The sequence below is a fragment of the Diplotaxodon limnothrissa genome, linkage group LG3 (assembly GCF_057381915.1).
Source record: "Diplotaxodon limnothrissa isolate DT_005_m linkage group LG3, D_limnothrissa_male_GT1.1, whole genome shotgun sequence".
Lineage (NCBI taxonomy): Eukaryota > Metazoa > Chordata > Actinopteri > Cichliformes > Cichlidae > Diplotaxodon > Diplotaxodon limnothrissa.
The window spans coordinates 61775413-61917627 of NC_140598.1; the positions used below are offsets into that span (position 1 = coordinate 61775413).

At 41.5% G+C, this 142215-nt stretch overlaps 12 protein-coding genes and 2 pseudogenes across 16 annotated transcripts in view; 7 read left to right on the forward strand and 7 right to left on the reverse strand.

Moving 5' to 3' along the window:
- Window positions 1-2310: 2310 nt before the first annotated feature.
- LOC146636788 (zinc finger MYM-type protein 1-like) lies at window positions 2311-4045 on the forward strand (annotated as a pseudogene).
- A 5500-nt stretch (window positions 4046-9545) lies between these two features.
- Window positions 9546-23685, reverse strand: wrap53 (WD repeat containing, antisense to TP53). Of its 2 annotated transcripts, none has more exons than XM_085351054.1 (11): window positions 23493-23685; window positions 22597-23042; window positions 22336-22492; window positions 20306-20401; window positions 18436-18544; window positions 17686-17774; window positions 15825-16048; window positions 13100-13311; window positions 11782-11885; window positions 11499-11642; window positions 9546-10711 (listed from the first exon to the last, which is right to left on the reverse strand). In XM_085351054.1, exons 2-11 carry the CDS (start codon window positions 22862-22864, stop codon window positions 10486-10488), a joined length of 1629 nt encoding a protein of 542 aa, XP_085207180.1. In that variant the 5' UTR covers window positions 22865-23042; window positions 23493-23685; the 3' UTR covers window positions 9546-10485. The 2 variants fall into 2 exon arrangements, with proteins under 2 accessions (XP_085207180.1, XP_085207179.1); XM_085351053.1 differs by having other exon boundaries at window positions 22336-22498.
- A 6627-nt stretch (window positions 23686-30312) lies between these two features.
- Window positions 30313-49729, reverse strand: gigyf1a (GRB10 interacting GYF protein 1a). Of its 2 annotated transcripts, none has more exons than XM_085349688.1 (25): window positions 49502-49729; window positions 44148-44771; window positions 43979-44042; window positions 41049-41178; window positions 40168-40263; window positions 39866-39983; window positions 39293-39401; window positions 38765-38964; window positions 38021-38250; window positions 37805-37925; window positions 37484-37669; window positions 36756-36913; window positions 36080-36245; window positions 35719-35942; window positions 35327-35430; window positions 35109-35203; window positions 34925-34998; window positions 34684-34821; window positions 34254-34463; window positions 33910-34130; window positions 33619-33776; window positions 33311-33474; window positions 31711-31755; window positions 31319-31463; window positions 30313-30472 (listed from the first exon to the last, which is right to left on the reverse strand). In XM_085349688.1, the coding sequence occupies exons 3-25, from the start codon at window positions 44011-44013 to the stop codon at window positions 30405-30407; spliced, it is 3195 nt and encodes a 1064-aa protein (XP_085205814.1). In that variant the 5' UTR covers window positions 44014-44042; window positions 44148-44771; window positions 49502-49729; the 3' UTR covers window positions 30313-30404. The 2 variants fall into 2 exon arrangements, with proteins under 2 accessions (XP_085205814.1, XP_085205813.1); XM_085349687.1 differs by having other exon boundaries at window positions 35109-35209.
- Window positions 49730-50195: 466 nt separating this feature from the next.
- LOC146636791 (endonuclease domain-containing 1 protein-like) lies at window positions 50196-55156 on the forward strand. The gene is made up of 3 exons (XM_085351055.1): window positions 50196-50286; window positions 52966-53279; window positions 54536-55156. The coding sequence occupies exons 1-3, from the start codon at window positions 50196-50198 to the stop codon at window positions 55154-55156; spliced, it is 1026 nt and encodes a 341-aa protein (XP_085207181.1).
- A 2701-nt stretch (window positions 55157-57857) lies between these two features.
- LOC146636792 (endonuclease domain-containing 1 protein-like) lies at window positions 57858-58862 on the forward strand. Its single transcript, XM_085350371.1, has 2 exons — window positions 57858-58148; window positions 58269-58862. Exons 1-2 carry the CDS (start codon window positions 57858-57860, stop codon window positions 58860-58862), a joined length of 885 nt encoding a protein of 294 aa, XP_085206497.1.
- Window positions 58863-60376: 1514 nt separating this feature from the next.
- On the forward strand, window positions 60377-62343 carry LOC146636793 (endonuclease domain-containing 1 protein). The gene is made up of 2 exons (XM_085351056.1): window positions 60377-60700; window positions 61762-62343. Exons 1-2 carry the CDS (start codon window positions 60377-60379, stop codon window positions 62341-62343), a joined length of 906 nt encoding a protein of 301 aa, XP_085207182.1.
- A 573-nt stretch (window positions 62344-62916) lies between these two features.
- Window positions 62917-63743, reverse strand: ufsp1 (UFM1-specific peptidase 1). The gene has a single exon (XM_085351058.1). It carries the CDS (start codon window positions 63673-63675, stop codon window positions 62917-62919), a length of 759 nt encoding a protein of 252 aa, XP_085207184.1. The 5' UTR covers window positions 63676-63743.
- A 620-nt stretch (window positions 63744-64363) lies between these two features.
- LOC146636795 (zona pellucida sperm-binding protein 3-like) lies at window positions 64364-65166 on the forward strand (annotated as a pseudogene).
- Window positions 65167-80704: 15538 nt separating this feature from the next.
- epoa (erythropoietin a) lies at window positions 80705-90076 on the forward strand. Of its 2 annotated transcripts, XM_085349690.1 has the most exons (5): window positions 80705-80926; window positions 85267-85397; window positions 85516-85602; window positions 85787-85951; window positions 88635-90076. In XM_085349690.1, exons 1-5 carry the CDS (start codon window positions 80905-80907, stop codon window positions 88785-88787), a joined length of 558 nt encoding a protein of 185 aa, XP_085205816.1. In that variant the 5' UTR covers window positions 80705-80904; the 3' UTR covers window positions 88788-90076. The 2 variants fall into 2 exon arrangements, with proteins under 2 accessions (XP_085205816.1, XP_085205815.1); XM_085349689.1 differs by having other exon boundaries at window positions 85787-88702.
- Window positions 90077-90257: 181 nt separating this feature from the next.
- Window positions 90258-93717, reverse strand: pop7 (POP7 homolog, ribonuclease P/MRP subunit). Its single transcript, XM_085349691.1, has 2 exons — window positions 93646-93717; window positions 90258-91303 (listed from the first exon to the last, which is right to left on the reverse strand). Exon 2 carries the CDS (start codon window positions 91244-91246, stop codon window positions 90791-90793), a length of 456 nt encoding a protein of 151 aa, XP_085205817.1. The 5' UTR covers window positions 91247-91303; window positions 93646-93717; the 3' UTR covers window positions 90258-90790.
- Window positions 93718-94255: 538 nt separating this feature from the next.
- On the forward strand, window positions 94256-109087 carry LOC146636798 (up-regulator of cell proliferation-like). Of its 2 annotated transcripts, none has more exons than XM_085351060.1 (4): window positions 94256-94370; window positions 99455-99513; window positions 102009-102172; window positions 104290-109087. In XM_085351060.1, exons 3-4 carry the CDS (start codon window positions 102127-102129, stop codon window positions 108960-108962), a joined length of 4719 nt encoding a protein of 1572 aa, XP_085207186.1. In that variant the 5' UTR covers window positions 94256-94370; window positions 99455-99513; window positions 102009-102126; the 3' UTR covers window positions 108963-109087. The 2 variants fall into 2 exon arrangements, with proteins under 2 accessions (XP_085207186.1, XP_085207185.1); XM_085351059.1 differs by having other exon boundaries at window positions 102088-102172.
- Window positions 109088-119345: 10258 nt separating this feature from the next.
- LOC146636799 (up-regulator of cell proliferation-like) lies at window positions 119346-127321 on the reverse strand. Its single transcript, XM_085349695.1, has 3 exons — window positions 127221-127321; window positions 124918-125072; window positions 119346-122802 (listed from the first exon to the last, which is right to left on the reverse strand). Exons 2-3 carry the CDS (start codon window positions 125066-125068, stop codon window positions 119954-119956), a joined length of 3000 nt encoding a protein of 999 aa, XP_085205821.1. The 5' UTR covers window positions 125069-125072; window positions 127221-127321; the 3' UTR covers window positions 119346-119953.
- On the reverse strand, window positions 126046-133313 carry LOC146636800 (uncharacterized). Its single transcript, XM_085350372.1, has 3 exons — window positions 133005-133313; window positions 132214-132911; window positions 126046-126055 (listed from the first exon to the last, which is right to left on the reverse strand). Exons 1-3 carry the CDS (start codon window positions 133311-133313, stop codon window positions 126046-126048), a joined length of 1017 nt encoding a protein of 338 aa, XP_085206498.1.
- Window positions 133314-139821: 6508 nt separating this feature from the next.
- Window positions 139822-142215, reverse strand: part of LOC146636801 (uncharacterized) — a 90101-nt gene continuing 87707 nt past the window's right edge. Inside the window, exon 7 of the mRNA XM_085350373.1 lies at window positions 139822-139976. Within this exon, the coding sequence (XP_085206499.1) occupies window positions 139822-139976 (155 nt within the window). The remainder of the gene's footprint in view (window positions 139977-142215) is intronic.

A 142215-nucleotide genomic window follows, 5' to 3' on the forward strand; every position in this document is an offset into this window, starting at 1 on the left:
TATATTTAGAATTTAGTCAGTGTTCTGAGTTGCTTCCAGAATATCAGCCCTAATAGAGCACATAAGCCTCCAAAGATTGATTTAATAATGGGACTGCCTCACTGAAAACCACTGCATTTAATATTAAATCAATATGCAATTTGTGGTTTTAGCCCAAGGGCAGAATGTTCTGACCATGAAAATAAAAATGTATTGGCTAATTATTAAACCGACCTGAAAAATAAACAAGGTAGTCAAGAAAAAAAAGATGATAATCCTTAAAAAAACAAAAAAAAAATCCATCTGTATTAAATTAATCTCAATTCAATTAGCAAATAACAACATAGTTCATATCAGGGCACTTTACTGAGGTGACGACCTCACATAATCACAGAGAGAAACTCCATGACTGCCTTCGAGGAAGCACTTGGCAACAATGCGGGATGGAAAAATGAAGGAAATTAATCCAATTTGTAGCTAGCCTTGAATATTGTAGAATCACTCCACAGCAGTGGCGTCGTTAGGCCTATTTTAGGGGTGCTGAAGCCTCCCTAAAATATTCTTAAGCCCCCCTAAATAATTTGGTGGGGTTTTTTTTTTTTTTTTTTTTTTTTTTTTTTTAACTTATTCGATTTTTTTTTTACAGAACTTGCAGACAAATTCAATATAAAGATGCAGGAATATGAGTTTAAAGAAATAATAATATAAACCTGTCGCTATTCACACAAATATGATCATAACTCGGTTGGTCCCTTTCGCTTTACATTGTTAAGGTAGCGTCAGTGCTTCGTTATCCAATCCCTTCCAGTTGTTCACAGGGGACATCCACATGACTGAAAATCCAGTCCTCGTTTTCACTGCTACTTTACACTCCGCTCGTATACACCTGCGGACACACTAGCGTACATGTGGCAAACGGCAAGAAATCGTGGATATACGCAAGTTTTTCAAGAAAGTAAGTCTTCATCACTGGCTGGTAGTAACAATTAGTTAGCTCCAGCTAACAGCAGAGAGTCCCATGTAAATAATGAACCAGGTGCTCCCCATTTTGTAAATAAAAACCTGGCTAGCGCACTAAGTTAAATTGTTAGCATAATGTTAATTTCTGTCACTCGTTTTAGCTCTGAAAAATCCAGCTGAGCTCATTCAGGTATGGTTATCATCAGTGGAAATAATAATAATCACTCCATCCCCATTAACCTGTAGGAGTCAGGGCAGAGGAGCACAGAGAGGCAGAGGGGAGAAACGTCTGCTGGAGAGGTGAGTCAAAGGATGGAGTCATTTGTGATGGAGACAGTCTGATTAGAATTTTATGGGACTCAATATGGATATGAAATATGAAACATTTCAGTCACGGTACAACATATAAGACCTGTTTAACTTGAGCTTTTATTTAGGAGAGTCAAGGTTAGAAAGTGGAGAGAGCAAAGAGAGAGATATGTATATAAGTCAAATTAGCCTGACTCACATATTTTTGAGGGTTCTATTTTAATATTACTTCAATTCAAGTAATTTAGTAATATTTTTCAGGGCTTTAAATTGCAACCATTTTAGTCACATGCGTGCTCAAAATATAATGTTTGTAACTTCAAAATATTTGGGAGCAACAAATTACTGTGGAGCGGGAGCAGAAGTCATGATATTAGCAATTTACATTACAATTCAGTATGTTTTAATGTATCTTGAAGGGTGAGGCAGAAGGAGTGGCTGAGGGAGAAAAAGGTCAACAGGCAAGTTCAAGTCAGAGAGAGCAAGGAGAGACAGAGGAGCTGCAGCAAATGGATCGAGAGGCAGAGGAAGATCAAGTTATTACAGAGAGAGGAGAGCAAACAGGCCAAGAGAGGGAAAATGATGAAGCAGCTGCAGCAACTCATTCTACTCCAGGGTTTGATTTAGGTGACAAAGACACAGGGCCCAGACAGGTGAAGCTGAAGAGCTATCCACATGATACTTTTGGTACACAGAAGCGAGCATTTAACCACAGCTGGTTTGAAAAGCACAACTGGTTAGAATATTCAGTCAACCAGAATGCAGCTTTCTGCTTCCCATGTAGAGTGTTTGGCAAAAACATCAAACATGATAGTTTGGTCAGTAACGGTTGCAAGAACTGGAAGAAAGCTTTAGTCATCTTTGGCAAGCATGAGATGGCACAAACACATAAGGACAGTGTTGTTACATGGAAAAGCTACCAGGGAACTAGCAAACAGGGAAACGTTGCACAGATGATAGCAACTGCAAATGTGAGTGAGATAGTCGAAAGAAGAGAGTATCTCAGACGAATTGTTGCAGTCACCTCTATGTTAGGGAGACAGGGACTCCCTTTTCGTGGCCATGATGAAGGTGAAGACAGCCCAAACAGAGGGAATTTTCTTGCGTGCATGGAGCTTTTGAAGGAGTTTGATCCTTTTCTTCAAAAACATAATCCCCCATCAAATGCACAGTATATCTCACCAACATCCCAGAATGACATGATTGACTGTTGTGCCCAGGAAGTTACTAGTGTCATTGTATCTGAAATGACAAAGTCTAAAGTCTATTCCATCATGGTGGATGAGGCAAGGGATAAAAAGGCAGAGCAGTTAGCTGTTTGTGTCAGGTACGTGTCAGAGGGGGCAGTGAAGGAGCGTTTCCTTGCACTCGCAGAGATAAAATCATTTGATGCCCAGTCCATTGCAAATGAGATTCAGCAGCAGATCCAAAACTATGGTCTTGCAGAGCTTAAGTGTGTAGCACAAACATATGATGGTGCAGCCGTTATGAGTGGCTCCACTGGAGGTGTACAAGCACATTTTAGAAGGCTCCATCCTGAGGCTATCTATGTGCATTGTTATGCTCATCAACTCAACCTGGTTTTGTGCAATACTTGCAAGGCTGTCCCAGAGGCTGTGGAGCTTTTCAGCTTGTTGGAGTGTGTGTATTCTTTCTTCAGCACCTCCCTAGTCAATCATCATAAGTTCATGGAGACTCAGGCAAAGCTTGGATTGACAAAAACTGAGCTTGTGCAACTTTCAAACACTCGCTGGGCATGTCAGTTGCGATCAATCAGTGCAGTTCTTGAGACATTGCCTGCCATTTTGGAGTGCCTATCTGCAATTGGATCCCCCATAGCTGTTGGTCTCAGAGCAAAGCTCTACAAGTTCTCAGCAGTCTATGCACTACTGATGTTTCAGTCGATTCTGTCTGTAACCGAAGGACTCCACAAATTCCTGCAGAAAGAGACTTTAGACCTGGCAGAAGCTTTTATCTGCAAACAAGCTGTGTGTGACACACTTAAGGGCAAACACTCAGATGCATTTGCTACAGAGCTGTATGAGAAAACCAAGGCCCTGTGTAACACCCACAGTATCCCTGAACCAGGTGCCAAGACAAGGCACAAACAGAGGAAAATGGAGGATTTTGTCCTGGAGGCAACTGTGGGTTCACGCACTGAATTGAACAACTCAGACACATTGAAAAGAGAGTTACTTTTCCCTTGTGTGGATCGGATGGTTGGCGAGCTTGATCAAAGATTTTGCAGTGTAGATGCAGGGCTGCTAAAAGGCGTCCAGGCATGCAGTCCTAAATCTGAGAACTTCTTGAGTGAACCACACTTGAATGAACTTGCAAAGCACTACAGACTTGACCTGAAAAAAGAGGAGGTTCTGGTGGCCAGAAACTTTCTTACCCGGAAAACAGAGGCTGGATGTCCACCCAAAAATATGTTGTCTGTGTACAACCTCCTTGATTCAGACATGTTTCCCTCTCTGAAGGCAACCATCCAAGTTGCCCTAACAGTGCCTGTCAGCAGCTGCTCGTGCGAACGGTCCTTTAGTGCACTGCGTCGGCTGCACTGCGTCGGCTGCACTCCTGGCTGCGTCAAACAATGGGTCAGAAAAGACTTCACAGTCTTGCAGTCATGTCTATTGAAAAAGACACGCTTCAGCATCTGAGTCACAACAGAGTGATTGACCGATTTGCCACTCTTAAAAACAGACGTCATTCTTTGATGCTTCCACCCACCAAGTAACTGGTGATTGCAGCCAGAAAAATGTACTTTTTTATTTTCAGTTTTTTTCTTGTTATTGATGCAGCAAACACATTTCCTCTGTTTTCTTGTTGTACTGTATTATAAAGCAGACTGAAATAAAACAATAGATCTATTGGTGGCCTAGGATGTTTAATCTGTCCAAAAAAGTAGGAAAACAATTTCTCAGTCTTTGTTTTCTGTTTGTGAAATTTTGTGCTCATTCACTACGTTCGTTCATGTCGTGTGCATCTCTTGGGGCCTAAGCCCCCCCTGTCCTTAAAACCTAGTGACACCCCTGCTCCACAGCACAATAGCACTGACTCAGGGGAGGTTCAAGGCCGATGACTGATGGCAAACAGCTGAGCTGTTAGATGATGCACTGTGGTTACCAAGTAATAGTTCATTTCTTATTTTGTGCAGAGCAGCTAGCATAGAGCCGCCTGCTGCTAGCAACAAGTTAGATAAGGGTGATAAGAGTGAGCCCAGCATTAAACCTGGAGGCTGAAAAACCTGAATAATGGCCCTGTGCTGGTGTCACCTTGCATAGATGTTGTGCTATGCAGAAGGGGATTGCGGGAATTCCACCTACATAGAGGCTGCAGAGACAAACTTGCATAATGTTGACTAAAACACCAACAGAGCATTGAGTGCAGTGAGGCTGTGCAGGTATGTGACGTGTCGAAAAGCTGACTGTAACAGAAGAGAGCTACAGCAGAGTTCATGAGAAGCACAGAGAGTGACAGAAGCAGAGTTTTAATTGTTTTCAAATCTCAGTTTTTATTCACAGCAAAGACCTTATTTGCATTATCATGACTTCAGAACCTCATACAGTATTTGCTTCACCTTGTTTTTCACACTGCCCCCTGGTGGCAGTACACAGCTTCAACATGAACATGTACAGTTTTTTGCATTTTTGCTCATGTACAGACTTTCACATTTGAGTCATGCTGCATTTCCTCCTTTGAGTTGCTCTACCAGCCCTTTACTGCAACCACCTTCTGCCCTTGCTTATATCTGATTATGCCAAAGGACTTTTCTACTCTATTTGAGCATCCAAAGCGCTTCGTACAAGAACTTTTCTACGCTTAAGTGCTTTCTGTGTAACATTTATACATATTCACAGTGTGATGGATACACCAGAGAGCAACTTGGGGTTCAGCAACTTGTCCAAGGATACTTTGGCTAGAACAGCCAGGGATGAAACCACCAACTATCTGCTCAAAAGTTGTTCTGTTCATCTGGACGTAGCATTTTCAGTGGGAGAGTTGATTGAACAGAATCAACTTTTGGGCATTTACTTACCTGGATGGAGCATGCATCAAGACACCAACTATCTGATTGGTGGATGACCCGCCTCCTGGTCCGTCTCCTAATCAGGTGACGGAATCGCCCACTGAAGAATATCCCATTTATTTCTTATTTTCTTGGCCTGATATTGCACTTAAAACAACAGTTTGAATTATTTTCAGGCATTATGCTGGCTTCATTCATCGTGAAATAGCAAGGAAACCTCATGATGCCATGAGACTGGTCATCAGTCAGTAGTCCAGTTAATTCTGAGCCTCTGTAAATGGTGGCCTATGTGTAAGAGTGTCTGTAAAACCCCATGAATTAAAGCCGAAAAGCTACACTTCAGTCACATCTGGATTGTTTGATTTAAACAACATATCTGTGGCGATGTACCGAGGCAAATGTTCTCTTAGTCTAACAATATATAGACCTACAGCTGCTTATGTTAAGATGGGTTACTTGCTCCCTTTTGCATTTAGAAGCCTAATTTTAGCCACTGTTGATATTTAAAATTCAGACACGGCTGGAGATGATTCAATAAAGTTCTGTTTACTGCACATAATGAAAAACTCTCATCTGCTCACAAAAGGTCTCATAGCTCAGGACGGATATAAAGCTCTGGGAAGTGTCCAGATTGACTACAGGCTGATTCGATTTAGCCTTCAGTCGCCGGTGTTATAACTACTTTCTGTCCTGATAGCAAAGAGCAAACACTCAGCTCACAGTCAGTGCAGCAACTTCAATACGGCTCTCATTTCGGAGATTCAAGTCTTTTGTCAATACTTTGCATCTCCTCCTTTATTTCAAATGACAGCCTCAGCCTCACACACACAGGATAGCAGTGTTTTCTGGAGACGTGCCTCGCCTCTCTTTACAGACACTTTTTTTTCAGCTGTTCTTTACTGCAGGGGTTGCGTTGCTCGAACTTTCTCTTTAAATATAAACCCGAAGGCGTTGTGTTGGATCCAAGTCAGGCGACAAACTTGCTCAGGTCATAGTTCTCACTTTTTTCTTCTTTAGAAACTGGTGTGTGATTTTGGCAGCGTGCTTTGGATCGTTTTCACGCAGCAATATCCCTCCTCTGCCAGGCTTCTGGAGACTGCGAGCCATCTTGTTTGCCAGTATTTTGGTTTATCCACAGGCATTCACGGTGCCGTCTATAAATGTCAACCGTCTGCACTCCTACAAGGCCGTATCATCATCACACCCCCACCTCTGTGCAGTCACCGCGGTGGTCCCAGCCAGGCTGTTCCATCTACCCGAATGTAAACATCTGATCCATTTGTCATGTTCTTTAGCAAAGTTTTAGCCTGCAGTTTGGTGCCAAAGATCAATCAGGTCATTTTTTTCCCTTTTTTCAAAGCTTGACATTATGCGATGTCCTTCGCAAATGTCTGAGCTGTCACACAAATTCAGATTTCCATTGATAACCCCGGTGCCAAGTCTGTAGCCCTCGCCCATCTGTTTTCAGAGCTAGACTGTTCAAGTAGTGCAGCACTGTCTGTGGCATTTCAAGAGGACAGCCACAGTGGCTCTGATTAGTGGTGCTGTGGCTCGTTCTGTAGCTCCTGATTTCTACTGCAAATGTTTCTGCTGATTTCCAGCAGGGCACTGACCTCTCTTAATGCTTTTCCATCCTTCTTAAGTCTCACAATTAGATTTTTTAAAATTCCTCTGGCAGTTCTTTTCAAAGTAGAGGAATAATGCAGACATGCACCGCTTATAGAAAGATCTAGTAAAGTACTCATGGGCAGGTATTGTGAGGTATTATCTTAATTAACGGCAATTTGAATGGCCAAAAGAAAAAACCCTGCATACTTCAAATCACTAATAAAATCTGATAACGTTTGCCCAAACAGGAGGATTTAAAGGTTTTAAAGGACTTTGTTTTCCCCTGAAGATGATGTTTTCCACCATGTTTGCTGCGAGCGAATCCTGCCGTGACTCAGGATCCTCTCTCTCACAGAAATTAGCAAAAGTTCTGGTCACAGGACGGTTTTGCTGTCCACTTTGGTATATGTATGGTCTGTGTTTTTCATTGCATTACATTAACACTGCACACTAACTCCAGGTATATGCTGTGCACCAAAGGTGTAGATTTCAAGGTGGGTGCAGGAGTATCTAAACTCGTGCAATCATTCTCCGCGCCCTCAATAAAATGATGAAAGAGGCAGAGGACATATTTAGGAAGAACTGCTTTAATGATTTTACTCTGAAAGGAATGTCTCGACAGCAGAGGGTCTTTTTAATGCATAAAATATTCATATAAATTACAAAATGTCAGCTGCATAATGTGACTCTCCCATTTCAGCACATCCCAACGGAGTTCTATTGAACTGAGATCTGTGGAGGCGGTCTGAGTGCAGTGAACTCCCTGTGATGTTCCAGAAACCAGATTGAGATGATCTGAGCTTTGTGAAATGATGCATTATCCTATTGGAAGCAGGTATTAGAAGACGGGTACACCGTGGCCATGATCAACAACAATACTCTAAACTTTAAATGATGCCCACTGGGTGCTAAAGGGCCCAAAACGTGCCAGGTAAATATCCCCCATATGATTACACCACCAGCAGCAGCCTGGCGTTTTACTGCAAAACAGGATAAGAGGCATGCTTTCATGGTGTTTACACTAACTCTGAGTGTTGCAGGAGACATTAAGACTCCTGATGTCAGTTTGGAAGATGTGTGAATTGCATCCTGTTTCCTGTTCCAGCTGAGGGGAGTGGCACCCAGTGTGGTCCTCTGCTGCTGTACCCCATCGGCTTCACGGCTTGACATTTGCACTCAGAGATGCTCTTATTCATACCTTGGTTATAACAAATAGTTCTTTGAGTTATTGGTGCATTCCAATAAGCTTGGTTTGGTCCATATCCTCTGGAATTTCCAGAGACTGTGCACCCAGAGGACTGCTGCTTATTGGACAGTCTTAAAATACTTGACCTCTGACCCGGAGGTTCAGGCCACGGAGATTTGAACTCATGGTGACGACAATATCATGAGCCTTTTATGGCTAGTTGCTGTGTCCAATCTTTGTTTTTACTCACCCTCTGAAAGATATTAAGGCTTTTAAGGTATGTTTCCTAAAGAAAAACCTAAAATCACATATTGGTGACGTGTGAATGTTGCAGAGAGCTGAACAGAAATCAGAATTCTTGCAAGCGTATATAGGCAGGTTATGTCCCCATATATAACAACACTAGTTTGAAATCCGACAGAATGATAACAATGACTCTCGTGTCTTGATCTGGCAAATAGGAGAATAAATCACGCCTGTGTGTTCACGTGCGATCATGTTACATGAGAAAAGTCGAGAATATTTATATGAAAGCACAACTACATTGTTCTGTGTATATGTCAAACAGTTACCTGCTGGCAGATTTTCATGTTATAGATGTTTCCTCTAAACTCTGATGCAAAAATGACACAAATTGGTGAACAAAAATTCATCCGAGTGCAGGAAATTGTGTCCAGCCCTCAAAATTTCCAAGAGGGAGGACCCACAGACCCCAAGCTTAATGTGTCCCCACCCCACCACGCTCCCTCCGTGTCAGTCATCACCCCACTCACTCTTCACTCTGGTGGGGCTGAGATACGGACGGGTCCAGAGCAGACAAACAGGCAGCAATCGCTACACCACTCGATTATTTATTTCTCTTATTTAAAACCTTTTTTTTTTTATGTGCCCCCAATTTTCCGTCTTGTCGTCTTTCTGCCTACTTTCCTCTCCCAAGGCGGAGACAGTCGCTAAGCAACCCGCACAACACAACACTGCAGCTCTCCAACTTGGCTCAGCGCTCGCCGTGCCCCTGTGGTTTCAGACAATCAAATACACGGGTGCGTGCGAGTGTGCGTGCACGTGCTCGCACAGAAAGCGTGTGTGAAAGGTGAAAGCTATGAATAGTTTCCATCTCATAAGCAAAAGCCAACAGTCCCTTTAGCTTTTAAGAGCTGCCTCTTGACTCGAGTGCGGCATCATCTTGCATTCATTGAGGATTTATTGCAGGGCATCCAACTCTGAACCGCCTTCCACTGAAAACGTAAAAATGAGTGAGGCTGCGAATCTGTGGAAACGTGCTTTTAATTCATTTGAATAAAACCAGCAGACAGCTCCCTGTTGTGCACGGAGGCGTCCATCTCCAGACTTATCTTCAAGGACAACGCGATTCATAACAGAGTACAAATTTGTGTAGAAATAATAGCTACAAAATTATAGCTCCCATTGCTTGGCAACATATCTGAATGAATGAATAAATCAAGCAACCGACACAGGCTTTAAAAAGTGATCGATTTAATCAGTGTAAAGATCCAAGGCTTTGGTTGGAGCACGCTGAGCTTCTCACCAACCTGCAAAGACACTACAGGAAAGCGCACCCCGGTAACAACGCGAGCATTCGACAAACGGCTGCAAGTATTAATGCAATTAATCAAACACAATGTCTTCTGAGCTGCTAGCACCACTCGCACGGTACAAAAGCACCACAACCAGTAGGAGGAAAACAAAAAGGAAAGAGCACATTTCAAGCAGCAGCTGCTAATTACAAGACTTTCACAGATTGTTTTTGAAGTTACATTCAAAAAAAAGGAGAATCGTCATCACGGCTTTACAAAAATATACATTTGTGGGCATGCACGGAGCAACGCTACCTGTCGCGTCTGGCACTTTAAAAAAGAAGCTAAAACCAGGAGATCCCCGTCACTTTACAAAAGCGAAAACTTGAGAACAAATGGCACTTACTGTAACTATAGCAGTGAAAGATCTCCGGGGAAGCATCGCAGCTACACGCACACGTAAACAAACGCTCCCGCCGACACGGCCGAGAGCCGAGGCGCGATCAGCAGACACGCACGCACGGACACAGTGAGAGGATTTCACTTCCACCACATGTATTCTTATTCAGGAAGTAGAGTCTCTACTAAAATGAAATAAAGGTAAATGTTTAAGAAGAGGCTGGTTATATTTGATTGTAATGTCCTAACGTCTCCTTAGAAAACACACCTCTTATCTCAGCATTAAGGCTTTAAAGAACCTCTTAACTTTTGGCTTTGACATTAACCTTTTTTTTTCCACGTTCTGGTGAAGTTGGCAGTAAACTACAAACAAACAGCCCGCTGACGGTCGATTTGTACAAACCAAAATCAGCTTTACACACAAACATCACATGGCATGTGTAACTCGATTTGTATCAGCTGAGTGCAGTGACAGATATTCAGGCCTCTGCTGCTGTAGTGCTCTGGTCTTGGCTCCCTTCAGCGGCAGGGCTAAGCGGTCCCGCCCACCACAGGGTCAGGACATTGTCCTGCCGGGTGTCTTGCTGTGACATCACAGCACCGCTCCCCTCAGTGTCAGAGGCCGAGTCACCCTCGCTGTCGCCGGGCCACGGGAACTGCCGCTGGCCGCTGGATGTTGCCAGCAGCGGCATGAAGGGATGGATACTGTAGAAGAAGAAGAGGAGAAGGACGGAGCAGCAGAGGGGGGCAGAGAGAAGATCCAGGAAGGGACAAATGAAAATAATGGCGTGATAAGCTGTGGAAAAAAAACTGTTTCTGCTAGTGTGACATGACTGGACTTTCAGCTATTGCACATGCAGCATCACGCTTGAAAAAAGAAAATGCACGATTCATTTCACAGAAAACAACTGAATTACCTCAGGCTTTGCAACATTTTATACATAACTGCTGCACATTTACACCATCTGTGTTTAATTAAAAGTCAACGTTTCATTTTTAGTACATCATTGGCTTTATTCTCTGCAATCACGTATTCACAATCAAAGCTGTTTTTTGTGCCAGAGTATCCAGAATTATTGAGAAGCTGTGGTTTGGTTTTCACTCTCTGCTCTCACAAAGCAGTGACATGCCTGACTAAAGCCAAAGCTGCTCTGTCACTGAATGTTTTGGATCATTTGTTTTGCCTCCTATGATTTTGTGAAAAATGACTGCATGACCCAAACAGCCTGACACAGCAAAACAGCAGCATAACTGAACAACAGCGTAACATAAGTGAATTAGAAAAAGCTGAAACTTTGTTAATTGCTTTTTATTCAGTTTTGTTTCTACCGAACAACAATGCAGCTGATCAAGATTAGCTTCACCTTTGTAAAATAACACTTTTCCTCTCATGTTAATTATTGAGAAAGATCCACCTTCAGTCTAATATTATAAATGTTTTCATTACTGGAATCTAATCTGTCAGTGAGCTGGATTAGATTAGTAATCATACCTGACTCCGTTGGTGCAGTCCCAGTACGCCTGGAACCTAAGCTGAGGCTGCAGTAGTTCTTCATTACCATCAGGAGGCGCTGTGTGGGTGTCCCATACTGACACCACTCCCTCCGTGTCTCCACTCAGCAGGTACCTGCCAGATCTAAACGCACACAAACAGAAACACGAGTGGGAATCGGCTAATACGACGATCCTTGCTGCTATTTAACACAGAAAAACCAGACGAATCACATCACACTCATATACAACAGGATCACTGATGCAGTTTCCCTGTTACTTACTGATCGAGGTCAAAGTAGATGCGCTGATTAGTGGCCACGTTCCTTTTAAGAGAAAACACAACTCTTCCCGGCTCTCTTAGGTCCCAGCACAGGATTTCTGGATCCTGCACACACACACACAAAAGAATTTCCATGAAATCATTCGTTCCCAAGCCTGGATGCTAACTTTATCCATCACAAACAACTGCCACACAACAAAAGGCAGTCAGAATTTATCTTCACAGCCTGTATATAAAATTTGGACATAGCCACACTAAGGTCATTTTGGGGTTTGAAGCTTTAATATTAACGTTTTTGCCAGCGTTAATGCTTTAGAGCCAGAAGTCAGCACGAGAGACACTTCCAAGTTAGCTTAAACTAGCTAGCATGGTTAGCAAGCTGCATCAATAGATTTTGTGTGCTACACGCAGTCACTTTCATGCATAACTGTAACAAGCAGATAATTCTTGATTTCACTACTAGAACATGAGCCATAAGCATCTTGAACAGTCTGCACCTCGCGGCGGGACATGCTCGTCAGATAACTTTGGTTAAAAATGTTCCCAAAGGCACAAACTTGGCTAAATAGTGCAGTTCAGTAGCTGAAATTAGCAGAAGTGAGAACCAGGAATAAAGCAGTCTCTTCCTCAACTTCAGCACTGACTAATGTCCAAGTTTGAAAAACCCAAAGATCATCAATGATGGAGAAGCTCAGGTTGATCATGATCAAATCACAAGTCACTGGGAAAGCAGCAAATATGCCATTTACCAACATCTACCATTTACCAACATCTGTAGTTTTTCAGCCTCAGGTTTTGCCACTTGATAAAGCTTCAAAAAGCCAAACTTTTTGTCCAATTTCTGTTCTGAGGGTTGAAAACTCAAACACACATCTCTTCAGAGGACACAGAGTACTTACAATAATCATAGATAAAACAATAAAACAAGAACTATCAGACTTTTGATTGATAGCTATTACTTTCAATGGGAGCTCTATTAAATTTAGGACCTACCATTAATCTTCCTTACACACTGCCTTGATATCATTTCTTCAGATTAGAGCGAACCTGTAGCTGAATTAGCTGGCATACAGTTTGCAGCAGGAGAATAATGTTAGATGCTAGCTTAAATATTTCATTTTAAGTTGCTGACACATGCTGAGAGGACTGAGTATCATGTAAAGCTTTATATCATACTTGTGTATTTATATTGTGCAAAGCAACATCAGTTACCTGCTTAACACCCAAACACAACTGATAGTTTGTGTGTGTTCAGCAGCGATTGTTACCTTCGGGTATCTCTCTGCTTGAAGCTGTGTGCGAGTCTGTTCGTGCGTTACCTTGCGGCCGCCGGTGTACAGGTAGTTGCCGTCGGGGGAGAAGAGCAGATGGGTGAGACCTCCGTGGTGACGGGTCGGCAGCAGAGCCAGCAGGGTGCCGTCCTGGCAGGAGTAGAGGCCAGCGCAGCGGGAGTAAGAGCCACAGGCGTAAACAGATTGGCAAGGGCTGAAGCCAAAGCAGGAGATGATGCCACTCTGGCCTTGCTTTTTCACTGCGGTGAGGACAAGAGAGAGCATTTGGCAGCGCTTTCAGCACTTTATAGTTCACAGGACACAATTTGCAGTCTCGTCGACTCAAAGTTGACTTTTTGGCAGTTCAGACATTCCGGAGTCTGTCCATAAAAGCAACAGATTTCTCAGTGATTACACCAGTGAACCAACGGATTACAATCTCAAGGTGATGATGGTGTGTGTTAGTTAAAGCCTTTGCTGGATCTGCCTCTGCCAATTTAGAAAAAGTCGTTCAAGTACATTTAAAAAAAAAAAAGAGCTTCCAGTGAAATGATGCCATATGAATGTGAGACGGAGGAAAGAAATGCATCACAGTAAACATTGTGTTCTCCTTGGTTTTTGTCAGTTTGTTCGAGGAGGCTTCAGCCTGTGAGATGTGACAGCCAGCTGTCAAACAGCAACTCACTGAAAACAAGAAACAACCGACTTCACATTATCCTCCCTCTCACATCTGTTTACTGTCTAAGGGTTTCAATTTCTCACAATATTTCTTGTGAATCCCAAAACGTTGATTCTGTTCATCTGGACGAAGCGTTTGGTCACTCATGCGAGCGGCTTCTTCAGTCTCAGCTGACTGCACGTTTCCCCAACCTTATAAACCGACCAAGTGTGTGAACTGTGTCTTAATTCCACATATTTCACATACGAGGGTCAGTACTACAGGCAGAAACATGGGTTCCCCAGTTTCACCCATTGTGGCCAATTTGTATATGGAAGAAGTGGAAAAGAGGGTTTTGTTATCCTACCCTGGGACACCACCAAGCCATTGGTTCAGGTATGTGGATGACACCTGAGGGAAAAATCAAATCTCAGGACGGACCACAATTCATGGATCACATTAATTCTGTGGACCGACACACCAAATTCACCAGGGAGGATATAAAAAGTGTTAGCCGTCTTAGACTGTGAGATTTCCATCAGTAATGGGGGACATCTAAAAGCTGACGTGTACCGTAAACCTACACATACGGATCAGTATCTAAGGTTTGACTCTCATCATCCACTGGAGCACAAACTGGGTGTCATCAGGAGGCTACAACACAGAGCGAACACCATCCCCACAGACACAGCGGCCAGGGAGGCAGAAGAACAGCACATCAAGAAGGCCCTGAGTAAATGTGGTTATCCCAGCTGGACCTTTGTCAAAGCTGGGAAGGCACCTAAAGAAAGCTCCAGCCGATCCAGGACAGAAGGACAACCGCTGCCTAAACAAAAACCTGTAGTGATCCCATGTGTGTCAGGAGTATTGGAGCAGTTGAGACGCATTTTCTCTAAACACTTTCAAACCCCAAAACACGCTGCACCCAAAATTTGTCACCCCAAGGATCAGGTCCCCCGACACAAACAGAGTAATGTAGTGTACGCTGTTAAGTGCCAGGAGGATTTCTACATCTGGGAAACAAAACAACCCTAGGCTAAGTAGTTAGGTGTTCTGTGTTGTCCTAACTCGTCAGGCCAGAACTCCACAGTCTATTTCCACCTACAGGCCAGCGGACACTTTGAATGATGAGGATGTAACATCCTGGACAGGGAGGAACGCTGGTTTGAGCGCAGAGTCAAGGAGACCATTTACATGAAAAGGGAAAGACCATCTCTGAATCGAGGAGGGGCCTAAGGGTACATCTGTCACCATCTTACAATGCTGTGATTGCAGCCATTGCATCAATGACCAGTGGTCATGGATCATTGGTGATGACAATATGCAAATTAATGATTTAGACTGACAGTCCATGGTTTGCCACTGGTGCTAGTTTCAGTTATTATGCAAATACTAGGAGAAACCTGCAGTCAGCTGAGACCGAAGCAGTCATTTGGATGAGTGAACAAACCTCTTCCACTGAAAACGCTTCATCGAGATGAACAGAACCTTTTAGGATTTACTTACCTGGACGATCGAGCATGCATCACGACATTTCTTGTGAACACTATTTATTTATAGCTGCATTTTTGAGTGTCGTTGAAGTTTGCTCACAATCAGCAAAACATCCAACACAGAATGCGTTAAAATGACGCTGCTGGTAACAGTATCATCAGAAAGTCAGTGTCTCACTGCAAACTGACACTTCTTCAGTCACTCTGACAGCAGGACTTCACCGCTGTGAAGGAACAATGTGTTTATAGCACAAGGGTGTAACCTTAAAGCAGTGTTTCTCAAATGTGGTAACAGTATCCCTGAGGGAACTCCAATTTAATATCCTTGTTTTCAGTACAGTCGTTAACTGCTGTAAAACCTCACACAGGAAGAAAGCAATAAACACAATCACACCGGCTGTGAGCAGGAGGCCAGCTTCTAATATTTTAATGAAAAAAAGACAAACTCAATTTGTGGTTGAAATGTAGCAGCTGAAAGCGCGAAGAAAGAGGTGATACACATATTTGTGTTTGGCCTGATGAAATGAAACGAAAAGATGTTAAATGGGTTTTACGTCACCCGATTGAGGAAAGCTCATCGACAAGCTTCAAGGTGAAAGCCGATGAGACGTTGACGACTGACCTATTGTGGGTCGCTCCTCACAGTCTCTGCCCGGGCGCTCGGTGTGGAAGACCCTGACCATTTTGTCAAACCCGCAGTAGAGCTGCGCGCCATCTGGAGAGAAGCACAGCGAGTGAGCTGCCGTCAGCTCGTCCAGGTGATTGTAGGGTCGGAAGCTGGCTCGCACCTCCCCGTAAAATGCATCCCACACATGGACGGGGTTGTCACGGCTACTGCTGGCTAGACTGAAGAAGAGGAGGTCGAAATAAATAAATATGAATGAATGATTTAGAAATGAATGAGATGAACAAACTGAGCTAACGGAGGGAACAACTAACATGTACTGCAAAACAAACATACAGCTACATGCTTCGCCTCATTATGAAGACAAGGCCGCAGCACATTCTTATTGATCCGCATCAGGGCCAAAGACTGAGCCATGCCTTTTTAACTCTAATTATTGAGCACTGAACAAACGCTGAAACATCACTGCCGCTCAATTAGACAAAGGAAATGAGCCCCCGCCGCTGCTGCCGTGTTCTGTTATGGCCCCTGTGAGCCGCGGCTTTATTCCAGAGCAGGGAAATGCCCAATTATAATGCTAGACTGCTGCTAGCTTGGAGCCATGCCTAGAACTCAGCGCAACTTAACCGAGCCATAACAGGGGCCCTTATTCCCTCTCTACAGGAGGGGCATCAACAACACACGGCTTTTGGCAGGCAGATAGTTCAAGGAGCGCAGAGGGAGAAACAAAACAGCGATGTGAAAAGAGGGAGAGAAAGGGTAAGCAGGAGACATGGCTCTCCTGCTTTGCTAGATGTTTTCTTTTAATCGTCACAACCGCAATCTTTTATCTGACTGCTACAGTCAGTCGGTGTACTCTGTCCAACCACCTGACTGCGCCCTGCAGGAGCTCCTGTTTGATAGATGGCAGCGATCTGAAGACAATCACGAGTGTTTGCTGTCAGTTTCCATCAGCATTTGGATTATAGACACGACTCGAGCGCTTCCCTGCCCGCGAGACTTTTGTTGATGATTTTGGTTTGTCCAGCTCCAGACCCTCACCCACTAACATGGTGAAAGCTGTACGATGTGAGGATGTCGGTGCCAGTTCTGGGCCTTGATGCACTCAACTGCTCGAGGGTCTGACTGAAGGATGATGGGAGTTGGGGGAGTTGGGGCTGAAGGGTAACACACCACGAAAACTGCTGGCAACCTGACCTCGGCTCATTAGCTCAGCCTTACTTCTCTCACCGCAGACGATAAGCAGCCTTCACAGCGACGGCTGGATGCTGCTGATGCTAACTTTCCTTCACAGCACACACACACCAACACTCAGTGATGTCATAATTGCCACATACTTGCTAGAGTGCACCCTTCTAAACACAAAAAAAGGAGAAGGAGATGAGAAGCAAAGCCTCGAGTCAGGGATTCACGAGGCCCTTTAGGTGTTGTCTGGACTCAGGAGTGCTGTTAGCGGGCTGAATCGCACTGTGGGCCTCAAACAGGCGAGCGGATTGCGACGAGGCGGACGAGACGCAGGCCAACTCTTCACTCGTAATGAGAGACATCAGAAAGCTTTTACAGCTTCCCTCCTTGCAGGCAGCCAGCTTCCACAACCGCTGCACATACCTCTGGGATCAAAGAATGAGACACAAGACTACAACAAAATCTTCTGCATTCAGACAGTCTATTAGACACACTGCAGCACAAAGAAAAGCCGACAAATTCACCGGGAACCCGATCCAACCACCCGAGATTAGAAACTGACACAAAACACAACCCGGTGCTTTTTTCAGTGTATACACATTTCACCGTCTCCAAGGTGGACTTGAAGCGAGAGGCTTAGGGAATAGTTTGAAAAAGACCAGGTTCAGCTCACAAACACGTGTCCGGCTCCAAAGAGTTCATCTTGGGGTACCAGCAGTAGTCATAGATGGTGTCTCCTTCTGCCATCCGCAGCACTGGACTCTAGCAGAGAATAAAAGAAAAGACAGACAGTCAGTAACAGAGGGACTGAGACCTCCTGCATTAAGAAATGTAGGCCAAAGGCACTGGCTGGATCCATCAGCTCTGAGGCTGACACTAAATAAGTGGCTACCCAGAAAAATTCAATTTCAAAAGCCAGTGGAAGCATGCGAGAAACAGAGCAATCAACAGTCAATCTTCTCCTCTCATTACAAAGGCTGCGAGATTTCAACTAGAGAAAATGGATTATATTTCAGTTATTTTTGTTCAGTGATCCCAATCAAACCAGCTTGTAATACAATTAAAAGATCGGCTCACTACTTGACATTTCGCCCCGACCAAAACACAAAGTCCATTTTATTCCCACAGATTAATCTTCACTAACGCGTTTTATCAGGCAGACGTCTCAAAGGATTTTTGTTTATTGCAACAAAAAGCAAAACTGACGTTTAGTAATAACCTTCATAAACATCATAAACAGGGAAGCTCCAGATTAGACTGAGACTGCTGACCTTTACAAATGAAGGAGTCTTTATAGCTACGTTCATCTTTCAACTGAATTTAAATCCATAAAATAATGAATATTTGCTCTAACATTTGTTTGTTGCTTTCTCATTTCCCGTCGCCTGTCCGGCCCCCGATGGCAAGCTATTTGTGTACTCACCATTTCAGGAAGCAAGTCCCAGTTGTAGCTGTAAATCTCTGGAGGGATGTTGTACACTCGGAGGACATTGTCTGCACTGTTTGTCAGGATACAAGAACCATCAGGAGCCCTAGGTAAGAGGAAGAGGAGGGATGACAGATCATTAAAGACTAGAACAACAAGTACTCGGGCTGGGTTTGTGTGCATGTTAAAGTAACACAAAACACACATATAATACTAACATATATGCAGCTGCACTATAGCATGTAAGCAGCTCGTACACAGACAACTGTATTTATAGCATTAATTAAAGAAAACTGACCTTTTCTGGGTCAGAAAGGTAAAGCAGAAGTGTTATAACTAGGGATGGGTACCGGTGTCCGGTGCCATGATGGCACCGGTTCTGACATAAACGGTAGTAACCAGACCGAAAAGCAGCGCACATTTCGGTGCTTTATTTTCCTGAGCTGTGATACACTTCTAGCCAATCATTTTACGTTTCCCAGGATAGTAGGCGGGGCCAGGTACGTACGTTCAGTTAGAGCAGAGCTACAGATTAAAAATGTCCAAGGCGAAGCGGTCAAAAGTCTGGTTGTACTTCACAGCAAAATATGCAAACTCAGCTGCAACAAGTGCTTTAAGCTGATACTGTGATACTGTCAAAGGAGGTAACACCTCGAAACTGATGAAACACCTGGCGACGCATAGCGTTTTTTTTAAAAGCCGAGAAATGCGCCGTATTTGATAGCTTGCTGCGAGACCTCACACTGTGCACGTTGGGTGGGTTGCCAGTTATCGGACCCGGAGCAACATCCCCCAAAAACCCGAAGAATAGAGTCCTGGCCCCTAGCCCTGCCAGTGTAGCAGAAATGATGAGGATGATGATGCAGCAGCAGCCGTTCTTCTCTGCATGAGTAGCTTCATGTTGTCCGTGTGTAATTTACGTTGAGTAGGCTAACCACGTTATTACATTAATGCATGTAAGGTGAACTAGCAAACATCATCATAGCTACATGCAGCTGTCCTCTTGTTTGATGGCAGATACTCCCTTCACCCTGGACAAAAAGGCTAAAATGACCAAAGAAAAAGTGGGAAACAGCTGAACATGAGAGGTTTTTGGACAAAGTTTGTGTTTTTTTTTCATTGTTTAAGCACTGCTTCCAGCCAAGAGTGATGCCATATATGCCCCATAGCTGCAGAAAAGGCTAACATTGTTATCTTTTTACAAAAAAACAAACAAACAGCTGAACATGAGAGGTTTTTGGACAAAGTTTGTGTTCTCCATTCTTTAAGCACCGGTTCGAGCACCGTTTAAGCACTGGCACCGTTTCAAAAGTACCGATTTGGCACCGGTATCGGATAAAACCTAAACGATACCCATCCCTAGTTATAACTGGTACTGGTAGGTTTGAGTCTATTACCCTAATTCTCTCTGGCCTCCAATTAAATATCACATTGATTTTAAAATCCTATAAAATCCTAAATAATATTGCACCTAGCTGTCTTATTTGATCAAAGCTCAGGCTCACAGTGTCAGCCTGCATACTGTTCTGCCCAGACTACATACTAGTACTCTGCCCATTGGAAGCAACCAGTGAGTTCAGGCGTGACATTACTGGGCAGTGTGGTTGTAGCAGCATCTATTGTGCTCATGCAAACAATGATGGAACCTCACATGTTGATCTGATGCCTTTCCGAGAACTCCAAGTCCAGTGGCAAAACTCAAATATAGCGGCACCCCAGTGCTACCTACCTCTCAGCCCCCCTGCAGATGCACACAGTATCCATTTCAAAGCCTTACGTCGCCTTGTTTTTGTGTCTAAGCCCAGTATGTAATAACCATGAATACGCCCCTCGCAATGTTTTCTTCATATATAAAAAAAGAATTTACCATTTGCAGCCTTTCAGGTAGTTCTCCGGCAGGTTGGAGTACTCTGTCCAGGAACCAGTCAGCATTTGAGGGTTCTGGGTAAAATCTAAGCTGAGCCTGGAGACAGAGAGACAAGGACGTCCTTGGTCAGAGAGGCGCTCGCAACAAGCTCACGCACTCCACTAAAAGCTAGAGCTCACATTTATTAGGAGATGAGCACTTAAAGGTTTATAATTGAAGACAATTTTAAAGCTCATTGCTATTTTAGGCACACATCATCCAATGAAGTCCCTAGCCTCAGTCAAACACGCTCTGTGTATAAAACACAGTGGAAACTTCCAAGTAATAAGCTGCTTCATTTACACACAGTGACACTACAGCTGATTGTTAATTAGATTTCTATTAGTTGACTACATTATTTTTCATCCTGGGTCATTTTCTCCAAATTTTAGCATAATGATGTCTGACAGACTCAAAATGATGAATCAGTTAATGCTCTGGTGCTTTTAGCTGCCCCACTTAAACACGAGTGTCAATTAAAAAAGCACTTCTCAACATCTAACAACACATTACTAAACACGACACTCTCACTGTCACTGATAAACTTTAAGCTTCAAACACATGTTGACTGCATTGATTGGACTGTTAATTATTTCATCTGTTCACAGTCTCCACCCACTCAGCCAAGTTCTGCACTGCTTACATAGTTGGTGGCTGGAGCCTATCGTGGACTCACATAGGTCTAGAGGTTACAGCCTAGACAGGTTGTGCATCCACCACAGAGAGACTGTAACTCTTCATGCACAGAATCACTGATTAACCCCACATGCATGCCTCTGGAGTATGGGAGGACCATACCTGACACATGCTATACGGCCTGTCACCTTAAATTCGTGTTTGATGTTTTATGCAAAGGATTTTGGTTACTTGGCAGATAATTTTAAGGTAGTTGCTAGGCAACATGATGTTGTTACAATGTCCAATACAGATAAGAACCTTCAGAGGCCCAAGATGTACGTTTGGTTGCTCAGCGCCGGGTCAAGTAGGAGTTGTTGGGGGACAAACAAACACATAGTCGGAGATTTCATGTATCACAGTATGAAGTAAAGACCCAGTGTTAAACAAACACCGCTCTAAATGCTCCGTTTCAGACAGGTTCTTCTACTCTTGCGACTTGTATGACAGGGAATACCACTGTTATGGTCATTTCAGGGGCGCAGCTCTGGCTGTGAGTACAGAAGCCCCGCCCACCTGTTGTTCACAAGGATAGCTACTGTGAAGCTACCTGCTGGTTTTTGAAGTCCTGCACTAAAGCCACGAGATGAGCGTTTCCACTGTCGCCATCTTGGGTGCAACAGGCCAGATGAGATTGTGCCTAGACCTTGAAACTGCACACTCACTGGTTGATTCTTTTGATTGAAAAGTCATTAGCCAATAGTCTAAGGAGCTTAGAAAGAAAAGCGTCTGGACTTCTTTAAGTTGCTTGAAGACGTTTCACCTCTCATCCAAGAAGCTTCTTCAGTTCTAGGGTCAAATGGTGGAGAGTCCCAGATTTAAGCCCTGTGGGAGTGTCCCCCCGAGAGGGACAAAAGGACCCCCTATTGATCCTCTACCTAATGACATGAGCCAAGGTGTGAAAATGATTAGACTACGATGACCTGGATGACTGAGAACCTTCACAGACTCATTAGCCAATGAGCATGCAACTCTAAACCATAAGACCTTTTCTCTCTCTCAATTCAATGCAGTCCAAAATAACCAACTGCGCCCATTAACTTCTGCACTGGCTTCCTTTTGTTTTTACCTGAAAAAGACAAATTTACCAGCTATGCAAATTGTAACATAAAAAAAGGGTGTAAGAAAAATTAAAAAGTAAACTTCATACTTTTAAAAATATTTTTCAGATGATATCTTCTGTGTTCATCTGCTACAATCTCTTCTAGCAGTTTCTGCCTTTTTATGAATGCGCATCTTGTATCTCAACTCTGCCTAAATATTGCAAACTTACTCTACGTTTAAATCTACAAATAAACCTTTTTTCTTCCACGTACTGTTGTCCGTCACCGGGGCTCTCTGCAGATCCATCACCGTTGTGTTCCTCCTCTGGTTTTGGCCCTTCTTCTCCATTTTGATGGTATTCTTCTTCTTCCCCGATGACTACTACCTCTTTCCCACTATGACCTCCCTCCTCACACTGCAGCAGGTCTCCTGTTCCTGACAGCAGAAGCCAGATTAAACACAGGTCATCTGTAATCTTAATTTATATTAATATATGCATATAATCATGAATTAAAACAGACACAGTCCTGTACCTTCTGCTGTTTGGGCTGGCATTCCCTGCAGCGAGCTAGGCTGTGTTGGTGTTTCTTCATGCCTCTGACCAGGCTCCACAACCTGATCCTGCCCCACGCCCTCCTCACTCATCCTCAGCCTCTTGGCAGATGGCAAAGCCCCTTCCTCTGAGATCTCCCCTGCACCTCCAGGCAGTAAAGGTGGAGGCTGTTGAGGGGGCTCATTATCTGCTTCGGAGTCCTGCCCTGCACCACCTCCACTTTCACCACCTCCCACAGAGTCTGACATCTTTGTTTACCTCCCTCTCTCTCTCTCCCGTGAAGCCCTCCACCCAGCTTTCAAGCGCCCGGTGTCCAGCGGTCGCTGTCAGACGTGGGTGAGGTAGGTGCTACTGGGGTAGTGCTTCCTCCTGCAGTGTGGATGTTTGAGTCTGTTGGGGTACGAGGACATCACAGCACCCACCAGCCTAGGAAACATTGAGTCGAGAAAACATGAAGACGAGAAAAGCGAGACCAACAATGAGCTCGTCAAAACAACGGAAGACCATGATAGCACGTTCACGAAAACCAGGAAAAAAACCGTTAAGTCAGACTGAAGATAAAGTGAACGTGCAGCTGCTGTGAGGGGAGCACGTCACTGCCTCACAGCACACACCTGTGGCTAGTCGTGACTGCCAGCTGCCTCACCAAACTAGCATACGCGTCTATTTGGTCAAGTTAAAGCTTGAGCGATACATATTACATTCTTTCTACATGTCCACGCACGCCCGGTTGCTATTATACATAATGGATGATTCTGGTAAATAAATCAATTAGCGACATTTGCTTTAGCTTCTTATTGAGCGTCCCTTCACATCGGAGCACACACTTTAGCCCAAGTTAGCATTAGCCTACGTTAGCAATCTGATGCTATATACCTGTGTTGTGGCTTGCCTGGCCTTTAGTTGTGTTCGCGGTTTGGCCGAAAAGCAAAACCCGCAGAATCAAGAGTTTCACCAAAAGCCGGAGAAAAAGACCGAACACACAAAACTAATCGCCGTCTTTCTGCTTCGGGACTTTGTTTCCCTTCACCATCTCATTAGGAGAAGTTGTAAACACTGCGGGCGGCCATGTGCTTCAAACTATCGCGAGAGTTCATTGGACGAGACGCGCTCAGTGAGTGCTGATTCTATTATGTGCGGATAAGCGTGATTCATAACAAGATGTCTTCTTGGTTTTTTACTCAAACTTCATAGATAACCAAAGAACACACAGAGTCGGTCACAGCTAAATGCTATTTATTTAGTATTTATTTTGTTCTTCAAACAAAAGCCAAACTATTTACACTTCTTTTCAGTTGTTCTTTTCCAAAACATTTTCATTACATGTATGCTGTTATTTTAACAACATTCAACGACATATTAAGTGAAGGAGATGGGCTGACTGGGGTATAACCATGAGTCCATCATTACAGTCGGTGTTACAGTAACCAGCAAAACTGAACCAGGTAATCTTTCCATCTATAGCTTCTATCCTGAAGCAGGCGGGTCAAGCTGCTCATCAACCAGGGTCTTTAGACACAATACTGTGGTTTCTCTGATCATAAAAGCTTTTGTAGTGCAGTAAAATAGACTGATGATTCATCCATCACAGTATAAGCTTTTTAAAAAATGTGATAACATTTAAAGTAATAATTCAATATCAATTCAACAGTTATGACATACCAATGCCAACTGTGGCTACTTCACTTACCTATAGAAGAAAACTGCACACCACACCCACAGTTGATCAGAAACTTTTAACAAGTCTAAACTGACGGTATTCAATAAACATCAGTTTCCATTTGGATAAAAAACTGCATATGTTTGGTTATAAAGAAGGAAAAAACAAACAAACTATAGAATGACTAAAAACACGAATCTCTTAAATTTAATGAGACATACAGAGTAAAGACGTGGTCCGAGAAGACCTTTCAGATTTCAGACACACCACAGCCTGGTCGCTTCCGTATCGATTCAGTGCCATCACTGATGGTCAGCAGCACTATTAGATACACAGATTTTAGTGTCAAACCCCACAAATACTACAAACCATCATGCATGCCTGTTCTTACAAGCACTCATAAGACAAGTGTGAATCACTATGTCAAAACTGTAAAAAGATCCAACTCCTAAAACATTTTATTCCCCTGGAGTGTAAAGAAAACAAATCAATTTGAGGACGACCTGCCATTCTGGTTCAGTTTTGCCGAGGACTGTATCCAACAACAGATACGACACAGCAACAAGCACGTGCTCTGAGATGAACCTCTGCATATCACCCAGTAAGCCCAGCTCCAGGCAGCACAGACTTCAGCCCTTTGTCAAGCCTGCACCTTCAGCAGTAATCTAAATAGGAAATCTCAACGAATCCACACTTTATTTGGATCAAAACGGAAAAAAAAAGGGCAACAAAAATCCAACCACCAGTAAAATTAGATCAACCAAAAAGCCCTCATTGCTCTATTCTTTAGTTAACTAGTATCTTTAAAGTAGATCACATTTACACTTTTATACAGGACAAGTCTGTCAGCGAACAGACGTCTTGTTAAAACGCTCTTTAGAGTACAGTTAACGAGGTGGTTTCCAACTTAAACTGAGAACGTTTTCATTAAGCCATTTCAGACTGAACTATACAATTTAAGGCATGTTGAACAAAGAAATAAAGCAAAAGCCATTATGGAGAAAACTCAAAAACACTAACTTTTACATTATTTACAAAGCTCAGCGTTTATGCTGCTGGGCGTTGATGCTTGTGTGTCTTTGTGTCGTTTGATATTGTGTATCTCTGGTGTGTGTGTGTGTGTGTGCATGTGTGTGTAGACATTGTTCCAGAGGAGAGCCAATGTAACTTTAGCTGAGTGTGTGCATGTAGTGTGTCTGCCTGCTCCTTTGGACTTGAGAATTTATGTGACATATGATAGTTTTGTGTTTTGTTTTCAAAAGTCCTTTTTTTCCTTGTACAATTCTTTCAGTTCATCCAGTTCCACAGCAGCAGCCTTTTGCGATGGCTGAGATGTAATCCGGCCACGTCCACCAAAACTCATCCCAGCACACTGTCTCTGACATCTGGGCAGGAGAGCGGCTCATCGGTCCCAATGGCTAGAAGACCTTTAAGACCACCATCCGAGAGTTTTCCGGCTGAGGTGGATGATGAACTTCTGGGCAACGCAAGCCTTTGTATCCTCTTCTTAGATGGAGTGTGGGATTAAATCCTTAACCGAACACTTCCAGCAAAAAGGGGATGAAGAGTTGATAAACCTGCAACTTCATCTGTCCAACGTATAATGCCATTGGCCTGCCCACACTGAGGTCAAAAAAAGTTTCTTAGGGTCTAAGTTCAAAAGGACAGGTTTAGGGTTCACTGGTTCATGGGTTGGCTGTAGATAAGATCCTCCTTGCAGAGGGCAGCAAATAAAGCACAGCCAGACTCCTGTGAAAACACATAGAAAGAGTGCAAGACATAATCAGCAAAACTTGGACACAGGCATTAACAGAGGACAGGACTGTATATAAATGATGGAAGTGGCAACTGTTAAAAGTTCTGTTGTGAAGCTTTGAGCTGAATATTTCCACTGTGGTGTTTTTGTGATGAACAAGGGTCAGTGCTTATTGAGACACCAGGGCATAGACTCACAGGCTACCCCACTTTTTCATGCTAACCGGCACCAAAATTTGTTAAATGAACATAAAGTTTCAGCAAGACTTGAAATGCCCACAAGACCACAAAGTCTTTCACCAGGAAGAACTTTAAATAAGGTCACACTAAAGCTTAGTTTTCTTGTAGCCTTCCAAACGCCCTCTGCTGGACGTTAGCGAGAGAATGCGAGTTACGGCAACGCTACACTGGCTTCACTTTTTATTCTGGCCGCTACATCTAGTTTTATTACAGCCTTACAATGATCATCTACCACAATTTTAACTTGCCATAGTTAATTATCAATTAATTTAACAAATCCATGAAGGTGCGGAAAGCAACCTGTAACTTTACGAAAGCTTCATTGACTAATAATTTTTGTCATAGTTTGTCAGCAACCTTTTTCCTGCTGATGGAAACAAGTCAACTAAATGAAAATGTATGGATACTTCCATCAGCAAATAACAAGATGAAGATATTCTGGAGAGACTAGATCCAATCTGAATCAATTCATTAAATTAAGTAATCTCCTCGTGCAGTGAGGTTAGACGCACAAATTTGATCTTCCCCGGAAACAGTAAGTTCTTTTGTTTTGTTTTTGAGGTGGCGGGAAACGACACAACTCCCATCCTTGTTTCTCATGAAAAAGCAACAATTTTGAGGCTTGAGAGGAAGAGAAGACACATGTACACAGTTCACACGTCAAGGAAAATAAGAGGTTTTGCAAAACATGTGGAGCGCCGCTCACCAGTAAAAACACGACAAATTCTAGATTTTGGTCAAATCGATTTTAGATTTACTATATTTAGTCAACTAATAGAATTTAGGCAACTAAATTATGACTAAAATTAAAAGTTTTAGTCAACAGACTAAATTTACTGTGAAAATTAACACTGTAGAAAAGCATTAAACAAAAACAAAAAGGATAAAAACAATTAAAATCCTGGAAGAACATCTTACCAATGCCAAGCACTTGTCCTCCGGTAGTCACTCTGCAGCTCTTGAGGCTGTCATCAGTGTCCATCTCTTTACTGTGCGTGTTGATCAAACACTCTTGGTGGGCTCTTTGTAGCCACTGCAACATCCATTTTGATAAGTAGCTATCAGTCAGTCTTGGAGCCACTGCAGCATGGCCACCACCTCAGTCCATGTGGTTTTACGTTCCTTCCCCGATTACTTCAGGGCTACTGGCAAACTAAACTCTCAGCGAGTCCCATCTCAAACTAGATTTAAAAAACAAAAAAAGATTGGTTTTCTTGAAGAACATTCACTCCATATAATCAATGAATTTTCCTTCATCCATTTTGCATTTTTTTCTTTCTACTCTGAAAGGTAATACAAAAATATGGTTATGTACAGGAGGTGGGAGAAGACGAGCTTCTCGAGTCTCTTATTTCAGTTTGGGAATTTCTTTTTCAGTGACTTTGTCAAAGTCGTAGCAATCCTCCTGTTGTAATTGTGCTCCCATCCCCAAAATTGTACCTCACAGCTTGAATGAACAAAAGTGCATAGGTGAGTCGGTGAGGGCAGGGTGCGAGTGCTTTCAAGGGCCGAGGTGAAGACGAGAGCACCGAGCGGATGTGCTCATACCGTCCTCTCAAGTTCCCCCTCCAGGGTTTGCAGCCCTGCACTCGGTTCTCCACAAAACACAGCCCCATCCTTGATTTTTCTACCTCCGCTCCGCGGCTGATCAAGTCTCAGGACCCACGACACAGATCTAGTTAGAGGATCCTGTCCATGTTGTTGTGATGCCTGCCACTCTTCCTCAAAAACAACGAACCAAAATAAACAAAAACGCCACCACACCACTCAATGTCCTTATGGCAGAAGCGCACTTGCAAACCCCACCCGTCTCATGTGGGAACAAAAAAAGATAAAACAAAAGAATAAAACTGCACCCACAGATATCCATGTGGCTTGTAAACAACCAAAGCTCCAGTATGGAATAGAAAGAGTCCTTTCTTTAGTCACCATTTGTACGACCAGGATTGTAGAGGCAGTGTGTTCAACTGTATCCATCTCGAGTTTGTCTCTCTCCTCCACTGTGTAAATGAAAAAAAAGAAAGAAAAAAAAAAGACCCCGCTCAACTCTTTGAAGCTTTTTTCGGTTTTGTTTCCATTTTTGAAATCTTCTGAGGAACAAAAACAAAATCTTGTATCAGCACGGGTTTCTTGTCATTTTTTTTTTTGGAATACATTCAATATTTTCTTAAGAAAAGAAAAATAATACACACTTCACATGGCAAAAAAAGAAAAAAAAAAAAGAAAATTAAAAACACACAACAAAAATAGCAGCCCCAAGTGCTCATCTTAGTCCAAATACTTTTTAAACTTTGTATATAATGTATATATTTATATATATTTTTCATTTAAAAAAAGAAAACTCGTCATTATCAAATTGCAACAACGAATATGTAACACAATATGCTAACATTTCATGCACCGCTCTGTGCACTTGCACATTAAGATGCTGTATTTTTTTTAATTGTTTTTTTGTGGTTTTCTGTATTTCAGAGTCAGAAACTCGACACCTTTCATTCACAAGTTCGAGAGCTGACAAAAGGCAACGTGATCACACCCCCAGGAAAAACACGCTGGACTAAGCCTTCCGATGGATCACCCCTAGACTCAACTAGAAATATTTACCATACCAACGTACATACTTTACATACACTGTGCTGAGCACTGACACGCACCACACTCGCTCTCAAAAAAGAGTTAATGTCTCGATGGCCATGCACCCTATCCAAGTTCTTAGGCACAAATGTGCATTCATACACATACAAGAAAACAATAACAACAAGAAAAATGAGTACCTGTAGTTTTAACTCATTTCTATGAACAGTAAATGAACATGTACACTAAACACGCACACTGAAAATCTCACTCGCATGCGCACACAGTAATGTCCCTCATGATTCGCCACGTCTGCTTAGTCCCTTTCAGGTCTAGAGACGGCTCCCCATGGGGAGAAGCTCAGGGAAATAAACTAGTGGTGGTCGTCATGTGATGAGAGCAAAGCTAACATTTACAAATATATGCATTTCTGGTTTTCTATCAGGGGATGAAGAGCTGGTGAGAGAAAGGATGTGTTGTGCAATTGCCCTCTCTCTCTCTCATAAACACACACACATGAGCATTCAGTCACACCCATAAAACACACACGTCCTTGTCTGGAAAGGACCACATACATACACACACACACACACACACACACACACTCACTCTAAACATGAATACAAAATGACTATCCAAACAGAAAAGACAAAAATGGCCTCTTATGTTTCATACATCTTGGTAAGCAACAAAAGACAAAAAACTTGTGCAGACTGTATATTACTGACACAACTCAGCCGCCACACATCAGCCACTCCCAGTCGCTCATACACATTCACAAAAATATTCACTTCTAACTAACTAACCCCATTTGTTTTCTTTTTTTTGTCGTTTTTCTTATTTCGTTTTTTTAGGCAAGTGCAAATCTTCAAGTTTTTTTTATAATCCATTTTTCAATAGCTTTACTTTTTTATATAAACGTAAAAAACAGAACCAAAAAAAAAAAAAAAAAAAATGCTAAACAAGAGAAATATCAACAGTGTTTGTCTTTTGAGAAAGGATTTGCTCTCTGATAAGGTTTCAACTAAAGGTCCCCCTGAATTTGAAAACCTAACGTCCCGCCCGCTCGGCCCTGCTCGCTGTTTTCACCGCCGCCTTCCAGTTCTGCTGCACACGCCGATAATGTGCACGTACACACACCGTATGCGCACTGATTCTGAACACGCACACATACACACACACGAACAAAAAGAAAAACTATTCAAATCCCATCTCAATAAAGTGCATTAGTTCAGTATAAGGTGCTTAATCTTTTGAGTGCTAGAGGATACCCATCATCCTTTTAACCTCACCGCGCCTCACCCCCCCCTCCCCTGCTCTAGTGATCAACTGGTGCAGCAGGGAGCCCTTTTTATTTTTTCTATCCAGAGGGAAAGAACGAGTGGGAGGCGCAGAACTGGGCGCCTCCACTCCACACCTCCCCCTCACCACCATGCTTGCCCCCCTTTGTACCCCACAACCCCCAGTTCGGTTCCCCCAGCAGTGCACATTCGTCATCAGGTTTGTCTGATTAAAAGACAGAAGGCCTCAGGTAGCTATTGCTGCTGCGCTGCGTCACATCAGTAATCCTCCACCATCTCCATCTCATTCAGGCTCATACACTCGCCCGTGTTGTGGAATGAGTACCCTGCAGGTAGGAGAGGGCACAGGGAAGAGAGGGGAGAGAGTACACCAAGATTAGAGAAGGATGGCACAAGGGGTTAAAGGCTGGCTTAAACACTGACAGGAGGGAATAAAGAAAACGATATCATAAGAAGAGGTCTTGGCTTCTTTTTGGTTTCTTTGCCGATTCGGATTTTGTCTGAAAAGGTTTTCGGAAAGCGAATAAACAGCTGCAGTGTTAGCATTATAAGGAAGGGCCCACTGCAAATTACACTGTGTCAGAGAAGAGTGAATAAGCTGTGTTTATACTATTTTACATATCAACAAGTTGGACTCTGAACGCTCCCTGAGACGGAGCATTGGTAGCTAGCTGATTTATTATTGCATCTCTACTCTCGGTAGGTCATTTAAGCAGATCAGTGTTATACAGTGGAAACAACCTGGTTTCACTTCACACATAATCCTACTGCACAAATGACTACATTTTCCACTTTGCGTTTCCATGCTAAGCATTTCCTCTAGTGAGTAACTCATGTACTTGATCTGGGCTCTGAACTAAAAGCTGAAGGTGGGTGTGAATAAAAACGAAGGCTCGAAAAGGATCGAAAACTAACTCAAACTAAGCTGTGTAAAAAAAAAAAAAAAAAAAAAACAAAAAAAAAAACACTGGCAATATGAACATATACTGGGAACTATAACAAACACCAACAGTACTAAATACACTCTAGAAACCTAGTGAAACAAAAAAAAACTGGACAGAAGAAAACTAAACAAAATTAAAACCAAAGAAAAACACTTTTTGGTAAAGCTGTCCATGTACGTGGTGAAGAAGTTCAAAGGAAAAACCTTAAAAGCTCTTGAGGTCGCGTACCTAAGATGCTGGGGTCAGAGTGCAGCATCATGGGCTGTTTCTTCTTCATCTTTCCTCCCTGGTTATCATAGAGACCAGCCTTGCCCATGTGGTTGGCCTGAAACATGGACTGCAGAGTGTTGGGATTCATACCTCGCATTGAATCCTAAAAAACACAAAGCAAAAATGATCACGATCGTAACAGTGCCAGGTTGGACGTGACCCTTTGATGTTTCCGTTTTCTTTTCGAGTTTCAATCCAGGAGACTCCTCATAAAGAAATTAAAGTTTTCACTGTCTATAAAAAGTCTTTAATGCTGTAGTGAAGTTATAGTTGTAGTAAAGGAGAGCACTCATTGATGCTGTGTTAATAACAATCCTGCGTGTATGGCTTAGAGGCATGTCTGCATTTACCTGCAGAGGGAAGTTCATGTTCAATCCAGCCACTTCCTTTGATAACTAGGACACAAAGAGAAGAGGAGGAATTAAAGCCACTCTCAGCCTGTTAATAATACTTTTAAAACACATATGTGCAAAGCCTGACCTTCATCCAAAATATTCACTTCCTACAATTTCAATCCAGCTAACCACAGAAGGTTTGTGTGTGAAACCACGTCCATAATGTCTTAAAGAGGACGCGTCATGCTTTTATATATTACGTCGCCTATCAAAATCGTCGACGACTAATTTAATAGTCGATGCGTCGTTTGAAGCTTTGTAAGATCCCAAAAGACGCAGGAATAAGTAGCAGGATTTAAGAGTGTAATAACGGACTGAAACAGAAGATGGCAGCACTGCATGTACAAGGATGCCAGCTGCCGTTAAACCCCGAAGAAGAAGAAGCGGCCCAGCTCAGTTTCGAACAATGGCGGCAGCTAGTTAGTTTTAATGTTACTCTTATTATTCTTTCTGGGTCACAAAATAAACGTTTAACATATTTTCAGGCGAAAATGTAGCTGTGTAAACTTCAAATATCTGCTCAGTTTATCAAGACACCACATATTTTCAAAAGCACTCCGATGTTGTCGGAGACGTCTTTTACCCACCAGCTCGATAGCGAGCCGGGGGCTAGGCTCACTAGAGCCGTGAGAATACCGGACCCCCCGGCAAATCGTTTTCAAACCCACCGCTGTCTTTCACTACTCAGGTTAAACATGATATATAAGTCACTTAGATAACTTAAAAATGTTATTGTTTGGCTTTTTTCAGTATTTTATTTGTTCCTGAGTAAATCGGTTTGGCTGAGATTAAAGTTAGTTTTTACACAGCTGAATAAATGTCAGGCAGACAGCTGATTATCAGAAGTGTGAGATGCTCGAGAATTTACTCCGGTGTCCTGTTATATTTTAGATAGCAAGGAGTTTATTAAACTTCACCGAAACAATCTGCAAATTTCATTTAAATTCAATAAACTATCATCTTGTCTTTCTTTTTAATTAGCACACACACACACACACACACACACACGCACACACGCACACACGCACACACAAGTATGTACAAGTGATCCCTGAGCTTTGACTTCAGACTGCTCTAAACATTCAGTTTCAGGCAGTTTTTCTGTTCTTGGTTGTGAATGATGGCAGTGAGGTTTAAGTGTCTCAAGCTGGCACTGAAAAACAACTCAGTGTTGGTCAAATTAAAAAAAAAAAATGTCACAGCGGCTCCAACCATATATTTTATACAGCCTATGAATCCCCTAGGTTTCCAAGTTAACTCACAGAAATTGAACACTACATCAAACACTTGTACAGACTAGAATGTACCATCGATTCCCACCTGAGAAAACCATCAGTTTCCGACTGAAAATGCAAACTACTGAACACAGTCTGTGTCTATTCACAATAAAAATGAACAATTAGCCACTCGTCATACTATAAATTAAAGGCTTTAATGGGCAGGCTTTCTGTGTTCTATAAAGAGAACATTTCAGCAATGTTTTTCTTTTCTTTAAATTACACTGATGTCGTTTACCGAGCAGGTGACATTTTGGACTGATGCTCTTTCAACCTACCTGTTGCTGCTGTCTCTGTTGGTTGGCTTTCTGTTTGGCACGTCGCTCCAGAAACTGTTTGGCGAACTCTTTGGCTTCCACTGTGTCCCCTAGGTAGGACCGGATGAAATCCAGCACTGCATAGGGAGACTCCACCTCCTTCAGGTATGCCACAATTGTGGCAACTTGATAAACACACAACGTGAATGATTAGTGACACAGAAGTGTTGCTGTAATTTACACAGACATCAGCTATTGATGTCTGTAAGCTGAGGGTAAACTCTAAACACCCTTTAGATTGCTAAATGTGATAAAGTTGAACCGCCTACCATCCACAGAGGAGGAGGAGTTGTTGGCAGAGGTGTTGAGAGCGTGCAGCATCTGTTCACACCAGGTGGTGAAGCCGTCCTGAGGCTTCATGCCCTGCAGCAGCTTCAGCAGCTTCTCCTCCTCCTCGGTGCGCTTACGACGGATCATGTACTGATCACTGTGGAGGACACCCAGGCAAATTATATCATTACTATCATCAACTAAAAGAAATCCACTTTTTCCTGCAAGCAGTGCTTTATAACTGGGCAATCCAACAATCCACATCAGCTGAGTTGCCCAGACATGCTCACCTGAGTGATGGGCTGCTGCGGCTGTTCTTAAGGCCCATGTTGTTGTTGCTGTTCCCACGCAGGCCGGTCTGGTTCTTCACAGCCTCGTCCCACATGCCCATGCTGCCCGAAGACCCTCCACTACTGCTCTTACTCTCCAGACTACCCGGCCCTCCCCACATACCGACGCCATCCACCCACTGCCCTCCCATGGAGGAGCTCCCCATCGACAAACCAGAGTGCTGCAAACGGATAAAAATCAGGCTCCATAAATGACCAACAATATGTACGTTTTTATTTTAAACATGCAAATTCCTGCTACATGCTAACATTATCATTGCTGTAGACCTGAACGGTGAACTCACGCGGTCTCTCTGCTGCTGGGCTCTCTGCTGCTGCTTCAGGAGTCTCTCAGTCTCCTGCTGTATTTCCAGCAAAGCCAGAGCCTGGGGCTTTCCTGCCTTAGAAAGCCCAGAAGAGGAAGCCCCACTCCAACTAGAGCTGCCTGCCCCCGGTCCTTGCTGCTGGGGGGTCTGCTGCAGCAATTTCATGATCAGTTCCTGCTGCTGACGACACTGCGGGAACATATGACAGATCAGGCTATAGCTGTGGTTCTCGTTTCTTAGAGGAAAACAGCATTTAGTGCCGCTCAGCAAAGCAAATAAAATATCAAACATTATGAAAACTAAATCAAAACGCAGCTCGGAATATTTTTGCTTTAATGAACAAAGCCAGTAACATATTTAACAACCCCAAGGCAACACATGGGATAAAATGAATGCAAAATTTCTCCACCTGCTTGCGTCTGAAGATCTCCTCCTCCTCCCTCCTTTTCTGCTCCTCCTGTTGCCTTCTCTTCTCCTCCCTTCGCTTACGCTGCTCCTCTTCCTCACGCTTCGCCCTGAGTTCAGCGTCTCGCCTCTCCTGCTGGAGCTAAAGGAAATGCGTCATCAGTAATTGTGAATGAATATTTGGATCTGACGCTGGTATGGCTCAATGGACTCACAGTCTGATATTACTATTCAACAGCCCTCACCTTCTGAAGCTGTTCGAGAGTTGGACCCTGAGTAGAAGGATTCATTGTTATGTCCCAAAGACTGGCTTCACCACCTACATGAAAATGAAAAAGGATCATATTAGCGGCAGCAGCTACAGTTTGTGTGTTTTAACTGTGCCTGCCTGTGTGTGCACAAACCAAACAGCAGCAGTCCACACTGTACCTGACGGCTGTGAAGCTGAGGTATGCATGTCCCACATGGACCCTGTATCTGGCACTGACATCGATCTGTTCATCGAAGGCATCATACTCTGCTCACTGCACCTGGGACATAAAGCAACACCCGACGTGTACGTTTACTTTGAAACTAAACATGTCCTCCAAAGTTCAAACTAGGACCGGAATGAACTCCAACAAATTTAGGGCGAAGCCTCCACCCACCTGTTCATGAGCTGGAATAGCTGCTGCTGCTGTTGGAGCTGTTGATAAAGAGCTGCTGCTGCAAGCTCCTGTTGCTTTTTCAGGCGCTCCTGGTCCAGGTTTCCCTGATGAAGGGGAAAGATATAATGTCAACACAAAGGAAAAGTCAGACTCAAAATTACAATAGCAAATTACTGCATCTAGAACAGACTTGCTTCTGGTAATATTTCAGCTACATTTACACACATTTATCCAAGTCAGCATGCAATAGAAAATTCATTAAATCAACTGTGTGACATTAAGAGGTGAGAATTTAAAATTACAATTCCTGCCACCATAACCTGTCTAGAAATGTGCCCTCTCATTTGCATCCTCCCCTCCCCATCCTCTCGGGTGGCTGAGCTCTGACTCACAGTCCCGGCGGGCCCCCGGTTGGGCTGCGGGCGCTGCGTTGGTGGTAGCTGTCTCACCAGCAGGGGCGGCGGGGAGGGACCCGGGGCAAAGGGCACGCGGCCCCACATCTTGATGACATCCCCCAGGGGTTGGAAACCTTCATCACAGCCCCGCTTCACCAGCAGGGTCATGGTGAAGTAGCCAGCCTGAAACCACTCACACATCTCCACCGTGGTGAATGGACCTGGTTGGTGGGCAGGACAGAGGAGAGTTTGCAATGCAGAAACTGACCTTAGGTGTCGGACTAGCTTCATCTCACCTCAAGAAATTAACAGTTTTTATTCATGTTTTTAGAAAGTATCATCAGGAGAATAGGAGTACCCTGGATCTCTCCCTGGGGGTCCTTATAGAACCACTTCATGGCAGCCTCGTGAGTTAGCGGCAGAGCAGCTGCCGTGTTCCTGCTCTCCTGCTGCTGCAGAGCCTGGGTGAAGCACTCCTCCTCCAAAGAAGTATCCTGCAGTGATGCCACCATCTTCTCTGCCTCCTACACAAATATAAACAAACATTTATTATCTAGTCGACAAGAGTTGGTGTAGCAGGCTCACCCGTAGGATGAAAAGGTGGCGATGCTAATAGTACAGCTAAGACTCACAACTTTGAATGCACTGATACCAGCTAAAACAAAGCTCAGCAGGTTTTAGACCTAGTCAGACAAGGTTATGTTAGTGATGCTTGTTTAAAGTAACATATGTGAAAATATAAACAATATATAGAAGAGCACAGAACAGACATGCAGACGTCCTTTTCAGTTTCCGGCACATCAATCAGCATCAAATGAACTGCTCTATATTTGCAGCCTCCCCCCTAACCATCGCGTTTTTATTCAAAGCAGTGAGTTTTATCAAAAGACAAAAAAAGAAAAGTGCAGTTCTGGTTTTGAATATTCAGCAGCAAAATAATCACCAGTTTCATCCCTCACCTGAAGGCTGTGAAATGTAGTTTGATTAGACATGATTACATAATTTGTCTGAAATGTTCCTCTTGCTGCTCCTACCTGCTGCAGGTGTTTCATGCCTTCGTCGTCCTCAGCGTCTCCTCCAGATGGCGGGAGTAGAGGAGCAGCAGATGAAGGGGGTGGAGGAGGCAGGCTGGAGGAGGTGGCTGCGCCGCTGGGACTCAGCTGGGCCTTGGAGCCCCCTAATGGAGCTGCATCTGACATACGCACATGAAAAGAAAAAGAAGAAACGAGTAAAACAATGGGCCCTATTTTTAGTGTTTCTAGTTATAGTTTAGCGTTTGGTGTTGTTTGATGTGAGCGGTAGAGCCGCCTACTGGCTCTGTGTCACATCCAGCAGCCACAGCCGGTTCAGTAAACAAAGTATCAAATGACTGAGGCAAACATATTCTATTTCAAACCAAAATATCAACATGGCTGAATTTCCTTGCTCAAACACGCCGACCTGAGACTGAAAGGGCTGAGGTCATGAAACCAAAGGTTCAGGATCTCTCACTTTAGAAGCCTTTTTTTAAATTTAAATCATTGCACAATAAAAAGTTGCCTAAATAACTTTATTTTCTGGATTTATACAAAATCAAACAGTCTAATAATTACTGAAATGCAGAAGCATGTATATTTGATATAGACAGTTAACATGTTCTTTTTTTTCTTATAAGAGTTTAACACATTAATGAAATTGCCTAAAACAAATTTTTAAAAAAAGATAATATTGCCGTTTTGTCCTGTTGGCACACTAACACAGAGGTATGTGGAACATGACCTACCTTCACCAGACGTGCTGCTGGCCTTCACAGACTGGCTGTTGCTCAGCTGGGCATTATCCACCACTTGATTAGCACTGCTGGGTTGGGACTCCAGCGATGGAGGGGGACAGTGAGCTGTTGGAGAAGACGAAGGAGATGCTGGCTTTGTCTCACCATCTCCAACAATAAAGATGGCTTCTTTAATCTCTGTGAGGCCAGGAGTGGAAGAAAGGAAGGGGAAAAAAAGTAATGAATCCTCCATTGACTATGATCAGTGAAGGTAAAAGATAGAAGACAACATGTAAATGTAAGATCAAATAAAGACATCCGGTCTCGCCTCACCCTTGTCTTTGTCTCCTTCAGCGCTGTTCCTCTCCATATCAGCAAGGCTGTCTCCCTCCTCTTCCTCTTCCTCAATCCCCTTAAACTCAAACTCCTCCAGGATTGTCTCCTTGCCACTCTTCTGATACAAGATACAGACCAAAAAAAGTGAAGCAATCCCAACAAATAAATATTAAAACAATATCATAACAGTAACAGAAACATCATTCTGAGTACCTTCATAGGCATGAACGCTCCAGACGAGTCAAAAGTGCCCATCTCCCCATCCTCCTCATCTGTACACCACTCAGGCAGGCCGTCCCTATCGTCCTCTAGACCATCGCTGCCTGCGCGCCGACGCCCGCCACCGTGCCCGTCAGAGTCCCGGAAGTCGAAATCAAACTTCCTCCTCCGACCTTCTCCTGGACCACTGTGGTCCCGCCAGCCCGCTGAGCGAGGACCACCATCTGGTAAACAAATGGAAAGTTATTAGCTTCAAAACTGACCTGAGCTACACTCAGAAATTTATTTTTCTGTTTTAACTCAATCTGGAGTTTCATTTTCAAGATATCTGGTTTGGAAAGATCATGATTCATTGAAGCCGACTGCTGAGTCTGCAGAAACTCAGGAAGCTTTAGTTTAACCTAAACCCAGCTGCTTGGTTTTCCCATCACTGACCACTAGATGCCAGTACAATGTCCTTTAAGCTAAAGTTGACACACACATTGTTAACATAGGCTTAAAAACACAGTAATATAACAGTGGAATGATGAGTAATACAAATCTCAGTGATGCTCCATCTTAGTGATTTTAATGAGGCTATATCAAAGTGTAGCTTCCACACTAATGAGTTAGGACAAAAGGTTTATGTCAAAGGAACATTAAAAATTTGATCCAAGTCTTAGCTTGTGTTGACAGCAGAAAGAGGAATAAACAAAGCAGAGTTTATGACAATAAAAAAAACGTTTGTGTTTATCATACCATCCCTACGGGATCCAGCAAGTCTCCAGTTACTGCCCGGCTCCCCTTCGTCTTCCTCCTGCTCCTCCCGTAGGGTGCGCCAGTTATCACTGTCAGCCCTTGTGTACTCTTTCCTCACCGGACCCACGGGACCTCCAGTTTCTTCAAAGCCAGGACGTCCCACCTCCCGCCGCAGCGGCTTCTCAAATCGACGCTCACCCCTGAGAAAAGGAGGGAAATGAAGGGAAAATTAGACCAGTTAGCAGAAGAAAACATGGGCCAGTTTTTAACCCAAGAGCAGTGTGTGCAACCAACACCTCACACTGGAGACAATACATTTGCACAGCTTATCCAGATCTTGGAAGGAAAACTGAAAGAAATACAAAAAATACCTGAAAGGATTACAGACTAGGCTGCACTGCTTGACAGCTGCTCTGAGTAATGATAAAACAGGCTTCTGTTGTGCAACAGAGCACTTGGAGTCATTATTTGCATGACCTTACCAACAATTTAAGGACAGTGCAGGTGCCGTGCGCAGTTTATCCTTACCGGTCGTCCCAGCTCTGGCTGCGGTGAATCTCTCGGACGCTGCGACCGAAACCCACCTCGGCATCTTCAATACTTCTTTGGTAGAATCCACCTTCACCACGGCCTCGGCCTGTTTATACACATTAGAACAAGGCATGTGTGGTTAAGTAGCTTCATCCTGCAGGCAGGTGCACACATCAACACACCATCGAACATCATTCTTCTTTTGTGGTTTCCTTTGCTGGGCTGAACTGTGCATGTGTTTACATTGGCATGTGTTGACAAGGTAAGCGCGTAAGCCCCGTGCTTTTAGGCTGCGGCTGGACAAAAGGAGGACTATTTTAAACAGGCCAAGAGGAAGTGTGTTGCACCAAGATGGTGGAAGAAAGAAGGAAATAAACACTTTAGTAGTTGCCTTAAATAAACTGTTTTACTTTAGCTGGGCAGCAGCCATTGTAGTTTGAGCCGAGGGCTTTAAGCAGCCCTTCTGTTGTTGTTGTTGGACTCTGCAGCACAACTGATTGTGAACAGGCTCAATCGGGGCTATACTTTATTGCCTGTGTCCCTCATCCAACTTTTTTTCCCTGCCGTTACCTCGACCACCCCGTGTGGCTCCTCGTCCACGGACCACTCCAGCTGGGGCCGCACCACCCACTCCTTTTCCCATGAGCCTCAGCACTGCCACACTGTTCACAGACATGGAGAAGTTCCTCTGCAGAGTGAGTTGAACGAGCCAAAAAAAAAAAAAAAAAAAAAAGGAGAGAGGAATGTGAGGAATGTGAGCTCACAGGCACATCTGTCAACTGAATCTGTATGAGGGTGAGATACCACAAGATAGGGCTCAAACAGTTTAACATTTGCAGATATGCATTTGTGAGAGTGTGGCTGGTGCAGACCTGCTCCTCCTCAGTGAGAGGCACCAGTGCCAGTGGCTGCATGGGCTCTTCTTGCAGAATAGCAGCAAACTCCTTATCCTGCATGTCCTCTGGGACCTAAAAGCAACAACAAGAGGACAAAACCACCTCTTAAAAACTTGAACTCTGACTTCAAACATGTTCATATGTTTAAGGATACAGACTTATACACCACTTTAGAGAAGTCCTATTGTTCTACACTATTTATGCTGCTTTGTATGAGTCGCAATTCAGAGTAAGCCTTATTTTCAGCCCGTCGGGTTATTCTGTCTGAAAGAAGCAGTTTTCCTGTAAGGCCATCCTCTCTTCTCTTCTTCTCTAAGACAATTACTTCTGATTGACTGCCCCTCACAAACAGGGGTGAACTGCAGTTCGGTGTTCTGTGCTTATAGACAGATATTAAAGGCAGGGTTTTTGTCAATGTACTCCAAGCCCGGCATCTCATAAACCGGGCCTCGGACCGGTTTGGTTCCGGGCCGCGAGAGTTGAGGCTCAGGTGTGATTTTCAGGGTTTTTAATCGGTTTTCAGCGTTATTTTGTTATTGTTTTTATCATTAACTCGGTTTTCCTGGGTCTTTTCACGTGTGTTATGAATAACTCTTCTTTGTTTCAGTAGCGGTACTAGTTTTATTTTGTTGTATTTTTCCGCGACACCTTAAAGGCCGGTCCGTGAAAATATTGCCGGGCATAAACCGGTCCGTGGCGCAAAAAAGGTTGGGGACCGCTGCTTTAGCTGATATCCATCTCCTTGTGTCAACAGGTGACTGTAAGCTTACATCATTTTTGCCCCATGTGAATGGGATTCAGTGTTTCACATTGGTATAGACTGTAATAAATAGAGAATGAGTAAACTATTAACCAACCTTGTTGTCTTTGACATAAAGTGCTAACATCTCCTCTCGGCCGTAGCGGTACTCGGCCAGCTTGTACTTTGGCATGGCGGGGGAAGGAGGGGGAGACGTCACACTCCCCCCACTGGACAGTGCACGGAGCCTGTGATTAAAAGACATAGGATAAAGTACTTTACTTTCAACAACAGGAATTAAAGCGACTGTCCAGTACAACAAATAGGTGTTTTGCAACTGCATGCTAAAGCTTTCAAAGCTGTGTATTTGCTCTACTTTTCCCCCCAAGCTAATAACAATCTCTGACATGTAATGTAAAAAACAAGCTTTATAAATAACTTGGTGCAAATTCCCCAGTTGGCTCTGAACGCACGCACACACGAAAATCAGAGCAATTGTGTAACCTTGACACAATTCCTTTTAATCTCAATTGGATGCTATTAGTTATTTTTCTTCATCTTGCAGCAGGAAATTTTTTTTAGTAAATGTTCTGTAACAAATTCCTCCCACACAGCTCCCCCTGAACACACTTGGCTCAATGCTGACGATATATTAGCTTTCCAATCTCAAGATTTCATTTTAAAAAGCTATTACTAGCTGGCCAACTTCCAAGGCCTGCTGTTTAACAATGGCTCCTTTCACATGCCTCTACAGAGTGTGTCAGTGACTCTCAGCTCCACATCAAAACCATATGCAGCTCAGAGATGGAGAGGCGGGTGTGGGGGGTAGAAAGGTAAAGGGAAGCTTCATGAAAGCCCAGTTGGTAGCATGTAGCAAATCAAAGAGGATAAAAATAAGTGGAGCAGCAACTAATATGCATAATAAGAGAAGCGCTCAGGAAGCAAGCCAGTGGGTGGGTTACTAAGAAATATTTGTGCATCATATGTACCCACCTGCATTTACCTGCAGCAAAACATGAGCTTTCCTCCCTAACAAGGATTCAAATATCCTCTACACACTTAAATCTCTACATGAATAATCCTTTGAGAGTCTTACAAAGATTGGAGTAAGAGAAACTACACCAACCTAAAAGCATGGCCGAATATTTTACTTTGAATTTGACCACAATGACTAACATAGTTGCAGGCTGCGCTGCCAACTAAAGCTCGAATGGTCTAAATAATTTCGTAAGGTTAACTGGCCTTTAAAGACGTGTAAACATGCTGGTCAGGCAGCTGTATGTGGCGAGCACATGAACCGGCCGCTCTGTAACTATATTAAAAAGGGTACGAGGATGAAAGTGAGCTACGAGAGCCACTGAGAGCAAAGCAGCTGCAGATGTGTAAAGGCAGAAATATTCTGTGAGACTGGCACTGCACCAAGAATGCACACAGCAGTCACGGGCCGTTAGAGATGGAGAGCTACCAAACTGCAGACTACGCCCCCCCATTAATCGCTGCACAAACATTCACTGAGCTACAGAAACAGCAGAAGGAAAGAGAGATGGACAGGAGAGAGCAGTGACAAAACCGACACTTTGTTACCACTGAAATGACTAACCACGGCGGGGCGCCTGCAAGCAAGACTCATTTTTAAAAGCACTTTCATATCAAGTTTAAACGTCTTCAGCAACGTCTTTTTTTTTTCCATGTGTTAACAGACTGTAACGGAATTTAAAACTGAGACCTTCCTCTGTACTATTTGTTGCCTTTAAGAACCTGTGTAATGATTTCTATGTGAAGACTGACCGAGAATTTATTGTAAGAATCCGAGAATATTATGCTTGATTCGTAGTGTCTACCATTAGTGTCGCTCTCTTCTACTCCCAGTGCCAACAGTGAGCAACACTAGCCAAGAGTAGTACCGAGTCCACAAAAGCTCAAACACACATTCCAGAGAAGGACAACAGAACTGACTTCAGACAACATTTCACTTATGAAAAGTGAGTAGCGAAGCTAGGCTTAGCCAGGTAGCTGATGTGCTTTGGGCATACCATGTAATTTCACCTAATGGTAACCATTAGCTTACCTGCTAACATGGTGACTAAAGCCACAACAAAGTCTGTTTTATCCAACTGAAGTTTGATCAAACAGAAAATAAGGCCTTCAGGGGAGAACTAAAGTTTACACGTGCATGATTCATTCACACTTGTAAACGAACTGCATGCTCTCTCCTGTTACAACATATTGTCTTATGTGGTAACTTGGCCGCCTATATATTCAAACTGCAGAAAGATCCAACCAAGGTATGACATTACAAATGTTTATATTTCAATTTAAGTGTTCATTTCTTGGTCACATTGCCAATCCAAACACAAAGGATAGGTCAACACCCTGAAGCCAACTGAAGAATGAAGGCTGCTTATGCCATCTGCACAGCTAAGGTTACTTAACAGCATCTCTAACAGCCGTTTTCATACCGGTTTACTCTTACGATGATTTTCTCAGGTAATGCTGGTGCCACCTTCACACAACTCATTTTGTCCAACAAAAACTCATAAACCAAAAGACATCAGCTCTACTTTAATGAGAGACCATTAAAAAAAAAATCTAAGTATTTCAGGTCATCGCTTCCATTTTGGGCCTTTGTTTTCATGGTTTTTGGTACGGACACTCTGAACCGTTTTGGTTGAGCTGAATTTGATCGAACAGCAGCTTATAACCTAACCAACTTCACTAACCCCTGATCTTTTCCTAGTGTCATTTTCAGGGGAACGAGTCCAATTGACACAGGACGTTAAGACTTAAGCAAATTGCCATTGCGATTTAACGGCCACATTCAAGAAGGTCATTTGGAGGTTGCTTAAATCTGCACATTTCATTATGTCCAAAGTTTCCTTAAAAATAAAAAAACAGAATGGCACTCAGCATAACTCATCCGCTTTTAATTTTCCCCCACAAATAAAAACAAACACAAAATAAGCACTTGGTTCCTCTGGGAAATATTTCTTTATAAAAAAAATTGAAAATATATAAATAATAAAATATAAAATAAAATACAAATATTACCATTCTGGGCCGAAGTTAAGAGTCTCAGCAGTCATATTCCTCACGTCCACACAGAACTGAGTATCTAAGGAGGAAAAAAGTATCCAGATTTCTTTGTGTTTTTTCTTTTTTGTGACGAATAAAATGCAACTTTGAAAAGGAGGGTTAACAAAAGAAAACGGTTCCTTACCCTGTCCAGATAATCGGAGCAGGCTGGACTGGGCTGGACCAGGCTCGAGCTGGCTGGCTTTAGTTAGGCTTAGGTGACTAGAAGGCTGAGTGGTGCTTAAGCTGTGGTCACAGAGCTCCCCAAACACACAAAGAGAATAGCTGCCAGTTTCAGGTGCTTGAGGAATACCAGGTTATCAGGTCCTAACTAAGGAAGGGCTTTCAATGATAAGTTTGGAGAATGGAAGCTCCTGCTACTCACAGCCAAAAAAGGTTGTTAACATAAAAAAGAAACGAAAAGAACCTTAGAAATTAACAATGGAACAAAATAAAACACTCTTGCTAATAATGTCTTCTTTTTTTTTGTTTGCGATTTCCTTTTTGTTTTTTTACAGCAGTTATATCTCACATTAACATTAAAAATATGAACTGATTGATCAAAAGACGTAACGCAGGAACAAAATAACAGCCGAAAAAACAATGAAATAGGCTGCTGGAACAGCTGCCAAGAGCAGACGCGACTCGCACTCCTCTTCTCCTTTCTCTCACTCCCTCTGTGCCGTTTTCTCTCGCTCCAACTGAAATGTGGACTGACGGAGACCTTCTAGGTAACTCCTTTATTTCCTGACCTCCTCCCTTTGCACCACTGGAAAAAAAAAAAAGAAAACAAAATAGTGTTAAACAGAGACAGAATGAGAGAAATATAAAATTTCAAAGAAAAATGGGAAGAAGTAAACACTTCATAAATTAGCTGCTGCTCTTGAGATGCTTTTTCACCGCTTGGCAGTCCACCTCTGTTGTAAGTGAGTGAAGGAACCATAATTTGATTTTCTCCGCAAAGACTCGACATACCATTTACGCAGCGTGCCTGGGACTCACCAACAGATACCCAATTTGATCAATGTGTTGCAGCACTCTGAGTTGAGGGGAAAGTGCTGTGGTATTCCTTCACTGAATAAATGAAAACTATTTCTAGTATAGCACTCAGTCATACTCCAACATTTCTGCTGCTCACAGGAGATTTTCCATCCTGAAATACACCGAGTCTATTTCAGTCATGTTGTGAACCAGATGCTTCCTAAACCATGCAGCTGGCTGGGAATGATTCCTCAAAATGTCATGGCAACTAAAGCAATATCCAGGCAACTAAACTTCAGCAGCAAATGCTCACATACACATACATACATATATTGCCCCTTTAACATGAACACCACTTAGGTTCGCACACTGATGACTAAACACAAGCCATATTTTCCAGCTTCTTCCCATCTTGGTGACTACTTTCCTTCAATATTCCCTCACCACAGACGCTGAACAAAAAAGGTTAAGTTCACAAGTTTTCACAACATTTTATTAAATGGCCATCATTGCATATAACCGACACTTGCAAGGTTACCTACGCACTTTACAGAGATTGGCTACATGGTGCTAGCAAACTAGAGAAAATAGACATTGCTGTTTCAATCGGTTTCGTTTTAAATTAGCTTTGTCATCTTGCATTTGCACGGATGCTACTTTCTCTGCCCTCTAATGCGCTGTTTTGCTACACGCTTAGTTATGTTGGTAGTAAATACTGCACATGAGGAAAGCATGAAGAGAAGAAAACTTTACTCAGGCTTATTACAGTTTGATTTATTTAAACTGAAACAAAAGATTCCCAACAACTGACAATCTATGTGAAAATAAATAGATAAATAAATTTTAAAAAAGAAGATAAAATGATGTTGGCTACGATGGTTTGAAGCCAATTTTTCCTCTCCCTTTTTTGTTTTTCCTTTTTTTAGATGAACCCTGTTGCAACAGAGCCAAGAAGCTCTTCTGTTGATAATGTTAGCCAATGACACACACTGGTTCAGAGAAGCTGTAGGTTTTATTATTCTTACAGTTGGGGCTGTGCCATCCTTCACGATAATATTGGTATAAAATATTTTCACATCTTATAAAACCGCCACAGTGCAATATCATTGCTATAGTAAGGCATGCATTTACAATCCCTAGTGTGCACTACAACAAGACAAGGCCCAGACATGTCTGAGAGCAAGAGTCACATGTCATTCTCCAACGACTATTTAACTAAAGACTGAGCTACTTAAACAACCTCCAACAAAGCACTATGCTAAAAAAAAATATGCAAGAAAACTGCTCCTGCCAAAGGTGGAAACAAACTTTTCATGACTTGAAGAAAAAGAACAAAAAACACCGCCAACTACAACCAGGCTACAAATGACTCAACCTAGCATGGTTAGCTGCACTTGTTATGAAAAAGAAGAACAAAGTGGATGGAAATTAGGCAATTACTGATGCAGTTACATGAAAAAAGAGACTTAAGCACCTGTTTAAAAAGCTCAGCCTTAGATAGAAAATACCAGGGAAAAAATACTGCTTTTTTTTTAATGTGACAATATTGTGCAGCTTCTTTAACTTTATTTACTGCTAAACTAAAGTGTTACGCACTTATTCACACGATTGCTTAAAACTTCCAGGGAAAACACTACCTGGGCTAACTGTGTCACTAACATTTAACTATAAACGCTGCCGCATGTTGTTTCATTAGACTCACAATTCAAATTAGTACACGTGCCATCAGTGACAGCTCACCAGAAAATAAGGATGGAAAATGCACTTCATTTAGTTACACTTATAAATGCTGCTGCCTAGGAGTGGGCGATATAAACGATATACGACAGAAACGATATAAATTTGGCCAACGATAGAGATTTTGACTATATCGCTCTATCGCGATAGCGCATGTTGATGATGTCATCAAGCTGCGCCTGTTTTGGTTGAAAGCATCGCACCGGCTAAAACCATTATCATCTGCAAATTATGGCGGGCGACAGTCATAGCAAAGAGATGAAGCACTTTTGAAATATGGGGAAAGCCAAAAACTGCGCTTCCTCCACTTCCGTAACATTGATTCATTAATGTTGAATTCTCTCGCAGCTGTTCTAGTCCCATGTTGTTGCAGTATATTAATAACTAACCTCGTATTGTGGATGAATAATCTCAGTTGTTCTCCTGACTGAAGTTTGGCCCGTGTATAGCATCCTGCTATGCGATTGCATTTGTCCCTGACCACCAGAATCTCTCACGTTAACTTTTATCGAGTGGGAAAAAAGTTGGCGTTCATCCTCCAGCTTCACTGTGCTAATGTTATGCTAACATAGCTGTGTCGCTAGCAATCACGTAGCATAACGTTACATACCAGGTAGTCCAACTTCAGTAACCCTGCAAACGCCACTGCTGTTTATTTTTCTGTCTTCATTTATGTTGGAAGTGGTAGCAGAGCTGTACGTTTTAATTAGTTTCAAAGATCTCTGTCAGAACATGGTATGAAATGTTTAGGTGTAAACTAGCGAGCTAAATTCCTGTTAACTTGTAACTCCGTTAAATTTAATAAATTCTGTTTTTTTAATCAGAGCATCTCAAATACAGACAGAAACTTTTTTTAAACTTTTCACCTAAACCTCTCTCCAGGAAATCCTAGCAGCTAGGATGCTGGCCTTTGTTATTTTAAAGCAAATGTCCAAAACCAATTAATTAATCTGCTCACCTGTTTAAAGACCGCTAACCCACTCAACCTACAAATGAATGCAATTTCCTAGCAACTGCACAGTACATCCTCCTATTGTATTACTAAAGTTCAGTTTTTTTAAAAAAGCCCCACTGCTCACATATCCCTGTTTTCTTGGTTTAAAAAAAAGAAAAGGAAAAAAAAGTAGGAAAATCGAGGTCTTAATTGAACTTTTGTACCTATAAGAAATCTGCTACATTGCCAGTAGATATGATTGCCTTATTTACATTAGTTATTACATTCATTATCATTTTAGAAGGCAATACAAATTGATGGAACTACTCAGTGCATAATCACTGCAACTGGTAAAGATTTTAAAGACAGAAAACAGAAAAATGTAAAAAGGAGAATTTAATAATTACCGAGTAAGCAGATTTAAGAGCAGTCCACATTAAACTATTAACACTGCAATACAGACATGTTTAAGACAAATGGAAGATACTGAGCAGGTCCAGTTTACATTCCAATATACAGCAAATATAAAATCTTAATTTAAATTTCTCTTCTGAATTATTGGGGGAAAAGACCATTTTATGCATTTGTAAACCAAAAGCATATAAACTTCTACATGAATTTAAAAGACAGTAGGACCTAATGAACTGTCATGTGTGAACAGGAAAATTGAAACACGCCCTTTAAAACAGGATTCAAACCATTCCAGTCACACAGTTCCCAGTTTGTGTTTGTCAGACATGTTCAGGCTCCTGATCAGAACGCAAAGTACTTTTTTTTTTTTTACATGAGTACTGTACTTTAAACAGGTGTACTTAGCAGGTGTACCAATTGTCAATTTAAAAGCAGCACAATAAAAACACCTGTAATACCAGGCTCCAGTTATAATGGCCAGATCAGTTATGGCTTAAGGGAAATCCAGAAAGAAAATAATTTCACAGAGAAAACCTCACCGAATAAAATGACACTTTATTGCTCTTTAAGCTCCTAGCAGATATGGCAAATTTTTCTTTACTTTTATGCGCCGTCCAACAGACTTTTTTTTTTAACTTCGTTTAATACCCTGTATCAACTTTGCTTAAAAAATTATAATAAATAAATAATTAAATAAATAATGCAAGGTCGGAATATGGGATTTCTTGTGCGTATGAATATTAGCAAAACTCATGCACTCCAAAACGTGGCGGGATAAAGATTCCACTCTGAGTAAAAGGGAGCGGTACCAGTGGCTCAAAGTGATACAAGTGCAAGCAAACTTGCAACTCTGACTAAATTAACTATACCGATGGTGCTAAATGTGGCTAACATTTAAACAGAACAGTCGGAGTTGACGTTAGCTACCGACAGTTGTGGCGAGCTACGCTAGCGCGTACCCTGCTCGCCTCTCAAGCCAATTAGAGCGAACTGATTTGTGGGCAAAGTGCAATAAAGCCCTAGTTACAACCTCACTGGCCTCGATATCATATTTCTATTGCATATGAGCAGTTGCTAGCTAGCTTGCTTCGTAACTTAGCACAAGGTATGCACTGATCGTAAAGGCCTTGGCTTGTAGGTTCAAATGACACCAGATATGTCGGCAAAGGGGGCGGAGTATTGGGATCTGAGTCCCCGGCCTGCTCCGCTAATGTGCGGACGACCACCAGCGCCACTCCGCTGTCGGTACTAATGCGTTGTAAACAAAACAAACAACAGCAGAAACAGAATTTTAGCTCTTAAACAACTCAGTGAAAATGTTTTTTTTTTCCATGACAGATAACACCGACCCGTTCGAGCTGCAGAAGCTATTAGCATGTTAGCTCCCGTTAGCCAGCTAGCTAAAAGACAGGCAGCAAAGAGGAACCATGGCTTACCTTCACTGTTTATAGCTACCAGACTGCTTGTCTGCACGGCGTGTCTACAGCCAATTTATCGAATGCATTGGTCTCTTTAAACACTGTAAACGTATTCATTCGACAGAATAGTACTTTCAGAAAGTCGTGCTCTGTATTTTATTTATTATTTTTTTCCCCTCTCCACCAACGGTCGCTTCTGCGTATCAGTATGTGTCTGCTGGCTCCCAGTCGCTGCTCTTCTTGTTGTTTGTGTTTCGGAAACATGGCCGTCAGTGTGACACCACGTGACTGGACATTGACAAGCGCCTAACCAATGCTGTAGCAGGGCAAACACACCCCTATTTACCAGCCTGGACACTGGAGTGTACTGCACGCCGCGATGCTTTTACAGGCAGAACGTCCGGAAGGGTTATTTAGCCAGTAAGCTGGCGAGCGAAAGCATTTGTTAGCACGCAATTGTATTAAATGCACAACACAGCCAGAGCAATGCAAACTCGCGAGGCAACAGTCACAGAATAGCAATGAAATTAACTTCCATTCAACTTGCATTCACAAACGCTGCTGTCAGTAGCGTTGAGCGTAAAAGCACAGTTAAATATTGTTTCAACAGTGAATTGTATGCCTCGCAGTGCTGGCAGCAAACACTTACTGAGCATGCGCAATGCTTTTCTGGCGGTAGTTGTGGGAGTTAGTCGTTAGAGGGTGCTGTTAAATGCACAGCAGCACAAGTGTGCACACAACCGGATGGTTTAAATGGGGATTAATGAAGATGAAAGTAGCAGTCCTGCCCTCTTCAGTTGCTGGTAAAGTAAATTTCAGAAATGTAGTTTATTAAAAACTAAAAACGAATAATAGTTACAATAGTATGTATGATAATTTTGCACAAAAAAATCTTACAACTTCTAATTGTTGTATGACAGCGGAAAGAAAACAGGTTGAAGATGACTAATTTCATTGCATATAAATATTTTCTCATATTATCTCAGTGTCATCAAAACACTTAGTTGCAAATTTCAATATGGAATGTGGATTACCTTCAGTTTGTTTAAAAAACAAACTGAAACAATATCAGCTTTTCTTGAGGTGGATTCTCTAATATTTTATTCCAATATGCCATATATTGCAAAGTAAATAGTTTTCAACTCAATGTTAATCAAATGAAGCACATATTGGACAATGTTCAGATGGTTAATAACACCATCAGTTTGGGAAAACATGTGGGCACTGGCCCCCTTGACAGAGACAGTGGACCCTCTACCAGTCAGCTGGTAGGGGATGTTGCAGCTGTAGATGGTGGTATATTGTTTGCCTCTCAACCTTTTCTTAAAGTTTCTGAAGGCTTTGATTAAGCAGAGGAATTTAGTTATACTACCACCACATTATTGAACCTCTGCTCAAACTGTCTGCAGAAACGTAATTGTTTTTTGAAGTGCCCAACCTTTAATATCACCAGTCTTGATAGAGTTCATTCTTAACGTCTTTCTGGTCTTCAGGTCATGTCCCAGCTTGTCATGGTTTTACATCGTCCTATGAATTCCACACTGGATTCATGCAGAATGATTGCTCATGTCTGGGTTCAGGCGTACCCAGTTCTCTGCAACCGCACTAACACCTCTGGAGTTTCCCCCTATGAAGGATTTTGTGAAGGCTGCCAGATGTTCATGTCAGTTACATGGGCTCACTTATGCTTCACAAAAATCACATCAAAGCCATGTCCAGCTAGCCTGGTCCCAGGTGCTGTTCTTGCAGCGTTCAGCTTGGCTAGTGAAGCAGGAAAGTGGGCCTCGTGGCACACAGCCAGCAGCACTGTTTGAGATGCTGTGAATGAAAGGTGCAGGAAGAAGCCGGCTGAGTTTATTATTCTCAGTTGGACCATTTCAGCATTTCTGAAAAGGTTATTGTTACATTAGCTGGAAGTAAGAGTAGAACACTGTGGTACAATGTAAAGTGATATTTTTACTAACCAAACATTACATTATTTCATTCTTCAGATTTTTTTTTTACAGACAGGAAGTGATTCAATTGTTAATTAGATATTTTGTTGCGTTATTTACACTTTTACATCACCTCACATGCTGCATATGTATATTTAATATAGACATAGTGTTTAATCTCAGAAGACAGAACACTGTAAAATATAATCCGTTGTTTTTAACAGTCCAGGAATTAATTTTTACTTCAAAACATTAAATTGAGTTTTTATGTTTGTTGGCTACGGAGATTTTTGTCAAGGCGTTTAAAGCCATTACCAACAGACTCTGAAGCAAGACCCAAGAGTGAGTATTTGACTGTTAAGGGGCTTTAATGTCGTAGAGCATTGAGCAAAAACAGAGGAACTGCGGATCCACGGGAATGGAGCCAGCTACTTGGTAGAATTACCCTAGGACAGAGGAAAAGAAAGTCAGTCCGGACAGAATCTGATGCTGAGCTGTTTATGAAAGGTGTCAGAAGGTGGTGAGGATGCTTACTATGGGTAGGGCCACTGATCCGATCTCTGCAGGCTTTCCTAATTGTTGGAGGATGGGCAGGCAAGTCAGCTGCTGAGGTGAGTGTTTAAGCAAGGATTTCCTGAAAACATGGACCAGCTTGACGGTGAGATGTGATTGCATCTTGCAGATGGTTTGTTCTTCCGCCACATGAGAGTCACAGGAATTTGAGAAAAAGAGGACATCAGTGCTTGGAGAATGCAAAGGTCATCAAGGAGATGGATCACCACTCTAGTGAAGACGACAATCTGGTGGTGGAGCTGGTCCTTAAATACTGACAGAAGAACAGGACTTCAGGAGCTCAAATGAATCCAGCCCATCCTCGATTCAGAGAAGTGTTAGGCCACAGGAGACGACCAGTGCAGGAGCATGATAATGGAAATTTCTAATATTAAGGAATCCTAATTTAGAAACGAACTGCGATAACACAAATTATAAAGTAAAGTCAGAGAAGTACATTACTATGACTAGTTGCAAACTCAAGAGGAAGTAACTTGTAAATCATTGTGTCCTGCTTTGAGTTACATTTACAACACCCCAACGTTTTATATTGTACAACATCCATATCATCCATCCAGGTTGTCCAGTATCTTTGGAGTTTACATTTTTACATAGTGCATACTGATAAGACCATGTGCTGCATGAAATATAGAAAATATAAAGTTACAACAACACACGGGTGTAGGAAGCCTAGCCTATAGAGTGAACATGGTGATGTAATTTTTAGAAAGGTAGAAAGGTGCAGACTTGCATGACTAAACCAGATAAGTGAGGTATCCAGCCAACCAGGCCAACCTGAGCCACTGCTGCTTTGCATAGAACGTCTCTGTCCAGCTGTCATTGTACTAGCCTGCTGAAGGAAATGCTGATACAGGATGACACGTTAAGCCGAACCGGAGTATGGAGTCTGAGTCTCTCGGTCTTTTATTGGTGCGCAACAGCCATAGCAAACATGTCAGACCCGATAAAGAAATAACCCAGTTATATTTTCTTCAGGCAACTCCAGCTGTGTGAGGATGCATCTGTTTTTCACGTCTTTATTCCCCATCACCCTGCTGATGGCGTCCCACCTGGTGAGCGCCACTGTGTCCAAGAGCTTCAAAGAGTGCAGCCAATTCTTCTACATGCAGACCCCGCCTGCAGGGATCAGAGGAACAAGCCTCAAGTGGATCTGCCAGAAATATGCAGACAAACTTCGCTACGCCACACTGTATGACAGCAGTCGCCATCTCCCCCTCTACTCGGCCTACATCTTTAAGAAGTCTGACGGGAAGAGGAGGATGGACACCCCCTGGATGTATGAGCCTCAGGTAGAGCCTCAGAGCAGCACAGTAGCTATAACTTGCCACTTTTTGAAGAGATGTTACATGTTTTGGGGCATGATAACATTTTGTTTAAAAAATCTAATCTATACAAGAACAGTGCATATACCGGGTACTAGAATTTTTATATTTTTTTCCCAGAGTTACTTTAGTTTACATGAGTTAATTTTACTTCAAATCAGTCTGGTGCTTGTTACCAAAGACCCAACAGCACAGTATAAGCTGTTAATCACCCAGACATGCCCTCAAACACACCTCTATTTTAAAGACACAGTTTGGCAGTTTGAAAGATGAGAGTTAAAGTCGAAGCTTGTTTGTGTTGGCTAAATATGTATTCTAAGAAAGCTGATTAACAGAGCCTCTTAGGTTACCAAAGTAGGTTTGGTTTATAATGACTCATATCCAATGGGCCAGAAGAAATAAATTGCCTCAAGTGCTAAAGCTTGGTGTATTCTGGCTCTGGTTCAGCCTTGGACTCAAGGCTAAAAGAAATACCTTCTGGCGCTGAATTTGACTAATTGTTGCTCCTTGCTACATATTGATTTCACATAAATCACCATATTTCATCTGTTTTCACTAAGTCTGAATAAGCACATATCTCAATATTGTGAGTGTTTTAAGCTTTGACAGCATTGTACTGTTGAAATAATCGCTCAATCATGATGATTTAATAACTTAAAAGACTAGCTTGGAATGTTGATACATATTCTTATTCATCACTTTAGTGAAAGAAAACATTGATATTAATGTTATAACATCTTTAAAATCAATGTCTATCTTCAACATTTCTTCTGTAGCACATTCACTGTATTCATCCATAGCACACTTAAGGCAAGTTATTTTTTCTAGCTCATTTGATGTGAGTCATTATAAACCATAATTACTTTGGTATCCCTGCCAACCAGCTTTCCAATTATATTTTAGTGTGAGAGATGTGTGTGTGTTCAGTTTCGGCATCCAGAATAGGGTTGGTTGGGTTATGGTAAGGTACATCTGACCTCCTGGATCTGGCTCTTTTTTTTAAGCTGACCTGAATCTGGCAACACAGGATTAAGAATCTGACACCTATATTTTTTTTAACTGTCATGTGAACAAACAATCAGGCTGTGAAATATGATGTGTAATACCTGCCTTAGATTAAGATGCTTCCAGGCTTTACTGCTCTTATTTAAGTGTTTTGCCCTGTGGATTGAGGACTTTAAAATTGCTAAATGTCATGTTTCTTTTACTTCCTCTTCTTACAGCTGCTTTCAAATGATGAGAGTAGTAACATGAAGGCACTTCCCCTGAGTGAAAAGACTCCCCCTCTGATCGAGGACAGCCAGCTTGTTTTAGAGGACTACACGGATGCCGTAGGATATCGACGTGGCCCACTAAACCCTGACTTGCACCAAGCAGAACCAGATGACAAATCCTCCACTTACACCCTGACCAACATAGTTCCACTGATCACAGATTTCCTGGAAACCTCTTGGAACCCATACTTAGACATCGTTCGCCGACGTCTCAACAATTTCTGCCACGGCAAATCTTTTGTAGTGACAGGGGTGACTGTTTCAGGGGCTGCCATTCAGCGTAATAACAGGGACCGTCTCATCATTCCAAAACACTTATGGCTGGCATACTGCTGTCCACAGTTTGATCATAACTCACCATATGAAGTGAGGTTTATGTTCCCTAGCTACGGCGGCTATGCACTGAATGAACAGGCTGGATTTAGTGTAGTCGAGGTACCTCTAAAGACTCTGGAGACATTCTTAAGGAGCCAGACTGACATAGACAGTGACATAGCCATATTCTACAAGGGATGTGTGGCAGAAAATCCCTTAAAGAAGAAGAGAGACCTTACCAATGTTTTAGTATGATGGAATTTTCATAGTTGATCTTCTACATGAAAAACAGTATTTTGTCAAAAGCTAGCTTGCAGTTAGTAGCCAAGCTAGTGTTAGCTAACATGAGCCAGCTCAGAGAAAACCTGAATAAAAGGAAAACATGTTTTCTAAAAAATATTCTTCAGTGTTTTTAACCACTTAAAAAAATCTGACAATTATTTTGTTAAAGTTAATGTTTAGCAATTAATGAATCAAATTAAAAGCCCAAACAACTACCCAGAGGTGTTTTAAGAAAGATGACTTGGTTTTAGAAAAACTTTATAATTGACTTGAAGTCTGTCCTGCTTTCTCTGCTGTTTTTGTCCTACAGATAGACAGGCTTCATTAGATAAAACTAGCCATTAGCTTTCTGGCTAGTGTTAGCTTACCCTACTTTTATGGAGAAACTGGCAGCTCGCTGGCTAATGCTAATTTGCTTGCTTGCTAAGGTTTTCTATTTTGAGTCCATTTGTATGCTATACTTAGCTAAAGCTGGTCAGTGCTATCTTTGGGAGCTGAGGAGAGGCATTGTGACCATAATAGTCATGTCCTTGTCTCACTCACAGGCTCTTAGAGGCAACACAGAAATTAACAAACAGTATATTTTAAAGTCACATTGCAGTCTGTTTCACACACTGGCAATAAAAAAGGGTTTCACACATGAAAAAAAGTTGCAGACTTTTTAACAGGATGCAGAGTAATGCAGGAATGTTGAAATGCATCTATTGCAAAAACAAGACTAAGCCAACTTTACAGTGTTGAGCAATCCTGCTTCACATGTTATTGAATAAATTAAAGTATAATTCAGTTAGAAAGGAATAGAGCCATTGAATTGTTACAATTTATTAATCTTGCCTTTATGGAAACAAATTATGAACCCAATGGCATCTTTATTAAATCCTTCCTGGGGTAATTGCCATAGCTGTTAAAATTTCCTGCACTTAAACTGAATACATTCAAGCCAAAATGACCTGACTTGTAATTTGTCCACATCTTTGTCTTTATCCCACCTATTGTTCTCCTCGACTCTATTTGTATTATGAACTCTAAAGTGCTCAATTTCAGAGTCCAGATGTTCAAACCAAATTTAAAACATTGTGCTTAAATATTCTACCTCATTTTTGATCTAGGTGACGGAGAAGAATTTGACTGTTACTGACCTGTGCTGTATATGGTAATGCTGAAGAAATAAAGCTCAAATGTGCACTTATTTATATAGTAAAATACAATTTTCAGAAATTCCTCCATGGAAAGAAAATTATAGCCATATATAAGAACTGAGCAACCACGAGTATCTTTAACTTATATTCTGTCTTTATCCAAAAATGTTTCATTATTTTGCATTTCACAGGATGACCAGCAGATAGAAAACAGCATGTCACATATTGCTGCTGGAAAAAATGAGTGCTTCTATGTCTGGAAAGTGTTGAAAATATGCATTTGGTCACAATCACGTATTTGATTTTGTTATATCTTCCTGAGAAGAACTTTGAACTTTTTTGTGATTTCCTTCCTCTTTGGAGCTAAAAGGGGCCACCCAAACACATGAGATATCAATGGAAAGCCCAGGATTTCCTCTATTTAGTACATCAGGACAAGCTCAAATGAGTGAAAAGCTATAGACCAAAAACAAATGTCCATTACAGAGGACACAAATAAGCTGGTTTTAATGATATCTCAGGATATGCCTCTTTTGTGGCACAATCATTCTGTATTTTATTTATAATGTATTTTATTCTGTATTTTATTTTAGTAATCTCTTAATTTTGCAAATAAAAGTTCTTTCATGTTACTACCCTGTTGTTGTGCTGCAAGTTATTATTTTTGAGGCAGTTAGAATTAATAACTGTGGGGCTGAGATAGCTGTTAGCAAGTTTATGCAGCTCTGTGGGAATTCTACAGCTACCAACAGTCATAACAGTCTTGATATCATAGCAATTGTAGTCATTTTAGTAGTCTGCATTCTGTACTTGCAGCATTTACATCCTTAGGCGAGAGTGTAACTCATGTTTCTGTAAAAAGAAAAAAACCCAAACCTTACACATGTACCTTAAAGGCATCACATGCAGCGATTAATAGTTACTACTTTGAAAAAAAGGATGGCTGTAAGGATACACTCACTGTATACATGTGACCGTGCCTGTTAAAAATGAGGCTGTGCAGAACAGGCAGATGGTGGGTTTTTAACAACATGAGTGTACACACACAAAAATGTACGTTAATGTAACCCTGATATACTTAACTTGTATTTTTTCTGCATTTGTCAGTGATATCAGTAGTAGTAGAGTAGAGTATACACTTCATTGGTAGCAAATATAAAGTTCATAATGACGCACAACGGTCTTTAAAAACCCAAGGCACTTTAAAATTGCAAGTATAGCTTTGTGTTTTTGATAAATGCTTGACCATCTGGGAGGATGTGTTCAAAGAAATAACATTACTCTAACCAGTGTGAGGCACCATTGGCCATAGTCCCTGTTTCGCCAGCTGTGGGTGGATATGATAAGGTATAAAGATGGCATTACTTTGCATACTGAGGCCAGATTACAGAGAGCAGAGTGGGAAATGTGTATGAGCTGTTTTACTGAGCATAAAGACGCACGCAGTCATTTGTAGCAGAGCTCAAAAATATACCTAACATACTATTTAACAGCTTTAACTTGTTACCAGAGTGGCTTCAGGATCCCTCCTAGCTATGGCAGCTTGGGCACAGACAGCTTTTCTACTTTTCAGCATAATGTTAGCAGTGATAGGCAAAGTGGAAAAAGAGCTTTCTCCAGAGTGCAAAGAATTCCTCTACATGGGAACGCCACCGAGAGGACTGGAACACCACTCCGTCCAGTTCATTTGTCAGTACTACAACAAAAAGCCACGCTACGTGACTCTGTACAACACTGTGGACCATATACCGATCTACTCTGCCTACATATTTAAACGCTCAGAAGGGGAGAAATGTATGGATGTCCCTTGGATGTACGAACCTCAGGTAAAGAAAACTAGAAAGTTCACTGCTTTGAAATGTGCGTAAGAATTTGTTGCGTAGTCATGTAATCGCATTCAGTCATGCTCGTGCCCTCATTTGCTGTGGGTCTGTCTCTCTGCACAGCTGTCCACATCCTCTGAAACAGACGAGATGCAGCCCTTTCCACGGAGTTACGTGCACATGAACTTTGAAGATGCCCAAGCTGTTCTTGACGATTACACAAATGCCATCCTTTACGAGCGCGGCACGCTCAACCCGGACGAGCATCAGAATGAACCTGACGACAAAGCAGCTACCTACACCCTCACCAATGTGGTACCCGTGGTGCCTGAAGTCAACAACCTAATCTGGGACAAACAGGAACACATGATCCGCAAAAGGCTTAACAACTACTGTCGTGGAACGGCGCACATTGTCACCGGGGTCACCACCTCTGGCAAGATGATCCGCCGGGAAAACATGAACCGCATTGCAGTTCCCACCTACCTGTGGTCAGCATATTGCTGTGTTGACTATGACCACAACACACCTTTTATGAACCGTTATAAATTCCCATCTTTTGCTTACTATGGCCTCAACGAGGATGAGAACAATGACATGGTGGAAGTCTCCGTCCAGAAACTGGAGGAGTTTCTCAAGAAGACAGAATTTGTAAGCCAGAACTTTCAGATCTTTGTGGGCGACTGTTCCATACAAGCACCTGAGAAAACTGCATAGGGAAAATATTTAGAGATATTTCAACATTTGACAAATTAAAGAAAGACAAAAAAAAGTAGTCCTACCAGAAGAGTGCCAGTGTACCTTCTCATTGGTCTCTGGAACATCAATCTCTCAACAGACGTTCCTGTATCTTTTTTATTCCCTTTATTATTTGGTGTTTTTATGATTTTTTGTCCTGTGATTATTCAATTGGGTTTTAATCCTGTTATTACAGAGGCCATAATCTATGAACTGCTTTAAATTGATACCCATCAAACCATTCAGTAATCCTCATGCCCTCTGGATTGGGGCACTGTCATCATAGAGGAGACCACACCCATCAGAATAAAATGTTGCAATCATAGAAAAGTTTCTTTTAACTTGCAGTGCCCCTTCAAAGAGGACAGATGAATCCAAACCATAAAAGAGATATACAGGTTACTAATTTTTCCTTTAATTTGTCACTGATCTTTGTGGTGTTTGTAAGTAAAATGAGGTGCCATCATGTGCCAACAAAACATCCAGCTAAATTATAACAGTGTGACAGTGAGCTATCGCTAACAGTATCCATGAAATTTGCAACCAGAATTTCTTTTGTTATCTACACCTGTGCTTTTTCTACTGTGCATGGTAATTTATATGACACGTTACATCAGGTAAAACAAAAGCTTCCAAGCGGGTCATAAAATCTGCTGACACTGGATATCACGTGTACTTTTTGTTGTTCTGCATAACCTTTACTTTGAAGGCAGAGGCATAGCCAGCTATCAAGGAGGGGGGGGAGGGGAGGATTTACATTAGTAGGTTGTTCACGTGTTGGAAAGGTGTGGGGGAGGGGCCATACTGTACTTTAAACACTCTTGCAATGTAACAAAATGTAACTTTCTCATATATTTCACAGGAATAAACCACTGAATGAAACTGTCTCTGAACTTTTGTTTTTGACATATTCTGGGCAATTTGAAACCTGTCATCAGACGTCATATGCATATTAAGTTACAGCACCAGCTCATGATGGGATAGAGCTTTTTAATTTGCTGCTGAAATGAAAAATCTAAACTTGATATGTGGAAATTCTCCAATGCAAGACTCCTTCTACACTTTAAACAAAAACTGGCTTTAAAACATGAGTTTCCCATTTCTACTCTTTCATTAAACTTCAGCTTCATTCACTGCAACAAGGCCGACGATGGAAGAAAGGCTATTTTTGAATTGAAGGTCTGAAGTGAGTGCCATTTGTCCTCTGCACTTTACAGTAATAAAATGCTCTCAGTGACTGATAACTACTGCTACGACACTCGTGGGAATTTGAATATATGGAAAAGCCTTTACAATGAGAGAATTGCTCGCTTGAAGTGCAGGTGAGGCATGAAGGGAAATGTGGGGTGTGATAGAGCTGGGACAGAGGCTGTACTTGTTAGGCAGTAGTAGATTGCAGTGGTGTGTCACAGGTGAATTAGAGACACATTAGCAAGAGAAGACACATCTAAAAAGACACAAAAGAGAGCTGCTGAGAAAAAAAAGCTGCAGTGATGATACCTACATTTACAAATTGTGCCTTAGCAACGGCAGCTGCCATGATCTTCCTAATGTGTGGATTGCTTGAAGTGTCCCAGGCAGGAGTTGTGGGAGACTTCAACCATGCGGAGCGCTGCAAGGACTCTCTCTTTATGGGAACACCACCACGAGGATACCTCAGCAACTCCTTTAAGAAGATCTGCCAGCGGTATGAGGACAAACCCCGCTATGTCACCCTGTACGACTCACACAAACACGTCCCCATCTACTCAGCCTATACATTCAAGAAGTCAGACGGGGAGAAGAAGGTGGATTTCCCTTGGATGTTCGAGCCTCAGGTGAGAGTGCTTGCGAGCTCAGTCAAGGATGAAACAAATAAAACAGAAGCCTGGTTTCATTCTCAATTTTGCATGTTTGCCCATACAGTGTGCTATATATCTGACATAATACTATTCACACTATATATACCATATATTCACAGTACTCTGTATCTATTCACATGCAGTCATTGGAGATTTCTTGACATTTTTGGAAGTGTAAAGGCAATATCACCTGATGTTTCTTAACAAGCAGCTAAAGAACTGCAGCAACTATGCTACTGTAATAGAAACAATGTAAAGCTGAGATAAGCTGCTTTATTAGCTCTGTGTGCTATTTCACTGAGATAGTGTTTCCATTACCATTTATGCAAATTTGGCATTTTTCTCTAAAAATGACAAAAGTTCGTTTCTTTTCTGTAAGAAGTGGCTGTTTAATTGCAGAAAAGCACTGGCAGCTAGATTTGTCAACTTTTAACGGTGCTTTGTGTAAACTACAACAGAGTTTACAGTTCATGGCTGTGCTTATTGTAAGCTTTAGTAGCTGACTCTCAACCCTTTGGATGCTGTTATACTGTTTTTGTCTTCCTATTTTAATTCAGTTTTATTTATATAGAGCCAAATCAAAATAACAGTTGCCTTAAGCTGCTTTATACTGTAAGGTAAAGACCAACAATCAGACGAAGAGCAAGCACTTGGAGACAGTGGGAAGAAAAAAAACTCCCTTTTAGCAGGAAGAAACCTCCGACAGAAACAGGCTAAGGGAGAGGCAGCCATCTGGTGTGTCAGGTTGGGGTTAATCTTCATAAACAGATTATCTTTTTAAAAGTATAACTTCAACTCTTTGCCCACATACCATGAGTTTTGTCTACTATATTTGTATAAGTGTGACAAGATATGAGCTTATTCACATTTCCACTGAGTTATTGGACAACTGGTCTATTTAAACAGTCGCACAAGCAAACAATACCATCATATCATCTCTATTCCCATGAGTCTTTGCACCATTCCCAGAAAAAAATGAGTGTGCAAACTGTGAGTAAAACTACTTTGCTTTTTATTTTCTCTCTCTCTCTCCATAGTTGGCCTCAGAAAAGAGCAGCAGTAACATGGAGCCCTTCCCCCAGTCTGCAAACATGCACATGAACTTTGAGGACTCCCAGGCAGTCCTGGAGGACTACGCCGATGTGGTTCAGTATGAACGCGGCCAACTAAATCCCGATGAGCATCAGGCTGACCCTCTAGACAAGGCGTCCACCTACACCTTGACGAACGTGGTGCCTCAGATCAGGGAGTTCAACATGGGTCCTTGGGCGGAACACCGAGACATCGTCCGAAAGCGCCTCAACAACTACTGCCGCGGCAAAGCCTTTGTGATCACCGGGGTCACCACTTCTGGACACACGATCCGTCGCAACAACCAGGACCGGGTAGCTGTGCCCGAGTACATGTGGTCGGCCTACTGCTGCACCGAGTTCGACCAAAATGCGCCGTACTTTGTGCGCTATAAGTTCCCTGTCTTTGGTGCATATGGGCTAAATGATCGTGTCAACAACCAAATGGTGGAGGTTCCTCTCAAAAACCTAGAGAAATTCCTCAAGGGGAGGATGGATGTGGACAAGAACTTCCAGATTTTCTATAAAGATTGTGTATCAGATAAATGATATAAAAGGTGATCTTTTGATCTCTTGGCAGAAATGTAGCTCGAGAAATAAATGGAACCCAGATGTCATGTCAAATTAAATTATATGATGGAAGGAATAAAACGGAGAATTGAGTGAGCCTAAATGAAGCTTGTCTCATTTAATATGTTTACATGCGTACAGATCTCTTTCTCAGTGCATATTGAAGCATTGTCCAGCACATATCATGTGTAGGTGATCACAAGATGTTCCTCAGTTTATGATGGCTTTGTGTATCCAGCATGATCAGGAGACGCATGCATTTGTAGTAAATGATCTTGTGCACAAAATGTGAAATAAAAATGAGCAGCTGTCAAGGGTCTATGCAGGCCTGTAGAATACTGAAAAATATTTTTCACAAAAACACAAAATGAAGACATTTGAGAAGCCAAACACACTGTTTTGACCAAGAAATTAACTGATCCTCAAATTTCTAATAAAAAAAACAAAACAAAAACCAACATATACGATTGGTACTGCTGCTCTTCAAGAGCTTTAATGAGTTTAACCACAGGATGGCACTGCAGCTCATTTTGAAACAACCATACTGAATGTCTAAAACACATTTAGCAGTCTTGCAGTCTGTGGCAGACACAGATTATAAAATGAAGACTGATCCAGAGATGATACTCTTTTCCATGCCACCCACCCTCTCCTCTGCAGCTCTGTCCTGTCCAGGTCACATCCATAGTAATGCGGGTCGAGAACCAGCAAATAGCTCCCCTTATCCCCGGTCCACACCCCCAATACCCCCTTTGAGGAGTTGTCTCTGTCTCCTCCCATCATCACTGGAGAGTTATGCTTCTCAAAGTGCTGATGGAGCTCAGCCACTGCGACATGCTCCAGCTCGGCCCCTCCGCCTCTGACATGCACCACTTTGCAGGGAACATCGTAGAAATGATCGAGGACTAGAGAGCATTCAAATGTTCCTATCCACTCCCTGGAGCCTGAAAAGGAGTCGGTTTTGTCCCCCATTGTTACCAACGCTTGCTGGATTTCGGGGAGGCTTGGTACCGGCCTGCAGTGGTTCTTAGGCGGAGAGCAGTTATGACAAATCCACGAAGACAGCGTTTGAACGGTCCTGTAGCCACATCCCCAGCCTCTGTCATCCTGTCCATCGCATCCATAGTGGAAGTAGAGATAGTCTCCTTTTATTAGAGAACATTTTATAGCACCCGAAGGTGGATTAGGAAGACCAGTGTGCACATTCTTCAATAAAGTTTTGTCCTTTTGTAAATTTTTGCTCCCTCCTGCTCCACTTCCTCCCCAGTCAATCTCTTCCTCTGACGGCGCTGGCACGGACTTTTTATCCATGTTTTTCCTCTTTTCTGTCCTTTTTTATTTTTTACAAACACATACATCCAAACACTCGTCAGCAGTTTCAAAACATCCGACGCTTACTAAGTACAGCTACAATAACTATCCCTACGGAACACTAAGAGGAGTAACTGAGTTCCGTCTTGACATTGGTTCCACTCACAGTTATGCCCTCAAGAGCCTTTCGGTCTTTTCGTTTCATTTTGTTTCTAAACACAAAAAGTCACCGGTTTCAGTCGTTTGAAAGTGAAATTACTGTAGGCTACGACTGCTACTACTACTAAACAAACAAATATTCGAGTGTGCGAAAATATCGTTATCTTGAAATGAATATTTCCACATATGTGTACTGATAAAATAGAATTAGGATGCAGTGTGTTGACAAGAAAAAAAAGGTCACCAAAACAAAATTGCTTAATGTAGCACCTGTTTTTTATTAAGTATAGCGTGAATAAAAATGTTTGTATTTCCCCCCACAGTCTTTGAAAGTAGAATCCACGGTCCAGCGCGCGAGAGCACGGCGCAGTACACCTGTGTACAACCACGTTTATTTCTCAGGCCTTGGGTTTTCTCTTTGGCAATGGCTACCCAGGGAAAACACACCGGTGTCGCCTACATTTTCGTAGTTTTGGTATATCTGCGTTTTGCCCCAAAAATAATGTAGAAACTCTTTAAAGCACTTCAAATGCGATGCGGCGAAAACAAAGTGAGAATAGCCGAGAAGCATCAGTTTTCCCAGGACAGACGTTCAGTCCCCAGTGTTTTCAACTTGGAGAAAACTTGTCCCAGGAAAGCTCCTGCAGACCAAAGGAAGCGGTGTCTGAAGGGTTCAAACGGTTAACAGTAACAAGAAACTTGTCCAGATTAAACTGAGTTCAACGCCTGTGTGTTTATATGATGACAAACACTGGCATAACCTGTGTGTAATTTTTGTGTGAATACAGGAAGCAAAAAGTAAGTCGAGAACCACTAAGCCTAACCTGGGAACCAATGACATCCACGGTCAGTGTCTTTGGACTGCAGCAGTTCTCCCTTCATATCTTGGCAGGTTAAACTGAAGTCTTATTCATTCTCTAGTTTGGCGATATTGTTTGTATGTGGAGTCTAAATGAAGCAGGCACTGGAAAGAAAACTTGTTCCACAGATGTGTGCACCTCTCAGTGTAGTTCCACAGTGTATCAGCAGGGGGAAGCAGTGCTTTTAGAAGCCAGAGTGGAGGCCCTGATGCACCCTCCTGTCACTGTATATGTCGACTCTTGCGTAGCTACATTGAAGCCTGACCCTCTCTCCTTGCAAGGCTACAGATTTATCACAAATCAGGGCTGAGTATTTTCTTTTGACTATAAGAAAAAAGTCAATACAGTTGTAGTCATTTGTGAATAGAACACAAAACACATCATGTCCAAGTCTGATACAGTCCTCCTGCATTACACATGTCTTATGGACAGTTTACTGCCAGACTTTCCATCTACATTCTACCATAAATGACTTTAACTCATCTCGTTCTATAATTTGTTGGACAATTGGCAGTTTTTGTATTTTTTTTGTGTCTGTACGACACCATGGTGGATTTAGTCAGTCAATATTTGACTGAAGTGCAGACTTTGTGCACTTCAAAGGGTTTTATAAAGGTGTATATTTCTAGGGATTTTTATACACAAACCCGCATCAGAGGCTGAACATTAACAGTACAAACTAACATAGATTTAAATATAAGGTTTCTATTTAATATGTGAATAAAAATCCTGAAGTATAGAACGCATCATCAGTGGTCTTGAAACTGTACCCGTCAGTCAGTCTGAAGTCTGCACTTCAGTCACATCTTTAGTGTTTGATTCAAAATCCACTGAGGTGGTGTACAGAGGTTAAATTACAAAAAAGGTTAAATTACTGCCTGTGTAGAAAACGTTAGGGAAGAACTGTAATATTGTTGAATTAAATATTGGACTAGTGTGCTTAATTAATGTTTCTGTTTAAAGATGTTCATCAGCTGCCATCTTATGGCCACTTTGAAACAAAGCTTACATAGCAAGCTTGAAAAAAACCTGCTTCTTTCACAGGCCCACCTTCAGTTTAGGCTTCTAAAATTTTAAACATTGCAGTTTCATATCTTCATACTTGTCAGTTTCATCTCAGGTCACATCCACTGATGAGAGATGTACTGTTAAAGGTGTAGTTTCCCATCTAAAGGTCAGCATGTGTCTTTTGTTCAGCCAGCGTACGACAGAGGGAGACAGTGACCTGTGTGAATGCTGCTCTAACCTGTCTGCTGGTGACACACGACTCAGCTGGAGACAGGTTGGACATCCCTTTACAAACACAATATACACAATCATTGAGGTTATTTTTACCAGTTGTTCTAAATGCAATATAGTATCTGTACTACTGGTGTGTTCAGGAATTTGTTAAAGTGACAGCATTTAGACAGGTCCCTTTACCTTAATTTCTTTCACAGCTTCATTCAGACAACAGTGATGGAGAAAGATGTGGTGAGTATGACATTAGACTGTACATCAGGTGATGTAATGTATGAGGCCGGTTTGCTTTCTGAAACATTCAGTTTGTGTTATTGCTTTAAGGGCCATCACAAGAAATATCCAAACATTCATTAATCTATTAGGATTGCTTACAATAGTTGCCATTGTGCCTATTTAGACATTAAGCTGACATTTTTAACCTTCAGATTAATGTAAATAAGTTCATGTCTCCAAGAATTGTACATGTTTTTGACAGAAACGAAGGACGAGGCTGACAAGACAGTTGGCCCTGTTCACATCTCTGTCAGTCGCTGAAAACCCCTTTTTTAGCTGCACAATTAGGTAGGTACAGGTACTCTTGAGACAAACTTGAGGAGCTGAACAATGAATAACACTGATAATGAAGTGGTTTTCCTATGGATCAATTCATTTAATTGTAAAAATGTATACCCAGAGCGGTCTTTTTGGAGCTGTGTTTTCTATAACATCAATAATCTATTTTTTCCCCTGAAAATAGACAAATTAACAAATCTTATCTATGTGAGGAGCAGAGGCAAGCACTTCTTGCTTCTTTTCTCACAAAATACCATAATACAGGGGTGTCCAACTCCAGGCCTCGAGGGGCAGTGTCCTGCAGGTTTTAGATATCACCCTGGGTCAACATGCCTGAATCAAAGGATTACTTCATTACCAGGCCTCTGGAGAACTTCAAGACATGTTAAGGAGGCAATTTAGCCGTTATATCTGCTGTGATGGATCAAGGACACATCTAAAACCTGCAGGACACCAGCCCGCGAATCCTGGAGTTGGACAACCCTGCCATAATGGTATTCACAATGTCAGTTGGCATGTTCAGTGCCCTGCTGAGATGAGCTGGAGACACTGATTATAACAGGTCTTTACCCTGAGCTATTTAATAAAGCACAATACAAGTACAGCATGTGGGGGTGGGATGGGAACAATTAAATCCATATTTTGGGGTAAAATCAACAAACTTTTAAAGGCGTGATTAGTGATTCATTACATGCCATATGCAGTGGAAACACTAATCTAGTCCTGTAAAAGGAAACATTAAGGACCAAATGGGAAACCACAGTGAGCTGTGTGATCTTATCACTGCAACACTACACCTGGTTCTATCCCTGAATATAATCTATTATATTAATGTAATAAAATTGACAAAGGGAGGTTGTGGACCAGGGATGTTTTCTCCTTTCTCTCATGCAGAATAACTTAACTTGTGTCACAGATCTCAGAGCAATGTTATTCTTTTGTAAAGGAATAATTTTGTGAATGAAATACCTGAAATGAGGCTCTTTAGTGCAGTATTGTAGATTTTTTTTATGTTTGTAACTGTTAATAGTTGATTTTTAAAGTTAACTTTAACTTCCTCAAATTAAGTCTACTAAATCTCCAGATGGTCTACAGCACAGGTGTCGAACTCCAGGCCTCGCGGGCTGGTGTCCTGCAGGTTTTAGATGTGTCCATGATCCGACACAGCTGATTTAATTGGCTAAATTACCTCCTCAACATGTCTTGAAGTTCTCCAGAGGCCTGGTAATGAAGTAATCCTTTGATTCAGGTGTGTTGACCCAGGGTGATATCTAAAACCTGCAGGACACTGGCCCTCGCGGCCTGGAGTTGGACACCCCTGGTCTACAGCACTGTGCAAAAGTGTTGAGCAACCCCTCTTTTTATGTTTAGCTAGGAAAATGGGAAATAGGTGCAGCGATTTATTGAAACTTTGGCAAACACGTGTAAACACCATATAAAACAGAGACCAACGAGCTTGAAAGTCAATAACTGCCATGACTATTTTCATCATCACAGTCTGAACTCTCTCTGGCATCTTTCTTATTATTTCTCTAACTAGTCTCTCATTTGTCTTTTGATGTTATCTTACTATACGCTGCCTTGTTGAAAGACACGCTGTCACTGGTCAACTTCAGAAGCTGTACAGAGTCTTGTATGGGGTAAAAATACTGTAAAGAGGAAGCAGATGTGGAGGGCAGCTGTGCTAATTGAGTCTGTTGGAGACTCCAGATGTTTGAAAGTGTGTTACAGCTTAATGTTTGCTGCATCTTTATCTTTGGATGGACATATCAAACCTGTCGTAAAACGCTCTGAGGTCAGTGACTAATTTAAATGTTAGAAAAGGACAGTTTTGACCAGTTGTCAAAAATGCTTCAGTCTAGCTGTTTTCCAGTTTTATGGCTTGGCACAGGAGCTTTGCGTAGCTGCTCAGATTGCATTGTCTTCTGTGGGCCTCTTCCCTGACCTCATGGATGACCTTCAGGTCAGGAGACCATAGCTTGTCACTGTGGTAGACACGTCTCATTGTAGTGAGAATGCACACATCCTCACGAAAGCTGATATGTAAGGTCACGGTGTCAGTCACCTCATAGGGGTCAGTGGCTGCAGGATCAAAGACGACCTAGTCTGTGTAGTCAAAGCAAACTTGAAGTTCCTTCTTTGCCTTGTTGGTCCATCTTATCAGTGTTTTATACACAGGTTAAGCAGATTTCAGTCTTTGTTTGTATGATGAGACGACATGAACCAGACAGTGACCTGAATGTCCAAAAGCAGCGTGATGTCCAGAATGATAGGCATCTTTTTGTGTGGAGGGAAGCGATTCCCAACCAGGCACAGAAGTACACTAGTACTGAGAGGCAGACTAAAAGGGGTTTGGAAATGAATAGGTAGGAAAAAAAGCTGAAAGTAACAGATAGCTATTCATTGGCTTAATCTGTAGATTTACTGCTAAGATCATGTTTAAAAAGAGTTTTAAAATGCATTTTAAATTAGATCAAATAATGGGTTTTTTTAAGGATAAAAGGCCACTCAAGTCCATCTGTGTGGGAACTTGGATGACAAAAGTTAGAAACCTCTGCTGTAGGTTACTGGATTTAAATAAATGTAGTAAATAATAGAATAGAATTCAACTTTATTGTCATTGCACATGCACAGGGCAACGAAATGCAGTTTGCATCCATCCAGAAGTGCTTTAGTGATATAGATATATTACAATATATATTAGCAATAATATAGATATGTGAGTATATTACAGAAATGGGTCTATTATGGTATGTTATAATGTACACAGTATGAAGTATGTTGTGAATATTCTATAACTATAAGTATGTACAGGCTGTAGTGAGTACAAGCTATGTACAGGATATGAACTGTCACGGCGAGTGAGAGGAGCCGTGCGGAGGAGGAAAAGGAGGATCCACACGCAGGCAGTCGTGAAGGTGTAAAAGGTGATTTATTGAACACAAAAGGAGAGGCAAACGGCAACACGGAGAACTAAACTATACTGGGAAACAAAGCACAAACCTGAATGAGAGCGGGCGGAAACAGATGATGGTTGACTGCAGGGAAACACACAGATGAGGCAGGGTGGAAACACAGACGGACCAGCAACAACAATGACGGAAGACATGACTTAAATATACAGAGAACCACAGGGGAATTACACACAGGTGGTGGACACAGCTGGGAATAATCAACAAGACGAGACAAAGGTAAAACTGAACACACTCACATGAGACGCAGACCTTCACAATAAAACAGGAAACAAAACACACTTTACTAAGACACAGACTAGACAGAGACAGACTTGAAATGACATATGAAACTAAACCCACATAAACAGAAACATGGAACTCTAATAATAGACATAAACATTACCATAACACGACAAGAGAACAAGAACACAATCCCTGATGCAAACTTAAATCAAAACACAATAAACTCAAAATACTGGGTCCAACGGACCCAGAACCGTGACATGAACAGGATATAAATATGAAAAACTATACAGAATATGAGATAAATAACTTTACAGAAATCTGAGATATACAGTTATACAGAAATGGGAACTATGCAAGTTGTAAACAGTTGTAGGATTAAAGATTATCGAATGTACAGAATGATTATTTACACAGAGCTATACAGTAGTGCAGTTAAGATAAGTGAGATATGTGGATAATTCCTACAGAGGCTATATAAAGTGCTGGTGGTTGTGAGTGGTGGTTCAGTCCATGTTATTATTGTGTGTTTGAGGGTACAGTTGTCCATTGGGGTGTGTGTATGTTCAGTCCATGTGTTAACGTGGGTCAGATGTCAGGAGGCAGAGTTCAGGAGTCTGACAGCTGTGGGGAAGAAGCTGTTCCGGTACCTGGTGGTCTTAGTCCGGAGGCTCCTGTAGCGCCTCCCAGAGGGCAGGAGGGTGAAGAGTCCATGTGATGGGTGACTGGGGTCTTTGATGATTTTCCCAGCCCTTTTCAGACACCGCTTCCTGTAGATGTCTTTTATGGCAGGAAGTGGTGCTCCGGCGATGCGCTGGGCAGTTTTCACGACCCTCTGCAACGCCTTCCGGTCCGAGGCAGAGCAGTTCCCGTAAGAGACTGTAATACAGTTGGTCAGGATGCTCTCGATGGTGCAACGATAGAAGTTCACCAGGATGTCTGAGGACAGGTGGTTCTTCCTCAGAGTCCTCAAGAAGAAGAGGCGCTGGTGAGCCTTCTTGACCAGCTTGGAGCAGTTGGTCGTCCAGGTGAGATCCTTGGAGATGTGGACTCCCAGGAACTTGAAGCTGCTCACACGCTCCACAGCCGTCCCCTTAATGTGGATGGGTGGATGTGGGTCAGCATTCCTCCTGTAGTCCACGATGAGCTCCTTGGTCTTCTCGGTGTTAAGCAGCAGGTTGTTTCTGTTGCACCACTCAGCCAGACGATCCACCTCCTCCCTGTAGGCGGCCTCATCGTTGTCACTGATGAGGCCAATCACCGTGGTGTCATCTGCAAACTTAATGATGGTGTTGGAACCATCAGCAGGTCTGCAGTCGTGGGTGAAGAGGGAGTAGAGGAAAGGGCTCATCACACAGCCTTGTGGTACACCGGTGTTCATTGTGATGGTAGATGAGCAGCGGTTATCCAGCCGGACATGTTGGGGGCGGTTGGTCAGGAAGTCCAGTAACCATTTGCAGATGAGGGAACTGATGCCCAGGTCTGTCAGTTTCCTGATGAGTTGTGAGGGGTGGATTGTATTGATGCTGAACTGAAGTCTATAAACAGCATTCTGGCGTAGGTGTTGTTGTTGTCCAGGTGTGAGAGGACAGAGTGCAGTGCGATGGAGACTGCATCCTCTGTGCTCCTGTTCTGGTGGTATGCGAATTGGTGGGGGTCCAGGGTGGGGGGGAGACAGGATTTGAAGTGTGCTAGGACCAGCTGCTTAAGCACTTAGTGATGATGGGGGTGAGTGCTACTGGGCGGTAATCATTGAGGCAAGATGGGTTGGAGTTTTTGGGTATCGGGACGATGGAGGTGGATTTGAAGCAGGCCGGTACCACAGCGTGGGCCAAGGACAGGTTGAATATGTCTGTGAGCACTCCTGCAAGCTCCCCAGAACACGCTCTGAGAACACGCCCGGGGATTCCATCGGGACCTGCAGCCTTGTGGACATTGATCCTGCTCAGCACCGCTCCTACATCGGTGGGGGAGAGAGTCAGAGGTTGGTGGTCTGGCGTCACGTCTGCTTTGGTTGTGGTTGTGGGGTTCCCTCGCTCAAAACGAGCATAAAAGTTGTTGAGCTCGTTGAGGAAGGAGACATCAGAGGATGCGGGGGAGGGTTTGGTGGTCCTGTAGTCTGTTATGGTCTGGAGTCCTTGCCACATGCGTCAGGGGTTGGAGATGGAGAAGTGTTCTTCTACCTTCTTTTTGTAATGGTGTTTGGCTTTTTTGATGCCCTTCTTTAGATTAGCCCTGGCTGTGCTGTAGGCGTGTGCATCTCCTGACCTAAAGGCGGTGTTGCGGGCCTTCAGGAGGAGACGAACATCCCGGTTCATCCAAGGCTTCTGGTTGGGGTACATGGTGATCCGTTTCTGGGTGGTGACACTGTCTGTGGTTTTGGAGATGTAATCCAGTACAGATGAGGCGTACTGGTCCAGGTCTGTGTGGGTGAACATATTCCAGTCTGTGTTTTTAAATCTGTCCTGGAGCACTGCGTCTGTCCCCTCTGGCCACACTTTAATTGTCCTCACAGCAGGTTTCACACGTTGGATGAGTGGTGAATACCGAGGTGTGAGGAACAGGGAGAGATGGTCCGATTGTCCAATGTGGGGGAGGGGTGTTGCTTTGTAGGCTCCAGCCAGGTTGGAATACACATGGTCTAAAGTCTTGTCTCCTCTGGTGTGGCAGGAGACATGTTGGTGGAATCTGGGGAGGACTGTCTTTAAGTTGGTGTGGTTGAAGTCGCCAGCAACAATAAAAGCAGCCTCGGGGTGTTTATTCTGGTGTTTGTTAATGGCTGCAGAATAAGTTAGTTAGCAAATGCATGTATATTCCAAAACTCCCCTCACTGACGTTGAAGATGTACTTTCTGGTTGTACCGTACTGGCTGTTATCCTTTATTTAGATGGACAGCTTCTAGACTGTCTGCTTGTTATTGTATTGTATATGTTGCCTGATGATCATGAGATTTGCACATATCCAGTGGACGGTCCTGTGTAGAATGAGAAGAGTTTCCTGTGTTCAGTTGGAGCTCAGATGACATTATGCTATCTGATATCACAAAATCTGGGCTATAGCTTAATATACACTCAGATATGTTCTGCCAGTCTCACAAAGTGCTTTATGAGCTGTATTGACTGAATCTGTTTGAAGACCTAATAAAAAATGAGGGCTACAGCGTTGTTCACTGGCCTGGATAGGTGGTAAGCAAAATTAAGGGAGTGCTTTGTTTTGGAAAATATTGGCGTCTTTAAACTATTGTATCCGAGAGCCATGAGGTTTTCAATTAAAGTTGGATGGTTTTAGGCTTATGGTGTTGTAAGTCAAAATGTGTGGTCTAACCCAGCGGTCCCCAACCTCTGCTCCACGGACTGGGACCGGGCCACGAGAGTTGAGGCTCGGGTGTAAAAATGATGGTTTTCAGGGTTTTTATTATTAACTCAGTTTCCCTGGGTCTTTTCCCGTGTTGTAGTTGTGTCTTATTTTGAAAGAAATATTTTCGCATTACCATAGCGACCAGAGAGCATTATTAAGGGGCAGAGAGGAGGATGTTACTCTCAATGTTGTTGGCATATTTCAGGAGGACGCTGCTAATAAAGTTACACAATAACACAGTGAATTTACGTTTATGACTATATTTACAAAATACTACAGTTTCTGTCTCGGTCGTATTATTTTATTTTGTTGTATTTATCCGCGACACCTTAAAGGCCGGTCCGTGAAAATATTGTCTGACATTAAATCGGTCTGTGGCGCAAAAAAGGTTGGGGACTGCTGCCTTTACCAGAAAAACTAAGAGTCAAAGTTAAACGTGTGCTCATTGAACAGCAGCACAGTGAAGAATGTAAATGGAAGAAAGAGGCTGAGGTGGAATGTTAAACCTAAATCTCAGGCCATAGAGGGCCAGCAAGTCAGTGAAATGGCAGGGAGGAGGGAAAAGGGCATTAAGTGGAAATGACAAGTGATGAGTGGCCAATAGATAAGAGGGAGTGTGACTAGGGGCAGTTAGGTCAGAAGAAATACCAAAGAGGGCAGATGGGCAACAGGAAGAGGACTAAATGTAAGGAAAATAAGTGGTTATGCTTTCAAAGAATTATACAAAAGATAATAGGGAAAATCTGAGGAGCTAAAACACAGAGTTAGCTACAGAGTAAGGAATGCAGTTTAGGTCACTCGTGATGTTGCATCACATCTGAAATGATAGTTGCCAATCTCTTCCTCGGATTAAGGATTGCAGCTTTCTTGATACTGGATTGTATACATTCAGCATAAGAGCTTTTAATTAGCTTTTTAAAAAGTGTGTCTGCATTCATGAGCAGCCTTCTGGACTGGATACCTTGAAGTACATATTAATTGTCCACTCTGGCTATACTGGAACAATAAAACTGGTCTTTGCATCTAGAGGAGGCTCAGTAGATTAGCTGATGGTTTCTAGATTGCTAGAAGCACAGGTGTTCACACAAGCTTATCCTTATATCCCAATTCTAGTTAGTAGGTCAAATGCTCCCTTTACAGGTATCCCCCTTTTATTTGCAGGAGGAGCATTCAGTACAAATGAATATCTGTAAGTGATCACAGTAGCATGGAGTTCCACTGGAGGTTAAATGACAGCATTAGGTCAAGGCATTGGTTTCACTGATGAAATCCCTGTCCCGGGACTCTTTCCAAGCTTGTGGCCGTTACAATGGAATCACAATAACTCCAATAACATACAGTTCTTGTCACAGTATATGCCTGTAACCTGAAACAATAACTTCTGACTTTGTCAGTGACCACTGTCTTGGCTCCTGCCTCGGCTCCTGTGTCGCTCACGGAGAGTTTCCCTGTTCTTTTATGTCAGTTTCCTGTCTTGTGGCGCGCCAGAGGAGTAGACCTAGCTGGGTCCAAGCCAAAAACCTAGATAGAAAGTGAAACACACACACACACACACACACACACACACACACACACACACACACACACACACACACACACACACACACACACACACACACATACGCTAACAGCTGTGCTCTTTGGCTGTCTCCTATAAAGTACGGTGCAGCGTCTCCTGCAGTTCCCCCAGCTCATGGCACGAGGAATGTGCAATTGGGTTCATCCCAACTTTACATCTCCCCTCCTCCATGTCATCCTAAATTCAATAACTGTGTCCTATTCCAAACCAGGAGTCACTGAGACTGGACACCCCTGCCCCCGCACTCCCCACACATCCCTCACCTCCCACCCCAATCCTCTGCTCTGATCATGAAGCATGGCTCGCAGCACGTACCTTGTCTCCCTCTCCTCTCTCTCTCTCTCATGTTGGCCCAGACATAAGCAAACAGCCCTTTGAGCAAACAGTGCAGCACAGTTGTCAGCACTGGCTTCAGTTTAGCACCGCATTGACATGTACAATTAAAGCTGACTCAGAATCTGGGTCTAGAGTTATATCTATGAACTTAGAAAAATACCTGAAATACATTGAATCAAGTTGTTTTAAGTTCATACGTGTCCTCCAGCTGGTGTTTTAGATGTTGCATGTTTAGGAAAGGAACAAATGCAGAAATGTTCCAGTTGTTTTTCTTGGCTTTTGATTAAAAGTGAATTGAGAAACTTTTTTTAATATTATTTTTTTTATTTACTGACATCAGGACAATCATGACTGTTGTAGTGAATCACTGGTCATAGTTAATATCTGGTTATTAACTTCTCTGTGTGTCGGTGTGTGTGTCTGTGTGTGTGTTATACGTGCAGCTTACATAGGATTTTGAAACGGTAAGCGTGGGGGTATGTAAGCTTATCAGGGTTTCCAAGTATTTGTGAATAAAGCTGTATGTGTCACTTAACCCTCATGTCATACTGGGACCTTGCATACTGGGACCATTGCATTGTTAGCTTACGATAATACATATGCAAACATACCTTTACTTCCTGTCTGACGGAGCTTTTTCATGTGGCCCCTGAAGGACACCCTTTTCCTTTATGACACACAGAAGGGACTTCCAGGAAATTTCAATATATTTCCTATACTCTGGCTCCAAAGGGACTGTCAGCACGAGGGCACTGGACACAAATACCCCTGACTGAAGTGCAGAGAATGAGTGCTGCATAACATTTTTAACAGACCTGCATTGAGCTGAATCGTTACAATTCACATGACATAATATCAATTTGATCTTATTTAGTAAATAAAACTGATTAAATTCATTATTGTGCACAGAATTAGTAACGCCATTCTGGTTCCTAATGTTTGTCCTACTTCTGATTGTTTCGTTGTCTCATGAGGAAGTCATATTGAATGAAAACTATTCTAAGAATATCATGAATGAACTCCAACACTCACACTTTCCTTTAAATAGCCTTCATCTTCCTGTAGCAGATGCTTTGTTTAGATGATGGATGAGATTGCTCTTCCATGTGCCTGGGTCAGTTTTGATTTATGTTTTTGTATGTAGTTCAGTGAAACTTTAAATAGGTTGTGGTCATGGTGGGGTTAGAACTTAATTAATTTGAATGTGTTGTGATTTTTAAATGGTATTGCTGCAGCAGCATAATAGTATCTTAAGTAAAATTTGTTGTGAATGGTGCTCGACTGCACTATTCACAACAAATTTTACTTACCTTCCACAGATTAAGTAATGTTCAAGATTAACACTGTTCATAGGGATTTTATTTTCCAATTTTTAGAGGTTTGTGATGGTTGGTACAATTGACTATTTTTTATCTAGTCTCTGAACTCTACTGGAGAGAGAAATGCACCAAATCTTTGTAAATTTTTTGCATATTTAATGTAAGTTCAGGTTAACACATGCTAACAGACTTTGTAAAGCAATAAGTAGCTTAAATGACTAAATAACACTAAGCTCATTGTGCACTTGATTAAATGGAACTAGTTTTAAACATAGTAAAAAAAATTAAGATGTCTCAAAAACCGAGAAAATTGAGAATTTTATTATACTAAAAGGGAAATTATTTATAAAGTTCCAAAACATTTCTAGTTCCACGAGATGAGTCGAGGCTTCTTGGGTGGAAAGAGCAAAAGTTCTCCATTGAGAATCATCAAGTTGAAAATGGCAGCTAAGAGTCTCCCACTCATCACAGGTAAGGACAACCTGCTGAATGTAAAGCTAGAACTTGTACAAAGAACTATTTCAGCATTTAAGTCTGTTCTTTATTTTTCTATGTGTGTTTGTTTGTTTTTACAGTGACGTGAAGGACATTCAGAATTTCCTCCTGAATGAGTGCAAGTTGTAACATTTGAGGATGCATGTCACTGGTTGTGGGAAGTTGGGGGTGTTGAAAGTTATACTTTCCTCTGAGCTATGTACTACATTGTCTACCAATTTGGAGGTTACAAGATGTGCACAGTGAGACCATGCCTTCCTAAAGAGCTGCCTTGATTCAAGTGCTTGACCTAATGAATCTCGTAGTAATAGAACTAGGAATGAGTTGCCAAACACAGTGGAGGGAAGATCCATGCAATAAGTTTTATATGTGTCAAACTGTTTCGATGTAAAATTTGTTCTGATGTTGGCAGGTGATCGTTTGAATATCATAGACGAGAAGAAATTATATAAAAGCTTGCACAACAGGCTTCTGTGCTATTCTTTCATGCATGCATGCGTACTCCCGTCAAACTCTCACATTGATAGAAAACCTTCCAGTTTTCTAGATGCTATTGGATAATGAAACTGACAGAAGAATGTGCCTAATGTTGCAGATGTTAACTATGAGAGATCCTCATCTTATAAGAATGAGAGCATTAGTGTTGTCCCTCCTGTCACTCAACTCGTAGCAGCTACATTACCTTCAAAAATTGCAAAAAAAATATTTCACTCTCAGCATATGTCTGTGAAGGTTCTCAGTCATCCAGGTCATCGAAGTCAAAGGAGCTTTCAAAGAAAAGCGTCTGGACTTCTTTAAGTTGCTTGAAGACGTTTCACCTCTCATCCGAGAAGCTTCTTCAGTTCTAAGGTCAAATGTGAGTGGGCGTTAAGGCGTCTGGGGACATCCTGGGCCATCTGACCTCAGGAAATCGCATGATAAGGTGGGGTCAGGTTTCACAATGAGCTCACCCGAAACCCTGGCTGATTGTGACCCACACCCGTTTTCACACCTTGGCTCATGTGATTAGAGGACTATCAGGGGGTCCTTTTGTCCCTCTTTGGGGGGATACTCCCACTGGGTTTAAATCTGGGACTCTCCGCCATTTGACCTTAGAACTGAAGAAGCTTCTCGGATGAGAGGTGAAACGTCTTCAAGCAACTTAAAGAAGTCCAGACGCTTTTCTTTCAAAGCTCCTTTGACCACTCTCAGCATAGCTATCAGCCATCTCCGAGATACAAGATAAATAGCAGCATCGTGAAAAGTAGAGATAACAAGGCTGAAATAGGCACATTTATGGAAACAGTAGGAAAGACTTGGTTGTGCCCCACTTGAAAGTTTCAGTGGTTTCCTCATTTGGACAGGAGGGTACATGTCAGAAGGTGAAAGCAGCGACGCTGTGGAATGCTGACAGGGGAAGGTCAGTCTTTCCACTCACCATGTCTCTGCAGGCTTCCATGTGCTCTCCCAAGCCATATGCTTTGATTAGAGGCAGAGCCAGAGAGAGTGACAAAGTGACTGCAATGTGTGACGTATTAGACTCATGCTATAGGAGGAGCTGTTGAATACGAAGAATTACCATGTTGAGGAGAGTGAAAACTGCCTGATGAAGTCACTGTTATCTTTTGCATCAAGGAAATGAAAAATGTCCTCCCACCGAGCCATGGTGCTTCCAGTTTTCCTATACAGCAAGCACCAGAACTATGAAAATCTAAATGCAAGGAGTATTCTTCAGAAGCATTTACTTTACGTGAAGACATGCTGAAATTCATAGTGAGAGATGAGGGACACCTAGACCACATCTGGAATACTATTATAAAGTTCATTTGGTGATGGCTGTCTTAAAGATCTACATTCATATCCACAGAACACTACTATTAAACAGTCTGACACAATGCCAAAACTGACTTTCTATATGTTTTTTTTGTTTCTTTTTTTCATCTCTATAATGAATAAAATCCTTCTAAATGTGTTTTGTTTCATGCTTCTTCATGCTATGGTAACTTCTTGGATAAATAATGCATCATTTTTGAGTCAAACTGACCCCCAAATATAAAAGATGGCAACAGAATTGTAGATAACAGGGAGATTAACAAATGTAACAAAAAATGTAACATTTTTAAACCAACTGACCATGAGTGAAAAAAGTGATTGTCCCCCTTGATTAACCATTAATTAACAGTACTCCAGAAAACCAAAATGAGAGCCATCATCCACAAAAGGCTAAAACACAGAACAGTGGTGAAACCCAGCGTACCAAAAATACTTCAAGATGCTTTGATGACGCATCCCGGACATCACAAAAGAACCCAGACCAACGTCTAAAGAAGTACAGGCCTCACTTGCCTCAGTTATGTTCAGTATTGATGATTCAACAAAAAGAACGTGATTGGACAAAAATGGCATCCATCTGAGAGTTTCAAGGAAAAATCACTGCTAACCAAAAAGAACACAAACTTGATTCATTTCCCCTCCTCACTTAGATATTTTTAAAGTGCTGCAAAAATGTATTTGATGTGTTCTGGTTTTATTGGTCTAAGGTTGCTAAGGAAGGTACGGTAGCTCAGGGATGGGGCGATAAAATAGGTAGTGCAGTGATATTTGAAATGCTACATATTTTCCGTAATAACTTAAGAAACAGCAATTACCTATCCAGGTTGCACCTTACTTCTCAGTTTGGATAGGCTAGAGGATAAGGTAGATGGAATTTTTTTTTAAAAAGAAAAAAAAGCCTATCACTTTTTCTTCCGGAGGGAAGAAATGTTAAAAAATGGGGGAAAGGTACAAAACAGAGACAGGATGTCACTTCAGACAGGAAATACAATCAGTGGCTAGAAGATGGGGTGAGAAGAGCAGAGGAATATCAAGAAACGGGAAAGTGAAACCAAATATCCTTCATTACAGAGCAATGGAAACTAACAAAGCCACAAAATAGATTAATAATATATTTCTACATAAAATATAAACACAAACACTATTCTCTTGAGATCTAAATGTTAAATAAACTATTTGCCTTCTTTGTTCAAAATTTGTCTTTGATAAATATTTAACAGCCCATTTTACACATGACCCAATTTACCTGGTCACAGGCTGGTGGGCACAGAGTGTCTATGTGAGAATCACCTGTGAAACATAAAAACACAGACCCGAAAAAAATCTATTAACATAGAACAAAAGAGAAGTCGTTTAAGAAAACGTAACTTTTGGGGGGTTAAGCTGCTAATGTATGTAAACTTTCCAAAAAACCGTCCCTCTTTACCAAACTCCACCTCAAAACAAATACGCTTTTTTAATGAAAAACGGCGTATAAAACAAAGAAAGAGAAAACAAACGAAAGCATTTCTGAAGTTTTCTTTTGTCATTTTCGGCAATAAATATATTCTAATGAGCGTTTCTGAAAGCACCCAGACAATGAATGGGAAGTGTCTGCGCGGCTTTTTTTGAGGCATTATTTACTTTTTGTTATCTAAACACCGATGGGGCTATTATTTGGATAACGATGAAAGAAAACATTTTGCCTTAAGGGAGGAGCGGCTTATATTGTCATCACTAAAACAATGCAACTATATTTTCAAAGTCATCAATAAAAAAAATCAAACGGCATCACTTTTTAGAAACACCTACCGGATAAGTGCACAAGAGATCCACAAAAGAGCTTCGTTTCCAATTAATGGGCAATAGACGGACCTATGGGCCAAACCGCGAGGACCCTGTGAGGGGCTATGCGGATGCCGCTATGGAGTTTCCCAGTGAGTTATGGGCATGCCTTCATGTTTTTTTCTCTGTACTCTGGCTTTACTAGTTACTCTATTTTCACTCTTTACGCAATGAGTCACTGCATGGTGGGTTGATGTTTAATGTCACCGCGGTACGTAGAAAGGCGCGTAGTCGTTCTTGCGGGCTATCATGTTATCACTATATCCTTGGGGGAGGTAAATAAAAGGTTTTGCCAAAGCACAGCGGTGATGCAAAGTGTGGAAGGTGACTGCACGCACCTATTTTTTTACACGGACCTGCACGCTGGTCGGGATTCGCGCAGAGACCAGCGCACTTGGTGGTGTATTGGATCTGTTGGACGGAACCTGAATCGTGACGCCTGCGCATGTGTTTAGTTGTTTCACGATGTGTTTTAAAGATGCTGCACCTGTTTGCGAATGTTGCAGAAAACAGGTAGAGGTAAGAGCGCATGTGAGATTTCTATTTTGGTGCCTCGCTTGGTGTGCATGACCTGCGTGCCACAGCGGTCTCTGTGCTGGGCATTTTTGAACACGCTCATCACGCTGATGACACATGGATGCTTGCATTTAGGCTTCTCGATGTACAGCTTATCCTGTATGGAAGAATATTGGTTCTGGGGTTTGGGATTTAAGCATCTGGAGATAAGTTGCTACTTTTTCCGGTTTTTCGCAGATCACAAAAGAAGAAAAAGAAGAAAAATGACAGTCCTGTGCTACAGGATTGTCATTTTTCTTCTTTTGTGCTTTACTCCCTGTAGCATAGTTATACGTTGAACCGTGCTTTAAGACTGTAATACACCCAGAGGCTCTTGATTATTTAAGATACTAACATTTAAAAATGAAATAAAGCCAATGAATTGTATTTGGTGGAACAAATGTATGATGGAGTGAATATGCATGTTTATGACAAAAAAAAGTCTGCTGATGAAGCAGTTGTTACTGCAAATCGCTGCTCTACATGAGGTGCTGAGTATTGAGGACTTTTTTTTTGTCTCGTTCATTGGGGAAATCCATCTCCACTGCGTTTCTCTAGCGTGACACAGCATACTGGAAAATGTTCAAACATGCAAGCTGAATCTGTGCTTTCTGGCACAGTCATCGCATACTTAAGTCAGCAGAAAAGAGCAAAGGGTTATCAAAGGGTGACCGCTATAAGGGATTCCAGCAGAACAGGAAATTATGTCAGACCTGTGTCATCTGATAGCTACCTATTTACAACTCTGCACTTTATCATGTGGAAGACCTGTTCAAAGTAGAAGACTGCAAAGCATTCAGCAGCAACCATTCCACTGGTGATATGTGTTTTAAATAGGATCTCCTTATCAGCCCTGTGTGCCATCTAAAATGCTACAGTCTTTTTGCACGTGTTTGTGAGAGTTAGATAGAATAACGCATACCAAAAGTGCCAACTTTAAGTCGGCCGGTCACCTTTGCAAAGCATCTGTCACATACCTGGCCTGAAGTTTGCCATTATCCAAAGTACTGCCACTTGTGGACTGCTGATTTCAATTTAAAATAGCAACATGGTTTTGGCAGCCGTTGGCAGGCGAACCTGTTAACTTCCAGTCTGGCCGCAGTCCTGGGCCGCAAATTCCACCATCGTGGTGAGAAAGTCGAGAGTGGATGCATGTGCGTACACTTTTTAGATTGATGAATTCTCACGTAGGCAGTGGTGGAGTTGAAAAGTTCGCTGATAACCCTCAAGCTGAGTCACACACACTAACAAATGCCAGATCGGATGAAAAAAAAAGAAGCAGAGACCAGTTTGCCTCTCAAACTTGCATATTTTATTTTATCAGAGACTGCACTGGTAACTATATGTTGTTATTTTTCAAATAACAATTAAACTTTCTGTCACTGAGGGTGAAAAAGCCCAGATTCCAGTTATATAGAAGCAGATGTGCCACTGACAATCCTCATGTCACTGCCAACGAGGAAAACGGGAGGTGTAGAGGGCTGTTGACCTCTTCTTGATGTTTTCTCTTGTGTTATCACTTTCAAAAGACTTCATCTAATATTGGAAACCATCTCAATTTGTTGTAGTTATGAGGAGGTCTGAGAACCTAATGTGACCTGTATCAGCCCCATCTGCCTGGGAAAATCATCTGTATTTTCTGTCATGCTTTTGCGTCACACAGCCAGGCTGCTGTGAAAGAGCGCATTCAACATGTGGCACAGAGGAACAAGGCTGATGCCCACATGACCCTCAAGATTTCCAAGTGTATCGTTAGAGTTCAGAATGTGGCTTGATTTCTATGAATGTGACAAGTTTCTTTTATGCTCATGGGAAAAAGTTAGAAACACAGCTGACTAATGTCCCAGCTGTGGAAATACCCTGTTACAGCAAGGATTAAACAAGGTCATTCCTGCACTGTCATGGTATCTGCAGGTTTCTGTTCATAATGCAGCAGATCACATGGTTTCATTTGCCGAATCATGCTGTTGTGACACAGCTTAAACAGTAATGCATCACATACTAAGACTGAGCAGCTCAGTCAGTAGCAATGCATCAAAGTTAGGTACACTATTCCTAGAAAGGCTTTTGTTGGCTAACTGACACAGTCCTCTAGCCTCACATGTTCTCACACTGAACACAGGTCACAGGACAGCAGGGATTAAGTGTGACAACAAATAAATAGATTGTTTTGTGTTCTTCAGCATTTGAGTGCATTTTCCTTTAGCTGATGTCTCTTCTGTAGTTGTGTATTTAAAATAGTTGTCACGATTTTATCACTTGGTAGAATTACTTTTTCTGAAGGATCCCTGGCTATGCGGCTATATGTACGAAAATTCCCAGAGGGGTAATAAGTGAGGAAAAAAAGAATCTGGATGGCTCCACTGAGATGATCTGACCTGGTTCTGTTAGCCAGTGGTGGTTATTTTGCTTGCATGGTTTAGGTCCACTTGTTTCCTCAGCAGATCTCTGTAAATCATCTGCTGTGGCCTTTGTAGGCACCAGCTCTTAACCCAGTCGGACACCAATGGTAGAGTTTGGGCTGGCGTGCTAGACCGCGCTCAAACATCAAATGAGACGATATCGTTTGGTGGATCAATGTTCCATCCTTCCAGTAGAGTTACAGATAGTTGAAGTACCAGTACCAAGGAGCACTGAGGTACAGTATCTTACTAAGATACTTTATTTTTTCTTATAATTTGTTTTCAGAATGATGGACCTGACCTGGGCAGAAGTGTTACTTTAAGACTATGTAGAACATTTGCTCTGCTTGCTTCTTTGTAAAGTTTCCCAGCCATTGGCATCAGAGCCTGTGCCTCTTGGTTTGTCTGGTTACGTTAGGCTGCTCTATGAACTAGATTACTTCATATTTTGTATCGGTCTGGATTTAGGTTTCTGTTTGTTTGCTCATGCTGGTTAGACGGATGCACAAAAACATCAAGAGGCTCATCTTCTCCCTGTTCCCCTAAATAAAATATTATTTTGACGTGAAGCATGTCATGAAAGAATGGTCAAAGTTGACCTACAAACAAGCAGAGAAGTAAAACAAATGGAAAATTACCAGCCTCACAGCTCTTTACCTGAGGGGTGACCTGCAGAGTCCGCATGAGAAAGACATTTTAAAATGTTAGTGAAACAATGAACCATGCTTAACTGTTAATGTGCATATCACTTGCACATTGTGGTGTCATACACAAAAGTTTAGATTGTGCTTATATTTGACTATGCTTATCCCTTATATATCTGAAGTCCTCTTGAGTGCCATGATTATAATATGGCTGTTATGTCTTAAACTAAACTTATATTATTCAGTATTCCCACACTTTCTCTCACAGCTGTTGCCCTCTTTCTGTCACGGTCTGGCTGGCAGACCGTGGGGATGTGGGGAAGGAGGAGGACCCAGGCGCGGAGCTCAAAGTTCAAGCAGTGTGTTTATTTACAGAGTGGAACAAAAACAACAATAAATCCCCGTGTTCTCCCAGACTCCCGTGTCGTGTCTCTGCGTGAATAGTTCGTGTCTCTGTGCTCTCCGCTCCCGTGTCAGCACCCCCCGGTGCTCGCTGCTCTTCGTGCCTTCCACGCTCCTCCTGCGGGAAACAATAGACGCAGCCGTCAGGACACAAATAACCGCGGGCATACACTTACACACATTAACTCAATTCAATGGGACGACTAACGTGGAGTCTCAAGGAAATGATCCCGCGTCGGTGGGAGCTCCAACTCTCTCCTAAGTAGCTCCCCTGACGAGGCCTGATCAGCAGCAGGTGTGTGACTTCGGGTGTGGCCAGTCCTTCCGCAGGGCCACACCCCTCAGGCCTGCAGGTGGCTGAGCTCCATCCTCCAAGCATACCCGCAGACACACACACACACACACATTCACATCTACAAGCATGGAGAAGAGCAGCAGCAACACCAAAATACATATAATAATAATAATAATATAATTCATAACTGCTCAGGGATCCTGGGTTGCTCAGACCCAGGACCCTGACACTTACAAGTGCAAATTATGCGCCAAGCCATGCTGTTAACTTGAAGATGTATATATGGATGGTAGAGAAAAATCTGATATGATTTCAGCATAAAAATTATGTAAATGCTTAACTGCAACATGCAATGAAGACAGATTTATCATTAGAAACACAGCGGATGGTTTGAAAACTAAGTTACGTTTCTTTTGTTAATGAAAATGTAAAACGTGTTTTCAGCTCAGAAGAAACTCAGTGTCACAGTTTCAGTGCTGGTACTGGACATGTGAAGTGGTATCAAACCATCGCCAGACTTTGATGAAATGTGTTTGTGTGTCCGTTGTGTGTGATAAGCAGGACTGCTTGCCTTGCTGTTGTTAGTGTTGGACTGGACCCAGCCAGGCTTGTCATCCCCACTGAGGCCAATTTGTGACCTGAGGGTCCTGAACCATTTCATACAGGAAGCACGAGACGCAGAAGGTGCTATGGTGAGAGGAAAATGTATGCATGCATTAAAACCTGAGAGCAGCTGAAGGTTGCTTTATGTTGTCCTCTAAAGACTCTTTGTCTGCTGAAGTCATCAATACTCTCTCTCTCTTTTTGCAGAAGTCATGTAGAGAAGGCTGTGGCCTGTCCCAGTCTGTCACCGTCCCCCAGACTACAGTAGACTTTGATGTATGGGAGAAGAAAAATGTAAGTAATCACTGATGACTGCTGGATGTTAAGCAGCAGATTTAAATCAGCTATCAAATTCAGTCGACCTGTGGGCAAAGCCGTAGTACCTGTTCGTTTCTAATCTGATCATTATTACTGGCTCCGTTTGTTCTAGTATAGGGATGGTCTTTAAATCCTGCCCCCGGTTTTTTTTTCCTGCAAGGCACAGGAACAAGCCCAGGAGGTGCAGACTGGCTTATGGTTGTTACAACAGTCCCTCAACACGCTACAGACGTCGGTCACCAACACAGCAATGCACAGTCACATAGACAACACCATCAGAAACCTGCTCAGCATCAACGCTGTGCTGCGTAGTCTCAACATCCAGGTGAGTTGGAGAAGCTTCCCAGGTAGTAATTCAGGAATAACAGGTCAGCAGCTGCCCAGCAAACATCACTGTGTTGTCACTGTGTACATGGGCAAATGGTCATGGTCAGGTGCCAAAATGTGCAATATTTGGTTCACAACCAAAGGGGATCTTGCTTTGATATCTGATTGTTGTCCATTTAGACCCTCTTTAATGAGCAGTATAAGCTGTGGTAGTGGGTTTTGAAAGCAGTCAGCTAATTTAGTCGGGTCAGGCATGTGCAGAGGTGCAGTGCTATTTGTAGTGGAGCACATCAGTCAGGCACTTTTGAGTTATCTGCTTCTAAAGCTCTACATTTTTGACCATTATTCAACTATAACTAAGCAAATGGGATCAAACTGACTTTAAAAATATATGAAGTCTTCTGTCTAACCATGCTTATCACTCCTTACTTGTTGCTCACCGCTCTCTCCTCCCCGGACACATCTACTCTCTCTTTTCACATTACTTCCTGTGGGATAGATGTCCATGCACTCCCTAACTATGATGCCATCTCTCTCCCTCTCCTATTCTCTGGTGAATTTTGAATTCTACTGCATGCATTTACAAAGATAATATCAGAGTTAGAGAACTGCAGCAGTTTGACACTTCAGTAGTGTATATTCAATTCAGCACCAAATCACAACAACAGTCGCTTTATATTGCAAGGTAGACCCTACAATAATACATACAGAGAAAACCCCAACAATCATATGTGCCTACTATGAGCAAGCACTTTGGCGACAATGGGAGGAAAAAATTCCCTTTTAACAGGAAGAAACCTCCGGCAAAGCCAGGCTCAGGGGGGGCGGGGCCATGTGCTGCAACTGCTTGGGGTGAGAGAAGGAAGACAGGATGAAGACATGCTGTGGAAGAGAGACAGAGGTTAATAACAAGTGTGATTCAGCAGAGAGGTCTATTAACACGTTGAGTGAGAAAGGTGACTGGAAAGGAAAAACTCAATGCATCATGGGAATCCTCCAGCAGCCTACACCTATTGCATAACTAAGGGAGGATTCAGGGTCACCTGGTCCAGCCCTAACTATATGCTTTAGCAAAAAGGAAAGTTTTAAGCCTAATCTTGAAAGTAGAGATAGTGTCTGTCTCCTGAATCCAAACTGGAAGCTGGTTCCACAGAAGAGGGGCCTGAAAACTGAAGGCTCTGCCTCCCATCCTACTTTTAAATACTCTAGGAACAACAAGTAGGCCTGCAGAGCGAGAGTGAAGCGCTCTAATAGGGTGATATGGTACTACAAGGTCAATAGTATATTACAGATTTGAGAGCAGAAGAAAAAGAAACGGATATTAAATGATTTGTGGTTTGCACAGACAGTCTGCACCAAAGTAAAACATCTTTGGGTGCTTTAAAAGCTACTTTTGGAATTTCCCTCTCAGAACACAAACATAACAGTTTAACACTAAATTTAACATAAAAAAAAAGCATGTGTTGTTCGGTTGTCACAGTTAATGTGATTTGTGTTCAATGAACGAGTGAGTAACTGGTACTCTGGGAGATGGCTCCAGCTGTGAGTGCAGTGCCAAAACTTTGTCCTGCAACTTCCCCGTGTTCTCACACTGCACGTTTAGAGCCAAGTCCCCTCCTGCTCTTCACTTATGATGTTAATATGTGAATGAAACCAAGCAGAATAGACTGAGCTGAACTTTCAGGCTTTCGGTTGCATTTCTACCTTAATATTGATACATAATTAAAATATTTACAGAAGTGTGCACACAGCTGTTAATGGGACTTTGTTAGTGTGTCACTATCAGTGTTTGAATCTTAAACTATGTAATACTACATTTATTTATTACAGGCTGCAGCAAAAAAAGGGCCCTCATATCATAAACATTCAGCCTCCTTTCATTCATCTTAAGTGCTACACTGTTTCCATAGAGAAACTGATGTGTAAAACCTGAGCCTCCACAATATTACTGTTACTAGGACATCACTTGACCCTCATTGCGTGTGCTAACTTTGCAGCCACTAATTTGTGCGGCTCTTAGTAGTTGAATATTGGAACAGACTGCATCTTTATATATAAATTAGTGCACCGTGAGTCCTTCCACCCCTATGGTTCATTTTTGGAAATGCTCTTTGGTAAACAAGATTTTTGATGTGAAAAGAAGTTTTTGCACCTGTGCAGAATAGTAAATCTAGCCCTAAATACCACGATCACAACTTTGACCCCACATTTTTTGTTGTTGTCTGTCTTAATAACTGTGATAACCAATCGAGCCAGCTGTGAATGTTGGCTCGAATTTTGTTATTTGGGGGAAAAATTGGTGAAGCATCAGTACACTGTGTTCCAGCACATCTACGCCTCTGGACATGTGCTGGGCAAGATTAGGAAAAGGCATTGCAGAAGAGTGATGCATGTTTTATTCTTATCATTGCTACTTTGCATAAACCATATAAAAAATAATATTACTGTTAAAAAATCTGGAAAATGTGGGGAAAGGTATGTACTTGATGATTAGAGACAGTGCATTTGTTTCTAAGATGGTCTCACTTACTGCATTAAAGTGAAATAGAGACTCTTTCTTTGGCAACAGACAAACGGAGCACAGTCACAGACATTCAGGTCCAAACTGTCCTGAAGGACAAACTCCTGTCGTAAGAACATGACTCAGGGGTCACATCGTGTTTCTTTGTATTCTCTTTCAGGAATTTACACCACCAGCAAATGCAACAGACCTTGAGGGAACATGGAGGGTGTCCTTAGCAACAGATCTGCTTCAGGTCCACGTCAACTTCCTGCGAGGCAAAGTGCACCTTCTTCTTTCAAGTGCACAGGCATGCAAGCCAGATGTCAGCTGATCGACCGATCGCCCCATCCCGGGCGAAGAAATTTGTGTTTCCAAAGGCAAGAGGAGAAATGTGACACTGGTTAACCTGCACGCTGCTGGAAGCGGTGTGGAATGAGAAAGACGCAGCAGTCGTCGCATGCAGAGGAAGAGCTGAAAGGATAGGACTGTCTCAGCAACGCTTTGGATGGACAGGAGATGAACGCACCTTGGAAAGTAGATGTGACTCATGGACACGGTGACAAAGACCAAAGTGATGCTTTTGGGAAGCACTGCTCCAATAGCTGTTTTACTGGCACTCTCTTGCACTTTGTGTGTGAATGTACTTCAGTGTGGGTGAGCTAAGACTGAACGTTTCAGTGTCGTCCGTGTGCGTCTGTTTTCAGCGAGTCTGACCCTTACACTTATTTCTTTAGAGGGAAACACCCAGTTAATACTGACTACACCTGGGCATCAATTTCACTACTGGAGGCAGAAACTAACGTGGCCTCACTCATGGTTTCCACATTTTTCAACTTTGCCTCACAGAAACAGTCTCTCAGATTTTTTTCAGTGAATATTTTAATATATTTTTAAGTTGAGGAATTACTATTTATACAGATTTTTCTACTTTAAGCTCAATCTTTGACGTAGTGTCAGGTCTAACATGCTAGTTGGGCTCTTTGTCATGTTTTGTTGTGTAACACTGAACACATTTGCAAAGGTGTTTGCTGCTCTTTCTTCTTTAGTTTTTTGATGATTGTGTGTACCTGATTGGCTGTTTGACACTGCATGTCCTTTCCAAATAACAAAGGCTTACATAGCTGATGTTCAGTTCCAGTGAGTTTGGGGGTGTGAGAGGTCAGTGAGGAGGGTTACATGAGAACTGTGAAGCTGCTACGTCATTGTCCGTGTTGTTGTTTTTGCCTGACTACACTCACCCAGTCTCTACACGCTGATAGCCAGACTGTCTGGAAAAACGTACAATTTACATCCTGTGTGGCTGTAATTGCAAATAGTTTTCCAGAGGCTGACGCGACGCCGTCTTCTCCCTCCCTCTATTGTTCGTCATCAAACCTCAGCCAGGCAATCAGCGAGCCCTGGGAACTCGAGGCTTTCTGTAAAATGGATGCTCAACTGTTTCAGATTAGTTAAGTGTTCTTCCTTGTTTTTTCCCTTATTTTTATATCTTGTCGTGCAAGTGCAAGATGTTTTTAAGGATGTTTGTATGCGTTTTCTTTCCTGTTTTGTGTTGTTTTGTCCCATCACTGTATGATTCCCTATTTAAATACGAAATGTTGTTCTCGGATAAAGAAAGGATGGATGGAAACACAACAAAGGGGAAGTTTGTGCATCTCGTTCATTATTTTTGCCTTTTTTCCCCTCTCGATGGGGTGAACAAGCAAGCACAAGTACAAGCTGCCACAGCAGAATTTACTGGTTCCACATACAAATTTTCCAGCCACGAATACAGAAATAACAGTTAAAGAAAGATACACTCTGGCAAGTTTTTATTTTTACCCAGATTTCAAACAATCCAGCATTCATTATATACATTTTGAGCAGCAGTTCAGAGACACAAATCACATTTAAACAGAGTCTACGTCTCAGTGACCCTCAGCTGAACTCACACTGTAAACAATTTGACAAAACACTGTTGTGATGGAGCTATAGAAGTTAGTCTGCAGAGTAACAACTTCCTGGCATGTTTATTGTAGCTGCTACTGCCACCTAGTGGAGATTTACAACAATAACACCTGTTTGCTGCTTTCTTATCGGCATCTTTAAAACCTGAACACACAAACATTATACACATTAAAAAAAAAAAAGTTGGCACAGCCACATATGTATAAATTATAGTGCACACTAGTGTTGCTCCAAAGCATGCAGGCTGAAAAATGTATACAATACAAGAATAGCAAAGGTGGCTCTCCACATAAACTCAGTGTTTGTGATCTACTGGTTAACGAGGGAACAAACAGAGCCTGAGGACTAATGGAGAATCTCAGGCTGATCCACAGGAAACCTCCTGATTGGTCACTGAGCGTCAGGATAGAACACCTTTATGTGAATGGCCGAATTGTTACGTGTACGCGTCATCGGCTCTCCGGCCTCGTCCGGATCTTCGGGCTCCAGGTCGTCCACAAGCTCCACTGTGGAGGTGTTGGCTGCCAGCTGTAGCGCCCCCTGACTGCTGGCCTGCAGCTGAAGGGCAATGTTAATAGCCCGGTTGATGGCCAGGCCCAAGCCGTGAACACAGATCTCTCTGTGACCCCCACCTTCCAGAAGCTTCTGACAGCGCGCCAGCTGAGCGCGGAAGTCCGTCTTCATGTTGACGTAGACGTCGTTGCGTCTTTTTGGGAGCTTCCGGGGAAGACGCTTCCTTAGAGTGTACTCCACTGGGTCCATCTCAACAGCAGGTGAGCTGGAGTCTGTGTGTGCAGGGCCCGTCTGAGGGATGGAGGACATACTGGGGTTGCGTGGCTCCGTCATGTTTAGATTTGTGCCAGGGGATCAAGTTGGGGTATCAGGTGGGGCCACACGAAGAAGCTAAGGAAAGACAACAGAAGGTGGTGTAACATGGTCAGATTATCCTCAGGATACCTTTAATCGGATAAAATATTTGGGATGTATCTGGCAATAAAAAAATAATAATACAAAGCAGGTATGAACAAGCATTTTTTTTAAATCAAGATCGAAATTTAGGAAACACAAATTAAGCTACTGGAAACACTGCCACTTCTTGTTGCCCCTGAGATAAGGGGAACTCACTGTTTCACCTCCAACAGCATAAACACAGGGTCAGTTGCTGGGTTAAAAGAGTTTTGAACCTAATCTGCTCTCTCTGACTCCTTCCCTCCTGCTGAGCATGAAGGATCTATTAAATAAGGTTCCAACGATTTAAACTGCGTAAGCTTACATCTTTATAAATACTTAAGTCCAACCACAGAGGATTGTGTTTAGTAATGTTGCATTTATTAAGCGTGGACAGTACAGCAGCCATGAGGTCATGCTGAATTTATTGTTATCTCAGAATAAAATCTAAAGGACCTCACATCTGTGCAGAGCATTGAACAATAACTTGTAGTAATCAGCCATTTTATCATGAGAGGATATTTTGTACAAGATGAGCATTTCTAAAATATATTATTGTAGTACAGTTAAATTAAATACAGATTTTAAAATGGGATTAAATATACACTACCGGTTTTGGATCACCCCAATTTTTCCAGTTATTTATTGCAATTCAAGTTGTTCAAGTCCAATAAATAGCTTGAAATGGTACAAATGTAAGTGGTGAGCTGCCAGAGGTTAAAAAAGTAAGGTTAAACAAAACTGAAAAATAATTTACATTTCAGAATTATACAAAAGGTCTTTTTCAGAGAACACAAAATGCATTAACAATTTAAAGCTGTTCTGCAGCAGTGGAAGTTGATCAAGCCTTGAAAGCTGGTGCTGCTAATTCCTACTGGGGTTCCAGCTTTTCTGGATTACTTACAACCCCGTGTGTCTGCATAAAAGCAGTGTTGGAACACACTTGTGAGCATCAGTTGAACAGTATTGCACTGCAGAAAGTAGTGTGTTGCTACAAAAATGGTGGGGAAAAGGCAATTAACAATACAAAAGAGACAGACCATCATAACACTTAAAAATGTAGGTCTTCCCTACAGAGAAATTGCAGAGAATGTCAAATTGTCAGTGAGTACAGCTTCCTTCACTATCAACAGACACTCAGAAACAAGTTCAAGTTATGCCAGAACTACCTCAGGAAAAAAGACCAAGATGGTAACCCTGAAAACATGAGTCTCCAGATTTAAAAGATGAACTGGACAAAAGAGTGAAAGCAAAGCAACCTACAAGTGCCACACATTTATAGGAACTTCTGCAACAGATATGGAAAGAACCTTCTGAAGAATATTTTATTTCTATTGTAGAAAGAATGCCACGGGTGAGTTCAGCTGTTATTTGAGCCAAAAGTGGCTACTTTGAAAAGTAAGAAGTTTAGAATACATTTTGGTCTATAAATTGACTCCATGATTATTTTTTTTTTTTTAACTCCAATTACTTATTTGTACTATGCTTTCATTTCAGAGTGCTGTGAGACATTAAACTACATAATTTTCAATAAAAAACTGGAACAACTGGGGTGTTCTAAAACATTTGAATGGTAGTGTAGTTTAAAGTGAATTTTTAGATGCAGAGCGCAGTAGTTATATATATATATATATATATATATATATAGTTATATAGTAGTTTTGTAGAGATTATCCACATATCTCTATATTCTAAACTGCACTACTGTAAATGCTGTCTAGACAATCATTCTGTACAATACAATAATTATAATTCTATAAACGGTTAACTTGCATAGTTCATATCATATTTCTGTATAGCTTATATTTAATATTTCCGTATAGTTTTTTTATATTTCATATTTCTGTATAGCTTCATATTTATATCCTGTTCATAGCCTGTACACTCACTACAGCCTGTACATACTTATAGTTATAGCTTATTCATAACATACCCTCATACTGTGTACATTGTAGCATACCCATAATAGACCCATATTTTTGTACCCTCATACCTATAACAGACCCTTTTCTGTAATATATCTATATTATTGCTAATATATATTTCGTAATATACCTATATTATGTCTAAAGCACTTTCTGGATGGATGCAAACCGCATTTCGTTGCCTTGTACTTGTGACATGTGCAATGACAGTAAAGTTGAATTCTATTCTAGCCTATGCAGTCCTCTTGCATCGACTCGATAATATCACAGGAGGGCTAACCCTACACAGCAGTGCTATGACTCAGGTAAGCTAACCGTCTAATTTAGTATGAAGCGTCGAAACAGAGCAATTCGTCTGTAAAGAAAACTCACCTTCAAAGGACAACTTCAAATTAAAAAGTTTCTTTATATCATGGCCGAGAGCATGTACAGCGATTTCTTCGCTAAATAACACCGGAAGTGTAGTCCCCATAACCCGGAAATAATACTGCCTCCTTGAGACTGTTTGAAGCAATGACTGTAGAAAACTGTTTTCTACAGTCATTGGTTTGAAGCTGGAAAGACTAAAAAAACAAGTTAGGAAAATTGCTTTTGGAATATATTCTTGCTTCTATCAAACAAAGCTCTTAATTCACCTGATAAAAGAGTCGGCAGTCGTAATAAAGCAGTTAATTTCAAGTTGTAGAGTCAAGCTGCTCTTCATATATTTGACCACCAGAGGGCACTAAATAGTATTGGCTTCGAGAAATGAACCATTTTTCTATACAAGCTTCAATCCTTTAGAAAGCTTCACTTTGCCTCCAGTAAAGATCTGCAACAGCGCAGAATAAACAGAAAGAGAAGACTGCGCTTTAGTAGTTTTTCATTGGTGTCAGTGGTCAGAGTCATCGGTGTACAGTCATTGGTGTAAACTGTAGGGTGAGTGCAGTGGCTTGGTCATGAAACCGGAAGTGAAAGTGTTCATCAAACCGCGTAACAGGAGTGTTCTAGAAGGCGAGTGAAATGTGCTTCTGTGCTCTACAGTAACGGAAAAGTTTGCTTGTAAATCTACTGCATGAAGGAGAAAACAAGAGCCTGAAGGGGTGAAAAATACAAAGGTGGGTAGCTTTTTGATGTTGTTTTGTCTGGTATGTGTATATGGTATGTTACATGACACGCATAGAGCTTTACTTGGGTTTCCATAGTTTCGTTTTTAGAGTTTTGATTAGGATTTTCCCCTGTGATCATAGATCATTCTCTCAATGATGGATGTGTGATCACAGTCTCGTTGATTTATGGTATATTTCAGATTTCTCTCGGAGATACAAAATATTGTCGTATCTACACAATGGAAACCGTTCGGCACACGAAAATAGAGTGATGCAGATGTGTAAGTCTCACCGGTTCGTGTACGAATATAATTCATTTGTAGTTGTTGATGCTGTATAATGAAAAAAAATTTTTTTGTCTTACACCTAGATATGTGTTAGCACATGAAAATTCATTCTTTAAAGGCCGATTTTGAGTACACGATAGGAAAACTTCAAATCTGTTCACTGAAGCGTCCGTTTTTTTTATTCTCGTACAGCAAGCGTGACACAACCAGGAAGCAGACTTTAACTTTTTGAATCGTTTCTGCAGTAGTGATGGGATTTCCGGCTTTTTTTAGAGCACCGGCTCTTTCGGTTCGACTCACTAAAAAGAGCCGGCTCTTCAAGGTTCAAGGTTCAAGGTTCTTTATTTGTCACATGCATAGTTATACAAGTATAACACACAGTGAAATGTGGCCTGACACGCTCCTCGACATGTGCAAAAATTGTGGGGGGGGGGTGTAGAGGAAGAACATCATATATATATATATATATATATATAGTATATACACTGGGTGAATGTGCAGTAGTAGCAGCAAGCAGGTGAATTCTGTACATTAATATGAATAGACATCTGACATCTTCAGGTTGTTTTGTTGCTTTAATTAATTTATTGTTAACAATAATATAAAATTATGCACAAAAGGAATTACTAACGTAAAAAAAAGTGGTTTTATTTGTATATGTTTATATATAAATATATGTGGTGGTCCCTAGAGACAAAACACGTACAAACTCCAAAACACATTTCTAGCATGAACTGAACTTCCAAAGCAGAGCTACTAGATCACTTAAATTACACAATTGAAAGCATGTGTATATTGTTTGTGTATTTATACACAGGCACTCATATATATTCAAATAATTTAAAAAAAAGTTCATTTACCTGTTACTACCACACACCAAATCCGGTTGTTGGTACTTCTTGGCTTGTGTAGCCACTAGGTAACAAAAGCTCAACACTGCGCCTAGCATCCTGGAGCACTTCTGTTGTCTTTTGTACGTGTTTTGAGTTTTTATGTGCTTCTGAGTTTTTACGCGCTTCTGAGTTTGTACGTGTTTTTACGTGTTTTGGAGTTTGTATGTGCTTCAGAGTTCGTACGTGATTTGAAGTTTGTATGTGCTTTGTCTCTAGGGGCCACCGTAAATATACTTTTATTTATTCACTCCACATAAAATGTAATAAATAAATCATATAATACAAAAATCAACTATTCACATTTCAACTTTTAACTATTTAAATTTTCAGCTTTTTCCTTTTACAAATTTAAAGTGAAAACAACACAAAACACTGCAAACCACAACACAATTAAATATAAATTATAATATGAAAACAAAAAGAAGATGCATATTCTCTGTCATATGGGCCCGCATGAATAAACTTTCTGAATCCTTTATCATCTGCAACCGAAAATAGTTGTGGATGATTACTATACCTTTCTAATGTTGTTGTCCCTGCCTCTCTTTCTCTCTCTCTGGCTCTGTTCCTGTGCTACTGAGTGTAACTACCGCCCCTCCCCCCTCTGCCCAGCATAAAGCACAAGGCTCGCGTGCAGAGTGAAGCGGAAAAAAAGTGCGAGAGAGCGAGGGTGAGAGAAAGAAAAAAAAAAAAACAAACCCACATGACGGCTCGCGATAAGGAGCCGGCTCGCGTCGTTCACGTCAAAGAGCCGGCTCTAAGAGCCATTTCGTTCGCGAACGACCCATCACTATTCTGCAGGAGAAAATATAAGAGGAACCACGTGTTTCTGTCACTTTTGCTCAACTAGGACTTCTGGAGTGCTATGAGTGTTCTCAATTAAGTGTATGTATATGTAAGGGATAAGTAATAAGTTTTTTATGTAATTCAATAAAGATTATTTAACTTTAATAATCCTACTTTGGGGGAACATTATTAAAAAGAAAATAACTTTAAAAAATATTGCAGACCTGTTCCAGTCATGTCTGATGCTTTTGGAATTATGGGTAACAGGGATTCCAGGTCAGCCAATCAGTTCTTTTGGGTTACTTAAGAAAAGTTTTGATCCGAGATAGTCAGGGGCGGGACCTCTCTGATTGGCCGTGGTCCAGATATTCCTGTAGTCCTTCGTGTGTACGTTTGAAAGTGCAGGTAGATAGTGGGAGGTGATTAGCTTGAATAAAGCGATATCGATTCATAAAATCCCGAATCGACTTTTAATTATAAATGTATTTTGCCAGAAACACCAGAAGCTCAGGTTAAAGCTAACAAATCTATTCTAATCAATCTATTTCAACAATCACCAATCAGCTAAAACAGCAAATGAAAGCACGTAAACGGATTCTGCACAAAGACGTAAACACAAAGCGTGGACCCAACGCATCAGAATCAGCTTTTCTGTTTCTCGGCTTTCTCACCCGATGGCACGTACACAGACACACCGTCGGGGCTGAAAGCCGACATCCCACTGATTCTGATGTGTTGGGTCCGCGCTTTGTGTTTACATCTTTTTTTGTGCTAGACTCTGAGCTGCAGGTTTTGTCTCTCTCCAACCAAAACGCACTGAACCAGCAGCAAAAGAAGATCCAAACTGCACTTCACATTTGATAAATTTCATCATTAATTCACTTTTACTTTTGCTGGTTTGCTTCCACCACGATAAAAATCACACTTCATGCACAGCTCTTTCTCTCGGTGTACTTCAAGAACGGTTTCCCATCCCAGATCTCTGTTTTCTGCATTATTTGTTTGCTTACTACTCACCTTGTTTACAGCGCTGTCGGCCTCCTTCCTTTCTTTCTTTCTTTCTTTCTTTCTTTCTTTCTTTCTTTCTTTCTTTCTTTCTTTCTTTCTTTCTTTCTAACTTAAATGACCTCGGACAAAAAAGCCTAATTTCTGCTGTTCAATACTGAAGAAATTTAAACTTTTTAAAATTATATGCGAAATTGCAAAACGCTTGGCTGTCTCTAATCAAACCTCTGTAACTTTGCTCTGCTTCACTTCAGCAGCATCAGGTAATGTTCATATGTTGATTCATGGTTTTCTTCAGTTTTTGTTCTACTGCAGAATATTTTTAAGGTTATCTGCTATAAGTAGCCAGGCCAGGAAAATCTCCTTCATGTTTTTCTGTGTTTTATCCTCAGTTACTTTAACACAAAGACATCTTCTGTGGTGTTTACAACTCTGATAAAGTCTCACAAGTGTCAGTGCTGATAAATGATCAGAATTATAATATTTCTGACTGTCTGAGGCAAAATTGATTTGAATCGGACCTTGTGAATCGGAATCAAATGGATTATAGAAATCAGTGACGATACCCAGCTAGGCCTGCACAATAAATCGAAAATTTATTGTCATCACGATATCAGCCTGTGCGATGGGCCCATCGCAAAACACAGCGTAAACTGCGATAATTGAGTACCCTAAAATGTTTACACACGTGTTTTAAGAATTTACCAAACAAAGAAACCCCTTGACACATTTGACCAGTCGAATAGAGCCCTTCACAGCATTAACCAATCAAATGGATTAGAGGCCCGCCTCCTACGTAGGTGGGGAGCAAACAACGCTGCAGCAATGAGCTACTATGAACTCGTGGCAAAAAAAAAATAGTACCTCGCTTATTGTACTATGTGTCTCCGAACACGTCTGAGCACGTTTGCAAATATGTGATGTCTTGATAAACCGAGTAGATATTTGAAGTTTACACAGCTACATTCTCGCCTGAAAATATCTTAATTTATTTTGTGACCCAGAAAGAGTAATAAGAGTAACATTAAAACTAAGTAGCTGCCGCCATTGTTGGAAACTGGGCCGCGGTATGAATTCAGGGATATGGTGGGCCACGAAGGATGCACCCGACCCAAGTCTGCGCATGCGCGAATATATCGCCCATCGTCGATTATTGGACTTAAGATTGTCTGTTGGAAAATTTTTACATATCACCCAACCCTAGTATGGGGAAACCCTAAAATCTGGTGTTGTAGTAACAGTGTGGGGAAACAAATCATTCAGAAATAAGTCGCAATTATTTCTATTGTGAATGCCATGTCTTGGCTACTTTCTGCCCTCTACATAGTATAAAACTAGTAAAGACATCAGCTTAAATTTATATAGATGTCTGCTACTCTTAGTGTAATCTAACACTAACTGTGGGCATCACATATATTCTGCACCAATGCATCTCTGTAATCATCATCACAGTACTGCAAGCTAACCACTTTAGCCTGTACTGTCTGTTATTTAAATACAACTTTTGAATAACATAAAGTTAGTTACTTCAATTTGTTTTGCAGGACATTTTATGATACATAAAAAGCATAATTTCATCAGCATACATCATGTTTATATCCAGCATCTGTTAAAAATTACAGCTAAGCATTAAATTTCCATGTTGGCATGTGAGGTAAGCAACAGTGATTGATACATCAGTAGGATTGTCTTTTATGTTATTTTATTGTTAAGTAAAATGCAGATGTCTGAAAATCATATTTAAGTCCAGTAATGAAGTATTTATACTTTTACTTCCCACTTCTGGACATGTTGTTTTTTCCTACTTTCATATTTTATACTTTATTTTATACTATGTTCTAAAGGGTTCCATTTTATTTTGGAGGTAAACTACCTTTTTGGTTTGCATTGTACTTGATAAATTTTTAGTGTACAAGTTGGATAAAGGAACAAGCAGGTACTTCACTGAGCCGAATTATATTGTAGGCTTTCCTGCAAAGCAAAAAGAAAGAGAAAAGCCTTGATGTTCTTATATCTGGTGAAGTTATAAACAGATTGAATTTTTTTGTAAAGCTTGAATTCTGTAAAATGCTATATAGTCCATGGAGTATACAGACTTAGACCTGTCTCTCATCACTTTCAGAGATGGAGCCTGAGTAATTTAGAACAACAGTTGGATGACAGTCTGCACCCACAATGGAGGTAAGATGATATGTTGTGCATCATTAAATAAGTGCATGTAAGATAATATGTGGAGGGTAATTGTATTTTGATGTATTTGATGTATTTTCTAAAATACAGCGGTCCTTCGTTTATCGCGGGAGCTAGGTTCTAAAAATAACCCACGATAGGTGAAATCTGCGAAGTAGCCAGCTTTATTTTTTACAATCATTATTGATGTTTTAAGGCTGTAAAACCCCTCACTGCACACTTTATACACTTTTCTCAGACAGGCATGAACAATTTCACACTTTTCTCTCTTGTTCAAACACCCTCAAAGTTCAAACCTTCGTAGAAAAATAAGTCAAGTATTATACAGGGTGGGCCATTTATATGGATACACCGTAATAACATGGGAATGGTTGGTGATATTAAAGTCCTGTTTGTGGTACATTAGTATATGTGAGGGGGCAAACTCCTCAAGATGGGTGGTGACCATGGTGGCTATTTAGAAGTCGGCCATCTTCGATACAACTTTTTTAATAGGAAGAGGGCCATGTGACACATCAAACTTATTGGTAATGTCACAAGAAAAACAATGGTGTGCTTGGTTTCAACGTAACTTTATTCTTTCATGAGTTATTTACAAGTTTCTGACCACTTATAAAATGTGTTCAATGTGCTGCCCATTGTGTTGGATTGTCAATGCAACCCTCTTCTCCCACTCTTCACACACTGATAACAACACCGCAGGAGAAATGTCAGCACAGGCATCCAGTATCCGTAGTTTCAGGTGCTGCACATCTCGTATCTTCACACCATAGACAATTGCCTTCAGATGACCCCAAAGATAAAAGTCTGAGGGTGTCAGATCGGGAGACCTTGGGGGCCATTCAACTGGCCCACGATGACCAATCCACTTTCCAGGAAACTGTTCATCTAGGAATGCTCGGACCTGGCAGCCATAATGTGGTGGTGCACCATCTTGCTGGAAAACCTCGGGGAACGTGCCAGCTTCAGTGCATACAGAGGGAAACACATCATCATGTAGCAATTTCAAATATCCAGTGGCCTTGAGGTTTCCATTGATGAAGAATGGACCCACTATCGTTGTACCCCATATACCACACCAAACCATCACTTTTGTTGGTCCAACAGTCTTGGAGGGATCCATCCAATGTGGGTTAGTGTCAGACCAATAGCGGTGGTTTTGTTTGTTAACTTCACCATTCACATAAAAGTTTGCCTCATCACTGAACAAAATCTTCTGCGTGAACTGAGGGTCCTGTTTCAATTTTTGTTTTGCCCATTCTGCAAATTCTGTGCGCCGATCTGGGTCATCCTCGTTGAGATGCTGCAGTAGCTGGAGTTTGTAAGGGTGCCATTTGTGAGTAGCTAATATCCACCGAAGGGATGTTCGACTAATGCCACTCTCCAGTACGCTGTGGGCTCTTGCTGAATGAAGATAGGACAGCCACTGATGTTTCTTCATTAGTGACGGTTTTCTTGCGTCCACATTTTGGCACATCCAACACTGAACCAGTTTCACGAAACTTAGCAAGCAGTTTGCTAACTGTAGCATGGGAGATGGGTGGTCTCGTAGGGTGTCTTGCATTGAAATCTGCTGCAATGACCCGGTTACTGCGTTCACCAGATATCAACACAATTTCGATCCGCTCCTCACGTGTTAACCTCTTCGACACGTCAATGGCTGTGAACAAAGAGAAACTTGTAAATAACTTATGAAAGAATAAAGTTACATTGAAACCAAGCACACCATCGTTTTTCTTGTGACATTACCAATAAGTTTGATGTATCCATATAAATGGCCCACCCTGTAGAATGAAACCAAAGATCAAAGCCTGTTTTCAGGTCCAGAACATGGAAATAGAGCAGCTGCCAGAGAATTCAACATTATTGAATCAATGGAGGAAGCAAGAAGAATAAGTTGAGTAAAGTTTGACTTATCTGACTGTTTTGTTTCACTTATAATTCAAAAAATACGGTAACTTCTACCTTCCTTTAGCATGTCCAGAAGTCCAACTTTTTGTGCGATGGTTAGCATCTTCCTCTGCCTTTTGGGTGCTACTGCAGGTGCCTTCGACGGTGCAAAACGTTTCGTCGACATTGTTGTGTTTGTTGGGGAGAAAACTTATAAACATACAGTACAGCCCTTCAGAGTCACACTGCTAGCGATTGAAGATTTATGTAAATTTGAGAAGCTGAACTCATTCTGTACTGTACAGGAGATACGGTACGGAGGAGATTGGCTGTAGACCATTATCAATCAATCGGGACACAGAACATAATCCACTGTTTATTAAAAAAAAAGCATGCAAAATTGCACAAACAAAATCAGTGAAACAGCGAGGCTGCGAAAGGTGAACCGCATTATAGCGAGGGACTCATAATTGTTTTTTAAAATGAAGTCAACACTAGAAATGCATTTATTAAACATAACATCCTTCTCTCAACACCATGTTCAGGTGTTATATGGGTGTTAATAATCAGCTTTATACAATTTGTTTGTTCTGCAGAACTGCACAAACTGACGTGTTGCCGGCTTGCAGCTTTAACAACAACTGAGACTAACTACATGAACTGCTTCACACACAGAATCGTGAGACCAGAGGACATTATTCAGGCTCCGATGAAATGGACGACCTCAAAGGCCAGTCTGTTGAGACATCTGGAAACAAAGGTAAAAAAAAGAGGCGAGTCATAGCTGTTGGAAAATGGAGCAAACCACAAAATACTTAAAAAAGTACAGACATTCTGTACTTAAGTAGAAGTACAAATACTAGTGTTAAAAAATACTCTAGTAAAAGTTGAAGTACAGCTTCAGTGTCTCAAGTATTTTTGAATTTGAAATGTGTTATACTTGGCTTTAAAACTGTAATCAACACACGCGCTGGTCAATTTGACCTAACACTGCTCGTTTCTTTGAAATTGTGAGACTCCGAGCACAAACACACAGCAGACATACACAGTTGACAGCCCTGGAGGCTCTGGAACTCAGCTTTGATCATAGAGGAGGAACATGTGTCTGAAGATGAAGACCATCTTGAGGTTAATTCTGAATCTAATGATTCTAAACCAAATAAGGAAACTGCTATCCATATCCCTCCAAGCAAGACAATCACATCTGAAAATGGTGGAATATAGTGGTCATCATCCTCAAATACACATCAGGCAAAACTGTCTGCACAAAATATAATAAAAACAATGCCAGGGCCAGCATGAATGGCAGTGACTCGTGTGACAGACATCAGTCAGCTTTTGAGCTGTTCATGCCCAACTCAATACAGAAAATCATTCTCGAATGACTAATCTAAAAAGGTGTTTTTTGGGAGAGAATTGAAAGAATGGATATTTGGGGTTCTTGTGCTGGCTTGGGTCCATAAGTCAATGGATGAATTAACAGCCAGTCTGTGGGACGCAGAGGCATATTTTGTTTTTGCCATAGTGTCTCTGGAGACTTTGTACTTTGTCCAGAGTAATACGATTTGATGATTGAGAGACAAGTGCTGTGAGATGGGAGAGAGATCTGAAAAATTATTCCATTAAAAAAGTATTGTAAAATATAAAATAAAAAAAATAATTAAAAAAATCAATGTCATAAAAAATTATTGTATTTGTTTGAAGGTCCTTCCAAAGTACATTTTAAAAAAAGTTTTAAAAGACTTTTTTTTTTAAATGAAAATGGGTGATAATTCTTCATTGAACCATGATCTGTGAGATGTAAAGAACACCGACACTTTTAGATCACTAAACATACCCCAGGTCAGTTGGAACCAGGAAAATCATTGCTCTACCTGAGAAACAAATATGAGAAGAGACTTAATGTCAGAATAAAATAATAGTAGATGGGAATACAAATGTTATTTCAGTCTAAGTTTTTATTCTAATCAATGTAATCAGCTTGAATCAGAGAAAAAGAAGGAAAATAAAAAATAGCTCTATTTTCTGTTGCATCTGTTGTAGAAGGTGAGTTTGCTTATAAACAAAAAAATGAGTAGGAAAGAGGATAAAGTGGGATGAGATGGAGATGGACTGCAGAGTGAAGGCAAAGGGGCCAACAAAAAAACATTTCTGGTGACGACCTCATGAAGCTCATCGAGAGACTGCCAAGATTGTGCAAACCAGTAATAAAAACAAAGGGAGGCTATTTTGATGAATCTAAAATATAAGTAATAAAGAAAAAACATTAAATGTGAAGTTGTGTGCAAACTTTTGACATAGTGTTCCACTGCTGTGCCAAAAAAACAAAAAGAACCACTGACCACTTCAACCTCTGACTTTGGCACACAGTTTTGCCTCTTTCATCTCTCTCCATGCGACGATGTGTTGCACTGCATGAGGCAAATGGTGGTCACACCAGATACTGACCGGTTCTGGGTCCCCAGACCCCCAATAGCGCAAAAAACTGCACATTCCAGGGTGGCCTTTTGTTGTGGGCAGTCTGAGGTACACCTGTGCACTACTCATGATGTCAGATCAGCATCCTGATGTGGCACACCTGTGAGGTGGGATGGATTATCTCAATATGGCAGATGTGCCCACTACCACACATTTGGACTGATTTGTGACCACTGTTTGGGAGGGATGGTTATATTGTGTATCTGGAATGAATTTTAGGTCTCTACGTCCATCCCATGGGGAATGGGAGCAGTAACAAAGGTGTTGCGTTTATATTTTTGTTGAGTGTAGTTTGATGTTTGAAAGCTCGTTGTGACGTGTAATAATAACGTCCCTCAAATGTTAAACCAAAAGTAATGACCCTGTTCTATATGTTCTGTTCTGTGTTTATTTTCACAGTGACAAAGCTGGAAAACTTAATGAAGGATCTGGACATTGAACAGTACTACGGAGAGAAGCTAACACTTGGCAGAATACTTGAGATTGATCAGAAGACCATCACTGATCAACCTGTCAAGAGTAACTCAGACCTTCCATGGTGTTTTCTAAAGAAACTGATGATGGTTAATGTGACAGCTAGAAATGTGAAATCACTGTGTGAATCAGATTCTGATGATGAATCACAGGATTCAAACTTAGAGTTTGATGATCTGTTTGAAAGATCAAACTCAGATGATATGCTTAATCCCCTGGACATTATCACTACTCTCTTTCTGTGTTCTGATGGTTTCCTACAGCAGGAAATAGCACTGAAAATGTCCATGTGTCAGTTCTCTGTTCCTCTGCTGCTTCCAAATTGTGACACCAATCAGTGCACACTCATGCTGTGGGCCATGAGAGACATTGTTAAAAAGTACAGACCCCAGTCTCTGTCAGAGTCCAAGGGCTTCATTGAAGACAGAATCGTTCTCTCTGAACTTCCAATGATCTCTTTTGTCAGACTGGGTGAGTGCTCCTTGTCCAAGTCAGAGATTCTCAATAAGCTTCTGAGCAATTCTCAGCAACACCATGACACCTTTGTTCACCACAACATGGAGTGTGGTGACAGTCCAAGAAGAATATCCAACGGACTGACTGAAATTACTTGGTATCTTCCTTGTGGAAAAGCAAACATTGATATTTTCAGTCAGCCAGTGGCTGTAGCTAACCTTCGTGGGGACATTGCTTCATTTGAAACACAATACTCCTTTCTGTGCCAGACATCTGCAGCAGTTTTTGTGTTCTTTGACTATTTGGATTTCTCTAAGTGCAGTCTACTTAGCAACCAAAAGCATAAGACAAAGGTGTGCTTAGTGGGTAACTATGAGAGCAAGTGCTTCAGTAAAGATGCTTTAAAAGAAGTAGCAACCAAGTTGGGCTTGACTAAAAACATCATTATTAAGACAAAAAGTAAAAATGATGCAGACTTGGTAAAAGATCTGAGGAAAACAATCACAGATGTGGTTAATAACTCAAAGATGAAGATGACAATAGAGCAGATGGCAGACATTGCCCATGAACTGGGAATCCTGGTTGATGAAGACTCAAAAGAGTGCCAGACTGCAAAGACAAATGCTGAAGCCATCACTGAAGAAATTCAAGATATCCATATATTCAAAGAAGATCAGCTTCAACGGCAAGGTGAAATATGGAAAGAACTGACCTGCTTAGAGAAGGAAGAATTTCGGCTTAAAAAAGTTGGCTCCAAAAATATAGAAGATTACAAAAGTGAACTTCAGCTGCAGAAAGAAAAACTGAGGAAAAGGCAGAACTCTTATGACATGTCCACAGCTATGACATGTTTCATCAATGCAATATCAAGCCCAGGAACAGAGAGGTTTTATTTCCTGAAATGGATGCGAATGAACCTGGATAACCTGTCTCGTACAAAAATGTCTGAACTTCGGATGAAATATAAAGAAGAATGTAAGAACTCTGAGAACAAAGAGGAGATAAAGGAGATTGACAGACAAATTTCCAACAGCTCACTGGGGACTGAACACTTCTTCCGTGAAATGGGTCAGATCTATGAAGCCTCACTGTCCCTTTCACAAACAGATCCAGCACGTCAACAGCTGCAGCATCTGCCCAAACTGTGTGCAGAGTTGTTGCTTGATGGATTTCCTCTTGAGCTTGTAGATGGAGATGCATCCAACATCCCTCTCAGATGGGTGAGTGATGTTCTCTCTCAGCTCAGTGACTTGGTGTCTCCAAACAGAAAGATCCTGGTGGTCACAGTTCTTGGAGTTCAGAGCACAGGAAAGTCCACTCTCCTTAACACCATGTTTGGAGTGCAGTTTGCAGTCAGCAGTGGTCGATGTACTCGAGGTGCCTTTATGTTGCTCATCAAAATCAATGAAGACATGAAAAAAGTCCTAAACTGTGACTTCATGCTGATCATTGACACTGAGGGCTTAAAGTCACCAGAACTTGCACAACTGGACAACAACTATGAGCACGACAATGAGCTTGCTACACTTGTTGTGGGGCTGAGTGATGTCACCATTGTCAATGTTGCAATGGAGAATTCAACTGAAATGAAGGACATCCTACAAATAGTTGTGCATGCTTTTCTCAGGATGAAGGAGGTGGGCAAAAAGCCGAAATGTCAGTTTGTTCACCAGAATGTTTCCGATGTTTCAGCCCATGAGAAGAACTCACGAGACAGGAAACTGCTCCTGGAACAGTTAAATGAGATGACCCAGGCAGCAGCCAAAATGGAAAAGAAAGAGGAGAACAAGAGCTTCACTGATGTGATGGAGTACAGTCCAGAAACTGGGAACTGGTACATTCCTGGACTCTGGAATGGAAACCCACCAATGGCCCCAGTCAATGCAGGGTACAGTGAGGCTGTATATGAGCTCAAGAAAAACATCATCCACCTGCTGGGAAACTGTGAGTCATCTGCTAATGATATCTCTGAGTTTAAAGAGTGGATGACAAGTCTGTGGACTGCAGTAAAACATGAAAACTTCATCTTCAGCTTCAGAAACAGCCTCGTAGCTGATGCATACATGAGACTCTGCACAGAATTCAACAAATGGGAGTGGGAATTCAAAAAAGAAATGTACACCTGGGTAACAAACGCAGAAACAAGAATTTCCAATTTTGGTACAACTGCAGACAAATCTGGCTTTTCTGACATCAGAAAATTTCTCACATCTTTGGAAAGTGAAGCCTCCACAGTGCTGTGCACGTGGGAGACAAGACTTCAAGAAAATGTGACACAGTATTTCAAGCAAACAGAGGGTCATGTTTATCTTGTAGAAGGATACAGAGAGGAATTCTCAAACAGTGCAACGAGCCTTCGGTGTGAAATGGAGAGAACTGCGTTTAATCAGCTCACAGCAGCAGCAGAAATCAGAGAGGGAATGATAAAACTTGATGAAATTAAGAAGAATGATACAAAGGAGATTGAAAAGGCAGTTTGTGCACTAATTGATGAATGTCGGAAAAAGAATATCCAAATGGGAGAAACAGAACTGGAAAATGAATTTCACAAGATGTGGAATGACACTCTGAAGAAACTTTCTTTTTCTGAACAAAAGACAACAAATGTCTTCACCAGCGTATCTCACTACCTGAGAATCAATCTGTCACACAGGGGGAGTCATGCATGTGAATTATTAAGTCAAAAAAGTCTGCAGGATTGTGGAAAAGAGCCTTTCAAATATACAAGTGAGAACCTACTTCGCAGAGCTACACATGCAATGGCTAAATTTTTCAACATTCAAGATCACATAATGAGTGTACGGAAACTGGCTGACAGCATCATAGATACCTGCACTCAGTTTGTGAGTGAAACAGTAAAAAGAAAAAACAATTACACTGACACTTACATCCAGGAGATCCTACACATGATTGATGAGAAACTACAAAACAATCAAGATGTTAGGACAGACATCGAGTTTGAAGTTTCTCTGAAACAGCACATCTGTGGATTTGCAGCCAGAAAGTTTCAGAAAATGCACGAAGATTTCATCCAAGCAAATGATCCCTACAGATGTCTGATGAAAAACAAGGAAAGGTTTTGTGATGATTTCAAAGACATCTTTAATAAAAGAGACCAGTGTCAGAAGAAGGCAGAAGAATTCACCAACCGATGCTTGAAGCCTGCTGTTGTAGACTTTATCAGTCAGTCCCTGGGTCCTAACATCATTGATAAAATGCTGACATGTGAGCAGTTCAGCAATCGAATGTCCTTCCAGTATTCAGTTTTACTGGATTTACTCTCAAAGGATGATTTTAAAAACTATGTGAGCTATATTGACTCATATGAGAAATATGTCAAGATGTGGATTCACAAACAAATAGTGGAGCACTTTTCAACTGCGTCAATAATGTCTGAGTTTGAGGACCAATGTCTCCAGTCATGCGTCATACACATAAATGGTGCAATCAACAAGGCAAAAACAGGAAAGAGCGATGATTTGAAGACATTTGTTGAAGATATTTGTAAAGAACTTGGTGATAAACTGGTCATTTCCCAGGATGCTCTTGGTGCTTTCATGATCCTGAACAATGCTGACAAGGAACAGTTTGCTCGCTGGCTCACAGTGTCTGTGGATAAAATGGCAAAAGATCTCAGAACAGAATTCCAAACATTGAACTTTGAAATGAAACTAAAACACCTCAAAATGAATCCCCAGAATGAGCTTTTTAACAAACTGGTTGGTTGTGGCAAACAGTGTCCATTCTGCAAAGCTTCCTGTGACGCAGGAGGAGGAGGCCATACTGAGCACTTTGCTCTACTGCATCGGCCAGAGGGTCTGGGTAACTACAGGTGGCTAGGAACACAAAAACTTGTCACTGACATATGCTCCTCTCTCGTGATCAGTGACAACAGCTTTAGATGCAGTGCTACAAACAATGAATGGCACCCTTATAAGCGTTACAAGGAAATTTTTCAAGACTGGAAAATCCCTCCAGATGCGAGCCTTGAAGCATCAGACTACTGGAAATTTATAATGGCAAAGTACAACAATGATTTTGCTAAAAAATGTAGTGCAATACCTGCTGATATCCCTTCAGCTTGGAAACAAATCACAAGAGATCAGGCAGAAAAAAGTCTCAGAATGTCGTTTCACAGCTAGTAAGAGGAATTACATTCTTCCTCCTATTCTTTAAGTGCAGAGAACACATCCAATAATGTGATATCAGATCACTGTTATGATGTAGATTAATGTACATTAGCTACTATGCCTCTACAATACCGTAATACGAGAACATTTCTTTTACTATTGCTCACATTGACATGAGTTTGCAGTTAACACCTGAAATGAAAAAGAATCTGCTCAAAATGTGCCTTGTTTTGGTTTTGTTGTCATTTTATATTTTTTTCAAATATACATTTATGTTTCTCACAGATACCTGAGTCTGTATGAGGTATTATTCTACTAAGACTAAAAAAATCATTAGAATTTAATGTTGTTTTTATTTCCGAGGTATTTACATATTCAGTTTTCACCTGTGAAAGTTTTCTTATCAGAGTAAGTAACCATATTCAGAACTTACATTCACTTTCTTTGTCTGATTTGTTTTTTAATTTTAATTTTCTTTACTTTAACCTTATAGTCATCATTCACCATTGTTTGTAAATGCAAGATTTAACTTTCTTTCATCTCAAGCTTTGAGTTATTGAACTAAAAAAAATAAAAGGCAAACAACAGGTTGGATTGTGTATTTGTCGCATCTATTTTATTGTAGCATGTTAAATTACATGAAATCCGATTTCAAAACAATCTCAGTGTTACTGTCACTCTCACACCCTCCAAGACGAGACAGGGGAAACGCAAACTGAACACACTGGCATAAGACACAGACTTTCACAATAAAACAGGAAACTCAAAACACACGCGAATACACAGACTCAGAGACGCGCTTTACACAGAGACCTGACTACACTGGGGGGGATACACAGGCAGGGATGACACAGAACAGAGGGAGCACAGAATTAACACTGGGAAGTCAAATAACAAAACCTAAAACTCAGAACTCAGGAAGTACCACCAAACTAGGGAGCTAGAAACACCAGGACAGAAACCAAACCACAGTCACAATCCATGATGAAATCAAAAGTAAAAAGTACAAAAACACTGGGTCACCGATAGGGGTGGGTTTTTATAATAGATTAAAATCGATTCTGGCTTGGATAACGTGAAATCGATTCATTAAAATCCTGAATCGATTTTTTAATATAAATGTATTTTGCCCGAAATTCCAGAATCTCAGGTGAAACCTCACAAAATTTCAACAACCACCAAACAGCTAAAACAGTAAATGAGAGCAGGTACACGGATTCTGCACAGAGACGTAAACACAAAGCGCGGACCCAAGGATCAGAATCAGTGAGACGTCGCCTTTCTCACCTGACTGCACGGACACGGTCGGGGTTGAAAGCCGACAGCTCGCTGATTCTGATCTGTCGGCAGGTCCGCGCTTTCTGTTTACGGCCTTTTTGCGCCGATTCTAAAGCTGTTCGTTTATCTCTCTCCAAACAATATTGACCGAACCAGCAGCAAAAGAAGATCCAAACTGCACTTCACATAAACATCGTCATGAATTCACTCTGACTTTTGCTGTTTTGCTTCCACCAGATAAAATTACACTTCATGCACAGCTCTCTCTCTCTCTCTCTCTCTCTCTGTACTTCAACAACAGTTTCCCGTCTAAAAATCTGTTTTCTGCATTATTCGCTTGCTTGTTACGCACAAGTCTACAGTTATTTACAGCGCTGTCGGCTGTTTGTTTCCTTTTACATTCTTCCGAAAAGAAAACCTAATTTCTGCCGTTCAATACTGAACAAATTTAAACTTTTTAAAATTATGCGAAATGCGAAACGCTCAGCTGTGTCTCTAATAAAACCGCTGTAACGTCAGAGGTAATGTTCATATGTTCATTAATGGTTTTCTTTCGTTTTTGATGTACTGCAGAATATTTGTATAAAATCCCAGGCCAGGAAAATCACCTTCATGTTTTTCTGTGTTTTATCTTCAGCTGCTTTGACACAAAGGCATCTGCTGTGATGCTTACACCTTTGATAAAGTCTTGCGTGTGTCAGCTTCCTTTTCATAGATACAAAAATATGTAAATGTACTGATCTGAATTATAATATTTCTGACTGTCAACATTTCCCAGATTCAAATCGAATCGAATCGAATTGAATCGAATCGTGGATCGAATCGATTCGGGACCTTGTGAATCGGAATCGAATCAATTCTAGAAATCAGTGACGATACCCAGCCCTAGTCACCGACCCAGGACCATAACAGTTTTGTTCAATTTAAACACAAAGTGAGCAGCTGTGAGATCCAAGAATACAAGGACTGATTATTCAGTTGCATCTCTATGCATTAAAACATAATTTCAAACTCTAAGAAGAACTGCTTTAGTAAACTGCATCTGGTGAAACTTGGACTGAAACTTTTTAAAAATGTGAGTCTTAAAAACTTCTGAAAGGTAGTTGGACACCAATTTTCTAAAATTTTGCTGATAAAGGGCAATTTTGAAATTTGGCCTAAAATTCTGAAAGGAGAGAGGGGTCAGGAGAGTTTTTTTTCTTTTAAACAGGATGAATAACAAGCTCTTTAAAAAAATGCACAATAAGTTGAAGAACTACAAATCACCATGAGAACTGTGGTGGATTTTTGTATGATATGTATAACTATGTAACTATATACACTATATATCTATGTGCACTGAACATATATATTTTAACTTTCATGTAGAGTCTTAAGCACAAGACATTTTGCTTCACCGAGGTTTATTAAGGTTTTACAGTAACGGGGCAGTTAATGCTCTTACACAGCCACTTGCTGTGTAAGATTTAGTAATTAGGATTAATGTGTGATGTTTGACCGTGTCATGACCTATTGTGATAAGCCAGAGCAAGGGGTAGTCAGAGTCCTGACTGGCCTTTGGCCAAGACCTTGGCCTCTACCTGACCCCTGCTGCTGTGTTTGGGCGCTTGGGAAAGTTACCCAGCAGCAGGGGGCGGGGATACTGGTCCCTATATATTAGGGGACCAGAGGACACCCCCAGCACTTTTTCCCCTCTGCTGTTACTCTCTGTCCGTCTCTGTGTTGCTCTACTGTCTGTGCTTAAGGCTGTACACCCCGGGGTTTTGCTTTGCCTGCTTTCTGCTATGTAATTCTCTTGCTAAATGTCTGTATGTATTTTTTTCCTGCTGTTCGTATGATTCAGTGTATTAAACTCTGTTCCAAGAATTCTACTCTTTTAGCATTATCAATGTGGAAATTAAAATCACCCACAATAAGTTTTGACAATTCTAAAATCAAAGTCAGTAAAACACATTAGTTCCAACTTTAATAACCTGAAGCTTGAGGTTTCCTCTGCACATGCACATAAAAGTGGTGTTGGTAACATCTGACCAATCTAAAAGGTGTGTTTCACGAGTCATATGACTCTTCTTCCTGAGAAAGTGATCCCTATGACATTTACACCAGAGATGCTATCAAATGGTTATTAAAGAACACATAAAATCAATCCATCTTGTTCTGCTTATCCTTGTCAGGGTCGCAGGAGCCTATAGTCTAACACATAGAGACAGACAACCATTTACACTAATGGGGAATTTAGAATGACTGTTTAACCTAACCCTACTAACTGCTCTTTGGACTGTGGGAGGAAGCTGCACACAAACTCAGAAAGCTCCCAGTCAGGTGAGCAGGTAAGTCCTTTCTATGACAGGTTACAGAGAACTGGTGTTAGAGCTAAGTTGAGGTGGAGATTTCTGCAAGCAACAGGTGAGCAGATTTCCAGGTAAGCTAGTTTCCTTTGAAGGTTCAGAGTAATTTGCTAGGAGAAGTGAGAAGTCACTGAGTTATCATGAACAGGCATTTGCAAGCAACAGGTAATAGAGGCGGTCTAACATGCACAATAATGATGAGGAGGATCTACAACGTTGCATACTGTTACAGATATAACAAAGTTCAGAAAATTCGACGACAGTTTCCAGGCCAAGACACACTACGTAGAGTTGGCTGACAGCACGAAGTGCAACTGAGTTGCAGAGCAAAGAGGAGAGGGCAAAGTTTTGCTTGATGAATAGCAGGGGACAGTGTCACAAAACAACTTTGAAATAGGCATTGTACATCCCCTCATACCCACCAGACATCTTCTCTGTGAAAGCAGCTACCTCCAATGGAGCAACTGTGATCTTCAAGCAAGGAAAAGACATCCTGCAACATAAAGATGGTACGAGGTTCCCAATATATGAATACAACAGACTGTACTACTTACAAACAGTAAACGCTGAAGTTGAAGACCAGTGTAAGGGTTGTTACGACATGTAAACATGGCATGAAATACTAGGGCACTGTAATTATGATGCCATTAAGATAAGATAAGATAAGATAAGATAACCTTTATTAGTCCCACACGTGGGAAATTTGTTTTGTCACAGCAGGAAGTGGACAGTGCAAAAGTTATGAGGCAAAAATTAGAATACAATAAGAATAAATACAATACACAACTGTACAGAATATAATAAAATAAAATACTATATACAGTAGAATAAAATAGAATACAATATACAATAGGATAAAAGTAGAATACAAATGCTGTATACAACTGAGTAAAAATACAACGATGTCAGAAAAGAGTATTGCACTTAGTGTTATTGCACATGTGTGGATGTGTGTGTTTGATTAGTTAAAGTCTTTGTTGTAGAGTCTGACAGCAGTGGGGAGGAAAGACCTGCGAAATCTCTCCGTCCCACACCGTGGGTGCCGCAGTCTCCCACTGAAGGAGCTGCTCAGTGCTGTCACAGTCTGCTGCATGGGGTGGGAGATGTTGTCCAACAGTGATGACAGCTTAGCCACCATTCTCCTGTCACTCACCACCTCCACTGGGTCCAGAGGGCATCCTAGAACAGAGCTGGCCCTTCGGATCACCCTGTTCAGTCTCTTCCTGTCCCCAGCAGAGATGCTGCCGCCCCAGCAGACCACACCATAAAAGATAGCAGAAGCCACAACAGAGTCATAGAAGGTCTTCAGGAGTGGGTTACAAGGTGTTGTTGATAGTATGACAATCAAAGGTAAAACAGATGAATCTGTCATACATTGTGAGGTGTGCATACAGGGAAAGTTTATTCAGACTAGGAACAGGAAGCCTGACGCACGAGCCGAAGCTGCCCTAGAGTTGGTAAATGGCCTGTATTTATATAGCGCTTTACTAGTCCCTAAGGACCCCAAAGCGCTTTACATATCCAGTCATCCACCCATTCACACACTGGTGATGGCAAGCTACATTGTAGCCACAGCCACCCTGGGGCGCTCTGACAGAGGCGAGGCTGCCGGACACTGGCGCCACCGGGCCCTCTGACCACCACCAGTAGGCAACGGGTGAAGTGTCTTGCCCAAGGACACAACGACCGAGACTGTCCAAGCCGGGCCTCGAACCGGCAACCTTCCAATTACAAGGCGAACATACAGATCTAGCTGGACCAGTAGACCCAGAGTCCAGAGATGGATATAGGTTTGCACTATCATTCACCGATGATATTTTGATTTTGATATGGCCAGGTATATGCTACGGGCGACCGTGGCTCAGGGGGTTGGGAAGCGTATCTGTAACCGGAAGGTCGCCGGTTCGATCCCCGGTCGTTGTGTCCTTGGGCAAGACACTTTACCCTACCGCCTACTGGTCTTGGCCAGAGGGGCCGATGGCGTGATCTCTGGTCAGTCTGCCCAGGGCAGCTGTGGCTACAACCGTAGCTTGCCTCCACCAGTGTGTGAATGCGAGAGTGAATGAGTAGTGGCATTGTAAAGCACTTTGGGTGCCTTGAAAAGCGCTATATAAATCCAATCCATTATGCTAATAGTGAAAGAGTTACCAAACAGCAGCTGTAGTGAGGAACAGATGCTTTAAGAGATGCACAAAACAGACACCATATTTAATGCTGACAGGAAGAAGGCCAAACCTTTCCAAGATGCCGAAATTTGGGTCAGTGTGTTATGGCTACAGGCAGAACAAGAGGAAACTAGACTCAAGGTGTAAGAAAGGAATTTTTGTTGAATATGACAAAAACAGTCCAGCCTATATGGTCTACTAACCAAACAGTGGAAAGGTACAGAATCACAGACTGGTGAAGTTCTAGACTAAAACAAGAGTAGAGCGTAAACACAAACTGACATGTCTCTGACAGTGGGGGGTAGATGGGTATACACAGTCAAAAACAATGTTGACGGATCTGAAAAATACAAGGCACGATATGTTGCTAAAGGATACAGTCAGAAGATACGTGTAATTATGACAAAACATTTTCCCCTGCTGCTAACCTGACTAGTATTAGAGTGTTGATGCAAAAGCATCACAAGAAAACATGCTTTCATATGAGATGGATGTTAAAGCTGCCTACCTACACGCACCAATAGATTGTGAGGTATTCATGGAACAATCTGAGGGTTATGAGGTGAAATCTGACACAAATGAAAATGCAACACAGGGCACAGTTTGTACAGAGACAGACAGATTTGTTTACCAAAAACCCTCAGTATAAAAACTGTCCAGCTGTTTGTGTCAACTACTGCTTTAATGCCACTGTAGTAGTAATAAAAAAGTTGAAAATAGCTGTGAGTAAAACAACATTCACTGCAATTCTACCATAAAAGTACACAAGAATATCAAAATAACAATTTCTCACCATAATTCACACTGAATTGTGGAGTCTAAAAAACTCCTTCTCAGAGCCCTACAGTCAGTGAAACGATATGCAAATAGGTCAAAATGTCAGACAAGTTTTACTGAACAGAATACAATAAATCTGTGAACTTACCAAGTATGTCTGTATGTGTGTTTGTGAGAGGGAGAAAATGTCCTACTTACACAAAAACAGCTACAGATGAATCAGAACCACTCATGGGCGTCACAACCAAGGTTTAAAAAAGGTTTAAATCCAGATGTTTTTCTCTTAATGTATCATGTAATTTGTAATCATGTTGTAATTTTAATATCTTTTAAGCAATAAAATAAAAATTATATACAGGCAGAAAAGGTGACAATTCTAAAGAGACTGTACAGATTGTTGTGCAATCAAAACCATAAATTTAGAAACCTGAAGGACTTTTGTTGTACAGCTTTCCTCTTTTGCAACTCTGTATATAGAAATATAGAACATGAGTGCTGTCTATGTAAAACAATGGAGTAAAATCCCAAAAAGGTGATTCTGTTCATCTGTAGGTAGAGTTTTCAGTGGGAGAAGGGTGTCATCACTCATCCAAGTGACTTTTTCCAGAATGGAAAAAATGAAATAAAGTGCAGAATATTAGCCATGCTGTGAGATGTAAGGAGCTCTCTGATTGGTTACAGAGACACATGCTGGCTGCCTGGACGTCTCTACACTGCTGTTTGTGTTGATAGCTTTGCACTGCTAAGAAGTGTGTGCACTTGTAGATAGACCATTCAGTCTTGGTATTTAGACTCAGCCAAACCAGTGACTGTAGAAAGGATTTCTACAATGTACTGTACTGTGCTGGATTAAAGTAAAGAACAGTGTGCTTGACTAATGCACAGTGGCTGTGGTTTCATGGTCATGTCAGTGCGCCCCAGGGTGGCTGTGGCTACAGTGTAGCTTGCCATCACCAGCGTGTGAATGTGTGCGTGAATGGGTGGATGACTGGATATGTAAAGCACTTTGGGGTCCTTAGGGACTAGTAAAGTGCTATATAAATACAGGCCATTTACCATAGTTACTTTACATCAAGTGTAGCAGAGAATAAGATGAATTTAGGATGATGATGCTGAATGACTGAATTCCACCTTCATACCAACTGTATAGCGTATAAAATAAAGAAAGCTAAAACAGTATACTGTCAGTGTAGAGGATGATGGAAATCAGCCAGGACAAGTCATGAAACATCTGCTGACGTCTTGTTCAATTCAGTTGAGTAAATCCACAAAGAGATGTGAACCTCAAAGCAGCAGCAGCAGAACAGAACAGTTGACCACAGCCTGTGCACTAAGAAAATCTACTGGAGAAAGTTATATATTTAAAAATACATGATCCTCTCTGGTTACTTTGGTATGAATAACTCTGAAATACTTTATGCTAAATAACACACTATTAGCAAAAAAATGTGTGAAAGAATTCCAGATTAATGTTTTGAGTTCAACATACCAGTTTTGACCTTTGACCTTCATCAGGTTTTATTTAACTGTGTCAAGAGAAAATCTCATGTCCTCTTCATGCAGCTGCAACAGTAAGTCTTTAAAACAGACGTTCTGCAGGTCTGAGATCAGCTGCTTTCTGAAATACCTTTTCTTCTCCTGTCTTTCACTAACCTGGTTAAAGAATTTGGTAACTTTCTATCACAGTTACCAAATTCATGAAGTCAGAGTTGTCCCTAAGCCACTCCTGTGTTGCCTTTGCTGTGTGCTTAGGGTCACTGTCATCTTGGAAGGTGAACCTTCAGCCCAGTCTGAGGTCCTTAGCACTGGGACAGGTTTTCACTGAGGAGATCTCTATATGCTGTGCCCATGAGCTTTCCCTCAACCCTGAACAAGGTCTTGCTGCTGAAAAACATCTCCACAGCATGATGTTGTCAGTAGACATGCATCAATACCAATGCTGGTATTGGATCAATACTAGCGCAAAAATCAGTGCTTCACTTTGTCTCTCTCTTTTTAAGCTCAATATGTTCCTGTTCATCAGAAAGTAGACATAGAAAGTAGAGAGCAGAGAAAACACCATATAGAGGTATGAAAACAGTATTGTCTGTTGAAAAAATGTTTTTTTACAGAATGAGCAGCAAAAAACCCCCAAACAAACAAACAAAAATTAAGACTAGAGGAAGGAACTCCTTCAAACAGACACAGACCTCCAGCACAGAGACAGAGTTCACTATCACAGTCCTTTCAGAGAGGAACCAGGTAGCTCATACACTGGTAAGAATAATGTTTCAGTCTTAACTCATGTTGACTCTTCAGCATTAGTTAAAGTGGTCTTGGTCATTATAGACTGATTGATTAAGGACTATATTTAGCCCACTGAATTGTGTGATATCAATTATATTATTAGAACTGAAAAGAAAATATCTCAAACATGAATTGTGAAAATGTCAGTCAAGTCTATTTTATTTATATAGAACATGAAAAAAAACAAACAACAGAAATGTGTGTGTGTGTGTACATCTCTCTCTCTCATATATATATATATATATATATATATATATATATATATATATATATATATATATATATATATATATATATATATATATATATATGTGTGTGTGTGTGTGTATGTATGTTATCGAAGCTTTAAAAAAAGAATCACATTGTAATAAGGTAAAATATCAGTTCAAAAAAATTAAAATAAAAAACAACAACAAAAATCAAAACAAATACCCTTCCACTGTTTAAAAAGACAAATTGGACAGGATTAAAATTGAAAGTTTCTTGCTGCACTGTTACTGAATGTTTCTCACCTCTAAAACATTTTCATATAATAAAACATTCTGAAAAGCTCACTCATAAAAAAACGAATATTTGGACATTGTACAAAAATTATCAAAAGTAATCCAAAGTACTTATTCTGCAGAACAATGTTACCCATCAGAATTATATGCTCCCCGGACACTGGATTGGCTGCCCAATGCTTCACTGGGTGAATGGGTTAAATGCAGAGAGTAATAATTTCCTTACAGCGGATTAAAAAAGTATACAAAAAAAAAAAGACCACAACAGCTAGAATTCACATATAACAGCTCAGAATTACAAGTCAACGTAAAAACTTCCATTTTCTTCCACTAATCAAGGACAGGATATTATTATTAATGATATTTATTTAGAAAATAAAAAAAAGCTTAGTGACACAGTTAACTATATGTATCTACAGCAGGATTAAATATTAATCAAAAATAAGGTGGTGACTTGTACATTTGATCAAGCAAGTGATTTTTTTAGAGCTGTTAATCTGAACGTGTTGGTGGAGCCTGCACCTGTCCAGCTTGCCAATTGAAATCAATCAGACATTCCCCTCCCTATCCGATTGTTCAGTCTGACGTCACTAGCCGTGTCTGAGCCTAAACTCCGCTGCAGGTCCATATATCAAACGATCACTATGGTATTACTGAGAGTTGAAAAACTGTCTAAAGTCTTTCATCTTTAATAAAATGATCAGCGTTCTGCTCTACCAGGTGTAACAATTGAGTTTAACATCCAGGCATCCATGAAAACGGAATTTACAACATTTAACGGAGTTAGAAGTTAGCAGGAAGTTAGCTCGATCTAAATACAATATAGCATGTCCTGACTGCGGGGTTTTGGAAACAAATTAAAACGTACAGCTCTGCTATCACTTCCAGCATAAATGAAGACAGAAAACTAAACAGCAGTGACGTTTGTAGGGTTACTGAAGTTGGGCTAGCTGGTATATAATGATGTGCTACATGACCGCTAGCGACACAGCTATGTTAGCATAATATAAACAAGCTAAAAATTTTTCCACTCGATAAAAGTTAACGTGAGTGTTCTCGGTGGTCAGGAACAAATGTACTCGCATGGCAGGATGCTGTAAAAGGACCAAACTTCAGCCAGGAGAACAACTGAGATAATCCATCCACAATACGAGGTTAGTCATTCATATACTGCTGCATGGGCTGGGCTGTAGTTACATCCTAAGGTTTTAAAAACTGAGCTTAAATAAATGATTAGTGGTAATAAAAGCCGAGGGAGGTCAACAGGGATCACTGACTGTTTTAGGAGCTTTTTGAGATCAAATAGAAGAAAATACATAACATTAAACATGTTAACAACACAGAAGCCATATTAAACGCAGACTACTTTAGGCCCGGAAGTAGGATTCGTCGCGTCATCACTGAACAACCGGATTGTCACGGCTTTCATTACCAATGTTTTGTATATCACACATGTTAGCCGAGGTGGTTATGAAGGATAATCTCATCTGTTAAGATGATAAATGAGAGTGCTCATTTATTTGGTAATGCTAACTGTGTTTCCACACAAAGCACATACTGTCACTGATCTCAGACCACAGAGCACAGAGCCAGCGCCAACTTATCTAGTATGGTAGTCTCGTCAGAGACGGAATAAGTAACTTGGATCAGTGATGGAATAACATTTTTACAGACTTTTTTTGACTTAATGATTTACATGCATGGCTCACTCTGTGTGGCAGAAATGTTCTCAGGAAGCGGGATACACTGATGAAGATATTATTGGCCTTGTGTTTTTTGTTTTTCTGATCTGTGGAGGCTTCACTTTTGAAAGATCTGGGAAATTCATTCAGATCAGATGTTTCAGATTTTATTTCACCTCTACCAAAATTGGAAATTCTTGTTTCTCTTTTGAATTCCCACTTCCATTTGTTAATTTCTGCAAAGAGCTTCGTGTACGAATCAGCTACGAGGCTGTTTTTGAAGCTGAAGATGAAGTTTTCATGCTTTACTGCAGTCCACAGGCTCTTTACCCACTCTTTATACTCCAAAATATCATTAGCAGATGACTCACAGTTTCTCAGCAGTTGGATGATGTGTTTTTTGAGCTCATACACAGCCTCACTGTACCCTATACTGACTGGTGCCATTGGTGGGTTTCCATTCCAGAGTCCAGGAATGTACCAGTTCCCAGTGTCTGGATTGTACTCCATCACATCAGTGAAGCTCTTGTTCTCCTCTTTCTTTTCCATTTTGGCTGCTGCCTGGGTCATCTCATTCAACTGTTCCAGGAGCAGTTTCCTGTCTCGTAAGTTCTTCTCATGGGCTGAAACATCGGACACATTCTGGTGAACAAACACACATTTTGGCTTTTTGCCCACCTCTTTCATCCTGAGAAAAGCATGCACAACTATTTGTAGGATGTCCTTCATTTCAGTTGAATTCTCCATTGCAACATTGACAATGGTGACATCACTCAGCCCCACAACAAGTGTAGCAAGCTCATTGTCGTGCTCATAGCTGTTGTCTAGTTGTGCAAGTTCTGGTGACTTTAAGCCCTCAGTGTCAATGATCAGCATGAAGTCACAGTTTAGGACTTTTTTCATGTCTTCATTGATTTTGATGAGCGACATAAAGGCACCTCGAGTACATCGACCACTGCTGACTGCAAACTGCACTCCAAACATGGTGTTAAGGAGATTAGACTTTCCTGTGCTCTGAACTCCAAGAACTGTGACTACACGTATCTTTCTGTTTGGAGACACCAAGTCACTGAGCTGAGAGAGAACATCACTCACCCATCTGAGAGGGATGTTGGATGCATCTCCATCTACAAGCTCAAGAGGAAATCCATCAAGCAACAACTCTGCACACAGTTTGGGCAGATGCTGCAGCTGTTGACGTGCTGGATCGGTTTGTGAAAGGGACAGTGAGGCTTCATAGATCTGACCCATTTCACGGAAGAAGTGTTCAGTCCCCAGTGAGCTGTTGGAAATTTGTCTGTCAATTTCTTTGATCTCCTCTTTGTTCTCAGAGTTCTTGCATTTTTCTTTATATTTCTCCTGAAGTTCAGAAAGTTTTACACGACAAAGGTTATCCAGGTTCATTCGCATCCATTTCAGGAAATAAAACCTCTCTGTTCCTGGGCTTGATATTGCATCGATGAACTGTGTCATAGCTGTCGACATGTCATTAGAGTTCTGCTTTTTTTGCAGTTCTTTTTTCTGTAACTGAAGTTGACTTTGAACTTTTTGAAGTCGAAATTCTTCCGGTTTTAAGCAGATCAGTTCTTTCCACATTTGGTCTTGACATGGAAGCTGAGCGTCTTTGTATTTCAGGATGTCTTGAATTTCTGCAGTGATGGCCTCTGCGTTACTCTTTGCAGTCTGGCACTCTGGAGAGTCTTCATCAACCAGGATTCCCAGGTCATGGGCAACGTCTGCCATCTGCTCTATTTTGATCTTCATATCTGATCTCCTGATTACTTTTCTGACTTTCTTTCTCACAATCTTTACAAAGTCTGCATCGTTTTTCTGTTTTGTCTTAATAATGATGTTGTTGTTAGTCAAACCCAATTCAGTAGCTACGTTTTTTAGAGCATCTTCGTTGCTTTTTCTATCGCAGTTACCAACCAAAAAGATTTGGGCCTTGTGGTGTTGGTTGGTAAGTAGACTGCTCTCAGCGTCCAAATGGTCAAAGAACACAAAAACTGCTGCAGATGTCTGACACAGAAAGGAGTATTGTGTTTCAAATGAAGCAATGTCCCCATGAAGGTTAGCTACAGCCACTGGCTGACTGAAAATATCAATGTTTGTGTTTCCACAAGGAAGATACCAAGTAATTTCAGTCAGTCCGTTGGATATTCTTTTTGGACTGTTGCCACACTCCATGTTGTGGTGAACAAAGGTGTCATGGTGTTGCTGAGAATTGCTCAGAAGCTTATTTAGCATCTCTGACTTGGACAAGGAGCACTCACCCAGTCTGACAAAAGAGATCATTGGAAGTTCAGAGAGAACGATTCTGTCTTCAATGAAGCCCTTGGATTCTAACAGAGACTGAAGTCTGTACTTTTTAACAATGTCTCTCATGGCCCACAGCATGAGTGTGCACTGATTGGTGTCACAATTTGGAAGCAGCAGAGGAACAGAGAACTGACACATGGACATTTTTAGTGCCATTTCCTGCTGCACAAGACCATCAGAACACAGAAAGAGAGCAGTGATTATGTCGAGTGGATTTAGCATGTCATCTGTGTTTGGGCTCTCAAACAGATCATCAAAATCTTCAAGTCCAAACTCAAAAATCAAGTCTTTGCTCCCGTCATCATCAGTATTCCTCGCCGTAGCATCAAACATCATCAGTTTCTTAAGAAAATGCCATGCAACATCAGCTTTACATTTGGAAAGTCCAACAGTAATGGTCTTCTTATTAATCTCACGGACTTGGCTGAGTGATAGCTTCTCTCTGTAGTACTGCTCCAAGCCCACATCCTCCAACAAGCTTTCCAGTTGTTTCCCTGTGAATATAATTATGTTTGTTATTTCTAACCCAATGATCTCATTAAATGAAGATTTCACACAATATTAAACAAAGCAGGGTAAAATAGTTTTACTTATTGCATTCTTTTATAAATTTATGCTTTAAATATTTCATCATTTTGTTTTAATTTCAAATTGGTTTAAATTATTTAGACAGAGTTTTTTTTTTTAATTGTTATTATTATTAGCTTCAATGTTATCTTTTTTTCTTGTTTTGTTTTATAATATAACTAAGCAGGGATATGTATCATTCCAGTTAGTTTTAATATCCTTTTTCATGAAGTATCTGGTAATCCATTCTACAAGTATATAGATCACATGGAGATTGCATTAAAGTGGACATGAGACACTACACGTGCAAAGGCTAACTTACTCCATGTAGCCCCGACTTCTCAAAAACCTGTGTCAGTACAGAATGTTACATCACCAAGTTGGCTGGTTGGTTGTGCTAAATAGACTTGCATTAGTTATTCACCGGACTGGCAGTCACTGAACCAACAAGCTAAAGTCAGAAATTAAGAAGATTCAGAGAAAGAGATGCCACACTTTGTAGAGACATTCTTTTCCCTTACACTGTAACACTGAGTGTCATCTTATTTCATATTAAAAGCCTAAATGGAAGTCAAAGGGAGATTTTTGTTTCTCCTGAGGACATGCAGATTGATGTTAGGATTTCTGATCACGCTTCCGTAACAAGCAACGAGCCAGACACCCCATACTCTTGAAGCACCTACTAGGGCTGGGCCACATTATACTGTTCACGGTAATACTGGTCTAATGTTAGGCAACGTTAAGAAAATGAAATATCGCGATAGAATATGGGTAAAACGCGCATGCACAGCGCCTTTGTTTTCATACGCATGTGGCGGAAAAAGCATGGCAGCGACGGAGAACGAGAAGGGCGAAAGCGGATCGTTGAATAAAACAGATGAACCAGAATTGGTTTGTAAAAATTGTGCAACTTCAGTGGTGTGGAATTGGTTTGGCTTTCATCCGTCAGATACCCACCAAAGTACATTTTTTGGTAGAGCATGCAAGCGGGCCGTTATTACCGTGTTTTTCGGAAAATAAGGCACACTTAAAATCAATCCTTTGATTTTCTGAAAAATCGACAGTCCCCCTTATCTATGAATTCTGGCTGTGCTTACTGACCTTGAACCAATTTTAATGCTTACACAGCAAAAAATCTGTCAAGAAATGTTTTAGTACGACTTTCGATAGGGACGAACCCACACCGCTTGATGGATTGTCGGAGCATTATGGCTACTGTAGGCAGGAGCCTTGCAGAGTAATACGAACTCCTTCAACATAATATGACCGTATTGTGTGTGTATAACCTCTTTTTACATTTTGTGGATATTATACATGTGGATATGTCGGCCAATTTCCACTGGAAATGCCTTTTGGTTAAACTGTCAGCAAGGAATTTGCATTTGCACTGTTACATTTTTAGATACATTTTTAGAATTTCACATAAAAAAAAAACAGCTGCTTGTTTAAGTGAAAATACATTGATTTAGTTTTTTTTTTGCACTAATAAAGTTGTGGAGTTGTAAAGTATTTTATCTTGTGTCAATTATATTGTCAGTTATATCGTTATTGCAAATGTTCAAATATATATCATGATAAATATTTTTGGCCATATTGCCCTGCCCTAGCACCTACCATGGATACTCTGAGGGACATGGTTGAATGCCTTATCCAAGTCCACAAAACACATGTAGACTGGTTGGGCTAACTCCCGTGAACCCTCAAGTATCCTCAAAAGGGTCAAGAGCTGATCGAGTGTTACATGATGAAAACTGCATTGCTCCTCCTGTATTCGAGGTCTGACGAATTCTCTTTACCAGCACCCTGGCATAAACTTTCTGGGGAGGCTGAGGAGTATGATCGGACTATAGTTGGAGCACACCTTCCAGTCCCCCTTCTTAAAAATGGGAACCACCACCCTGACCTGCCAATACAAAGGTACTGGAAGCAGTAGCATCTTCTGTTAAAATGCATATAATTTTCACTACATTTTTTCATGCAAAGGCTTACAATAAAGTAATATTACATTATACAAGTAATATTAGATATTTTTCAGTATGTACCATCCTTGTAATCATCTTGCTCTTTGATCTGAGTTGTAAGCGCTTCCATGCCGCTTGGTCCTCTTGAAGAAACATCCTCCTTGGCTGTGGTTGGTCTTTTTTCTTCAGCTCCCTCTTTGTTTTTCAGATTCTCCATGTCCACTGTGATCATGATGCTGTGGGAAAGAAATAGCAATATTAAACATAGTAATATTTTTACCTAAAGCTTTTTAAGGACAATAAATTGCCTGTTTAATAATAACTCCACTGTGGGTGCAGATTATGTGCTCCCACTGCTCCAGATTATTCATTCAACTTCTTTCTGATGAATGTAGAGGTATGTATTTCTATTTCAGAATTTCAGTATTTATTCCTCGAGGACTCTTTAATACAACATTGTTGTCAAAATTTTGAAAACTATCACCAAAATACTGGAAGCGTCCAGTGGTAGCCCCCAATTTCAACATCCTAGATGACTTCCATCAAATTATCACATTCACAATATTTTCCAAAAAAAAAACAACCTCTGACCCCTGACCTTGAGGTCAAGGTCACTGAGATTCAAACTTGCCTGAGATTTTGAGTACTTACACCTACAGTATCAATTTGAAACTGCTATGTCGCTTGACCACGTTACTTGGTTGTCCACCTAGCCTCAAAAAGATCCATATCACATGACATGGTAATACGTGGCATTTTACCACTTAGAAAGAGGGGAATGTTTTGAGGGACATTTAGCGTGTTTGGAGTGTGTAGTATAGTCATTTGTTTTGTGTGTCAAAACAATGAGGCGACTAATGTCACAAATGCTGCAAAAAAGGGAGACTGAAATGTAAACGCTGTCTGCACTGATACACCTCCTGCTGTCAGGCATCAATGTGTCAGGCCTGTGATGTGTACAGTATATAACTTTGTTGTTTGCAAAAAATGTGCTAAAATTTTTAACATTTACAATTTAGATTTGTATTTGAAGTTATGAATATAATATGTGTTAAAAAAAACAACTTGTGGTTTTCAGCATAAAAAAATCTAAGTTTTTCTTAATTGGATTTTATGTTTTTTGTACGATTGTAGGTCAGTTGTGTTTATACAGTATTTTAAATTAAAAATAAATAAATAAATAAATAACAAATTAATAAATAAATAAATTTAGGTTGTGCTGAAAATAAGGATATGAAAAAAGGCAAGGTAAACAGTTTATAAAAATGAAATATAAAGCTAATATTAAAAGTAGTCAAAAGGGCCCAGTGTTTTGTACACCAGCTGTCTACACCACATTTTCTCCACTGGTTTCAGATAAAATATTCTGACTTCCTGTGCTTGTCCATCCACCCCCTTATTCTTAGCCCATGTGCTATTCCCCCTTAAACTATTCGTACAAAAAGGTATAGCGGGATTACTGTTTTGCAGCAAACCCACCAAATACCTTGGAATGGAATGTACAGCACTGTACCCTGGTCTTGCCTGAAAAGTAGCTCTAAACAAATCTTTTAGTTCTCCATTAATAATTGTTTTGCATAGTGGTAGAGAAAGAAGTGTAGAAATGCAAGTTTATCTATGTAGCTTATAATAATGTGGGATAATAACTTATGGCTGTAAGTACTACAGCCCCCAATGTATTATCAGGTTGTGTTCTCAGAACAGGAAATCACGTGATTCACTTACCATTAGTACTCTACTAAAATGTGACAGAGAAGCAGTGTGAAGTGTAGAGTAAGACTTTATAATTCCCTGATGTGGCAATTTGCTTTGTACACAGTAACACAACAGATACATACAGATAATGCAGAGCACAATACAAGATCCGTGTTTCAAGCCATCATAGTAAACGACAAAAGGCAGACGCACCGACGGCTCTGCGGAATATTAAACTTTACTTCCTCTTTATCTACGCAGTAACAGCCATTTTGTTACATCCGGCTTGCTACACTGAACTTGGAAACAACAACAACCCAATAAATGTACATACATATTTAATCACCACAATAATGGTAATAGCAGTTTATCTCCCACAAAGGTAATTAATATAGACTGTTATAAAAAAATGGAGTGGATTAATCACTGTCAAAAAAAAATCTAAATACGCAAATAGTAAAATGAGGATCTTTTGCTTGTACAAGGTTGAGCAACATGCTGTCACGTCAAATTTGAAAGGGTCTATTCACTTTCTTAACAATTTTTCAACTTTCAGTCTCTGTGGGACCGAGCCCGTCCCAGCTCTCACAGAGCGCGAGGCCGATTACAAAATCAGCTTTGGTTTTTCTTGAATAGTTAGCTTTTGGTCTTCTTTATCACTTACAAAAAGAAAGCATAAAACGACATACCATACGGTAGAAGTTAGATTTTCATCCCGTTGCGTTAGAAAAAATCATTTGGTGTTCGCACCGTCAAGACTGATCAGGAAATCCCAACAACTTTCTTTCTTTCTTTCTTTCTTTCTTTCTTACAGTTATATTGGCGGTTGGCAAACAAGTGAAAGGTGCATTACCGCCACCAACTGGTATGGAGTATGGTCTGGAACGACATCCCAACAACTGAGAGGGGGGCAACAACTCCTATCATGCCGCGTTCAAGTGGCCTCGGAACTCGGAGCTGAGAACGACGTCACTCTCGAGTTAATTACTAGAAACAAACTTTTTTTAAAAATTAAAACGCCCATGGCAGGGTTGACAAAGGCATGTTAAGTGCTGTGTATTTTACTATTTAGCGAGTCACAAATATACAACTGGTAAAGATAACTAGTTTTACAGTTTTACTAATGTATACATGTATTGTACCGTTAATACATGTATACCATGTTTGACCATGACTGAGAGTTCACTTGACCACGGTTAAACTAGCCGCACCTAGAATTTAGTTTCTCATTTCTTCCAGATAATATGGTAAGGGTATTATACTGAACAAGTTTCATGGTCGAACTGAACTAGAGCATTCGCTGTCCGTCTGCCTGCTGTGAGTGCTGTGAGTCAGCCAGCCTATGACTGGACAGTAAATCAAAATATATATATTTATTAACAAAAATTATATTGTCTCAGTACACCAACTTTTTTTCCCCCAAAAGTGTTAGTTCTTTTGCATGTGCCACAATTGTCCCAATTTTTCATTTTTAAAGCTGTGCCTTTGTCCAATATCGAAGTTCTCATATTACAAACTATACAGTCAATAAGAAACAACAATAGAGCTATTGACATGGATGAACAGTCAGAAAAGAAATATATCAATAAAAAAAACCAACTCAAAAGTTAAAATGTGATGGAAAGTCATAATAAATAATATAATTGTTAATAATTATATAGAGGCAGCACGGTGGCACGGTGGTTAGCACTGTTGCCGCACAGCAAGAAGGTCCTGAGTTCAATTCCACCATCAGGCCGGGGTCTTTCTGTGTGGAGTTTGCATGTTCTCCCCGTGTTTGTGTGGGTTCCCTCCGGGTACTCCGGCTTCCTCCCACCGTCCAAAGACATGCATCTTGTGGGGATAGGTTAATTGGATAATCCAAATTGCCACTAGGTGTCAATGTGAGTGTGAATGGTTGTCTGTCCTTGTGTGTTAGCCCTGCGACAGACTGGCGACCTGTCCAGGGTGTACCCCGCCTCTCGCCCTATGACAGCTGGGATAGGCTCCAGCGCCCCCTGCGACTCTGAAAAGGATAAGCGGAAGCGAATGGATGGATGGATGGAATAATTATATATCTGTTGCCCTACCACACCAATTATAACAACAAGCAAATACAGAAGTAAGCAGTTTGTACTGCCGGTGGACTTATTTAAGGCAAAGAGTCCACTCTGTGTTCCGTGCATGTTGGAGATGTCGTGTTTCCATCTCCAGTCATTCAGAATGGATGCAGGTACAGGTATTACACTGGATCTGTAAACAACAAATAAATAAGTTTTCAAAAACACTTAAAAAAGCACCTCGCACTCACTGGTTAACAGTTTGGTGACTGTTTTATTTAATGTGAGTTTTGTTGTTTTTGTTTGTTTGTTTAGTTTTTTTAAGATAAGATAAGATGACCTTTATTAGTCCCACAGGTGGGAAATTTGTTTCGTTACAGCAAAAGTGCAAAGTTATGTAGCAGAAATTAGAAAACACTTGAATGCAATAAAATAAAAATAAAATACTATATACAATAGAATAAAATAGAATAATATATACAATAGAGTAAAATAGAATACAAATGCTATATACAACTGAGTAAGAAAATACAAAAGTACAACTTTGTCAGAAAAAGAATTGCACATATAGCAGTCTTATTGCACATGTGTGGGTTTGATCAGCTGCAAAAGTCTTTGTTGTAGAGTCTGACAGCAGTGGGGAGGAAAGACCTGCGAAATCTCTCCGTCCCACACCGTGGGTGCCGCAGCCACTGAAGGATCTGCTCAGTGCTGTCAGAGTCTCCTGCATGGGGTGGGAGATGTTGTCCATCAGGGATGACAGCTTAGCCATCATTCTCCTGTCACTTACCACCTCCACTGGGTCCAGAGGGCATCCCAGAACAGAGCTGGCCATGCGGATCAGCCTGTTCAGTCTCTTCCTGTCCCCAGCAGAGATGCTGCCGCCCCAGCAGACCACACCATAAAAGATGGCTGAGGCCACCACAGAGTCATAGAAGGTCTTCAGGAGTGGGCCCTTCACTCCAAAAGACCTGAGTCTCCACAGCAGGTACAGCCTGCTCTGCCCTTTCCTGATGAGGGCGTCTGAATTATGAGTCCAGTCCAGTTTGTTGTTCAGATGAACACCAAGGTACCTGTAGCTGTCCACAGCCTCAATGTCCATACCTTGGCTGTTCAGTGGTTGCAGTGGAGGATGTTTGTGCCTGCGGAAGTCTCAAATTCAAATTCAAATTCAAATTCAAATTTTCAAATTCAAATTTTATTTGTCACATACACAGTCATACACAGTACGATATGTAGTGAAATGCTTGGACAACTGCTCGTGACCTAAAGAAAACAAAAAGGCTATGAATAAGATAGGAAATAAATATGAAAAATTAAAAAGGGTAAATTTAACTAGGAGGGAATAAAATATAAATTAAGGTTAAAAATGAAATAACTGTACAACACAAATTAGAATGAAGGGTAAATTTAACTGGGAAAGAATAAGATAAAATATATAAAATAAAGTTGAAAATAAAATAATTGTACAACAAAATACACAATATAGAACTATATAGGAATGTATGAAGAAATATAAATAAATAAATATATACACAATAACAGCAGCTGTACAAGTATTAACTTGAAATGAAGAATATAATGTCCAGTGTTGTGCAATCCACATTATGTCTTGTGCAGTGCAAATATGCTTAAAGTGATTTAAGTGATAACAATGTCCAGAATGTCCAGTGTGTGTGTAAGAACTATATGTGTGGGTCAGTACTGTGTGGTGGTGTGATTGTGATTGAGAGACCGTATCGCCTGCGGGAAGAAGCTCCTCCTCAGTCTCTCTGTGTTGGTCTTCAGGGAGCGGAATCGCTTTCCTGACCTCAACAGAGAGAACAGTCTGTTGTTGGGATGGCTGAGGTCCTTCACGATCTTCCTGGCCTTGGTCCAGCACCGCCTGCTGTAGATTGAGTGCAGGTCAGGGAGCTCGGAGCGGATGGTGCGCTCAGCTGATCGCACAACCCTCTGTAGAGCTCGTCTGTCCTGCATGGTGCTGTTCCCGAACCAGGTTAAGATGTTTCCCGTCAGGATGCTCTCTATGGTGCACGAGTAAAAGTTCCTGAGCACCTTGGAGGGCAGTTGGAAGTCTCTCAAGGGTCTGAGGTGGTAGAGACGCTGTCGGGCCTTTTTCACCACGGTGTTGATGTGACAGGACCATGACAGGTCCTGCGTGATGTGAACTCCGAGGTATTTGAAGCTGTCCACTCTCTCCACTGGGCACTCGTTGATGACGGGGGTCTGGTAGTTCCTCTCCTGCTTAGTGCTGAAGTCCACTATCAGCTCCTTTGTCTTACTGACGTTTAGAAGGAGGTTGTTCCTCTGGCACCAGTTCTCCAGATTCCTAATCTCCTTCAGGTAGGCCGTCTCGTTGTTATCAGAGATCAGGCCCACCACGACGGTGTCGTCAGCAAACTTGATGATGGTGGTGGAGCTGGTAGTGGCCACACAGTCATATGTGTACAAAGAGTACAGCAGGGGGCTCAGAACACACCCCTGGGGGGCTCCAGTGCTGAGAGTGGTGGAGGCTGAGACATGTCCGCCCATCCTTACTGCCTGTGGTCTGCCAGTTAGGAAGTTGGAGATCCACTGACACATAGATGAGCTGAGTCCCAGATGCTCCAGCTTGGTGGTGAGTGTGGAGGGAATTATGGTGTTAAATGCAGAGCTGTAGTCTATGAAGAGCATTTTAACATAATTCCCCCTTCTAGTGTCCAAGTGAGTGAGTGATGTGTGGAGGAGATGAGAGATGGCATCGTCTGTGGAACGATTTGGACGGTAAGCGAACTGTAGTGGGTCCAGTGTGTCTGGTAGTGAAGAAATGATGAAGTCTCTGACTACCACCAGCTCCTTGGTTTTACTGGTGTTGATCTGGAGGTAGTTCAGCTGGCACCAGTCCACAAAGTCTTGGGTCAGTCCTCTGTACTCCCTGTCGTCCCCATCAGTGATGAGGCCGACTATTGCAGAGTCATCAGAGAACTTCTGCAGGAAGCACTGGGTGGAGTTGTGGGAGAAGTCTGCAGTGTAGATGGTGAAGAGGAAGGGAGTCAGAACCGTTCCCTGTGGGGCCCCCGTACTGCAGACGACCCCGTCCGACACACAGCCCTGAGTTTTCACATACTGTGGTCAGTCGGTGAGGTAGTCCAAAGTGTCGAAGCTGAGCCAGGATCAGCCGCTCCAGGGTCTTCATCAGGTGGGATGTCAGAGCCACCGGCCTGTAGCTGTTGAGTTCTTGGGGCGTGAAGTCTTTGGCACTGGTACAACACAGGAGGTTTTCCAGAGCTGTGGGACTCTCCCCAGCCTCAGGCTCAGGTTGAAGAGGTGCTCCATCAACCCACGCAGTTGGTCTGCACAGGACCTGACGACCCTTGAGCTGATGCCATCTGGGCCCGCTGCCTTCTTGGCTTTAATCCTCCTCAGTTCCCTCCTAACCTGGGTGGTTGAGAGGGACAGGCTGGAGTCTTGTGTTGAGTGTGTATTGGATGCTGTTGTTGGGGTTGGGGAGGAGTGAGCAGGGTGAGTAGAGGAGGTGTGAAGTGTCTGAGGTGTCAGAGGTGGAACAGCAACAGTGGGGGTGGGTGAGTCTGCAGCCGATGTTGAAGACTGCCTCATGGATGAATCAAATCTGTTGAAGAAATGATTCAGTTCATTTGCCCACCTCACATCCCTCCCAGGCAGAGAGTTCTGCTGTTTGTGGCCCGAGATGGTTCTGAGGCCTCTCCAGACTTCGCCAACGTTGTTTTGCTGAAGCTGGTTCTCCATCTTCTGCCTGTAGCTGTCCTTCCCATACCTTATCAGTCCCCTCAGCTCTCTCTGCACCCTTTTCAACTCCTCTTTGTCTTTTGATTTGAAGGCCCCCCTCTTCTGGTTGAGGACAGCTTTAATTTCTGGGGTAATCCAAGGTTTGTTGTTGGAGAAACACCGCACAGTCCTGGTAGGTACGGTGTTATCCACACAGAAATTAATATAGTCAGTAATGCTTGTATTAAGGCTGTCGATGTCCTCTCCATGGTCGTCACAGATCACCTCCCACACAGTCGACTCAAAACAATCCTTAAGGGCCTCCTCGCCCTCCTCCGACCATCTCTGTACTGTGCGGGTGGCTGGTGGCTCCCTGCACACTAAGGGCTCATACACAGGGACAAGGTGCACCAGGTTGTGATCAGATCTGCCCAGGGGAGGGAGAGGTGATGAACTGTATGCCTCTTCTGCACTGGCATACAGTAAGTCCAGTGTTCTATTGTCTCTGGTTGGGCAGGTCACATACTGGGTGAAGGTGGGCAGTGTGGAGTCCAGTGAGGCATGATTAAATTCCCTGATATTATGAGAAGGGCTCTCGGAGATTGTGTTTGCAGTCTGCTCACCACAGAGTGGAGAGAGTCACAGGCTGCATCCACGTTGGCCGACGGGGGGGGGGGGGGGGGGGACATACGCTGTTATCGTGATAACATGCGAGAATTCCCTGGGCAGGTAGTACGGACGGATGCTAACGGCTAAGAGCTCAATGTCTCTGCTGCAGAGTTGTTCTTTCACAGTGATGTGCCCAGGGTTACACCATCTGTCGTTCACAAACACTGCCAGTCCCCCTCCTTTCCTCTTACCGCTCTCTCTCGTCCTGTCCGCCCGCAGCAGCTGGAATCCCGGTAGTGCCACGCTCGTGTCCGGAGTTAGCGGTGTTAACCACGACTCCGTTAGCATCATGATGCTACATTGCCGGTACTCCCTCTGTGACCAGGTTAGCGACGTGAGCTCATCCATCTTATTGGGCAAAGATCTTACGTTTCCAATAATCACAGAAGGAAGAGATGGTCGATAACGTCTCCTTCTCGGGCGACAGCGCTCCTTCCCAGCACGACACCCCGGTCTTTTCTTCCTCAACTCGCTGGGAATGTTGAGTCTGTCCGCCGGCAGTACCGCTGCAGGACGCAGCGCTAACAGCTGATTGCCTTTCATTGCCTTGTCTCTCTATGAAGACAAGGCAATGTGTCCAGTTGACAAATATCCAGCGACCAACACAGTGAACACCATCCCTACAGACACAGTAACCAGGGAAGCAAAAGAACATCATACAACGAAGGCCCTGAGTAAATGTAGACATCCCAGCTGGACATTTGTCAAAGTTGGGAGGGCACCTAAAGAAAGCTCCAGCCAATCCAGGAGAGAAGGACAACCGCTGCCTAAGTGGAAACCCTTAGTGATCACGTATGTGTCAGGAGTATCGGAACAGTTGAGACACATTTTCACTAAAGACCGTGTCTCTGTGGTTTTTAAACCCCAGGAATTGGGTCCCCTGACAAAAAAAGAGTAATGTAGTGTATGACGTTAAGTGCCAGGAGGATTGCCATAATTCATACATCAGGAAAACTGAACAATCTCTGGTTAAGAAGATGGCACAACACAGAAGAGCTAACTCTTCAGGCCAGGCAGTCTATTTACCCCTCAGGCCAGTAGACACTTTCATTGATGAGGATGTACACATCCTGGACTGGGAGGAACACTGGTTTGAGCGCGGAGTCAAGGAGGCCATTTACATGAAAAGGGAAAGACCATCTCTGAATTGAGGAGGGTGCCTAAGGGTACATCTTTCATCATCTTACAATGGTACTCAGGACCACTGATCGGTGGTTGTTGATCAATGGTCATGACAATTTTGATATTAATGATCAAGGAACTGCCCTCACAGTGAATTGTTCTTTCAATGGGCTAGTTTCAGTCGTTGTGCAATGTACTGTTTATAAGGTTAGGGAAACCTGCAGTCAGCTGAGACTGAAGAAGTCATGATGAACAGAATCAACTCTTAAAGAAACAGCATCTGGAAACCAAACACTCGCAAGAAAGCCAGTGGAATATTTCAAGACAAAAGAAAATGGACTTCAGATGCAGAAAAAGTGTGTTGTGTCACAGACTGGTAACTCTAAATGTGCTTAAAAAAAGCTAGCTACCTCGTGTCCAGACTTGTGGCACACAGTAAAAAGACTTTCACTATAGCGGAGAAGTTTTACCTGCCACTGTAAATATGTGCCGTGAGGTGATCAAAGAGGCTGTTGCAAAGAAGCTACTGACCATCCCACTTTCAAAAGACACTGTATTGCAAACATGGCCTTAGACATACAGCATCAGCTTCTGGAAAGAATAAAAAGTAGTCTTCTCTTTGCAACTAGATGATGTCATGAATGGTGCATTGCTACTGGTTTTTGTTCGTTATTGCTGGGACAGCAGTTTGCATGAGGACATGCTGTTTTGTGGAGAGCTACCAGCCTGAGCCACCACTCAGGTTTCCGCTGCACTTCACTGAGAACAATCTGGACTGGCAGAGCTGTGTTGGGGTTTGCAGTGATGGTGCAGCTTCAATGACTGGCAGGCATCATGAGGCAGATTTTTGATCGTGTACCAGAAACTAAATGGACCCACTGTTTTCTCCACTGTGAAATACTTGCAGCAAAAAAGATGTCACCAGAGTTCCATGAGGTGACATGGCAACATGTTTTCAAGAGGAAACTTGCTTTGTGGACTAAGATGGCCCAGGGAAAGAGCATGGACATGCTTCCACTTTTGTCTAACATCTTGGAAAGCTCCCCTCAGGTAAAGATCAGTGTCTCTGTCTGTCAGCACCTTTCACAACTGACAGAGAAATTTAATGAATTCCAGAGAATGACACATTTGGATTATGGACCCATTGTCTGTGGATCCCACTGAAAATGAAGTTGCTTTGCCCTCACATCTGGTTTCCACCGAGAGCCCTTTAAAGTTGCAGTGGGGCAAACTGTCCTGAGCTCCTTCTGGATTGATGTCTCAAAAGAGTAACCATGTCTGGCACTGAAAGCTGTGAAACTCCTCCCATTCACAACTACATATCTATGTGAATCAGGATTTTCCATTGTGGCCACAACCGAGACCAAAGCCCAAAACAGACTCAGAGCAACACTGGAAACTACTCTGAGAGGGAGCCTTTCTCCCATTCCACCCAGAATGGATCTGATTGTGTCTCAGAGGCAGGCTCAAGTGTCTCATTAAGAGGTGAACATAAAAGGGGAGTTGCAACTTGCCAAAAAAATGGACTGTTGTGACTTTTTATTGTTGTTCATTTGTCTCAACTATAAAGCATAACTTCTGGTTCTAACTTCTGGTTGTGAAAAAAGGTTTACGGCTGCTGAAGCAACTTTCAGATTCACTCACAGGTGATAAGGCTATATTTTCATTTGGACTTTATTTAAATTTATAACAGTTTATTTATTTATTTAGAACATTATTTTGAATGTATTTATTTGATCACAATTCCAATTTCTATTTTTCCATTTTCTTTCTTGTCTCTTTTGCTGTAGAAAAATTAAATTATTAATTTTTTTTTGTTATTAAGCCTGACTTGAGCATTTCAATTTCTACTTGCAGTTTGATTTGTTCCATGAATTGTTAACCTGTTTGGCATTTTGTTTTATGTGCAGGTTCACATACACATAATAAATAAATGTTTATTACGTTGCATCATGTCATCATGTTTATTTGACAAGGTTTTAGCTGGACCCCCTATTGTTCCGTTGCCTAATCACACGAGCAAAGGTGTGAAAACAGGTATGGTTCACCAAGGTTTCAGGTGAACCAATTGTGAAACCTAGCCCCACCCCATCATGTGATTTACTGAGGTCAAATGGTCCAGGGTGTGAGTGGGCGTTAAGGCGTCTGGGAAGGGATCTCAGAACTGGATTATAGATGGCAGACAGTTGTTATAAGTTCAAACATGGTCGTTCACAGAGGACATAGATGGCTTCTTTGACTCCTCTTTTAAACCATCTGTCTTTTCTGTCCAAAATGAGAAATGCCTAAAAAATGTCCAAAATACACACGTGCAACACACGTGAAACAATGTTTGTGTCACATGAAACATTTTCTGATGTAAGTAGAAAAAAACAGAGAAGAGACAGAATCAGAGCTGGACACTCCTGCCTGTTTAATTTTGTGGAGTTACATACTGCACATCACTAAATCCGACAGAGCTCGGCCCAGTGGATTGCTAACTAGTCTGTCAGGTAGTTAGTAATCCATGAGGTGTGGATGTGTTTACTGACATTACTGTAGCTTTCTCTGGCCTGGAGGGCCGCTGTCCTGCTTATTTTCCAACTAACCTGCCCTTGTAGCTTCTTATTGGCAAAGCACACCTGATCCAGCTAATCAGCAGCAGGTAGTGCAGGGATATCTCAAAAATAAGCAGGATACTGGTCCTCGAGGACTGGAGTTTGAGACCACTGCTCTAGATGTTTTCCTCACTTCACTTGCTCACTTCTCTAGTGGGAGGAGCTGAACTACTTGATACATGAAGAGTGAAAGCACACGCATAAAGACCTTAAAGAGCCAGGAAGGGAGGGTAAGTTCAATGAATCAGCAGATTTAAGTTAGGGCTTTCCTCTACTTGTAGCCATTGTGTAATTGATCGCACACTTGTGTGCATTGCACTGTTAGCTAGCTCACTCACCAACAACTGTGATGCCGAACTGGTAAATGGACTGTGTCTTATTTATGCTACACTTTTCTACTCTAACTGAGCAATCAAATTGCTTTTTATTATAAGCTACATTCAGGTAGGGCAGAAGGTACCTAACAATTCATATTTTTAGGAATCAAATAATGTTATAATAATAATAATAATATAACTGTCAGAGTGGAATAAACTCTTCTGTTTCTCAGACATCCCTGGACAGTAAAGAACCTTTTCCTTTTTTGATCTTTTTGTTTCCAGTCTTTAAGTTTTTAAGAACTTTTCATGTGAGATTGTCCACCCACAGCTGCTAATTCCTAAATCCTAAAAATAAAATAAAATAATTACTAAAATTACATTCAGAAAATGGCAGAAACATTACCCCAGCAGTGTAATGAGTCATGATGGGTAATGAGTAAGTCAGTGAGTAAAATAGCAAAGCATCACACAGTTGCTGCAGACTTTTACAGGCACTCTATTGTTTTGAGATCTGGTGGCTGTGGAGGCCATTTAAGTTCAGTGAACTCCTTTTAATGTTCATTATACCAGTTTGAGATGATTTAAACTTTGGGACATGGAACTTCATCCTGCTAGAAACATCTGTCTGAAGGTGGGTGCACTGTGTTCATAAAGGGGTGGAGATGGTCAGCAGCAACACTCAGACAGGCAACGGCATTTAAATAACTGCTCAGATGGTCCTCAGTGATATAAAGTACATCAGCAACAGCAGCATGAACTGTTGACACAAGGCAGGATGGATCCAGGCTTTCATGTCATTTTGTGCTAAATTCTGATTTTAACATCTAAATGACACAGCAGAAATCAAGACCGATCAGCAGTTTGGGAAATGTTCAGTATTGAGATATCAATTTTACTACAAATACTACAGAATTAGAAAAACTGTATTACAACATATCATGTTTACCAAGGGCACATCTGCTGTATAAAGGTAAGCTGTTCCAAACGTTTCTTTAAATTGTGATGTTATGTGCATATAAGGTAAGATGAAAACCAGTAAAAAAAAAATAAATCCAGATTCTCCAGCACCAGCAGATAAAAGTTTTTTTTTCATTAAAAGGCTTAAACATTATCATTTATTGTCATTTTCTTGTATTGACATCAGTTTCATTTTTTTATTTTCCTTTATTCAATTATAATTCTGAATGCTTTTTATTTTTAGAAACTTGCAATAAAAATGACCAATAGGAAATTATCTTAATAGAAAAAGATAGTTAGAGAAAAGTAGTGAACACAGTCTATCATAACTCATGAGATGCTGTGTTAGACCACTGTATGCAGAAATGCAGGCCCACAGGTTTTGGAGCCCAGAGCTGCACAGGAACCTGGACCTCTCAGCAGTACCATGACACCTTTGTTCATCACAACATGGAGTGTGGTGACAGTCCAAGAAGAATATCCAACGGACTGACTGAAATTACTTGGTATCTTCCTGGTGGAAACACAAACATTGATATTTTCAGTCAGCCAGTGGCTGTAGCTAACCTTCGTGGGGACATTGCAAGCTTTCAAACACAATACTCCTTTTTTTGTCAGACATGCGGTAGCAGTTTTTGTGTTCTTTGACCATTTAGACTCTGAATCTGAATTCAGTCTACTTACCATCCAACATCACAAACCACAGATCTTCTTGGTTGGTAATAATGTGAGCAAGCACAACAGTACAGATGCTTTGAAAAAATTAGTGCTAATGTTGGGTTTGACCAAAAACAACATCATTATTAAGACAAAACACAGAAATGATGCAGACTTTGTGAAAAGTTTGAGGGAAACAGTCAGAGATGTGGTGAAGAACTCAAAGATGAAGATGACAATAGAGCAGATGGCAGACGTTGCCCATGAACTGGGAATCCTGGTTGATGAAGACTCTCCAGAGTGCCAGACTGCAAAGACAAATGCAGACGCCATGACTGCTGAAATTCAAGACATCCTGAAATACAAAGAAGATCAGCTTCAACGGTAAGGTGACATATGGAAAGAACTGACCTGCTTAGAGAAGAAAGAATTTCGACTTAGAAAAGTTGGCTCCGGAAACTTCAGCTGCAGAAAGAACAACTGAGGAAAAAGCAGAACTCTTATGACATGTCGACAGCTATTACATGGTTTATTAATGCAATATCAAGCCCAGGAACAGAGAGGTTTTATTTCCTGAAATGGATGCGAATGAACCTGGATAACATGTCTCGTGTAAAACTGTCTGAACTTCGGGAGAAATATAAAGAAAAATGTCAGAACTCTGAGAACAAAGAGGAGTTCAAAGAAATTGACAGACAAATTGCCAACAGCTCACTGGGGACTGAACACTTCTTCCGTGAAATGGGTCAGATCTATGAAGCTTCACTGTCCCCTCCACAAACAGATCCAGCATGTCAACAGCTGCAGCATCTGCCCAAACTGTGTGCAGTTGTTGCTTGATGGATTTCCTCTTGAGCTTGTAGATGGAGATGATGTGATGTTCTCTCGCAGCTCAGTGACTTGGTGTCTCCAAACAGAAAGATACTGGTAGTCACAGTGTCTGAGTTTGAGGACCAACATCTCCAGTCATGTATCAGAAGCATAAAAAAGGCCATCAACAAGGCCAAGAAAGGAAAGAGTGATAATGTAAAGACATTTGTTGAAGATATTGTAAAGAACTTAGTCACAAGCTGGTCATTTCCAATGATGCTCTTGGTGCTTTCCTGAATATCCTGAATAATGCTGACAAGGAATATTTTGCTGACTGGCTCACAGTGTCTGTGAATGAGATGGAACAAGATCTGAGAAAACTTTGAAATGAAACTACATCTCCATGTGCAGCCCCAGAATGAGCTTTTCAACAGACTGGTTGGTTGTGGCAAACAGTGTCCATTCTGCAAAGCCCCCTGTGAGACAGGAGGAAGAGCCCATACTGAGCACTTTGCTGCACTGCATCGCCCTCAAGGTCTGGGAGGATTCTGTTGGCCAAATACACAAAAACCGATCACTGACATATGCTCTTCTCTTGTGATCAGTGACCAGCAGCCAAACAGTATAATACAGAACCTGCTGATATTCCTGCTACTTGGATATATATGACAAAACAGCAGGCAGGAAAAAGTCTCAAAGAGTCTTTGGCTGCCTGTCCGTCAGAGGATAGACTTTAAAGTTCTGATGCTGGCCTATAAAGCTCTGAATGGTTTAGGACCAAAATACATCAATGACCTCCTGACCCAGTATGAACCATCCAGATCCCTCAGGTCATCTGGATCCGGTCTTTTATCAGTTCCCAGAGTCAGAACCAGACACGGAGAAGCTGCATTCAGCTTTTATGCTCCTTATATCTGGAACAAACTCCCAGAAAGCCTCAGATCAGCTGAAACACTCAGTTTATTTAAATCCAGGTTGAAGACTCACCTGTTCTCAGCTGCATTTGAATAAAGCACCAAATCCACACTTTTAAGCTTAAATTTCAAAACTTACATTTAACTACTGATTTTATCTACTGTTCTGATTTTATCTGTTTTGATTTTATATACTGTTTTGTTTGTTTGTTTGTTTGTTAATTAGTTAGTTAGTTTATTTGCTTGTTTTAATCAATTTTAAATCATGCTTTTTATTTGTTCTTGTTTCTAATGTCTCTGTAAAGCACTTTGAATCACCTTGTTGTTGAATTGTGCTATACAAATAAACTTGCCTTGCCTTGCCTTTATGTCCAATGAGATTACTGGTATTTCAACTAATTTTCTTCTGGTGTACAGAAAAACCAAATATAATAACATAAAAAAAGCCAAACATAGTGTCAGTTAGTGATGGCCCGCTTGAAGCTGAAGCTCCGGTGCGTGTGTCAAAAAAATCAACACACTGCTTCAGAAGCACTGTGTCGAAGCTTGATTCGTTTGGCCAGAGTCACGTGATCAGTGACGTCCGAAGCTTCATTTAGAGCCTAACTGCTTCGGTATCTGATTCAATGGTTTATAAGCAGGTGAATCATTCGCGGGATTTGTGGAGTGTTTTGATGGTGACAGATATCGAACCACTGATCATTCTACTGAGAGATTTGGAGCCAGCGAGGAATAGAGGAGGTTCTCTTGTGTGGGAGAATTTTGAGTTGATTTTTGTCAATCGGGTGGGTTTTCCAGCTTTGTGTTCTGGCTGTTTGCTTTTGTTTTGTGCGTGTTTATTATATCTGAAAACGGGAAAAAGGTAAAATGTCAAACATTTATTTATTCTCTTTATCTGATCGTCTGTGGGGCCCAGGTAGACTGTATAACTGCATCTCTACCAGTTTCTTTGCACTCCAGCCTCTTCTGTTCCATGTGAAGGGATTTTCCTTAAGGCAGGAGAAATTATCTCCACGAAAAGGAACAGGTTCGGCCATCGCACACTAGAACAAATTCTCTTTTTAAATAAAAATGGAAAAGGGTTACCTTAAATGCATCATGTTTTTAATTTGCAAGTTCATAAGCATTTTCCTTTTCCATTTCACAATCAATTCTACCCCCAGGTCAAAAATATGTCTGGGGAAGTTTCCCTAATATAATAGTATTTATAAATACACCCGTCTAGCGATTAAATGCATACGTGCATGGAGGCAGGACCTCACAGCTGAAGCATACTCCATAATGTGTTGTACATTATTATATGTATATATTATATGTAACGTGGTATTTTTCAATTATTGTATTTACCAACATCAAGAAGTCACAAGCAAAGAAAGACCACACCATGGAGCATAACAAGGAGGGTTTACTGGTCAAAACTATTTATTAAACAAATATAACACGTTTTTTTAACCACCAAAAAATACACGTTCAAAGCAACACAACGGCGGCCCAATATCAGACAGAGTGGGCAATCATTATGAAGCGGTTGGTTTTATTTTGTGGATTCAAGCTGCACTTCATATTTTTGGCCACCGGATGTCACCAGAGAGGACTGTGTTGAAAAGCTTCGAGTAATGAACCGTTTTTCAATACAAGCTTCAGTGCTCCAGAAAGCTTCATTTGGCCATCACTAGTGTCAGTTTTGGCCGGCGGTCATAGGTTCTGTCCAATAATATGACATTAGACTGGAGAAAAAGACATCCATGGATTGGCACTTTATTAAAGAAGGCACATGATAACAGCACAAACACTAACTACAACTAAACAAACTGTCTTCCTTTTATACTCTACCTTTTCAGGTGAGCATCTGGAATAGCCCAAGTATGGGGTT

Excerpts from the sequence above, each read along its gene's own strand:
- LOC146636793 (XM_085351056.1), top strand. The coding sequence starts at position 60,377 with ATGATACCTACATTTACAAATTGTGCCTTAGCAACGGCAGCTGCCATG. Across the intron at positions 60,701-61,761 it reads CTTGGATGTTCGAGCCTCAG|TTGGCCTCAGAAAAGAGCAG; the intron begins GTGAGAGTGCTT and ends CTCTCTCCATAG.
- LOC146636792 (XM_085350371.1), top strand. The coding sequence starts at position 57,858 with ATGGCAGCTTGGGCACAGACAGCTTTTCTACTTTTCAGCATAATGTTA. Across the intron at positions 58,149-58,268 it reads CTTGGATGTACGAACCTCAG|CTGTCCACATCCTCTGAAAC; the intron begins GTAAAGAAAACT and ends CTCTCTGCACAG.
- epoa (XM_085349689.1), top strand. The coding sequence starts at position 80,905 with ATGTTGCAGAAAACAGGTAGAG. Across the intron at positions 80,927-85,266 it reads GTTGCAGAAAACAGGTAGAG|GACTGCTTGCCTTGCTGTTG; the intron begins GTAAGAGCGCAT and ends TGTGATAAGCAG. Across the intron at positions 85,603-85,786 it reads ATGTATGGGAGAAGAAAAAT|GCACAGGAACAAGCCCAGGA; the intron begins GTAAGTAATCAC and ends TTTTCCTGCAAG.
- LOC146636798 (XM_085351059.1), top strand. Across the intron at positions 102,173-104,289 it reads TGAGACATCTGGAAACAAAG|TGACAAAGCTGGAAAACTTA; the intron begins GTAAAAAAAAGA and ends TTATTTTCACAG.
- ufsp1 (XM_085351058.1), bottom strand. The coding sequence starts at position 63,675 with ATGGATAAAAAGTCCGTGCCAGCGCCGTCAGAGGAAGAGATTGACTGG.
- LOC146636791 (XM_085351055.1), top strand. The coding sequence starts at position 50,196 with ATGCACAGCAGCACAAGTGTGCACACAACCGGATGGTTTAAATGGGGA. Across the intron at positions 50,287-52,965 it reads CCTGCCCTCTTCAGTTGCTG|GCAACTCCAGCTGTGTGAGG; the intron begins GTAAAGTAAATT and ends TATTTTCTTCAG. Across the intron at positions 53,280-54,535 it reads CCTGGATGTATGAGCCTCAG|CTGCTTTCAAATGATGAGAG; the intron begins GTAGAGCCTCAG and ends CTCTTCTTACAG.
- gigyf1a (XM_085349687.1), bottom strand. The coding sequence starts at position 44,013 with ATGACTGCTGAGACTCTTAACTTCGGCCCAGAATG. Across the intron at positions 36,246-36,755 it reads GCATGAAACACCTGCAGCAG|GAGGCAGAGAAGATGGTGGC; the intron begins GTAGGAGCAGCA and ends ATATTTGTGTAG. Across the intron at positions 33,777-33,909 it reads CGCAGCAGCCCATCACTCAG|TGATCAGTACATGATCCGTC; the intron begins GTGAGCATGTCT and ends TGTCCTCCACAG.
- wrap53 (XM_085351053.1), bottom strand. The coding sequence starts at position 22,864 with ATGTCAGACTCTGTGGGAGGTGGTGAAAGTGGAGGTGGTGCAGGGCAG. Across the intron at positions 17,775-18,435 it reads GGGACTTGCTTCCTGAAATG|AGTCCAGTGCTGCGGATGGC; the intron begins GTGAGTACACAA and ends ATTCTCTGCTAG. Across the intron at positions 13,312-15,824 it reads TGAGGAGCGACCCACAATAG|TGAAAAAGCAAGGCCAGAGT; the intron begins GTCAGTCGTCAA and ends TCCTCACCGCAG.
- LOC146636799 (XM_085349695.1), bottom strand. The coding sequence starts at position 125,068 with ATGATCACAGTGGACATGGAGAATCTGAAAAACAAAGAGGGAGCTGAA. Across the intron at positions 122,803-124,917 it reads GCAAGATGATTACAAGGATG|GGAAACAACTGGAAAGCTTG; the intron begins GTACATACTGAA and ends TTATATTCACAG.
- LOC146636800 (XM_085350372.1), bottom strand. The coding sequence starts at position 133,313 with ATGGATGAGCTCACGTCGCTAACCTGGTCACAGAGGGAGTACCGGCAA. Across the intron at positions 132,912-133,004 it reads TGCCCAGGGAATTCTCGCAT|ACTGCAAACACAATCTCCGA; the intron begins GTTATCACGATA and ends TGTGGTGAGCAG.
- pop7 (XM_085349691.1), bottom strand. The coding sequence starts at position 91,246 with ATGACGGAGCCACGCAACCCCAGTATGTCCTCCATCCCTCAGACGGGC.